The sequence below is a fragment of the Natator depressus genome, chromosome 5, assembly GCF_965152275.1.
Source record: "Natator depressus isolate rNatDep1 chromosome 5, rNatDep2.hap1, whole genome shotgun sequence".
NCBI classification, from domain to species: domain Eukaryota; kingdom Metazoa; phylum Chordata; order Testudines; family Cheloniidae; genus Natator; species Natator depressus.
This window is the reverse complement of record NC_134238.1, coordinates 13894789-14016684: the sequence shown is the minus strand read 5'-3', so window position 1 is coordinate 14016684 and position 121896 is coordinate 13894789. Positions and strand designations below refer to the sequence as shown.

At 42.6% G+C, this 121896-nt stretch overlaps 1 protein-coding gene across 3 annotated transcripts; it reads left to right on the top strand.

Moving 5' to 3' along the window:
- Window positions 1-568: 568 nt before the first annotated feature.
- SMAD2 (SMAD family member 2) lies at window positions 569-76842 on the top strand. Of its 3 annotated transcripts, none has more exons than XM_074952336.1 (12): window positions 569-587; window positions 21951-22010; window positions 23533-23818; window positions 56037-56126; window positions 57231-57424; window positions 57991-58125; window positions 63612-63686; window positions 67084-67137; window positions 68904-69116; window positions 70492-70629; window positions 70790-70934; window positions 74607-76841. In XM_074952336.1, the coding sequence occupies exons 3-12, from the start codon at window positions 23583-23585 to the stop codon at window positions 74728-74730; spliced, it is 1404 nt and encodes a 467-aa protein (XP_074808437.1). In that variant the 5' UTR covers window positions 569-587; window positions 21951-22010; window positions 23533-23582; the 3' UTR covers window positions 74731-76841. The 3 variants fall into 3 exon arrangements, with proteins under 3 accessions (XP_074808437.1, XP_074808436.1, XP_074808439.1); XM_074952335.1 differs by lacking the exon at window positions 569-587 and adding an exon at window positions 9781-9861 and having other exon boundaries at window positions 74607-76840; XM_074952338.1 differs by lacking the exons at window positions 569-587; window positions 56037-56126 and adding an exon at window positions 9781-9861 and having other exon boundaries at window positions 74607-76842.
- The last annotated feature ends 45054 nt before the right edge of the window (window positions 76843-121896 follow it).

The following is a 121896-nucleotide window of genomic DNA, read 5'->3' as shown; positions in this document are numbered from 1 at the left end:
TCACTGGGTGACAGTTTCCATCCCATCTACAATCACATGGACTACCTCGTCTCTCGTTTGCAATCGTATAACAAACTTATGTGCAGCTTCAGGAAAACTGATCACATGAAACATTAGGAAAATATTTATATACATTTTTAAAACAGTTGGTTTAACACAATGTTGCAAACTCTCATGAATAAGGAGATTTGGGCCCCTGCCACAGGTAGTCCTGTAATAACTTGAAACGTTCCAACCTTCACACCACTGGGAGGGAGTAAAGAGAGAGAGATTTTTCTCACATAATTCCAGCTCTTCCAATAAATGACGTCAATGTTTCTAGGTGTTTCACAAGCCTTAGCAACCTTTGAGTGGGGAGAAATTACCTTTCAACTCTTTCACAGATAAAATAACGGAGAGCTTCCCTAACATCATGTAAGTCAAGTAGGTCCTGTCTACACTACAACTTTGTCTGACACAAGTTATGTTGTTGAACAGCTGCAGATGTTTGCATATCACTCAGGTGCGTGAATACTTATCTGCTTGCGTCAGTGCTGCAAATACTAATCTCGAGTGCTTGCGTCGATGTAAAGAGCATTGCACCACAGGTACGTAGCCCAGTGTGCCACGTACCATTGTCAAGTAAAATGCCTTTTGGGACATATTCACAGTGTTTTGTGGGATAATAACCGTTCACACATGTATGTTCCCAGCATGCAAGTTTCTCTACCTCATAATACATTCCACATCCCATAATTTTTGTGCTGTTTTTTGAAAATGCCACAAATCTGCACAGTGTTTTTCAGTTTCTGCCATCTCTGCCAGAAGCATGGAGCCCGCAGAGCTCATGTTATTCTCAAGAACATTCCAAATTCAGGAGGCATGATTCTCCTGTTCTTTCAGACCTTCAGGAAGTACCACATTGTCATTGCTATGAGGGTGATGAGGATATCTTTGAGGACATAGCAAAAAAAAAAAAAAAAAAGTTCTAGGTTGCTAGTATTGTTTGTGGAGCACAGCTTCTGGGCTTGAGAAATGAGCAGTGACTTGTGGGATTGCATCACAATATAGATCTGGATTGATGAGCAGTGGTTGCAGAACTTCTGGATGCAAACGGCCACATTCCTGGATTTGTGTGCTGAGCTCAGCCCAGCCCTCCAGTGCGGGGACACTAGAATGAAGATGTAATGTCCTGGGTCTATGAAGCAAGGCCTGGGAGTTCCTAGAGAGCTGCCACATCCTAGGTTCCACCCAATAGCTACTGAAACCAGCTGGGAAGCTGCTAGGGCTATAGCTCTAGCCAAGAGATCACCCACAGGAACTCTGATTGGAGGATTGCCTGTCTCCACCAATTGGTCCAACTATGCCATTTAAGCCAGGAGGAGGAACAGGAAGTTTGTGTGAGCAGCAAGGTGGTTTCCTGTTGTGGCTGCATTCCTGTTTGTGCCTGCCTCCTGCACCCAACCCTGTTCCTGGTTCCCACTCTGCTCTTTGCTCCTGCCTTCATTCCTGCTCCCACCATGTTCATACTCTGTGCTTGAGCCTTGCCTCTCCTCCTACCCTTACGCCTCACCTTCAATCCTCAGTGATCAGTCCTGGCTCCAACTTCTGACCTTGACCTAGCTTGACCCTTGCTCTGGCATTTGGTATTTGACCTCAGCACTGACTCTCAGCTTCAATTTCTGGTTCTGACTCTGGCTTGCCCCCTGGCTCTGGAAACTGGCAGTTGACTCTGGTGATGACCCTTGGCTTCATTCCCCACCCTGGATGCCTGCTCTGACTACTAGGCCAGACTGTCTGTATATTGGTCAATGACAGCAAGGTGCATTGACTGTGGAGAAGCAAGTGGCAATCACACTCTGGAAGCTTGTAATGCCAGAATGCTATGGGTCGATGGGAAATCATTTTGGAGTTGGAAAATGCACAGTCGGAGCCATTAAAAAGAAAAAAGAAAAGGAGTACTTGTGAGTACTTGTGGCACCTTAGAGACTAACCAGTTTATTTGAGCATGAGCTTTCGTGAGCTACAGCTCACTTCATCGGATGCATAGCATATTGTGGAAACTGCAGAAGACATTATATACACACAGAGACCATGAAACAAAACTTCCTCCCACCCCACTGTCCTGCTCGTAACAGCTTATCTAAAGTGATCATCAAGGGAGGGCCATTTCCAGCACAAATCCAGGTTTTCTCACCCTTCCCCCCGCCCCCCCCCCAGACACACATACAAACTCACTCTCCTGCTGGTAATAGCCCATCCCTCTTCGAAACCTCTCTTTATAATGCGCATGATAATCAAGGTGGGTCATTTCCAGCACTAATCCAGGTTTTCTCACCACCGCCACCCCCCCCCCCCACACACCCCCCTCCAAAAACCACACACACAAACTCACTCTCCTGCTGGCAATAGCTCATCTTACAATGTGCACAGCAATAATCCAAGTTTAACCAGAACGTCTTGGGGGGGGGGGGGGGTTAGGCTACCTTGCATAATGACTTAGCCACTCCCAGTCTCTATTCAAGCCCAAATTAATAGTATCCAATTTGCAAATGAATTCCAATTCAGCAGTTTCTCGCTGGAGTCTGGATTTGAAGTTTTTTTGCTTTAAGATAGCGACCCTCATGTCTGTGATTGCGTGACCAGAGAGATTGAAGTGTTCTCCGACTGGTTTATGAATGGAGCCATTGTCATTCAAGTGGGTAGGGTCATTAATCATCTTCTTCTACACAGGGCGGTGACTCTTGGCAATGTACAAGAAATAGTGGATGGATTTGCAGCAGTGGGGTGACAGATGGAACACATATCCCTATTATGGAACCAGCCCATCTTGCAACTGTGTACATCAACAGAAAGGGATAATTTTCCACAGTTATGCAGGCATGAGTGGATCACTGGAGATGATTCACCAACATCAATGTTGGTTGGTCAGAGAAGATGCATGACACTCTGCTTTAATAACAAAGGATTGTTAAGAAAGCTGCACGCAGATAGATTATGTTATCAGTGGGTTACCATGGTTGATATGGAAATGCCAATAGCATTTCTGGGAACCCAGCCTATCCTTTGCTCCCCTGGCTGATGAAGCCGTATACTGGCCATCTTGACAGCGCCAGGGAAAGCTTCAACTAAAGGCTCAGTAGGCACAGAATGACTGTGGAATGTGCTTTTGGTAGGTTGAAGGGTTGCTGGTGTTGTTTACTCACTAGATGAAATCTCAGCAAGAAAAATATCCCAATGGCTATAGCTGCACATAGTGTACTACATAATATATGTTAGGCAAAGGGGGAAAAGCTGCTTCCAGGGTGCAGATGGAGCAGCAGGCTGCTAAATTTGAGCAGACACTAGGGCTGTTACAGGAGCCCAGGGGGAAGCCATGCATTTGAAGGATGCATTAAAGTTTACACCAGTAGTTCTCAACCTGCTTGTGGCCCAATCAGCACAGAGCTGCAGCCCATGTGACATCCTCAGGGCCATACGGGTAGTATTGGTGGTGGCCTACAATGGTAAATAGGTTGAGAACCACTGGTTTACACAGTCAGCCACAGTAGTGTTCTGCCTTAAGATAATGTCTGTCTTGTGTTATGGGTGGTTGTTTTTTTTGCCATGAGTATCTATTCTGTTGTGCCTGTTGCAGGTGATAAATACTGCTGGAGCTAGGGCTTTGCCTGCCACTATGAATTATGTGGTGCTTGCAGTACACTTATGAATATGACTGAGTGTTTTCCTGAGGCTATGAACTCTGTGGGGCTGGGTGTGCATTTATAAGTACTGTTTGATTTCTTGATTACTGCTATGCATTCTTAAATATTTGTTGTGAGCTAACAGAGATTTTGATTTTCCAAAAATATAAATTTATTGAGTGGAAAAATGCAACGTACACAAAGTGCAAACAAACATACAATGTCATACAAACTTCAAACTACTTTACAGGTTGAAACTTTTAAAATTCCTGTTGAAAAGGAAGTAAACACTTATGTCCAGAAACGCTTATGTAGTCCATTATGGCTATAGATACAATTTCTGGTTTTTACTGGTCAATGTATCACACATGAAGCTGTGGTTTTCCTGGTTGTCCTCCCTAGTCATCTTCCTTCTCCATTTCCTCCTTGCTGCTCATGGAAGATTTCTCCATCTTAGACATTTTAGAGGTAACTGCAGGGTGCTGGTGAGGTCACTGCCAAGTATGGCTTGCAGCTCATTGTAAAAGCAACAGGTCTGTGGGATAGCACCAAATTTCTTGGTGTGCTGCCTCACCTCGTGGTATGCCTTGCATAGGTCCTTTGCTTTCATGCAGCACTGCTGATGAAACCTGTTAAGCCCCTTTGCCTGCATCCCTTCTGCAACCTACTCATACAAGTCCATGTTTCTATTGCTGTTCTGTAGCTGTGTTTCCCAGCCTCTTCTCTCCACAGTCCAGAAGCCCCAACATTTCCTGCCTGCTTCCCAGTGTGCATGGAACCGGCATGGTCAGTTGGACTTAAACAACATAGGAGAGCTACTAGGTGTGCTTACCAAGGTGGGCAACCAGAAAATTGCATTTCAAAAAATGCTGGGTTTTTAAAGTGTGTGTGGGGGGGTGGATTTCTGGTCTCTGTGACCCCCTGGGCAGTGGAATTTAAAATTGTGGGCAGAGCAGTCACGGCTGCACCAACTGGGGCATTGTGGGACAGTGGCTGGACGACTGTTAGGCCTTGTCTAGACTACAGGGAAAAGTCGATGTGAGTTATGTGAATAGCGTAACTCAAGTCGACATAGCTTAGATCTACTTACCATGGGGTCCACACTATACAATGCTCTCCCGTTGACTCCCCCTACTCTTCTCGATCTGGTGGAATACAAGAGTCAATGGCAGAGCGATCTGCGGCCGATTTAGCGGGTCTTCACTAGACCCGCTAAATCGACCACCAATGCATCGATCACGGCACGTCGATCCCCTGGTAAGTGTAGACAAGCCTACAGGGTTGACACAGATCATAAAATGTCTACTCTGGCACTGCATTGACCAAAGTAGTTCAACAATGGCTCTGTACTATTCAGGGAAGTGATTTTACTGCGTTGCCATAATGGGCTGCCTAGGCTGACTGGAGACAAATTTGAATGTAGACACATGCATAAATAGGTTGACCCAAGATGACTTAAGTCAACCTAGCTTTGTAGGTAGACCAGGTCTTAGGGATAGAACTGAGGTCTCTAATATTGCTGAACTAATGGTATGTCTACACTATGGAGTCTATGCCAGCATAGCCTACGCTGTCCTACCTTACTAGTGAAGCTGCAGCTGACAGTGACAGGAGTTTTTCTGTCAGAATAGGAACATCACTTCTTGAATGCTGTTAGCTATATCAACAGAAGCCATTCTTTGTCTACACTGAGGGTTTTGTTAGGATTAGTTGGTCAGAGGTGTATTTATTTCAGAAACCTTATAATAAATCCACCCCAACTAATATAGCTATGCTGACAAAAACCCCAGTATAGAGGCAGCTATGTTGATGGATGAGTGCTTCTGTCAATGTAGCTAATGTTGTTCAGGGAGATGGTGTTCATACACCTATAGGAATTTTTCTGTGTCTAACCTAGGGGGACCTGGCTATGCTAGCTTGGCTATGCTAGCATAGGTTCCCTAGTGTAGATCCTTGGTTCCCAAACTTGTTTTTCCCAATGACCCTTTTGGAAAGTGTCCCAGATCACTTTCATTTTCAGTATTACCAGAATGCCCCTGCCAGCGTGGGAATGCCTGTGTGATGTTTAGCTGTCACTTTCTGTTCACAGATTTACAACAGTGTTGCAAAATATACAGTCTTGGCCAGGCAAGCCAGACTCTCTTTAGACAGAAAGAAAAAAGAGAGTGATCGGAAAGAGACGGACTTAGGTAGGGAAGGAAAAGAGCACACAAAGTGTGTGTGTGTATGAGAAAGAGACTCACATTCCAGGTGGTATTCGGGATTTGCCACTTTCACTGGCTAATGTCATCTGGTTCCCTCTCTTTGGCCCAGTATGGTAGGGACATCTTTCAGAATTAGGATGAAGATGGGCTGGGGTGCCAGGAGACAGTGAAGGCGGCCGCCATAAAGCTAAAGCTTGCTGCAGCTGTTGTTGACAGACATCTGCTGCGTCTGCCAGTTTTCCCTAAAAGTCTTTTCTTTTTAAGAACTCCCCAAAGGGATTGTTGAGCAGAATAGTCCATCTTCTCATTATTTCGTCCACCAACAGGCCTAATTTCCGACAAGCCAATTTGTATTAATTGATTTCCGGTCTTCTACTCCTCTTGTTTACCAGTCATAATTTTCAGACGGTCCTTGAGTGGTATCAGTAAACCCCTTTCTGTTTGGACTAATTTAGTCTTTTTTTTTTTTTTTTTTTTTTTACAGTCAAACTCACAATTAGGAAAAATTTGTAGCCCCAGTTATCACAGCATGACCTAAACCCGACTGTAGACACACCTATGGCAATGGAAGAATGCTTCCATTGATGTAGCTACCATTGTAGGAATGCCACCTCCTCAAACACCAATGGAAAAACCCCTTAGGTCAGCATAGGCTGTGTCTACACTACAGGGATACACTAGCATAGTGATGCCAGTGTAGTCTCCATCCTGTAGCTATACCCTGTAAATTTAGATCAATCTAGCTACATTACTCAGGATTTGAAAAATTCACACCTCTGAATGCTATAGTTAAGCTGAGCTAATGCTAGGTGTAGATGCGACTACATCAATGGAAGAATTCTTCTGTGAATCACTGCAGCTTTGTCACTGTAGTGTAGACATGCCCTTACTGTCTTTGAGAAGGAACATGTCAAATTAGGTGCTTCTAGTATGGCTCTATCACATTTAAGCAGCTGCACCACATACTAAAGCTTATGACCAGGGCCCTACCAAATTCACAGCCATGAAAAACGCATCACAGAGCGTTAAATCTGGTCTTCCCCCGTGAAATCTGGTCTTTTGTGTGCTTTTACCCTATAGTATACTATACAGATTTCACAGGGGAGACCAGCGTTTCTCAAATTGGGGGTCCTGACCCAAAAGGGAGTTGAAGGGGGCTTTCAGAGCTGGGTGGCTGGAGAGTGGTGCCTGCTGGCTGAGGGCCCAGCTCTGAAGGCAGCAGCGCAGAAGTAGAAGTTGGCAATACCTCACCAGGCCATCCTTACTTCTGCGCTGCTGCTGGCGGCGGCTCTGCCTTCGGAGCTGGGCTCCTGGCCAGTAGCCGCCGCTCTCCAGCTGCCCACTCTGAAGGTAGCGCTGCCGCCAACAGCAGCGCAGAAGTAAGGGTAGCAGTACCGCAACCCCCCCTACAATAACCAAGCGACCACCCCACAATTCCTGTTTGGGTCAGGATCCCTACAACTACAACACTATGAAATTTCAGATTTAAATAACTGAAATGAAATTTACGATTTTTAAAATTCTATGACTGTGAAATTGACCAAAATGGACCGTGAATTTGGGAGGGCCCTATTTATGACTCTGCCACTGGTTTGTAAGAGAACTGGTTCTTTACCTCAATTGGTATAGAGGCTTTTTACATCCCTAGGTCCCAAGTTCAGCCCCACATTTGACCCAGACAGGGATGTTCCTACATTTGTCTATGCTGTTTGTAATGACTAGATCACAATCTGCTCCCAGAGCCAGGAATGGAAACCATATGGAGGATAACAGCATGCTTTCCCCTGAAACCAGTTACTCCCAGAGCTGAAATAGTAGCTGTCTATGTGGTAGATCTAAAGGTGTGAGTTTAAACTTCACACATGAATAGAACTGGGCAAGAAACTCATTTCCTGTCCAAAATTTTTTTTGAACTTCCCCAAATTTTCTCATTCTACACTGGGACAAAACTGAACTTTTGATGTATTTAATGAAAGATATATTAGCTAGAGAGCCCAAAGTATCCAATAGCGTAGGAGTTATGGCACTCACCTTGGATGTGGAAAACCCAGGTTTACATCCCTGATTTCAGGACTTACCTGGGATGTCAAAAACCTGGATACAAGTACCCTAAGCCTCTGGCTATTGGCTACTCCGGGGCAGTTCTGGTTCAATCTCTCCCGTTTGAGCTGTTCCACTTTGTACAAGTAATTAAATATTGATGGAGCCAGAGCGATTGACTCTATGGCCTCGAGGTTAGGGCACTCACATAGGTGTGGAAGAACTAGGTTCTCTCCACTGCTCCAATGAATAGTCTAGCTTCTGTGGGTTGTCATATTTTGATTTCAATTTGGTTGTTGGGTTACCATGCTGGTGTTGGTGGCCTGTGCTATACAGGAGCAGGCCTTAAGCTTTGACTTTAATATTTAGCTTTTGTAGTTTGGTTAATGAGAGCTGTCTCTTTAAGAACAGGGTGTGCCAGACTAAGGGTATTTGAGAGCAGCCTGTGTATCCAGCATTGAAGACCCTGTTATGTGTAAGCTTGCAAAGGTCAGAATTTGATTTAATACATTTATCTTTCAAGACAGCAAGGCTCATTCTCAAAGGTGTTACATTTGGGTCTATGGGGGGACCATATACATCTGGGCATTGCTAATTAGCTGTAGAGCCTTTCACCTGTAGGTCCCTAGTGTAAATCCTGCCCAGCTCAACACAGATTAAATGTTATTGTTCCTATCTAATGGATCTCATGCAATTTAACAAGATTCAGAAAGAGCCTGGATGCTTCCCTGGATATCAAGAATAGCCAGGCTTATCGTAATTAATGAGAACAAAGTTGGAGAGCAGGATGAGGAGGGAGGCAGATTATTCCACATCTGCCAAGAATGGGAGTTTTACACCTTAAGCATCGGGGTCAGAGACGAGATGGACTCTGGGTCTGATCCACTGTAGCGATGCCGGTGCTCCTAGGTGGTCACTAGAGGAGATGAGTTGGCCGAGTCCTGGTTCCATCTCCGGTGGCATAAACTGCCCCCCGCCCCGTTGGGCACTTGCCCGTCCCAGGGCAGCGTGGCCTCCCCGTCGGTAACGTATTTCCAAACTCGCCACCGCGCCTTGCGCGAACCTGGCACCTTGGCAGGGCAGGGGCTGCCCCTCGAGGGGGTCGGGCAGCATCCGGCACCGCGGGGCGGGCCCCCATCCTGGAGCTTGGGCCGGGGCCTGGATCAGGGGCTGGGGCCTGTGTGGGGTGGTGAGGCCGTGTGGGTGCCACAGGTGGTGGTGGTGTGTGGGGGAGTTTGGAGAGCACAAGGCCCAGGCACCCCCCCACATTTAATCTGTGTGTGTGGGTGGGCCTGACTCCTGGGCTTTTAACTCGTGCAGTGCCCAACTCTGTGAACCCTCCCCTCCCTTCTACCCCTGAGTCGGCCACGGTGTGTGAGGGGAGGTCGGTCCCCCCTCGGTGTAGGGGGAGGGGTATCAGAGGGCGCCGACCCGGCTGTGGGACCGGAGGTGGTTGGCGTAGTGACGGGGGAGGGGGAACTATTTCTCTCTGCTGGAATCCGCTGCCGCGCGGAAGGTTACTAGTTCGTTATGCGAACTCGGCGACCGCTTGGCGGAAGGATCAGCGCTGCGAGCCACATTCGGTCGGTCGTTCTCCTTTCTGCGCAACCTCCCCCGGCGGGGCGTGACACCCTTGTAGGCCAATCAGCGACTGCCGTTCCCTTCGCGCTGATCACGCACTCCGTCGCGAGGGCTCCATCACGACGTTTCTCGCCGCCTTTCGCCGATTGGGCTTAAGGCCCGCCAATCGCTACGTCGGGGGGGACGGAAGCCTCGGTCATCCATCCACCGCCCGCTCTCCCTACAACTGACCTAAGCTAGAGCCAACCAAGGGGGTCGCTGCGTGCGCCGCGTCGCCCTCATTAACCAATGGCGGGCGCAGTGGGCGGTGGCAAAGAGGAAGCCACTTGCCAGCGAGAGAGGCAGCGGTAGCGGCGCAGCTAGGCGAGGAGGAGGTTGGTCTCTGGCCGGCTTTGGCGTCGGCCAGGCTGGGGCGGGGGGTGGCCTCGCCAGGCAAGGCGCGGATGCTGACTGGTGGCCCTTGCCTGTGTGTACTGGGGGGGGGGCGCTCAGGCCTGGAGCTGGCCATGGCAGGGGTGCTTCCCCCCCTTTGTTGTGGTGAGAGGTGGCGGCTGCTGTGGGAGGCTTGGCTGGTGGCGGGGGGGCTGAGGCTGGCGGGCCCTGGGGGGGGTTGGGCCCTGCTCTTTACACTGGGCCCGATCCTCTTTTGCCTCCCCCTCGTCCCCAGTATGGTTAGCAGTTGGGCCCTCTTCTCATCCTGTTCCCAGGAGGTAAACGGGGGCTGGGGGGCGCCTGCTTCTGAGTCTCGGGCACCCTCTGAAGTGTGTGGGGCTGGGGTTGCAGGTCAGTATCATTTATCTCTCTCCCACCCCAGCCCCCCCAAAAAGTCTTGGAAAAACTCAGACTTTGCCAAACAAAAATCTTTACCCAGATTAAATGTGGAAAATTTAGAGCCTGAGAAGCCAAAGTGTGTATAAAATTGTGAGCGAGATGAAAAGTAAAGTTTTGGGTGGGGGGGTGGGATGGAAAGTGACTTCCAGCCTTAACTCTAGTGGGTGTTACCCAGGGGTTGACCCTCTCTCCCCTGCTTGTAGGCTGAGAATGCTTATGCTCTTCACCTAGATGTAAGCAAATATCTGTGAAGTATATAATCTCATACACGAATAAGCATACCATTACAGTACATCAGTTATGGCACCAACTGGCTATAACTGCAAATAGTGGTCATTTTAGCAATTTTGCAAAATTTCCACTTGTAGCATTGTGTATAAGTGAAGGGAGGGGGGGATAGCTGACTAAAATTGTTAGTTTATACTCTGTATAAAGGGTGGTTGGGTAAGAAGAAGTCTTACAAGGCTGTGTGAAAGTTGAGTTTGGGATTTAATTTCAAATCTAAAATCATTCTTCTTGTTTGTTGTACTCTCCTGCTTCACAAACCAAGCTTGTAGCTTTTAGGAAAATGTTCTTAATTACAATATGGAAGTTTAGCTAAAATCTACTCCGGATAGATTTAGGTATAAACCTTCACCAGACAAATCTTGTTTGCATATTGTGGGTGACTGGAAACATTTTCTTAAACTATCTTTTGTGAGTGCTGAGATGTATATATCTCTCATGCAATTTTTTTCATGCTATGATAAGCAGCTCTGAGTGTATACAAATAATGAAGATACATTTGTATCAAGAAATGAAATAAGCTATTTAGATTACAGCATTTGATCAGAGGGTGTCTTTAAAAAAAAAAAATCTGAAGCGAACCTCTCATTTAACAAATGGCTGCAGTAAGGACAGCTTGTTATACTTCCAGTTGTTTATAATTGGCAAACTGATTGTGGGGTGGTTGCACTGTCAAAGTTAACAAAATGCAAACTAAAAAAGTGTGTGTGTATATAATATATATAAAAAAAAAATGCCCCCCCTCCCCCGACCACTCATTTTTTTTCATCCCAAACTGATCAGGTTCCTGTAGCTGAGAGAGAGGAGCCATTTCAATCAGATAAGATTCCTGTTTGAAATGATGTGTAGACTTTCCTTCATAAATGGTTTTGTTCCTTCTCTGGCATTAGAGAAGGAGAGGATTATATTTTGCTCTTCAGGGGTTATCTTAACCTGTTGCTTCCACAAAATTATTAACTGTCTTACAAGTATCAAGGGAGGTAAAAATCAGTTTGATACATTACTCTAGTTATATTCTTAAATTGCTAAGATTGCTGTTGTGGTATTAACCTCATGATGAAGTTAACTCTATAGTAAGAGATAGTGTAGAAGTGAAGTTCTTGGTCGTCACCCCCCCCCCCCCCCCCAAACCAACTTATGGTGCACACTCCTAACTCCAAAAAAAAAAAAGCAAAGGTGTGATATAGTATTAACCCTCGATGACATTCAATTCTTAAAGAATTTGATTATTTAAATCCAATTATAGGAATTTCAAATTGATGTTTAACAATGTATTGGAAGATATGATAGGCTACCACTGCACTGGATTTCCCTTCTGAAGCCCCATACAATTCAGACTCAAAAGTGCAGATTAGCAAAAATGCCGTGCAGAATTTCAAACAATTCTTCTGATAGCAAAGAATATCCACAATTCTAGTCTCTGTTGTGTCAAACTTACAGCAGGAATAATCAACTCTAGTGCGGCTTATAATGTCAAATGGTAATTGAAAAGGCTTACACTTTGTAAGAGTTTAGTTCCTGTCTAAATTGACCTCTTTCTCTCTCCCCTGACATCCCGGTTGGCTTTTAATTTGTTCATACACAATGAGAATTTCCAAACTAAAGGCCCTCCTGGATTCTTCTCAATCCTCTTATGTCAACTTGATCTTTCCAAAGTGCTGAACACCTGTAGTTACCATTGAGTTTAATTGGAGACTGCAAATGCTCAGTATTGCTGAAAGCTTGGGAGATGTAAACTCTTCCCATCTCTTCCTGACTTTAAAAAAAAAAAAAGTTTGGGAGAACCAACCTTGCAACATGTCTGAAGGGTGAGGAATTTGGGCTCTGTACCAGAGGGAGAAGAGAATTCCAAATTCTGTCTCCATAAAGAACAGTACATATTGAAACTTTAGTTACTGTAAAAGTACTTTAGGTTTTCAGATGTATTAACACTGCATTAATGGGTGCTGTGTGTAAATTCTCTATAATTGAAAGCATCCATTTATGGGACTGACTTACTAAGTGAGCTATAAATTCTGGTTTTCAAATTGGATGTAATGACTTTTTTTATCATAAAGCCACAAACTGCTTGTGAACTGTGCTGAGAGGCAAACAATACCTAAGCTTACTTTGCCAAAATATTTGTAACTGTTAATTTGTTAAACTGAATTGCTGCAGGTCATGCAATGGGATTAGTGGTACAGACAGTCCTGTGTTCAGTACTGTCTGGGCTAGAAGAAATTGAGTGAGTGCAGGTAATAATTCTCAATGCTGAAAGTTGAAAACAGCTGGTTTCTTTGAAATGTCCCTGTAGAAAGTGCACTACACAGGCTAAGGTTTCGTTCTTCCTGACATTTTACTATGGTTTATGGATAACTGACAATAGCACTAATTATACTCTGCACTACAAGAGAGCAGTTAAGGGAGTGATTTCTTGCTCTCTGAGCAGCTTAGGTTGGAACTTCTGTTTCATCAACAGATCTCATCTATCTATAAACGATGACTGAAGACTCAGTCACTTCAGGACTCTGTGTGTGTGTGTGTTGGTGGGGGGAACATTTTAAAGATAAACCATAAACTTTATTACTCTCTGTATCCTTCTGTTACTACATTTTGTGTGGCAGACTTTGCTTGACTTGTATGAAGAACTAGGTGGTGTTTTTTTAATATTACAGTCTGCATTGAGGGGGACTTCAATGAACCCTGCTTACTAGTTGTCAGCATTCTTCTGGTTTATATTTTATAGTAGAATATTTATATAGCTTAGCAGACTTTTTTTCTTCACTCTTGATTTCTTTTGTTGTTTTGATAACTCTTGTTACTTCTAGTGGCCATTTTAAACATGTTTCTCTGTTAAACGTGCACATTAATGTATTTTTAGTAGTCAAACTGAAATTTGAATAGAAGGCATAAAAGCCTCCATGTACCAGGCAGAGTAAATATGAAAAAATACTCGCATAATTGCCATAGCATTTGGAACCATAACTTTGCTTCTGCTGAAATGGGGGGTGTGTGTGCTTTGATAGCAACCAATGAAATTCTGATAAACTTGCTTAGAGTATTGGGTATACATGCAGTGAGTAACTTAAAACAGATGAAGTGATTAACTTAGTGATGTGGAATCCTTGATAATTGCTCTTTTTGTAACTTTACCTAGGTTGCTAAAATACTTCTGCTCTGTTACTCATATGATTAAGGGTATGTCTATACTTAAAACACTGCTACTGCACCACTTCAGTGTAGACTCTGCCTACTCCAATGCGAGGGGCTCTCCTGCTCGTGTAGGCAATCCAGCTCCCTGAGAGGTGGTAGTTAGGTTGATGGAAGAATTCTTCCATCAGCCTAGTGTTCTCTACATGGGGATTTAGGTTGGCTTAACAGTGCTGCTCAGGATTTTTCACACCCCTGACCGATGTAGTTAAACCAACCTACTTTTATAGTGTAGACCAGGCCTAAGATCACTAAGTGACTCTTCTCCTTTCTCCTGCCTCCAGTTTTTAACACAGCATAAAAATGGTCATTTCTATCAGTACATTAAAATTTCTAATCGTTAACCCTAGCTTTCAACTCTAACTCCACATAAGACCTGACAATGTAGCTAATAAAACAGCAAAGGAGAAAATTTAGGCTTATGTCTTTAATACTTTAACTTGTATTAGCCCTTAGTATTTGAAGAAAAGATCTGGCTTCTAAAAACTTTCATAATTCCATAGTAGGCACTTGAGTCTCTCATAATATACCTAGAACGAAGGTATCAAGTCCATGGGGCCAGATGCGTTGCATCCGGGAGTTAAAGCAGTTGGCGGATGTGATTGCAGAGCCATTGGCCATTATCTTTGAGAACTCATGGCGATCGGGGGAAGTCCCGGATGACTGTAAAAAGGCTAATGTAGTGCCCATCTTTAAAAAAGGGAAGAAGGAGGATCCTGGGAACTACAGGCCAGTCAGCCTCACCTCAGTCCCTGGAAAAATCATGGAGCAGGTCCTCAAGGAATCAATTCCTGATCACTTGCCTCTCCTCTAAGTGTTTCAGAACAGTCAACATGGATTCACCAAGGGCAAGTCATGCCTGACTAATCTAATTGCCTTCTATGACAATAAGATGTCATATGAGATAACTGGTTCTGTGGATGAAGGGAAAGCAGTGTTCCTTGACTTTAGCAAAGCTTTTGACACTGTCTCCCACAGTATTCTTGCCAGCAAGTTAAAGTAGTATGGGCTGGATGAATGGACTATAAGGTGGATAGAAAGCTGGCTAGATTGTCGGGCTCATCGGGTAGTGATCAATGGCGCCATGTCTAGTTGGCAACCGGTATCAAGTGGAGTGCCCCAAGGGTTGGTCCTGGGGCCGGTTTTGTTCAATATCTTCATAAATGATCTGGAGGATGGTGTGGATTGCACCCTCAGCAAGTTTGCAGATGACACTAAACTGGGAGGAGAGGTAGATACGGTGGCAGGCAGGGATAGGATACAGAGGGCCCTAGACAAATTGGAGGATTGGGCCAAAAGAAATCTGAGGTTCAACAAGGACAAGTGCAGAGTCCTGCACTTAGGACGGAAGAATCCAATGCACCGCTACAGACTAGGGACTGAATGGCTCGGCAGCAGTTCTGCAGAAAAGGACCTAGAGGTTACAGTGGACGAGAAGCTGGATATGAGTCAACAGTGTGCCGTTGTTGCCAAGAAGACCAATGGTATTTTGGGATGTATAAGTAGGGGCATTGCCAGCAGATCGAGGGACATGATCGTTCCCCTCTATTTGACATTGGTGAGGCCTCATCTGGAGTACTGTGTCCAGTTTTGGGCCCCACGCTACAAGAAGGATGTGGAAAAATTCAAGGGAGTCCAGCGGAGGGCAACAGAAATGATTAGGGGACTGGAACACATGAGTTATGAGGAGAGGCTGAGGGAACTGGGGATGTTTAGTAAACGGAAGAGAAGAATGAGGGGGATTTGATAGCTGCTTTCAAGTACCTGAAAGGGGGTTCCAAAGAGGATGGATCTAGACTGTTCTCAGTGGTAGCAGATGACAGAACAAGGAGTAATGGCCCCAGTTGAAGTGGGGGAGATTTAGGTTGGATATTAGGAAAAACTTCTTCACTAGGAGGGTGGTGAAACACTGGAATGCGTTACCTAGGGAGATGGTGGAATCTCCTTCCTTAGAAGTTTTTAAGGTCAGGCTTGACAAAGCCCTGGCTGGGATGATTTAGTTGGGGATTGGTCCTGATTTGAGCAGGGGGTTGGACTAGATGACCTCCTGAGGTCCCTTCCAACCCTGATATTCTATGATTCTATGATCAAGCTTTATAAGACTTTCTAAGTTGTTTCATGAAATAAGGTAAACAGGCTGTCTTAATTCTCAAAAAAAGCAATGTTATGGCAACGGTGGCTCTTGAACTCTACATAGTGATGAGTTTTAACTTTCAGACATTGGGGTAGCTGTGTTTGTCTGTATCCACAGACAACAAGGAGTCTGGTAGCACCTTAAAGACTAACTTTCAAACACCTTTTTTTTTTTTTTTTAAGGGTTCTGAGGCATGTACGTACTACATAAGTGTGCAGTGTGTCAGATAGATGGAGATATTAAAGTGTGATGTAGCAGCAGGGTTGGGATTGACTTGTTACTAATTAGCACCATGGGGTGAGCTAGCCTGAGGCACTAGGGAATCTAGAGGGATGACATTCATGCATCCTCAAGAGTGGATTTGCTTTGGAGCTTTGGCAAGTCGCTTAAGATATGATCCAACTTTAGTTTGCTTAACAGGAGATGGGGAATGTGCTTCGAGACTCTCACAGAAGCTACAAAAGTACAGTGTTTCTAATGATAAACATGTATTTTGGGAAGTATTCAATGGTCCATTGTATAAGAATGCAAAACTTGCTTTTAAACGAGGTATTTAAATTGGTAGTACTTGCAGAATTATACCTTTACAGTTACCCTTAAGTAAAATTGTCTTAAGACCGGGAGGGGTCTGCCTTAAGCTTCAGCAGCTGATGTGAAAGCTGAGCAGGGTCCTTGGCTCTGCCACTTGGGGCACTGGCCCATTTAGCTAGCCAGATGGAGCTTCTGACCAGATGGAGCTTGTTGGGAGGCGAGCAGCTTTAGAGCCACTCCCCACTGCTGGCCTAATTGGCTGAAGAGCTGAACTGGGGCTGGAACTGAGGCTATTGCTCAGCAGGCTGGATTTCTCCCCCCTGCAGTGGGGAGGAGAGGGTGTGCAACTGCTCCACCTGCCCAAGACATAGTGGGGAGGAGGGGAGAGAGCTGAGGCTTTTGCTTAGTACATGAATCTGTTCTTGCATATGCAGTTGCTGTTCAGAACCTAAGCAGCAGCACTAGAAGGAAGCAGACTGAGTTTCCCATGTCATGAATCCAGTGTTGTATTAGATCATGCCCACTTCACCTCTCCCTTATTGCATATGCTAACTAGTGTCCCAGAATTCCAGAAGTAGTGGGGGAAGATAGATGTGAATTATCTGGCTCTAGGGCTGAATTGTTTCTTTGGTATCCAACTACTGACTATTGGTAGTCAAACTGACCTTATCCTTTCTGGAAGTGCAAAGAGTATCTTCAGATTAGAGGCTCCTTTCATTTCAGTTAGTTTGGTGCAAAATTCAAGTTTTCTACAATCTAAGGTGAATGGAAAAACTTTCACAAATTTTAAGGCCATGTGTTCCTAGTCAAATTTAACAAAATATCTTCCTTGTTTGCGATACTAACATGGCTCTATGAACCTGGAAATCAGTCTTTTGTTTAAATGACTCTTCTTTAAGGTAAGATTGAAAAAAAATATGATTATCACTGTTTACTTTTTGCAAGCTTCTCTTAATACTGTATTAACATAAGATATATTGTAAACACTTTCCTTCGTTGAATGCCCTATTAGCCTACATAATACTGAAAGTTGAGGTGTTAACTAAATTATTTTTAACTATTGTCTTGCATATATTAAGCTTCAGTTAATTGTGGCATTGTACTGAATTAATAATAAAGTTGACCTATGAAGGGGATGGGAGCTGCTGCTCCTCCCTACCCCCCTGTTTTTTATTAATTGAAAGAGGCCTAAAACTTGGAAAGCTTACTTTTTAACATTAGAATGTGAAGCTTTGTCTATTGTGGTCTTCTATAAAAGACTGATCATATGACATCACAAGAGATGAGAAGGAAAATGGACTCTTAGCCTCTCTAAATCTTTTTTGAGCTCCACAATGAGTCTTCAGCAAGATTCTTTCTGGTGGTGCTCAACACCCTTGCTGCCTTATCTAAGGGTATGTCTACACTAGTACTTACTGTGGTATAGCTTACATTACATCATCCTAAGTTATGGTGTAGACAATGCTGTATTGGGGGGAGAGCTTCTCCCACCGACGTAGTTACTGCCACTCACGTGGCTGGAGTAGCTAAGTCTGCTTAGAGTAGTTACATTAGACCAATGGCTCTCAACCTTTCCAGACTACTGTACCCCTTTCAGGAGTCTAATTTGTCTTGCATACCCTCAGGTGTCACCTCACTTAAACTACTTGCTTACAGAATAAGACAAAAATACAAAAGTCACAGTACACTGTTACTGGAAAAATTGCCTGCTTTCTCATTTTTACAATGTAATTCTAATTTACTTCAATTGAATATAAATATTGTACTTACATTCAATATAGTGTATATAAAGCAGTATAAACAAGTCATTGTTTGAAATTTTAGTTTGTACTGACTTTGCTAGTGCTTTCTCTGTAGCCTATTGTAAAACTAGACAAATATCTAGATGAGTTGATGTACCTCCCTGGAAGACCTCAGCATACTTCCAGGAGGATACGTACCCCTGCAGCTCTGCTGCTCTAAACTCTCTCTAGTATAGATGTAGCTGAAGAGTGCTGGGGTTCTCAGACTTTTGTACTGGTGACCCCTTTCACACAGCAAGCCTCTGAGTGTGACCCCCCCCCCATATATTAAAATTTTTTTTATAAATTTAACACCATTATAAATGCTGGAGGAAAAGTGAGGCTTGGGGTGGAGGCTGACAGCTCACGACTCCCCCATGTAATAACCTCGTGACCCCTTGAGAGGTCCCGATCCCCAGTTTGAGAACCGCTGCCTTAGAACTACAGTAAATCTTCCAGTAAAATGAGGGAAGATCAGATTTTATTTCATCTTTCTAAGATGAGCAAGCAGACTTGTGATCTGAAATGTTTTCAAACCTTGTACATCATGAACAAAGTGCTTTTATGTTTCTAGAACACCACTAGGGCTACTATAAACAGATTTTCCAGACATTCAAGCAAGTACAGCCTTTGTCCTCAGGATTTTAGTCTTTTGCATGTCAGCTGTAAGGATTCCTCTTCATCTTCTATGTTTGGTTGTTGCCAGGATGATTGACTTATCCTTAACACATGTACAAAGGTACTGCAGCAGCAGAATTGAGTAAATTAAGATTTAGAATAGTAAACTTGACTTCAAAATTATGACTTAGAAGTACCACAATTAACAGTTTTTACTCTGCACTAATTCATGTGCACATCAGAAAGCAGAAATATACTTGCAGCTAGATAAAACAGGTGTTATTTCAACTCCCCATTAAAGATGGATAATTTACCTCAAGTAGGCTAACTCTCCTGGTAACCTGTGTTTACAGCACATAGCCTTGTGGAGCGCTTGCTATTACAGACACATGCGTGGAGTGCTACGTCCTGCCTACATAGCAAGATGGTCTCATACCCTTAGATTGCAATTTCTGGGCGGTTTGCATTGCAAAGAAATGCTCTGAGACTCAGCACCAAGCCTGAATCAATTGACTTGGGCTCACAGGGCTCAGACTATGGGGCTAAAAATAGCCCTGTAGACCTTCAGGCTCAGGCTGGAGTGTGGGCTGTGAAACCCACTGAGGGGGAAGGGTCTCAGAGCCTGGGCTTCAGCCTGAACCCAAATGTCTACATGGCTGACTTTTTAGCCCTGCAACCAAAGCTCCCTGAGTCGGTTGGCCCCAGGCTCTATGACACAGTGTCATGGGGTTTACTTTGCTGTGTAGACATACCCTGAGACGCAACAGAAATGGCAGTCTAAGACACAATGTGCAAAGGATGTGGAGAGAAACAAAATAGTTAATATAAATTGCTTATTCCTAATTTCTCCTGTATCTAGCCACTGTTAATTCAGTAATTTTGTTGTGCGTATTTCAGAAGTGCATCTAGTGATTTGATGCCTCATTACAGGGAGGGTATTCAATGTGTTGGGGTAGTGTCAGTGTGTAGATAGCTATGTCAGAGGACAAATGTTGAGGATGTAATGGTGGGAGCTTCCTTGGCTTTTGGTACGCTTACCTGAGCTCCTTGATTTTTGTACGACACTGCTCTGTGTCCCTGGAGTAGCCTCTTTCCGTCATGGCCCTGGAGACTTTAGTGTACATATTTGTGTTTTTTTTCTTTGGGAACATAGTTCTGCCATAACAGATTCGTCTCCCCAACATGCGATGAGATCCAGTACCTCCTGTTCAGACCATGCTAGAGCTCGTCTGCAAATCCGGGACTGCGTGGTCTCTCTTGATGGTGGACTGTATGGTTGCCTCTGATGATGGACTGTGCTGATGGTGACCAAACAGGAAATTCAAAAGTTCCCTGGGCTTTTACTGCCAACCTGGCTAGTGCATCGGACTTGAGTGTTGTCCAGAGGTGTCACAAGGGAGCATTCTGGGATAGCTCCCGGAGGCCAATAACGTCGAATTGCGGCCACGGTACCTGTAACCTGGAACTGCAGTCTTGATTTTAGTGCTACTCCACTTTGCGAGGTGGAGTACAGAAATCTGATTAAAGAGCCCTTTAAATCGAAAAACGGTTTGGTTGTGTGGATGGAATCAGTTTTATTTTGAAGTAACTTGGCTAATTCCGAAATAACCGCGTACTGTAGACCAGGTCTTGGAGGCAAACGAGTATGTAAGATAATGAATTGAAGGTAGGTTGTTTGCAGACTGTCTTGTAACACAAGAGCAAGGGAATATTCAGTGCCTTGAAAGGTAGGATACATTGGTTTAAATCAAAGCAATTAAAATTGGTGATTTTATCATGATTTAAATCAGCAAGCAGAAAACCTTGATGTAAATCATTCATTTCGGTCTTATTTTGCATGTGTATTTTTTCCCCTAAAGAAAGGTTGATTCTCACTGAGTAACCAAAAGTATTGATTTGCAACTAAATACAGCCTTTATGCTAAATTTGGTGCTTCTTTTGGGTAACCAGGACAATGCATTCATTCATCTAGTAGATAGCTTAGTTTACTTTTATTCAGATTCTTAACCTTTTTAGAATTTATTTGTTAAATGGTGAATGATGGATTTTTATTGTAGTTTGTGTTACTATCTAGTTGGATAGAAATAAATACTCAAATACATGAGAACACTTTAAAACTCTTATTAAATAAAACTATCTTAAATGTGCCATAAACTTTTAATTCATCAGGGCTATGGTTTGCACAGCTAGCTAACTGATTGATGGAACAAAGGAAATAGTTAATGAATTGAACAGGTTGTTTCTGGTGGTCCCGTTCAAGATTTTAGAACGTGTAGATCTTATCCTCACACCTAATTTTTATGCATATGTTGGAAGAGGAAAACAAGATTTCCTGTCTTTTAAGCTCCCTATTGATTTCTTAACTTTGAATGAACTAGTCATTGAATTGAACTAGTTGAATAAACTGAAGAGATGCTCTTGGCAACTGCAACAGAATGTATAGCTGTCAAAACAGCTGCTTTAATACTTCCACAAGCTCTGGTTCCTGGTGCTTAGCCTATGACTCCCAGCAGTTCTGTGGTTTGACTTTCTTTAAAACTTCAGCAGCAAACATGTATTGCTCAATATTTTAAGTTACTAGTCTAGTAAATTTAGGCTTTAACACCTTCATATATACCTTTCTTATACAGAGCTCAGTGTGTACAAGCCAAAGTTTGAAGAGGGGGGAGGGTTCTTCTCAAATCTGTTTTTCCTCAGTGAAGTCAGTGGAGCTAGTCAATGATACATGTGTAACTAAGATTGTAATTTATATTTTAAGTGTTGGGAAATTGATCCTGGGGAATATTTCCCAGGATCAAACAGTGTTCAAAAATTATAACTTAACCAAAAGAAAATGCATGTTCCGTGAAAGCAACAGTTCTGTATCCCTGTAAACTCACTTTTTTTTTCTTTTCAAAATTTTGAGATGTGAAGCTTTCATATTGAAGCATGAAATCAAACAAATATGGTTGGTAGCTCACATGGGAGAAATCTCGATTTAAGTAAAATCTGTTTCCCCCTAATATAAAGGAAGTGGGTGTGCATGCAAGCACTGGTTGGGGATGTAGGTTATCTTAAAACCTCTGATTTAGTGGACTGATTTTTTTTTTTTTAGGTTTGGGAGCCAGGAGGAAATACTGAAGTCCCACAGCTCTCTGTGAAGTAAACATTACAGGTGAGGGAATTGAGGCTTGACAGTTAAGTGGTTTGTTGAAATTCAAACAGCAAGTCCCTGCTGGAAACGCAATTAGAGGCTGTAGCTTCTGACTTTCCAGTCCCATGATTTATTCACAAGACTAGGAGTACTTGTGGCACCTTAGAGACTGACCAATTTATTTGAGCATAAGCTTTTTTTTTCACTCTGAAACCATTCACAAGACTGCTGTCCTTAGGAAAGTCACAGCACTTGTTTGTCGTCCTCCCCCCCCCGAAGTTGGTTCTGGATTTATATGGATTATCCAAAATTACTAAACAATAATAGAAATTAAGAATTCTTTACAATAGTTAAAGCAGACACACAATAGTCAAACGGCATCAGGCAGGGTGACTTCTAAGTAAGGCGTGTATTACAGTGTCCTTTCCAGTCTTGCAGCTATATAAACCCGCAGACATCCTGTTGACTTCTTTCTGAACTGATAGCAAATATGAGATGAAAGACCGTATGATGCAAAAATAAATCTAATTACTTCTGTTGCAAACACCAATGGACAAAAGCTTGGATTAAATACAAATAAAGTTCTTGGTATTCTTACTGAATTTTGGAAGACTTCATTGCCAATGTTTACACACTTCAAATAGCTTGCAGAAAACCAGTACTATGCCTCCCCTGTTAAATGTCAGTTTAAAACAAAACAAAAAAGTAACTTCAAATTGACAGCGTCTCATGTGCAAACAAAATTTGGTAGCCATTTAAATATTCTGGTATGGCAGCAAATGGCTAGCTAAAATGTTGGCAGAAGACTTCTTCTAAGCAACAATGATCGAGTGACCTGTCCAAGTCACGAATTAAGTAAGTCACGTTTTACTCCAAGCTGGGGACAAAATGTGCACCATGGTGCACATCTTTGTCAAATTTATCAAAATTTAAAGTGAACAAATGAATTGGATTTGCATAATCTGCTCAATTTGGAGGATTATCCTGTACTATGTCCCCTTAGTAGCATCTAGATGAGTCACTCTTTTAAAACTCTATTGTATTGAACAGCTAACTGTAAAATGAGTGGATTAACTTTTTTTAATTAACTTAAGCAGTATCACAAGGGGGAAAACTATAGATCTGATGCAAAAATTTTCTGGACTAGTCACAGACAAGTTCTTATAGAACAAGACATTTTTCTGTTTAAAGCCCTTGCTTTTTTTTAAACTGTTGAGCACAGATGTGTAGTGTGTATTGTGACTTGTAGAACTTTCACAATACAGTATAGGTACATGGTGTGCATTTGGAGTGAGAGGATGGATGGCTTGCTACCGCTTGCGTATTGGGGGAAAAAAGGGAGAACTTGTCCCTAACTGGACTCTAGTCTGTGAAACTAACATAGAAAGTTAATGTCTTCTAGTTAAAAAAAAAACACTTCAATTGTTGGACTAGGCATTCTAGAACTTCCCCAAGTTCTGCTGCCTTTGGGGGTAAAGAGTCTTACCAAGGCATCTGCCCCACTAAAAACTAGGTGTTAATGTATCATTCTTTCTTTCCCTAGATTGGATAGGGAAGTTAACTTACTGGACACAAAGTGCTGTTTCGGAGAAAATGTCATCCATATTGCCATTCACTCCACCAGTTGTGAAGAGACTGCTGGGGTGGAAGAAATCAGCTGGTGGTTCTGGAGGGGCTGGTGGTGGTGAGCAGAACGGTCAGGAGGAAAAATGGTGTGAGAAGGCAGTGAAAAGCTTGGTCAAGAAGCTCAAGAAAACAGGACAACTAGATGAGCTTGAGAAAGCAATCACCACTCAAAACTGCAATACAAAATGTGTTACAATACCAAGGTAAGTGCTGTCTGGTTTGAAATTATTTCAAACTATTTAACGAGTGACTGATTAGACACCTATTTTAAAATCATCCCTACAGAACATTAACTGTGTAAGTAACATGCTTCAAAATATTTAATTTTTCTTTGAAAACTAGTAGCTTAACGTGGTCTAGCAGTTCTTATTTTAACCTTTACAGTTGAACAATGTTCTTCATAAAGTCTCTAAATCTTCAGTAGGACAAATATTTTAAGACATGCCAATTAAAATTACTATCTTGATCCCCACTTATGCAGAATTGTTCTGTGAGCTGTTAGTTTTTAGCATTTTCTTGGATTTTTTCAGTTAACAGCCCTGGAAGGGCTTACAGAACCTGCACTTCTTCTAGTGTAAAATTGACTGTTTTTCCTTGGTCAACACTTCAGTCAGCTAATTGTGTGTAAAGGTCATCTTTAGGTGTGTGGTAAACTCATGTCAGTTGTAGAATCTGCAGCACCCACACCCCCTCTTGGATGGGAAATCTGAGGCATTTTTGCTGTGAGAACAACTTACTGTGTACTTCTTCTTCTTTGTTACCAGTTAATGAAGTTAATTCCTGTTAACTTCGAGTACATCTCTTCTGCTTTATATTGATATATAAATGAATTACTTGCATTTCTTCCTCTTTGACTTTCTCAACTTTAATCATAGCAACTCCTGTGTGACAGGATCATACTTCATTGTAGATCTTAGTCTGGCCTACTGTAGATCCATATCGTGCATAATACCATACCACTGAGGCATGTGCATTATTTTCATTAAACTCTTTTCGGAAAGTAAATATGGGAGCAGTTCTTGAGTGCCTTGTTTTTCTTCTGGAAAAACTTACTACAGGATCTTACAAAATGGGAACTCTCTCGGCACATAGGAGCTATATTAAGACTAAGGAGCTGCTTAAGCAAGAGTGTTGCTCCTGTTTTTGAGAGGTTGATTTCTGTTTGTTTAGGACGTGGGCTGGGATAAACTTAAAACTGCATGCAGACCTTAATGCACAGTAGAACTTTGACTGTTAATGGATGGCTTTCAAACCTCAAGGGCAGATTATAGCCATTATGTCGTAATAGCTTTAACATCCCTTGTTGCGTATGGCACAGCCTTTTGGGAAAAGATGTTCTTTTTAGCGCTACTCCTATTTTTGCCCCCATTCTTCTTTTCCCTGCAGCAACTCACTTCTGTGGACTTCATTCCCATCCCCTTCCTCATGCAATCTAGTCTAATGAAATTAAATATATATTGCAGACATGTGTTCTCTATTGGCTTTAGGAGGCTGGGGTAGAATTCACACCCTTTGGAGCAATTAGGTTAGTTTTTTAGGATATCTGTTTGCAAATTGGCAATCAGTTAACATTTGGAAAGTTCTGCTACCACGAAGCTTAGAATATAAATATATTTTTTTTAAATGAAAGCTCAGATTCTTTTAAAATCTGATTATGCCATATGGGACTACATTGATAAAAGGTTGGATTTGACTTTTGGCCAAATTGTTAATCTTTGACACTTCTCTGGTAAATTTCTAGAAGGCCTAACACTTAAAACGTAAACTAAGTTGTCCAAACCTCTTGAACTAGCTTACATTTTCTAGCATTGGCTTTAGGTACTTTCATGTAAGAGGAGTATTTTAAGTAGCTTGTCAATTTATCACTGCGTTCCTTAGGCTGTGTTTGCACCCCCATTCAGATAACTTCTCGTGTTTGTGCAGACTGTTGGGGCAGAGTAGTTGAAATTAATCAGTGCTTAATGAAATACCATGGTAACACTAAAAGAAAAGGAGTACTTGTGGCACCTTAGAGAAGTTACTCTGAAGCCATGGTAACACTGGGTACAAAATATATAGGAATGGCAAAATAAGTTGTGCTGGTGGGGCATTGGCACTCTGCTTTCTTTTAGATAATCTTAAATGAATCAAATGGTGCCATAGAATCTCTCTAGCCAGAAATTACATGCATAAATGAGTATAGCAGTAGGAATATGCTAGTGACCACCTGACCAGGATGGTGATTGTGAAATGCGCCGGGAGATTAGAGGCGCTACAAAAAACAGAACACCCAATGTGGGATTTCAACTATCACCATATTGACTAGGTAAATATCACCTCAGGACAGGATGCAGGGAACAGTTCTAGACACCATTAACGACTGCTTCTTGGCACAGCTAGTCTGGAAACCAAAGGGAGAGGCAATATTTTGATTTAGTCCTAAGTGGAGCATGGGGTCTGGCACAAGAGGTGGAGATAGCTGAACCATTCAGTAGAAGCAGCCATATTGTAATTAAATTTAACATCCTTGGAGGGGAAGAAACCCACCACAGAATCATTTAGCTTCAAAAAGGGGGACTACCAAAAAATGAGGATTCTAGTTAAATAGAAATTGTCAAGTGAAATGTCTGCAAACTGCATGGAAACATCTTAAGAATACTGTAATAGAGGTTCAAACTACATGTATACACCATTTTTAAAAAAAAACACGAGGACTGAAAAACCACTACAGCTAAATAGAGTAAAAATGTTCCTTTGAAAATTGGAAGTTAAATCCTAGTGTGGAAAACAGAAGGGAGCACAAACTCTGGCTCTTGAAGTCTGAAAGTGTAATTAGGGAGGCAAAAAAAATTTTTTTTTGCTAGTTGCTCTTCATTCTAACAGCAAATTTTTTTAAGTACATCAGAAGTGGGAAGACTGACCAGTCAGTGGGGCCACCAGACAACTGAGGTGCTAAAAGAAAAGGAGTACTTGTGGCACCTTAGAGACTAACAAATTTATTAGAGCATAAGCTTTCGTGAGCTACAGCTCACCTCATCGGATGCATCCAGTGAAGTGAGCTGTAGCTCACGAAAGCTTATGCTCAAATTGGTTAGACTCTAAGGTGCCACAAGTACTCCTTTTCTTCTTACGGATACAGGCTAACATGGCTGCTACTCTGAAACCTCTAAATTACCTCTTAGCACTCAAGAAAGAGATCCTGGAGTCATTGTGGATAGTTGTATGAGAACATCTGCTCAATGTGCAGCATCTGTCAAAAAAGCTAACAATGTTAGGAACCATTAGGAAAGGGATCGATAAGACAGAAAATATAATGTCCCTGTCTAAATCTACAGTATGCCTACATCTCGAATACTGCATGCAGTTGTGGTTGCCCCCTCTCAAAAAAGATACTGGAATTGGAAATGGCGCAGAGAAGGGCAACAAAAATGATGAGGGGTACAGAAGATCTTCTGTATGAGGAGAGAGTGAAAAGACTGGAACTAATCATCTTGGAAAAGAGACAACTAAGGGGGAGTATGATGGGGTCTATAAAACTTTGAATGGTGTGGAGAAAGTGGATAGGGAAGTGTTTGCCTCATCACATAACGCAAGAACTAGGGTTACCCAATGAAATTAATATAAAGAAGTGCTTCACACAACACAGTCAACCTGTGGAACTTGTTGCCAGGGGATGTTGTGAAAGCTGAAACTATAATTAGTTTCAAAAAAGAATTGGAGTTCATGGCGGGTTGGTCAATCAGTGGCTTAACTAGGATTGTCAGGGATGCAATCCCATGCTCTGGGTGTCCCTAAGTCTCTGACTGCGAGAAGCTGGGACTGGATGACAGGGGATGGATCAGTTGATGATTGCCCTCTTCTGTTCATGCCCTCTGATGCATCTGGCACTGGCCAGTGCCAGAAAAGAGGGTACTGGGCTAGCTGGATCGTTGGTCTGACCCAATATGTTCCTGTGTTCTTAATCTTTTGTTCCCTTAAGCAGTCGTCATATCAAATTGAAGTGCAATTTCTGTATTACTGATACCTGGCATATTCAGAATGTTCCAAGTCTGTTCTTCAGAGTCCTGCCTCTGTGCCTCCTTGTTGCCCTAGCACATCAACTCAGAACTCACTGGGAAACAGCATCCATGCGCTCAACATCTTCTTTGCTTGTCTGACTGTAAAAATAAACTAAGACTGATGCAAACAGCTGCTTGGTCCCTTCTGACTACCTTAGGAGTAAGAATCTGGAACCCAGAGAGATGTTTCAGTCTTCTCTATTACTGTTTAGTTTTCTAAACCCAAGTTCTGTGAAGTACATGTGGCCCCTTCACTTCTGGGGCTAGAAGATTGCAGGCTTACAGGCACTGAGAGTGCCCCACTCCCCAGAAATGTATTCCTTACTGGAAATACCTCCGGTCACCCAACCTACTAAATGTGGTCATCTTAGAGTACCAGAACACTGCAGTTGCTGAGATGTCTGAATCAAAAAACTAGAAGATTATACTTAAACTTCTGAATAAGAATTCCTGTCTTCGCAAAAAGAAAAGGAGTACTTGTGGCACCTTAGAGACTAACCAATTTATTTGAGCATAAGCTTTCGTGAGCTGTGATGCATCCGATGAAGTGAGCTGTAGCTCACAAAAGCTTATGCTCAAATAAATTGGTGAGCTACAGCTCACTTCATCGGATGCATCACAGCTCACGAAAGCTTATGCTCAAATAAATTGGTTAGTCTCTAAGGTGCCACAAGTACTCCTTTTCTTTTTGCGAATACAGACTAACACAGCTGTTACTCTGAAACCTGTCTTCTAAAAATTGACATTCTGAATTCAGCTGTTCTGTCTTCTGTGATCTCTACCACTACAATGTTACAGTTATTCACTGCAGTGAATGGTAACAACCTCCTCTGCAGAATTTGAATTAGAAATCTGGATCTTCAACTTTAAATTGGGAAATAGGATGACTACCTCTTTACACACTGATCTGTAATGTGGAGGAAAAGTTGGATGATTTTGAGGGGGATGTCAGCTTGAGTGAGATATGCTGAAGGTCTCATGTGGTCAGTACTAAAATATCTTTGGAATTTCTAAACATTATAGCTGTTTCCTTATGCAAAACATGTTGTAGCCAACACAAGGGAATTCTTTATTAGACCTTGTTTTAGCAGATAAATAGTAACTGATCAGAGTTAAAAATAAACAGTATCTATCTTAAGCACAAGCGAATAGGACTCGATCACATATATAATGTGCAAGTAGAATAAAGTCCAGGCCACTAATATGTGTACTTTGTGAAACTGGGTGTACTAAAACACCAACCTGAGAACAATTGAGCCAGATCAGTTGGGAGGAAGAACTTATTCAGAAAATGCAAATAATTGGGAATCGCTTAACACCTACCTCAATGCCCCACAAGCCACAGTTGAGGAGGAAGGAGGCGGCCATACTGGTTAAACTGAGTGGGGTTAGAGGGGAAGTGAAAGCAGCTTTTGGGAGTGTGTGCTGGGAGGGATGAGTGAAAGGTATGTAACAAATGTAAGAGGGGAAGTAATGAATATAAATCAGAAATTGGGAATTAATGAAGATTGATGAGGGAAGCCAAGGGCCCCAAGGAGAAATCTGACCACTGGTCCATTGCAGTGCTTGCACAGCCTCTTCTTTCCATAGGCATAGGAGATATAATATCTCCTGTCTACTCCAGATGCCCTTTGGTTTGGCGCATGTAGTTGGCATCATTAGTTGGGCAGTTGCTCGCAACCGAGAGCTGCTAGCTGTTTGCCAAGCTGGATAATCAGGAAAAGGCATTTCAGAAATGTGCTGGGCTTTAAAGGGGAGAGGTACCTTCTGGTGTCCAGGACCTCTGGGTAGTGGAGTTTACAATTGTCAGTTAGGCGTGGTACAGCTGCTGGAGGGCTCTTAGGTTTGACATCAGTAACACACTTTACTCTGTTGCTGTGTTGACCTCAGTACATCAGCCATGGCTCAATGCTGTTTTGGGAGGTGGTCTTACTGTGTGTGCAATGGGATGTTCATGTGGGTGGGAGACATTTTAAGTACAGAAACGTGCACAGCTAGGTCAACACAAGGTGGCTTACATCAGCCTAACTTTGTAGTGTAGACCAGGCTGAGTTTAAATAACTTGGATTTTTGTTAAGTAGTATCACAAGACTGCATACTCTTCTCAAATCTTAATGGCTTCTAGAACCAATTTTAATTCTTACATCTGGTTTGTCAAGGCGGCTGTATTCTAAATAAACTTACTGTATATACTCTATCATAAGCTGGTTAGTTTATAAGCTGACCCCTGCCGCCGCCCCCCAATGGATAAGGAAAAATGGAAAATTTTTATGACCCATTCATAAGACGACCCTATAATTCAGGGGTCAGCAAACTTTGGCTCCTGGGCCACCAGGATAAGCTGCTGGCGGGCCGAGATGGTTTGTTTACCTTGAGTGTCCACAGGCACGGAGGTAAACCTAAGTAAACAGTGTCCCGGTGCACTAGGTGCTTAACCTGATGGGCCGGGACAGCAACTGGTGGAGTCTTTTGGGGGCGGGGGGGGGGAGGGGAAGCTGGGGATCAGGGGAGTAACCTCTGTGACCATCTCCCACATGACCCCACACTCTCTCCCCTTCCCACCTTATCTGGGGAGGGCCAGGGGAGGATGTCTCTGGCCTGGTTTGGAGCTGCTCTGGCAGGCCAGACCAGGCAGTGCAGCTGCAGCATGGTCCAGCAGGCTAGGCCAGGCAGCATGACTGCAGTCTGCTCTGGAGGGCGGGGCCGAGCGGCAGGGCTGCAGCTGCTTCAGAGGCTGGAGGGAGAGATTCTGGCCCCGCCTCTTCCATTCTGGCTGTGCTGCCTCTCCTTGCTCCCTCTGTTGGGGGGAGGGGCTGTGTCCCACATCTCCCTCTCTATACCCATTCATAAGCTGACCCCCTTCTCTGATGCTTCCCTTTTTTACTAAAAATTGGCTTATGAATGAGCATATACAGTACTTCATATGAGTTTTATAACATACAATGTTCAATGAAAAGCTGTTCGTGTAATTTAAGTTCTGTCATGCAGTATAAGATTTGTTCTGAGAAAGCAGAAACACATGGAATGCATGTTGGGATTGCACAGCGGGGATGCTTAGCCCTTCCTAAGTGGGTCAGTAATCTAGAGCAGAGGCTAAGTAAGTGCAGAGTTCCTTGTGATGCTAGCAACCTAGTAATTTGTGGTTAGCTGGCTGAATATTCCAAACAAATCAGTGGGATTTTAATCCCTTTCGTCTTCAAGAAAACAGTGGGTATTAAATGTTGCCACCTGTGATTTTTTGTTTTCTAAAATCCATAAACATGTTCTGCTTTCAGGAATTTAGTTTAAAACTACCAAGCCCAGGCGTATTTGTAAACCGATGTCAAATAGCCCAATGTAGTACCAACAGTAGTAACTGTACAAAGGAATTCCAAAAGATGAATTTTATTTGGAATCCTTGTGAAGAAGCAGTTTCTTCCTGGTATTCAGAAAGGCTTTTTAAGTGACATGGGTAATTTTGAAACCCATTGTCATAATAACATAAGAATGGCTATAGTGGGTCAAACCAAAGGTCCATGTAGCCCAGTATCCTGTCTTCAGACAGTGGCCAGTGATAGGTGTCCCAGAGGGAATGAACAGAACAGGTAACCATCAAGTGATCCATCCCCCTGTTGTTCATTTCCCAGGTTCTGGCAAACAGAGGCTAGTGACACCATTCCTGCCCATCCTGGCTAATAGCCATTGATGGACCTATCCTCCATGAATTTATCTAGTTTGTTTTTGAACCCTGTTATGGTCTTGGCCTTCACAACATCCTCTGGCAAGAAGTTCCATAGGTGGACTGTGTTGTGGGAAGAAATACTTCCTTTTATTTGTTTTAAACCTGCTGCCTATTAACTTCATTTGGTGACCGCTAGTTCTTGTGGTGTTTACTACTTCTCATAACATTTTCTGTACACCAGTCATGATTGAGGTATATCATATCTCCCCTTAGCAGTCTTTTCCAAGCTGAAAAGTCCCAGTCTTATTACTCTCTCCCCATACGCTGACCAAAACAAATCCCTTGTATAAGTGTTAGCTATAACTGAAATCAAACCTTTAACTAACCAAAGCATAATGCATGGTGAACAGTCAAATAGCTTATTCCCCTATCTAAACTCAGTATAGACTCAGTTGGCACTATGCTGCAACTTCAGTGACCGGTCACAACAATAGAGGAATGGTCAAATCTGAAGTATTATTCAAAGCATAGGATTGCCCCTAGGGTACTGTCTGGTTGTCAAAACTATTTGACAGAATAAATGTCCTTGAGAGATGTAGAACAAGCAAGAATATTTCTGGTTTCAAGGATTTATTTTATAAAACTGAGCTGTCTATGCACCAGCAGAATTCATAGCACCAACATCAAAGTGCTTGATTAAAGCAAGCTGGTATTTCTCTGATGGAGACTCTCCATCTAATCAGAACTCTTTCAAGAGTAGAAATCTACAATGGGACTTTAAAGGATGCCATCAAACCAGCATTGCTTGGTATCTGTTCCACTGCAGGCTCGAGGAGGTGGTGGTGGTGTACTTAGGGTCTACTCAGGGTAGCCTTTATTGTGCTCGGGGATTCTACTTTTTGGTTTCTAAACTTGTTTTCCCTACCTAGTCAGTATTACATGACTTTCTAGAGGCAGTGGAGAAGCACTATCATAGTAGGTTCCATGGCTTTGAGATTACACAGGATTCTAAGGGAGTGTCAGCTGGTCTGGTACAAACTTAAAAGTAAACCTCCTTTACTTAAGGATTTCCCAGTAAGTAGCAAAGCTAGCCATTGCAGACAAATTGAAGTAGGTTTTATAGAGTACTAGAGATCCATTAGAACCAGGAAGGCTTTGATCAAATGTCTCAAGAAGTGGCACTAAAGAATAGTATTTTACAAGTAACCCTGTAAAAATGGCCACTGAGGCTCTTGTAGGACTCTGTTTACACAATCAAGCTGTTAAAAGTATTTATAAGTCTCTTTTCAGGATCCTGGTCTGAATATAGGTGTGTGGGTTTTGTTGCTAATAGTCACAAGCTTTGTGTGAAGTAAATCTAGGCATCCAGAAGCTTCCCAGAACCACACTTGTCTTGAATCTCATTCTAAACATGTGCCCTTTTTCTTCCAGGCACAGATGTTGGTTCATTATGATAGCTGAATGTTGTAGATCAGAGATTAATGTTTCACCTCCTGTTCTGTGAAGTCTCCTCTTTATGCAGAATGTGGGGGTTTTTCGTGGAAGTTTAAGCCAGTGCATTTTTATTATGTTGTATTTCTAATATGCACTATACAAGGGTTCATTAGCTAAGAACTGTAGAATCTGGCCTTGTTCTCAAGCATGTGAATTAATTCAGACAATAACTATCCAAAAATCTTAGAGTATGCAATAAGTTCTCAAGCACATGTATGCTGGTACTCTACAACTGTAGTTCCCAATGTCTCCCACACTGCAACGTTTATCCCCTTCCAAACTGGAACCCTTTGCCTTGTAGCTGTGATACATCCCTTCCTTCCCATATTGCCAATTGACAGGGTTGGGGAGAGGAGGAAGGGGAGGCTGGTCACTCCCTTGACGCCTGTAGCTGAGTCCCAGAGTGAGATCCTATGTCCTAGCCTATTCATGTGGAGAAGTGTCTGGAGCAAGCAGTGATGGTATGTGATAAAATCATAGCCTTACTGCTTTAGTCCATTTCAATGCAGGTGGTGGGGAAGCCCTAGTCAGGGAAAGGTCATGTCTCTGGTTGGAGAGTGAGACCAGAGGGGCAGGGATGAATACACACAGCTGATGAACAAGCCCCTCCTGGCCTCTGGGGGTGGGTGGAGAGATGCATGGCTCGCAAGTGAGCCCCTCTTGGTCTAGGGGGGAATATACATGCAGCTGGTGAGTGAGCCCCCCCTTGCACCGGGGTGGGATGGGGAAGAGACGCACAGCTGGTGAGCAAGCCCCCCCTGGAGGTGGAGATATACATGCAGCAGGAGAGAAGACCATCCAGGCTGGCGCAGAACAAGTGCAGCTGGTGAATGAGCCCACCTTGGCCCTGGGGAGTGGGTTGGCAGGGAACATGCGCGGCTAAAGCATTATGCTCTGGATTGCAGCTTTACTCAAGTTCAGTGCATTTTTTTTGTCCCCCATCCTAATCTCCTTCTACAGAGGGGCAGATGTGCCAAAAATAGAGGGGCGCTGCAACAATGTGGGCAATGTAGCAATGCCCAGAGCTGGCACCACAGGAGCTGATGCTGAAGGGATCATAGACTTTTTAAAAATTAACATTACTCTGAACATGCCAAAATTGCAGCCTTACTGATTAGTGAAATATTCATATGAGCAAGGGCAGAGTTGCATTTGGCAAGGAAGAATAGTCTTTACAATTAAACAAGCAGTTTAGAACGACCATGTTAGAGCCACAAACTTTTGGTATGGAAGAGGTACTTGTGGTTCTTTGAGTGCCAACTTATTCACATTTATGGTGGAGAAGAATGCTTATAACACTTAGTTTTAGTGAAGTTCACAACTTTTACAGCCTTAAAGTGCCTCTTGTCACTCCTAGCACACTCTTGTGCTGTTCACTAGGAAGCTTTGTCAGCCAAGTGGTCAGATGGCATGGGATCGTATAGGCTGGATTCTCATCACAGGGGTGCTATTGTCATGTCAGTTTGGGTACCATGAGTGCAAATGAGTCTACAGAAAGTACCAAGGCTTGTAACTGGGGTAATAGTTTACCCCCTGTGTCTTGATGTTTCAGAATCTAGTGTGACCAACAAAGTCAAAACTGTTGTCTATCCTGTCCCCCCCCCCCCACTCTGTCACCTGACAAATTCATGACATGATTGTAAATGTCTGAAGACAGCAATTTAGAAGAATTCAGGAGAGCCAGTGGCTCTCATTACAACTAGATGTTGCTACTAATACACACCTTCTGCCCAATTTAAGATTTGTTGACTAGGAAAGTTTGACATATGAGGACTTTATGTATTGTCCACTGACAGGATGCATTTTGGGAAGGAATCTTTGGAGCCTTCCAACAATCTGTTCTTGCAGCTAGACTAGATAGGTACGTCATGGATGCTAGCTATGGTGTTTGGAGAACTTCACCATAAAGTGGACACACAAAACATTGGGTACCCAGTTGCAGCAAAATGGCCAGTTCCATGGCAAAAATACTGAATTATATGGGGGTGTGTGTGTGTGTGTGTGTGTGTAATGCCAAGTTCCATGGCTGCAGAATTGCATAATCCACAGGACCTTCATTGACATGAATAGAGCACTTAACACTTTTTTTTGGACCTGCTGTTTCCGGCTTTTTTCAGATTCCGGTGAGGCATCATTGCATTGGTTTACGATCAGCTGATCTGTAGCACTTTTTAGCAGTGAAGAGAGTTTCAAACAATCTTTTCCCTTTAAATTTTTGCGTAAGAAAGGGATCAGGGTGGTCACATCTCTTCTCTTCCCCCCCCCACCCCCCTTTGCAAACAACCTTTTCAGTATTCTCTGGGGGCATCATTACACACTGATTGAAAACATACTCCAAACTGCACTGTAGGTTGCATGTGGCTGGGTGACATGTGACCAAATGCACCCCTATATTCACACCCCACACACTATTGTAATATTTGTACAAAATATGCATTGTGCAGTATCACTTGAAAATTTATAACTTCCTGGTCAATAATATGGTGAAATGTATGTAGAAACATGGGTAAAGTTTATGAACATAAACTGAAACTATGACTGATATGTGGTTACCAGACAAGTCTGGGGAGTGGATAAACCTGTTTCTCAAAAGACAGAGGACAAACTGAGACCTCTAGTCAGGTGTCATCAAAGTTGATAGGTGATCACCTGTCAAGTGGCCATTCTTTGGCAAAGGGGAGGGGGCAGTAACAGATCAATCTACATTTTAGGGAACAGCATGGAACCTCTTTCACTAAAAGACTCCAACCTCACAGCAGGAATAAACTTTATCTAGGGATACCCTTTGAAATGCATTTTCCTGAAGGTTAACTGGACCATAAAGTGAGGGCAAAAACACCCCCCCCCCCCCAATATTATCACTTTCACCTAAGACGACAAAGGAAGGAGCCATTTGACTTTGGGGGAAAATCCTCAACTGAGAATTAGGTCAGTAAAGTTGCTGGGAACCTGTCGTAAGAACTTTACTTTGAACCAAGTTTAGTTTGTGTTTAGTTACTAGAAGGCATCTTATCTTTATTTCTCTAGTAACCATTTCTGACTTTAATGCCTTGTACTTGCTTAAAGCCTTAGGTTTTGAGTACAAGTATATCTTTTTAGTTAAATTTATTTTATGCTTGAATCAAAACTAATCCAGTATCTTTAAACTGCTACTTTAAATGGAGTTACACACAGTTCAAACTGTTGTACATTGACTCTTCATAGGGCAACAGACGTAAAATATCTGAACAGTCCAGGATAGGGCTGGACAATGCAAAACACATTTTTGGGGTGGGGGGAGAAATTCAGAACTGGGGGTGTTAGGTTCACCCTGAAAGTGACAACCAAGGCTGGTGGAAGTCAGAGTGACTAGAGTGTGCTGGCAGGCTGCAGCTATACACAGACGCTTGGAATGTGCACTGCCTGCTCGTTGGCTGTTTGAGCAGCCCCTGTTGAGCTACAGCAGCAAAGCTTTGAGAGGCACCCCAGGTGGCAGGGTAGATGGTGACACAACCCCTCTCTGGTCTGGATTACACCCCAGCATGTGACATCATCTGTAAATGCTGAGTGGACATTTGGTAGGAACTCCGTGCAGTCTTCTATATCAGGTTTTGCCTTCTAATCTGCAGGAAGCTTAAATTCTGAATTTAAGTGACCATTATGGATCTGTTGGGGAGAAGATGCTTAGAAATAAGCCCAAGCATTTGCAGTTCTTCCTCTGAAAGGCTGTAAAGAAACTTGCATGCACCCTTGCATTTCAAAGCTATTTAAGGTTTTTGTTGTGTTTATGAAACTTCCTCTATCTCAAAACTGAGACTCTTAAACTAAAACTGCAGTAAAAATTTTGGTGTAGAGGAGTCTCAAGGGGTTGGTATGCTAATTCGGGAACTTACTGAGTGAACAAGAGCTTAAACAGGTTAAAATGAAGTGAAAATAACCACATGGGGAAATAATTGGCGCAGTTGGCACTAAAATCCCCAAACTGTAATTTTTCAATGGCTTCTTGAAGTGTGAGGATCCTTAAATTTCCCAATGCCCTTGTCACCTGAAACTGCTTTTAAAAAAGCTGCAAAATGGCACTGTTGCAACATTCCTTTGACAAAAAACTGTTTGGAGTATGCTGCCATTGCAAATGGGTCAAAACGTGTTGGCAGGGTAAAAAGCGTCTGGAATTGGGACGACAGTATAAGCTTTCATATGTATGTTGCTACGGCTAGCTTCATACTTCCACCTTTTGGTGTTTGTCACAACCCTAGCTGAGCTCTCCCTTCTGGACACTTACCAGGCTGCTGTGTTTGGTCCCAACACACTAGATCCATATGTTTTCTGCATCCTGAGGTCTGAGCAGAATCCAGACATTTGCCCCCGCCTCTTAACCGCATGCACTACTCCGCAATTAGACACTCCTGCTTGGCCTGAGCAGCTGACTCCGGCTTATGGGGCTTGGCTAAAGGGCTGTTTAATTGTGGTGTAGTCATTTGGGGTTGGGCTGTAGCTTGGGCTCTAGGACCCTGTAAAGTGGGGGGAGGGTGGGGTCCTAGAGCCTGGACTCCAGCATGAGCTCGAATGTCTACAGTGCATTTAAACAGCCCCTTAGCTCAAGTCTCGCAAGCCTGAGTCAGCTGGCGCTTGCCATCTGAGTCTAATAGCAATGTATACATATCCTCAAGGTGCAATTCCTTTTGTCTAGTCTTTTGTAGCACCCCTTTTTGAGCTGAGACCTGTCCCTCCCTAGTCTTGCTGCCTAGACCTTGTGACTGGCCTTGCTTCCATTTTGTATAGACAACCCTCCATTGTGTCACTACCTGCTGGAATTTCAGTCTAAGGTGGAAGTAAAAAAACAGCCGAGAAGGCAGACCCACCTAACAATCGAAGTGGAGTTTGTAGTCTGCTACAGGTACATAGTTAATAAGCAAAATCCATAAGTTGTACATGGTTCTCCAGTCATCACATCCCTCTATTGCAGTCATTCCTAATATTCAACCAGTTTTCCCCATGGTACAGCTAAAAGTGGCCCTTGGTGTTCCCTTGCAGGAGGGGTAGATTTTACTCCAGTAGCCTCTGACAAGAGGTCCGAGATTGTGAAGATAAAGAACAGGAAGCATAAGTAGATACCACCAAATGTCAAAGTTCAAAACTGCATCTGGGATGCAGGATTCTAGGTGCTGACTTGAAGAAATTTACTCTGGCATCAATATCTGCAGTCTACTCTGCCTTCCTCACTTGTGCTATTTTTTTTGGTTCTAAACTTTTAGTGGCCACACAGGAGGGGGCAAGGATGTATTGGGTGCCCAAGGCTCAGAGTGGGAACACCTGACATTAAACTTAATTTTTTAAAAAAATCTAATCCAGATAGGCACAGACTTCATGAAAGGAATGCCATCTTTCTATCAATTACATCTTGGTTTCCTGTCTTCTCTGCCAAGGTAACCAGTCACATTAACTGTAGACCAAAGTTAGGTGTTTGATCTCCATTATGGTTACCTGATTCATTGGAATGTTAGTGCTTACACACTTGTGTGTAAGTGTTCCTGCAGCAGGATATTAGTCTCTCATGCCATGTTCATTTTATTTTCCTCAATCATTCACTATTGTAATTGCAGACTTTGAGTATGTATTTTCATTTCCTTATTTTTCTGTACACCTCTTGGTGTATTTGACAAATACCTATCTGGACCACTTTATAATAAGGCTTTCAGCCTGATGAAACAAAGCAGAGGGGATATGGATTGAGGAATTGGACTTCACAGTGCAGTAGTCAAACCATGCATCCTTAGATGGTGAGTTGTAAAAAACTGTACAGTTTTATAGGCAGACTCAAAAGCATTTTTATTGTAACAGCCATTAGAATTAAAGTAATGCTGTCTGCCTAAAGGTATTCTTTCCTTTTGGTTCTGTGCATGGCTATGGCTGCAGTTAAGGTTCTAATCTTGTTTATTAGCTGGAACTGTTGAATCCCCTATAACAGGGGACCATTACAGTTTAGGTTACAGCATCATGTAACATCACTGTTCAGGCAGTCCTTCAAAAAAGAAAATCTTTGTTAAATAATCAGGCTGAAGTCTGCCAATTTTAAGATCCTGCTATTCAAGAAGTTGTAATTTAACCACAACATCTGCTGCAGTGTTCATAGATTTAAAGGCCAGATGGGCTAGTGTGGTCTCTAATCCAGTGGTTCTCTACCTGTCCAGATGACTGTACCCCTTTCAGGAGTCTGATTTGTCTTGCACACCCCAGAGTTTCACCTCACTTTAAAAGCTCCTTGCTTACAAAATCTGACATAAAAATACAAGTGTCACAGCACACTATTACTGAAGGGTCTTACTTTCTCATTTTACCATATGATTATAAAATAAATTAAATATAAATGTTATATTTACACTTCAGAGTATAATATATAGACCAGCATAAACAAGTCATCGTCTGTATGAAATTTTAGTTTGTACTGACTTCGCTAGTGCTTTTTATGTAGCCTGTTGTAAAACCAGGTAAATATCTAGTTGAGTTGATATATGCTTGAGAGGGTACATGTACCCCCTGGTTGAGAACCACTGGTCTAGTCTGACCTGTGTAATGCAGGCCATAGAGCTTCTCCAAGTTGGTGTACCAAGCAAGCAAGAAGGCATTGGCATGTCAGTTAACCTTCATTGTATGCAAATATATTTTAACTCTATATAAACTAGTATTTAGCTGTCTTACCTTGTACTATTCACAAAAAAAGCTTGTATTTTGAGTCAGTTGGAAGCAAGGATCTGATATTTCATCGTAAAAGATTTAGAGTTTTTGCCTCAAAGGTGAAGTACCAGTTCCTGTTCCTTTTAACAAAGAAGCTTTGAAGTATTAGTGGTGTTTCTGCCTCATATGACTGGGAGTTGCTTGTAGAGGGAGGACCCTCCTATTTGAAGAACCCAAAACTTTCCCAGACTTAGCACAGGTGGCAGTCTTCGCCTGGGAGATGAGAGGATCAACAGTATTTTACATTAGTAAGGAGGGTGTTCAGAGACAGGAGAAACACAACTACATTTGGTATCTGTTTGACTAACAATATGGTCTACTGAAAATATAAAGGAATTGCCCTGTGTCTTCCTGTACAAGTAAATGCTTGGAAGTGGCTAGGTATAAGAAAACAAATCACAGCTCCACTCAGATTGATGCAGTAACTGCTTGTGATTCCATTAGTGGAAAGTGTCTTCCTAACAGATGCCAGTGAAGGAGTTATACTGTAGCCAGGAAGAAGCATAGATGCAGCTTCAAGCTACGACTAACAAGGTCAGTTTTCACTCAGAAGTTGACTACCATGGTTTAAAGCCCATACGGAAGCCCCAGATTACCCCATAAATAACACTTGGTTATTTTGATTCAATTTGGGATTGGATCCTTATTTTTAATGTGCATCTACACTAAATATCTGTATCCTAGCCTTAACCATGCACTTAGTCTGATATGAAGACACTAGTGTAGATAGGATTCTTGTGTTTTTACTACTCTGCCATGAAAACCAGATCATAAGATTTTTCATGATAGCACTCAAAAGTTTTTGCCATGGTATCTGTGATGTGTGCTATCTGTGATGTTTGCTTTCACTTGCATGGATGCATTTAAAAATGTTAGTGTGTCGTCAAATCTTCCCAACTCTAGCTCCATGCACGTTAGGGCTAGTCCACACTAGAAGTGCTACATGGGCGTAGCTGTGCTGATGCAGCTGCGCCACTGTAGCGCATCTGATAGCTCTCTCCTGTCAGCAGAGAGTCTCTCCCATTGGCATAATAAATCCACCTCTGTCACAGGAGAAGCTCTCCCACCACTGTAGCCCTGTCCACACTGGTGCTTAGGTCAGTGTAACTTGTTTTGCTGAGTGGGGTGGCTTATTCACACCTCTGAGCAATGTATGTTTGAAGTGGTAGTGTACCCTGACCTCAGGTTAAAAAGGAGCTCTAGTGTAAACAGGGCACTGGTATTTTTAGGGCTGCCAAACTATTAAAAATTTATCTCTAATTGCATGATTGATCGCACTGTTAAACAATACCACCATTTTAAAATATTTTTGGATGTTTTCTGCATTTTCAAATTGATTTCAGTTAAACAGAATACAGTGTACAGTGCTCACTTTAAATTTATTTTTGATTACAAGTGTTTGCGCTGTAAAAATATTTTCAATTCACCCAATACAAGTACTCTAGTGCAATCTCTTTATCATGGAAGTTGAACTTACAAATGTAGAATTATGTACAAAAAATAACTGCACTCAAAAACAGAACAGTGTAAAACTTCAGAGCCTATAGTCCACTCTGTCCTACTTCTTCAGTCAATCGATAAAACAAGGAAGTTTGTTTACATTTACTGAAGATAATGTTGCCCTCTTACATAAGAATATAACAGCCATACTGGGTAAGACCAAAGGTCCATCTAGCCCAGTGTCTTGTCTTCTGACAGTGGCTAATGCCAGGTCCCCCAGAGGGAATGAACAGAACAGGTAATCATCAAGTGATCCATTTCCTGTCTCTCATTCCCAGCTTCTGGCAAATGGAGGCTAGGGACACCATTTCTGCACATCCTGGCTAATAGCCGTTGATGGACCTATCCTCCATGAATTAATCTAGTTTGTTTTTGAACCCTGTTATGGTCTTGGCCTTTACAACGTTCTCTGGCAAAAAGTTCCACAAGTTGCATGTGCATTGTGTGAATAAATACTTCCTTTTGTTGTTTTTTTAAACCTGCCTATTCATTTCATTTGGTGACCCCCACTTCTTGTGTTATGAGAAGGAATAAATACTTTTTCTCCACACCAGTCATGATTTTATAGACCTCAATCATATCCTCATTAGTCATCTCTTTTCCAAGTTGAAAAGTCCCGGTCATATTAATGTCTCCTCATACAGAAGCCGTTCCATATCCCTAAATTTTGTTGCCCTTTTCTGAACCTTTTCCAATGCATCTTTTTTGGGATGGGGCCACCACATCTGCACGCAGTATTCAAAATGTGGGCGTACCATGGATTTATATAGAGGCAATGTAGTATTTTTTTGTCTTATCTATCCATTTCCTAATGATGATGCCCAACAGTCTGTTAGCTTTTTTGACTGTTGCTGCACATTGAGTGGATGTTTTCAGAGAACTATCCACAAAGACTCCAAGATCTTTCTTGAGTGGTAACAGCTAACTTAGACCCCATCATCTTATATGTATAGTTGGAATTATGTTTTCCAATGTGCATTACAATTTATCAACACTGAATTTCATCTGCCATTTTGTTGTCCAGTTACGCAGTTTTGTGAGGTCCTTGTATAGCTCTTCACAGTCTGCCTGGGACTTAACTATGTTGAGTAGTTTTGTATCATCTGCAAATTTTGCCACCACACAGTTTACCCCTTTTTTAGATCATTTATGAATATGTTGAATAGGATTGGTCCCAGTACAGACCCTTGGGGGGACAGCACTATTTACCTCTCTCCATTCTGAAAACTGACTATTTATTCCTACCCTTTGTGTCCTATCTTGTAACCAGTTACCAATCCATGAGAGGACCTTTCCTCTTATCCCATGACACTGTACTTTGCTTAAGAGCCTTTGGTGAGGGACCTTGTCAAAGGGTTTCCGAAAATCTAAGTACACTATATCCACTGGATCCCCCTTGCCCACATGCTTGTTGACCCCCTCGAAGAATTCTTGTAGATTGGTGAGGCAGGCATGATTGCCCTTTACAAAAACCATGTTGACTCTTTCCCAACAAGTTATGTTCATCTATTTGTCTGACAATTTTGTTCTTTACTATAGTTTCAACCAGTTTGCCCAGTACTGAAGTCAGGCTTACTGGCATGTAATTGCCGGGATCACCTCTGGAGCCCTTTTTAAAAATTGTTAGCTATCCTCCAGTCATTTGGTACAGAAGCTGATTTAAATGTTAAATTGCAGAACTACAGTCTGTAACCTAACATTTGAGTTCCTTCAGAACTCTTGGGTGAATACCATCTGGTCTTGGTGATTTCTTTGTTTAATTTTATCAATTTTTTCCAAAACCACCTCTAATGACATCTCAATCGGGTAGTTCCTCAGATCGGTCACCGAAAAAGAATGGCTCAGGTTTGGGAATCTCCCTCACGTCCTTGATGCAAAGAATTCATTTAATTTCTCTGCAATGGCCTTATCTTGCTTGAGTGCTCCTTTAGCATGTCAGTTGTCCAGTGGCCCCACTGGTTGTTTAGCAGGCTTCCTGCTTCTGGTGTACTTAAATTTTGCAATTACTTTTTTGTCTTTGGCTAGCTATTCAAATTTTTTTTTGCCTTCCTAATTATATTTTTACACTTCATTTGCCAGAGTTTATGCTCCTTTCTATTTTCCTCACTAGGATTTAACTTCCACTTTTTAAAGGATGCCTTTTTGCCCCTCTCTGGTTTTTACTTTGTTTACTCTTCTTATATACAGTGTCACCAGAAAGTGAGAACAAGCTTTTGGATGGCACTTTTGTAGCCAGCATTGCAAGATGTTTACATGCCAGGTACGCTAAACATTCATATGCCCCTTCATGCTTTAGTCACCATTCCAGAAGACATGCTTCCATGCAGATGACACTTGTTTAAAAAAAAATGCGTTAATTAAATTTGTGGCTGAACTCCTTGGAGGAGAATTGTATGTCCCCTACTCTGTTTTACCCACATTCTGCCATATATTTCATATTATAGCAGTCTTGGATGATGACCCAGCACATGTTCTTCCTTTTAAGAACACTTTCACTGCAGATTTGACAAAATGCAAAGAAAGTACCAATGTGAGATTTCTGAAGATAGCTACATCTCTTGACCCAAGATTTAAGAATCTGAAGTGCCTTCCACAATCTGAGAGGGACGAGGCGTAGAGCATGCTTTCAGAAGTCTTAAAAGAGCAACACTCCGATGTGGGAACTACAGAAACCAAACCACCAAAAAATAAAAATCAACCTTCTGCTGGTGGCACCTGACTCAGATGATGAAAATGAACATGCATCGGTCTGCACTGCTTTGGATGGTTATTGAGCAGAACCCATTATCAGCATGGATGCACATCCTTTGGAATGGTGGTTGAAGCATGAAGGGACATATGAATCTTTAGTGCATGTGGCACATAAATATCTTGCAATGCCAGCTACAACAGTGCCATGCGAACGCCTGTTCTCCCTTTCAGGTGATGTAAACAAGAAACAGGCAGCATTATCTCCTGCAAATGTAAACAGACTTGTTTGTCTGAGTGGCTGAACAAGAAGTAGGACTGAGTGGACTTGGAGGCTCTACAATTTTACATGTTTTGTTTTTTGAATGTAGTTATTTTTTGTACATAATTTTACATTTGTAGGTTCAACTTTCATGATAGAGATGGCACTACAGTACTTGTATTGGGTGAATTGAGAAAAATACTATTTTACAGTGCAAACACTTGTAATCAAAAATAAATATAAAGTTAGCACTGTACACTTTGTATTCTGTTGTAATTGAAATCAAGATATTTGAAAATGTAGAAAACATCCAAAAATATTTAAATAGTATTCTATTAACTGCGATTAATCACCGTTAAATTGCTTGACAGCCCTAATTTCAATTGGTATTCTATTTAACAGTGTGATTAAAAATGCAATTAATTGCAATTTTTTTGAATTAATCACATGAGCTCACTGTGATTAATCGACAGCCCTATTGTTTTTACCACTGGGAAATACTGGAAAGACACCAATGACTGTCAAAAGCACAGACAGGCCAATCTTCCCCACTATCTAATTTTGCTCATAGCAAACCTAGAGCACTGACTATGAGCTGCCTTTTTATTTTTATTTTTAAACTACAATGTTTTTGCCTACCGCTTGTTTAAAGTTTTCCCTCAGTGAACATTGCAACTAAAGTTCATTGGACGCAGGGCCTGAGTCCTATCATCCTGAAAGACTTAATCTGTTTTCCTGTCATTCAGCATTGTGTGAAAGAGGTCAACAGGATGTAAAAAAAAAAAAAAAAAAAAAATTGAGCTGCAATGAGTTCACACCTCATTGTATGTTTTAGTTGTATCAGAAGAATCAAGTTGTGGAAATAACCCTTAGAAGAATGCAGCATAGTAATGTGACTTTAGAGGTCATGCAGAAGACAATGCACAAAATTTTGTGCAGGTTTTTGTTTAAAAAAAAAAATATAGAATTCTTCAGTAGCTGTTTAAAGGCACAGGTGGTTGTTCCCAGTTTAGGTTTTGTGTTAATCCTTGAAGGTTTTTTGCCTTTTAATTGTAGAAATAAGAATTAGGGTAACTTATTATTAACCAGAGCACGGCAGCCCCCGGGCCAACTATTCTCTCCCAACTTCCTCCTTGTCTTTCCCCAGGCAAGGTCAGCAGTGGGGAAGCCAGAACCTGGCACTGCAGGTTGGCTGCTGCTGTGGCTGGTGCCATGGAGTAGGCAGGTATAGCGCTCCCCATCTCCTCTTGCTGGTGCCTGGGGCTGCTCCTTAGCTCTCAGCCCCCTTTGAGTGCTCGTGCAGCTAAATCCCTCACTGCACATACCCCCTTGTTACTTCCTCCTTGAACCAAAACTTCACCCCTCAAACATCACACTGAGCTACCCACTACCTCTGTGTGCTCTGAGTAGTTTTCAATCTCTTTGAGCTGAGCACGCCCATTTGAGTTATAATTTTGGTTGCAGACCGCCCCCTACCCCAGACAGGCTGGGTGGCCTGCTGAGGTGAGTCGGGGATGGAAGGGCCCTTCCTGCACCGAAAATGGAAGTCAAACTACATCTGTGCCTGAGCACCAGTGCCCTGTGGGGCAGAAGGCTTGGAGTCCCAAGAGGGCATGCCTCCCCCTGCCCTGCTGAGCCCTGGAGTTTTTATAACATGGATGGGCTCAAAAGAAAAAGGTTGAGATCAACTGTTAGGAAATATAAGGTAATCTGAAATAAGGCATTTAGATCAAAATAAGTGCCCCAACTGGGGTTTTCATCCGGTTTAGTTAAAACCACAATTTGTTTAGGCCTAGGACTGTCATTGACCTCAGAGGTAATTATCTCCACTTCCTCTTGGTTTGGAGGCGTGCCCTCCCCATCCCCACCAGTGAAGTTTAGTTTACATGAACTAATTAATTATAATCTGTAACATAGGCTTTTAATTCTTCTAAACAGGAAGAAGGTTGACTAAATGACACTTGGAATCTTTGCTTCAGCTGCTGATGGCCTTCCACTAAAATACAAAAGCCAAGTCCCATAACTACCTGGTGTTACCCTGAAAAGGCAGATTTAGCAAGGACTCTGAGCAGATTACTAAAATGCCGCTTCTGAAACGACTAACTGCATTTTCAAAAAATACAGATTGTTGACCATATCAAGCATTTACATGGTCCTGAGCACTATCATATATGAACACCTCAGAATTATTAATGTAATTTACACTCTCCCCAACTCTGTGAGGTAGGAAAGTATTACCCTCACTTCTAGAGATGTGGAATTTGAAGTAGAGACCAATTTGCCTAAGGCTACATAGGATGTCTGTGGCAGAGCAGGAATTGAACCTAATCTCTGAAGTCCAGTCCACGGCCTTAGCTTCAGTGCCATCCTTCTGACTCTGGCTTAGTACAGCTGTGGAGAGGGGGTACAAAATTCCTCTGATTGTAGCATTGTCTAGTTGCTGCAAGTAAACTAAAATAGCCATGTGACATGTTATTTCGGTAGCTACCAGCAGCTTCATAGGAATTGTCCTGGCTGTTGGTATCGGAGCACAGAGAATGTCCTTAGCAGATGGAAAATGGGACTAGATATAGTGTCTCATGTAGCATAGATCTGCTACAGGAAGCTAACCTTATCTTATAAATAAAATGCTAATAAAAAGTTCATGACATCTAGATAGGGAAAATGAGAACATGAATTAAATTCATAGGATGTGGCATTTCAGACCAATGTGGCCTCTTCTGTATTGCAGAAACTGAGAACTAACTAGTGTTTAGTTCTCCTGCCTCTCATGTCAACACACATGCTCCTAAAGGTACAGGTGTTGCTTTGAGGACCTTTAGTCCTTAACTGTTGTAATGTACTTTATGTTAACTCTGGTGAAACATTTAATCTCCCTACTGCTGTTCCACAGTACGCTGCTCATTGCTTAAGGTGACCTCTCTAACTTACTTTCTGTACTGCACCAGCTTCATTTGGACCTGAGGCCACTTAACTGTACGAATATCACTGCATGCCTCATGAAGATCAATTGCATGCTGTTTTCAGAGATCGACCCTTTTGGGTTGGCTGACATCCATTACCTTTGTTATCTGGGACATCACATAATTCAGTGGCTCTCAAACTTTTGTACTGGTGACCACTTTCACATAGCAAGCCTCTGAGTGTGACACCCCCCCCTTATAAATTAAAAACACTTTTTAATATATTTAACACCAGTATAAATGCTGGTGGCAAAGCAGGGCTTGGGGTGGAGGCTGACAGCTAATGATCCCCCAGGTAATAACCTCCCAACCCCCAGTTTGAGAACCCCTGACATAACTGAAGACACATACAGATGCTGGTGGCTGTTACGGAAAAACTATCTCACTAGGAGGGTGGTGAAGCACTGGAATGGGTTACCTGCGGGGGGTGAAATCTCCATCTTTAGAGGTTTTTAAGGCCTGGCTTGACACAGCCCTGGCTGGGATGATTTAGTTGGGGTTGGTCCTGCTTTGAGCAGGGGGTTGGACTAGATGACCTCCTGAGGTCTTTTCCAACCGTAATCTTCTATGATCCTATAGGAAACTAGGAGCTCAAAGCCCAGGTGAATTGTCATTTGCAATACTTTCTCATATGACCAGCTGGTTGAGATGTTACTTGGAGCGACAAGCAGTAACAGGATTTGAAGATTCAGTATGATAAGGTTGGGACAATAACAGTAGTTCCAACTTGTTACCCAAACAAAATTATTTGATTCTCTCACTCTAGGGGCATCCACCCTTGCCCTTCCATGGGCTCAGGGCGTAACCTTTACACACTCTAGATTTGCATGGTCTCTTACCAGTGAAAGAGCCTTGCACAGTAATATCCTACTTAACCTCTATTTATTAACAATTACCAAAACCAAGAATGCATACACTAAATGTACATTGCTCACCACTCCCACTCCCATTAAGGCAGATTAACTTTTCTTGATGACCAGTCAGGATCAGGTCATCTGGCAGAACTCCAGTTTCTGCACAGTGTCCTTGGCAGAGTGTTGAGGTCTGGCAGCTCTGATCTTGGGGCTGTGTCCTCGAGTTGGTTCCCAATAACTTCCTTTTAGACTCCAGTTTATATTGTGAAATTTGAGTCCTGCTTAGCTATACCTTAACCAATCATCTTACTAAAATTTTACTAACAAATCCTAACGTATTGTAACACAATTCTCTCACTTAATCGTACCTCGCCACCTTAATTTACACCTAGCAAAGTTAATTATGTAACAGATGCAAAGAACCAGACAAAGATCATACAGCCAAACAATAGAGAAATGGGGACCATAAAGATAAAACAATAAAGAAATGAGGATTTCACAACCACAACTATTAAGTGATTTCTTGCCAGACTGAATGCTATCAAACTCAGTTTTCTTTAACCATCTTAAGATGTTTCTTTATCTGGTGATGGTGGGCACTATTAGGATAGGATCGCCTTCTTAACAGCCTGATATTAATTGTTTTAATGTAATTTAGATGAAATGTGAGGATGTGACTTCCTGCTTCCTAGTTCATGGCTGCAGACAAAGGTTACCATATGGCTACAGGAAAAGCCCTCATCCTTTCAAGCTTGGGGCAGAAAAGGTGAGAGCTAGACTCCATTTAGGACTATCTCTTCCACCCAGAGGTGCTTTTGGATAGCATGGAGGCACAGTGGTGACTGACTTGGAGAATGCTGATGCCAGTGCACGGAGTGGACCAGCGGGTTAAAAAGCTGGAGCAGGACAGACCACACGTTGTGTGAGGATCTCAGGATCTATTTTCAGGTAGCGAGGATCAAGAGTGGCCCAGCTGTGTTGTCAGGAAGGAGTTTGGATACAAGGGGTATGCACCTTTTTATGTAAGTGGGCTGACTTTTGCAGAGTGGTTTTGAGTCGTTGCTTCTTGAGTTCTTGTGCTCTCAATAGCTCCTTTAGTTCATAATCTTCTCCCCCTCCATCTCTGTCCCACAAGTGGCACTTATAAAACTCCTCACCCCATTCAGTCAGTCGCCGCCACCCCCCCCCCACTGGCTTGGCATACCCCATGGCAACCTCCCTTTCAGCTGTATGGGTTGCTGAGCGATGACAGATGTATGGATTTAAAAAGGAATATTAAGATGAAGGGAGAGGTTTATACTTAGTAACAACAATTTTCTTTTCTAAAATCAAATATATGGCAAGAAATTATACTGATCGCTGTGGACAAAGTATTTAGTGTATAGTTTTTAGCCCACATGAGGAACCGGAATATAATTAGCATCCATCTGTTCTTCCTGGAATTAAATTTCATTATCTTGCTATTTAATGTATGAAAATAGGCCTAAACAGATTTTCCAGGCAAGTGATGTACAAAGAAACCACGAATAAGAGCAATAATGACACTACTTTATGCCTGTTGTCAGATATGACTCAGGCTTCTATAAATCTAGTACAACACCAGTTGGTTATGGTTACTATCTTATCTCAACTCTTGGGAGTTATAGCAAACTCAAAGCAAGTTCTCCAGCACTACAATCAAATTTTGGAGAAATGCCCTAATACAGTAAGTACAGCAAACTAATCAGCTTTTCCATTACTCTGACAGTTGTTTCTCTCCCTCTCTCCCATTAAGATGTGAGGGTTCTGTTTGCTTTCAGCAAGTAACTTCTGTTAGTTCAGATAAAGTGACAGCCACAAGCCTTATCTCCGTTCTACTATTGCAGTAATCTAGCATTCCCATGTCCCAACTCATTACAAAGAGTGTGAATTCTAATGCCCTTACCATCTCTGGTCCAGTGAGTACCCTTCAGGAAAGAGTAGAATGAAAACTTAAACAAGCTGTTACTTTCTTTACTGTCTCCTAGTATTTAAAAGGATGGATTGGGTACTACTGTGGTTAACTTAACTTATTTTTCATTTCCATTGCTGCTTCGGAACAACAGATGACTCAGAATAGGTGTGGTGACAGGCAGACTGGATTCACACTGGTGGAAAGGCTCATGGACCTAATGTCTGGAAAAGTAAAAGCCTGCAAGAACTGCTCTTGGGACATAGAGACAGTGTACAGGTTCAAGAAACACAAAACGAGTGTCACCTCCAAAGGATATGACAAGTTCAGGCATGAGGATAGGGAAATGATACAGGACTGTTTCAGGACCAAGAGAAATGCAAATGGACAACACCATTCTGAAGTGAAATTTAACAAATAAGCATGCTGGGAAACTAATTACTACAGATATACAGCTGGCCAGTATGTGTGTCTGTCCTCCCACTCAGTACTGCCACTTCAGCTAGAGACAATACTGCCTGTTGAAGTGTCCCTACTCTCCAGCTCCCCTGCAACCATTCCACTCCTTTGCAAGACTGTGACAAGGAAAGTGGAACCCAATTATGCCTTTCATGAATGTTTAAGAGATCTACAGTCCATTGTAGTTTACTTAACTTATTTGATGTGGTAGCTGTCCTGCAACCTCATACATGTATAACACTTCTTGAAAAAGAGGCTCTCTGTTGCTTGCACCTAAAGTGTGCTGGGTTCTAATACCAAAACCACCATATTCTTGCACCTCAACAAATCATAGTTAAAGCAAAAGATATAGAAATGCTTAAAACCATCAAGTCAAATGCTGCCACCACATCAGTCTAATGATGGCATGTCATGCCATCAACTCATGTTGAGTTGGATTGTCACTTCTCATCATTTACTCCACACAGTCCTTACAGTTTGATATACATGATACTTAACAAGAGACATGTAATACCCAAGGAGAAATCTGCCACCAACCAAACTATGACAATCACTGCCTCCTCCCAATGCTTCACTGTCACTTACACTTACGTCAGCACTATGCTGACTGCAGGCTCTTCTAAAAGTAATAGCCAAGATGCATCAGCTTTTCTGTCCAGCTGTGCACAGGAAAGTCCTGTTCCCTCACTCCATAAGTTGTAGTCAGGAACTGATATTAAAGTTGCCACTTGGTGGTGGTAATCTCGAAAAGCCCTAAAGTATGGTGGCAGGTTCATCAAAAATTTTTGCATGCTTCCAACTATTGATATGCTAAGAATTACTTCAGGTTTTTTTTATCCTGCTAATTGCTCTTCCATATTCTCTTCTCCCTACTAACTTCTCTGTTACATTCTGTTGGTTATTTATTTGGCTGGCTTCTAGTCATTAAGACTCCTGTTTGGCTCAAATTTTATCTTATGTCTTGCCATTTCATCACTGTCCTTTATAGTTTTTGTTTAGGGGTGTATCTACTCTCCGATTCTTTATAGCATGGAGGTTTCTTGGACATGTTAAATTTAAGGATTTTAACTTTACATTCTACTTGACCAGTTTCTGAAACCTCCCCTTCTAAATTGTATGGTCACAGCACCAAATACTAGCATGAGCCTTCTTGCAGGATGCTTACTAATTACTGCTAGAAGAAATTCCTGTGTTTACAGCCAATGTATATGCAGATACTTGAAGTTGCCCATTAGATGTTTCTGAAAGTGCCTGTACTGTGCACTCTTCCAAATGAAAGGCAACATATTCTGCCTTGAAATAAATGCTAAAATTAAGTTTTTTGTTTGTGTTTAAAAATCCCTCAACACTGCACTCAGTCACTTTTTTTCCCTGATACAGAGGCCTGGTAGGGTATGACCCTACTAGAGTATTTGGATTGTGACCAGGGTTTGGAGCCAGATGCTCTACGTATGGTCTGTTCCATTCCAGAACTTACCAAAGAGTCCACAGACTCCAGTGTAAGAGCTGCTTTGCAACCTCCTACTAATTGCTCCTTTCTATATAGGTTATATCAGGTAATGTAAAATAGATTTCTGAAACATGATGTAGGGCAGTATCCCTGCCCACCTCACTAATTGACAAGAGGCATCTTTGCCCACCTTACCATTATAGGTCAGACCACAACTGTCCTCTCCCGTTATCCCTATTTGTAGGTAAATCATTCATCATATTCAAATCGGACACTAATCTCTTCCAGTCCATTGCACTTCTGCAAGTCCACTGATGCAGACTACCAGTTATTTCCATATGTCCAGATTTAGGCAATACAGCCAATGAAAAGCTTTTTCTTACCTTTTCTAGTTGGGCTCTTCCTTTACCCACTCCTCCTGCACTATATTCCAGGATACCTTCCTCACTAAAAGTAGCAGCTTTGGCATTCTGCCACAAATTTGTGGAAGCTTTACTGCAATTGTTGGGTCCATTTGGACAATTTCGTGCCCAGAACAGCTTCCTTTGGAACTTTAATCTCCACTTAGGAGGAAATGATGAAATGGAAGGGCTGAAAGCACACTGGCTGTGGTAATAGAATGAGGATCACACTTAAAGAATCTCACTGCCCTGGCCACTGTCACTTCTGGTAGTCAGAGGAAGAGACAGCTTGCAAATCCAGCTGATGCAGCTCTCTGTGTGGAAAGGTTTGGGCATCCAAAGATCCTCAGCAGAAGCATGTATTGAATTCTGAGTTAAAGAAGGGAGATCTTGAGCTGAAGGGACCTAATCCTTTATCTACCACATCTGTCCTTAAGGGCTGTCATGCAACTGAACTGGGCTAGCCTCCCTCCATGATGGAGATTCTCAATTCCTTCTGATGCAGAAAAAGCAATATCCGTTTCTTCAAGGAGGACTTTCCATGAAGGCTAAAAGACATATTTGGCAATTCTCTAAAATCCAGCCAATTTAAAAATCATGAGGAAATGAGCTCAGCTTCTGCCTGTTTACAGCTACGTTTCTGAGTAAGGGTGACTATACAAGGCCTTATCAAAGCTCTCATGTAAGCAGTTATACCACTATAGCCCCTGTGTGGATATTTTTATTAAGGTACAAGAGTGCCTTTTTTGGTTTAGCTTAAACTCCTTCCCAAGAGACAAACTAAACTGAAAAAAGTCACTCGTACTGGAATGTGTCCACCTGGGTGCTGGTGCTGTATTGGTTTAAATTCACATCTTAGGTCATACCTACATAGAAAAGTCATTAAGTAACTGTAAAGAGAAGATGGGAGTGCTAGAAAAATGCATACATGAATCCTAGGTTGAGATTGGGGCAATCAGTTTACATTACCCTTTTAAGAGTCGTGTTACAGGGGTGATAACAGGACTGTAGAAAAACAAGTGATTTAAAAACAATTATTGCATTTTGACTAATGTATATCTCAAATCTTATGGGGGAGGGGGAGATGAACCCACCTCATACCGAAAAAGTGAGGACATCAGAGTCAAATTAAGTGATTAAAACAAATATGGATCACTAAAGCAGTGGAGTGTTTGGTCACAGCTCCTTTGAAATGCCTTTTTTTCAAAAAGGCACTCCTACAGAGGACAAAGCCCATACCAAGCTTGAATAATTGGTTTTTAGAATGCAGTATGCCTTCCAAAGGAACAAATGTCTTGCAATCTCAAATAGTGCAGTAGATCATTGTTTCTCCAACATTCCCTGTTCACTGAGAGTGATTCTTCATCCCAAAAGAAGTTTATGGGAAAGCTGACACTGAAAACACCGGCTTAGACTGGAATGGCCCAATTTTATTTGTGGGGAGTGAGTCTACTTTTTGGCATTGGAGCCAGGAAGGCTAGCAGATTGGATTATCTCAGATTTTTATTATCAAGGCTTGCTTCAGAATACAGTCTTTTTTTAATGTCTTCCATTTTGAAAGATTTTTTTCTTTCTGTTAATCGGTTTATGTAGAATAAAAACGAACATTTAAAATCTTATTCCATTGATTGGACTGGTGCTTTTTTTGGATGCCATCTGGTCTGAAATCTCTGGGTGGGGCACAAAAAGGGAAAATGCTCTGGATGTAGGTTAGATGGTACGTCAGTATAGGTTTGCCACAGTGAGCAGTAACAAATATGGCAATGCTGATCCACTCTACTGATCATATAAGTTGGTTTCAAGCGGGTTCCATCCACACAAATCCATAGGTTTCCTTGACTATATTTTTATCAGGACATCTACATCAGTGGCTTGTCATAGATGGTTGGAGTTGAGGTGAAGACCCAGTGTAAGTTAGCCCTAAAGCTCGTGTTGGTGTTATCTCTGTTCTAAGCAAATGTGTGCCCTGGCTCATAATGGGTGACATACTGTCTGCGCTCTGGACCTGTTGAAAGATAGAGACTTGATAACGTTTGTGATTACGTATTCTCACTTTTTGAATAAAAGCATCCTTCCCTCCTTAAACAGTGTTCCAGGGTTCATTGCAAAATACAGTGTTGTGGTGATCAATCGGGAATACTGTTTGCCTGAGATCAGTTGACTAATACTGTGTTTTCCAAGCCACTTAAGATGAGCTAACAACTTGGTATCTCCACAAGTGTTTGGAATTAGTCCTGAGCCATTTAGACTAAAGTGCTGCTTGCATTTATCATGTTCTAAGTAATCCATTCAAACCTTACACTAAATTGTAACATTACTGCTGTGTTTGAAGGAGCCACATCTCAAAGATAACCAACTCCAATCATAAAACCATAAAGGCTTCATAGGTCAATTAATACCCAGCCCACAGTATGTACTAATGAGTCTTTAGACCCAGGCATCTTAGCAATAGTGATGCATATTAAAGGAAATGATGTAGCCTAAAGACTGCAAAATTTTATTAGTAAAGCGTCTAAGGGATCACCAAACCAAAGGTGATCCTTCACTCAGGTTCCTTATCTTGTTGCTTTTCCATGACACACAATGCTAAATAAAATTCCCGTAAATTGAATTACCCTTGGTTGTAAATTGTATGTATGTGAACGGTTGCTGTTTGGTGAGTTTCTTTATGCAAAATAGAGAACTCCTATACAAACCATTTGTGCGAAAATGAAACGTCCCATTTTATTTTTAAATTGCTCATTAGCACTTACCTCTGACTTCTTAGTGTAGGATATTTTACGCTAATTTTAATAAACGTTAAATATTAAAGCTTGAGCTTGTAAATAAGGGTTTGAAGATCTTGAATTTCTGGTCTATAGTAGCATTTTAAAGATGTGTTAATAACTTTAAAGAACTACCGCAAGCAAACTTCAGACTGCTTTATAACTGGCACTTGGCATTTCAAAGCATTGTATCCAAACATTAACATTCTCTTCAGTTTCTGAGGAGCAAGGGTTATTCTGTTTTTATAGCTGGGGAAAGCAAAATTGTTGAGTGACTTCCAAAGCCAAATTGTTCTCTATGAGAGAGAGTCTGATAGAGCTGGGTATGGAACATTGAATACCTCGCTCCCAGAAACATGCTGCCCAGTCTACAACATCACATTGTCTCCTCTTCGCTTAAAACTGTTGTAACTATTATTGTGGAGGCTCTTTTTTCACTGCTGCAATCCATCCATTAAAATCTCAAAACTGATTTAGCAAAAAATACTGGCTTTCACAGAATGGTAAGGGAAGGTGGGGTTTTCCCCCCTCCTCTGCAGCTTATTTACGGTTTTGGTAGTCATTAGTTAAAATGTAACTCTAAGATGGGCTACTTTGAAGCTATTGTGTTAGACTATATTCTTTTTTGTATACACTGTGGCAGCAGAAAATAGTATTTGATATGTGCTTTAATTAAGATTTCTCATTTTCTGTAATTGTCTTAACGACAAGACAGGCACTCTTCTGAAATGAGTTGCAGTTTTTCTAACTTGGAAAAAGCAGTAAGCTAGCATCTGAATGGAAATATCAGATTGGTCCTTACATGGTGATGTCTAAAAGTTGTTCTCCTTATGCTGTAGCAGTTCAACTTAAGATGCACATGGCCTTACTTTATGAACTCCTTAAATAGGTTTATTTAAAAAAATTAGTTTTTAAAATTAAATCTTGTTTACAGCCAGGTTGATGAAGTTTTGCGTGTTTTAAGGGACATTACAGTTTTGTTTTCTTAAAGCCAGAGAAATTGTTCACCTTTTTAAAACATTACCATTTACCTTGAATCACATGTTCCATTTTATTGGCCTCCTTCATATAGAAAATAAAGCATTTGTGTTAGGTTTAACTGATCTCTAATGCTATATCTTCTATGTGAAAGGAAGTATTATGTACACTTTTCCATGTTTTACATCATGGTATTTTGAATAACCATGTTTCCATATTCACATCAATTTTTTTGTTTTTTGTTTTGTTTTCAATTTATGCACAGCACTTGCTCTGAAATTTGGGGACTGAGTACACCAAATACGATAGATCAGTGGGATACAACAGGCCTTTACAGCTTCTCTGAACAAACCAGGTGAATATGCTGCCCTCTGTCTCATCATAGAGATCTTGTGGGAGGGATTGGCTTTGGAGGGTCTGTAGAGGGATGCTTTTGCCATAAATTATACTAAAATGCTTCCTAGTCATCGTATGGTACAGCACTTCAAAAACAATTGCTTGCCACTATTTTGAAGAAGAAAAAGTTCTCAGCTGATGTTTTGACCAATGAAAATTCTAATTCTGGAATAATCCTCCTTCCACACCAATGCTATTGAAAGAATGGGAAGACTTGGAAAATGCAAGCGCTAATGTGTTTTGGTATTTATAACAACCAGGTTAGCACACTTAACTCCTCAGGCATAATCATACAAAGTTTTAAAATTTCTTTGTATGCCATAGATTTTTGAACTAGTAGCACATATCTGATCAATTAGCAGGATTTAAAGAATTATTCTTAGAAAATTAAATAGGCTTTTCTTCATGTCACCTTTACTTTGTGTATCGAGGTTTGTCTCTCCCATCCCATAACAATCATAAACATCTGCATTTGTGTAAGCTTATGCAGTCTGTCTTAAAACTAGCAAAACACTTTCAACTGGTAGCAAGGTACATGAATACTCAAGTATATAATTAAATTGCACACTTTTACAAGATGTGTTCTGATGCTTTTTGCATTACTGTTATACTGCCATGTGGATCACCTGAGCAGCTGATTGCTTTAGGTTTATTTGAAGTCCTCTGGAAATTACTCTGCTTAAAGCATCCATGCTACAGCACAGTCCCGAGGGGTAGAAATTGAGGGAGTGTTAATGGTGTGCAATGTGAACAAAATATCTTGTAAATGTCAAATTCATATGAAGTATTCATCTTATGTGCTTAGAGGTGTAATGGCTTTTTTAATGAATCCCAAACTCATTGGCATTAACTTATTCTAGAGCTTCTCAAGTTACTTTAAAAGTACTACCTTCTGAAGTTCTTCAGCAACAGCAATTTTAAATATTATAATCCTTTTTGTTTTCTGAGGGGGTAGAGAAAACGCTCAGCTCCCACCCCCCCGCCTCCCATTCCCCAACCTTTTGATTATGATGATTTTTAAGATACAGCCTGTAAAATATTTTTGAACATCTTCCCCGTATAGGTCTCTTGATGGCCGTCTACAGGTATCTCATCGTAAAGGATTACCCCATGTTATTTACTGCCGCTTGTGGCGCTGGCCAGATCTTCACAGTCATCATGAACTTAAGGCAATCGAAAACTGTGAATATGCTTTTAATCTTAAAAAGGATGAAGTATGTGTAAATCCTTACCACTACCAGAGAGTGGAGACACCAGGTAGGAAGACTGCTGTTCGACATTTTAAAGAAGCCCCAATACAATGTTTACCCAGAAAATTCTTAATAGATTAGTTGGAGTCTGTTAATAATATTTAGGGTGCAAAAATGAGCAGAATAAGGTTGTCCATGCTGTTTTGCCAAAATGGCAAGATTTGGATGAAAAAATAGCATGGATTTTGCAACCTCAAATAATTTGACTATTAGGCCACTTTTCAGTTGTGGTAATATGGTGTAACTTCTAAAATGTATATATTTGTGTTGTGTTGGACAGTTTCAAACCCTCAGTTTAGCATGAAAATGTCTGCAATTAGTGTAGTGAAATCCACCTACCTTTGACTACTAAAAACATAAATGACCATGTTCAAAGCTGGCTGATATGGGATAGTCTTATTAAATAGACTTTTTACAAATCTGATACTTCTGATAACTAATTTAGAACTACTCTGTAATTACCTGAGTTTCAAAACAGCTCAGTATATCTGAAGATCTGGTTTTCACAGAACATAGAGAAGTAAAATAGATATCTACGGGATCTCACTAATGTTTTATATTCTACTTTCCCAGTTTTGCCTCCTGTGCTAGTGCCACGACATACTGAGATTCTAACAGAACTTCCACCTCTTGATGACTATACTCATTCCATTCCTGAAAACACTAACTTTCCAGCTGGAATTGAACCACAGAGCAATTATATACCAGGTATCTTTCTTTCTTTAAAAGAGACTCTCTTTATATTAGTCGTTAATGTCCATGTCATAAGTCAAAGATGGAAATTAAATTTAAATCTGTAATTGTTCAGGTTACTAGAATAACAAACTCAGGATATGCTTTCTAAACTTCAAAGTGAGGTTTTTTGTAGCTACAGTAATTCCAGTGAAAATATTTATAAATATGCTTTTTGTACAAAACAATTCTGTATGCTTTTACTAAACTAATAAACCAGCTTTGTTTCCTAAAACACAAATATGACACAGTGTATGTGTGTGTTTTTTTTTATTAGACAGCATGTCTAGGATTTGAGATGCTGTTGAGAACAGTGGTCTAACTAGATAAATGATCTGGAAAGGGGGTAGGTGAACAGTGAAATGGCAAAATTTGCAGACAATACAAAATTTCTTAAAATTTAGGTCCAAAGCTGACTGCCAAGAGTTATAAAGGGATCTGACACTACTGGGTAACTGCATGACAAAATGGCAGATGAAATTTTGTTTTTGGTAGGTGCAAAGTAATGCACATTGGAAAACATAATCCCAACTATACGTTAAAGGTGGTGGGGTCTGAATGAGCTGTTCCCACTCAAGAAAGAGATCTTGAAGTCGTTGTGGATAGTTCTGTGGGAACACCTTCTCAGTGAGAAGCAGCCACATCTTGAATACTGCATACAGTTCTAGTTGCCCAATCTCAAAAAAGATATTATTAGCATTAGAAAAGGTACACAAAAGAAACGACGACCTGGGGGGGGGAGATATGGTAGAAGTCTATAAAATCATTAATGGTGTGGAGAAAGTGAGTAGGGAAGTGTGTTATGTGAGGGGGTAAATAACAAGAACTAGGGCTTATCCAATGAAATTAATAGGCAGCAGGTTTAAACCAAACAAAGAAGTACTTCTTCACCCAACACAGAGCCAACCTGTTGAACTCATTTGCTAGGGGATGTTGTGAAGGTCAAAAGTATAACTGGGTTCAAAAAAGAATTAGGTAAGTTCATGGAGGATAGGTCCATCAATGGCTATTAGCCAAGATGGTCCGAGGATGCAACCCCATTCTCTGGATGTTCCTAAACCTCTGACTGCCAAACAGTAGGACTGGGCTGCATGATATGGGCTGCATGACCTGTCAAGGTTGCATGTATTTTTCTAAAGTTACAGCACGTGCAGAACTTCGGATTTCAAACTGTCTAGTAATGAGGGTCTTCAATACCAACCTTCAGCTTTCTGTTTTGGGCCGCTTTGGTGCTAGGTAGGAGATCTGTGTTCTGAGGCAAAGACCGTATACAGAAAATTTGAATGACGAAGGTTGAAGGTTAGCAACTGAGAACAGGAGGGATGGATTAGATTAGAAACAGTTATTGACCTTAACCATAGCTGTTGGCTCAACTGTAATGAATGCATCAGAGGTGGGAAGAGTCCACTTTCACAGTGGATTGTGTTATGGAGTTACCTTAATATAAATAGAACAGGAGTACTTGGGGCACCCAGAGACTACCAAATTTATTAGAGCATAAGCTTTCATGGGCTACAGCCCACTTCATCAGATGCATAGAATGGAACATATAGTAAGCGCGCGCGCGCACACACAGTGGAAGTTGCCATACAAACTGTAAGAGGCTAATTAAGATGAGCTGTTATCAGCAAGAGAAACTTTTTTGTCTTGATGATCAAGATGGCCCATTTAGACAGTTGACAAGAAGGTGTGAGGATATTTAACGTTAGGGAAATAGATTCAATATGTGTAATGACCCAGCCACTCCCAATCTCTCTTCAAACCCAAGTTAATGGTATCTAGTTTGCATATTAATTCAAGCTCAGCAGTTTCTCATTGGAGTCTGGTTTTTGAAGCTTTCTGTTGCAGAATTGCCACCCTTAAATCTTTTACTGAGTGGCCAGAGAGGTTGAAGTGTTCTACTGGTTTTTGAATGTTATGATTCCTGATGTCAGATTTGTGTCCATTTATTCTCTTGCGTAGAGACGTGGTCCGGATTGGCCAATGTACATGGCAGAGGGGCATTGCTGGCACATGATGGCATATATGACATTGGTAGATGTGCAGGTGAATGAGCCCCTGATGACATGGCTAATGTGATTAGGTCCTATGATGGTGTCACTCGAATAAATATATGGACATTGGGCTTTGTTGCAAGGATAGGTTCCTGGGTTAGTTTTTTGTTGTTGTGTGGTTGCTGGAGAGTATTTGCTTCAGGTTGGGGGGCTGTCTGTAAGTGAGGACTGGTCTGTCTCCCAAGATCTGAGAGAGTGAGGGATCATTTTTGAGGATCGGTTGTAAATCTTTGATGCACTGGAGAGGTTTTAGTTGGGGGCTGAAGGTGACCGTGTGTGTGTATAATTTTCTTACTAATCTGTTCCATTCTGTGCATCCGATGAAGTGGGCTGTAGCCCATGAAAGCTTATGCTCTAATAAATTTGTTAGTCTTGAAGGTGCCACAAGTACTCCTGTTCTTTTTGCGGATACAGACTAACACAGCTGCTACTCTGAAACCTTAACATAAATGTGGCTAGTAATCATATGTAATGATAGTACAGTTCAGAAAATAGTTACCTTTGGTACTTTATTGTGTGGAAACAGAACGTTCATTTCTGGTATCTACAGCTGCGATCCCGTAGAATACGTGTGAAAAATTTCCACAATACATGCTAGTTTTTTGACTTCATTGTAAATTTTGTCCGGTATCTGTGAAAGTTGAATTTCCTGTATGACTTAGTCTTGTTCAATTCCTTTGATCCCCCCAAGTGCAATCTTGGATTAGTGCATGACTTTAAAATCTTTTTGCAATACTTATTCTAAAAGTAGAAATTCAGAGTTTAGGGCTTTTTACTATTCATTTAATTACAATATTAACCATCTCTCAATTACCATGGTAATACATCTATTTTAATAGCAATCAAGTGCCCTCCAGCCATTTAAGGTTCAGTGAAGATATTTAAATCTTTTCCCTTTAGTTTGTAAACCTTAAAAAGGGAAAGGCCTCAATAGGTGCCTTGACAGCAAAAGGCTTGCCTGGCTCAGAGATTTTGTATAGAAAATGGCTGCCTGAAGTGCAGTGAGTTAATGCCTTCATAGCAGTTGAGAAAATACATATTTTCGGGGGCAGAGGAAGCCAACCGTAGTCTCTTGTGGTTTTTTAAACTCTTGACACACCCTCAAATTAGACCCCACTTCTAGTATCAAAAACCCTCTTAAATTTTTTATGTAATTAGTAGGGCTGTCGATTAATCGCAGTGAACTCAGGCGATTAACTAAATTAATTGCACTTTAAATCGCACTGTGAAACAATAGAATACCAATTGAAATTTATTACATTTTTGGATGTTTTTCTACATTTTCAAATATGTTGATTTCAATTACAATACAGAATTCAGAGTGTATAGTGCTCACTTTATATTATTTTTATAATAAATATTTGCACTGTAAAAATGTTAGTAGTATTTTTTAATTCACCTCCTACAAGTACTGCAGTGGAATCTTTATCATGAAAGTGCAACTTACAAATGTAGATATTTTTTGTTACGTAACTGCACTCAAAAAACAAAACAATGTAAAACTTGCGAGCCTACAAGTCCACTCAGTCCTACTTCTTGTTCAGCCAATTGCTGAGACAAATAAGTTTGTTTACATTTATGGGACATAATGCTGCCCGCTTATTTACAATGTCACCTGAAAGTGAGAACAGGCATTCGCATGGCACTTCTGTAGCCGGCATTGCAAGGTATTTACATGCCAGATATGCTAAACGTTCGTATGCCCCTTCATGCTTCCACCGCCATTCCAGAGGACATGCTTCTATGCTGCTGATGCTCGTAAAAAATAATGCATTAATTAAATTTGTTGTTGAATTCCTTGGGGGAGAATTGTATGTCTCCTGCTCTTTTACCCGCATTCTGCCATATATTTCATGTTATAGCAGTCTCGGATGATGACCCAGCATGTGTTGTTCATTTTAAGAACACTTTCACTACAGATTTGACAAAACGCAAAGAAGGTGCCAATGTGAGATTTCTAAAGATAGCTACAGTACTCGACCCAAGATTTAAGAATCTGAAGTGCCTTCCAAAATCTGAGAGGGACGAGATGTGTACCATGTTTTCAGAAGTCTTAGAAGAGCAACACTCCAATGGAGAAACTACAGAACTGAACCACCAAAAAAGAAAATCAACCTTCTGCTGGTGGCATCTGATTCAGATGATGAATATGCATCAGTCCTCACTGCTTTGGATCGCTATCGAGCAGAACCCATCATCGGCATGGACGCATGTCCACTGGAAGGGTGGTTGAAGCATGAAGGTGACGTAAGCAGGAAGCGGGCAGCATTATTTCCTGCAAATGTAAACAAACTTGTTTGAGCAATTGGCTGAACAAGAAGTAGGACTGAGTGGACTTGCAGGCTCTCAAGTTTTACATTGTTTTATTTTTGAGTGCAGTGTTATATTTGTACATAATTCTAAATTTGTAAGTTCAACTTTCATATTAGAGATTGCACTACATTATTTGTATTAGGTGAATTGAAAAACGCTTTTTTTACTGTGCAAATATTTGTAATAAAAAATAGTGATATTATATAATACTGTACACTTTGTATTCTTTGTTGTAATTGAAATAAATATATTTGAAAATGTAGAAAACATGCAAAAACATTTAAATAAAAGGCATTCTATTTAACAGTGCAATTAATTTTTTTAATTGCTTGAGCCCTAATAATTAGTTAAAATTTAAGATTGAAATTTTCTTAAAAAAGCTAAAGAAGGTGATAAGCTTAAGAACTTTTGTGGTGCTTTGAAAACAAGTTGGAATTGCCTAGAATCCGAGAAGGGAACTGGCATGGATGGGATCATTGTCAATTGGAAGGTATAGCTAGTGAATGACATAAGCTTTCCTTGGATGTTGAAGAGGGAAGTGGGTGGAACTGTGAACTGTTGTAGTGAGGGTTGGTTTTCTGTAGTGTAGAAAATCCTAAAATGTGGGCAAGGTAACTGATTACATGGCTCTGTCCTACGTGAAGGTGGCTAGTTCATGGTTGTTTTTTTTTTTTTTCAGTGTTGAATTCACCAAAGGGCTTCTCAGTTTTAATTCTAGTAAATGTGAAAGCTGCTGATCAGTATTGCAAAATTCTGCAACTGGCTGAAATGCAAGTGTGCTACAAACAAGAATTGTGTGCATATATAACTTCATATGCATTTATGTAGTGAACACTTAACAAATGTCTATTTTTCTTTTCTTTTTTTTTTTCACAAGATTACGCAGAAATTTCACCTAGATAAGGCACAGATTTAGGGCTAGAAGGTATTGCAGATGCTGCTGTGACAAATAACACTCACCAATACAAAGTCCTAACTCCCTGCTCAGTTAGTGTATGGCACAGACTGTCTAGAATGAAAATCCTAAACTTAATCTTGTCAGCATTCAGTGAGCTAACGTATAGAATATTGACACAATTTGTTTGCTCTTGGCAGAAACGCCACCACCAGGATATATCAGTGAAGATGGAGAAACAAGTGACCAGCAGTTGAACCAAAGCATGGATACAGGTAAAACCTATTAATCTCTTCACTATGTGTGCAGCGTTGGGATTTCTAGGTGTGATTATCTAACACAATGGGGTGACTTCTTTCAACCATGGTTGTAATAATGTAAGCCTAACTATGGAAAGTGGGTAGAAGTTCATAATTTGCTACAGTGACCTGTTATATAAAATTGCTTTAAAAAAATGTTAAAGGGTGAGGGGAACTGAATTAGTTTAAAAAGAAATGGTTTACTGATACAACTCAAGGACTGTGTTTGATTGAATGGTAAGAAGAGTAGGGGGCCAGAAAGCGATGAACCAAAATTGGTACTTCAAAAATTAGGCCCACTGTGGCAAAATAATGATGATAAACCATTCTTCCCATCATCCTTTTTTGGGGCCCTTTAAAAAGAAGCTTGAGGAAAAAAGAACTTTTACCATCCCCATGGCAGAAGGAAAAGGATTGTTGCTGTAACCAGACCTTAATACTCCAGTGAGGAAGCTTGACTATCATCACCTCATCAGAGGGGAACTCAGCTTGATACGTGTGAGATCCTGCTGTCTTACCTCCCTCATTTGTCCTTTTCCATACCCCCACTATCTTGCCACCTGTCCTACATTTTCCTCTCTCTTGGCTTTTCACCTGATTGTAAAATCATCTGCGCTGCATGGCACCAGCATAGCGAGATGTGATGGCCCAACCAGCTCTGCTTGGCTGAAGGATCAGTGAAGGAAAGGATCTAACCAGATTATGTTCTTGGCGAGCGAGGTGAGCTGGGGTCCAGAGGTGGCCAATCTGCCAACCAAAAGCATCTGTCTGAATGACTAGCTGACTTATATCCTGAGAACATCAACAAAAGCTGTATTCCCCCCCCCATTTATACTATCCTGTCTATCTTGTGGCTGTTTTGTCAAAAGCAGGAAAGGGATTATCATTCCCAACTCAGAGTTGCACAACAGAACTAACCCTTTTCCCCCCACTAAGGAGGACTGTTTGGCAGAATAAGAGACTATAACCACTGTTCATCCATTTAAAAAAAAAAAACTGTTAAACTTTGGATCGTTTCAGGGTCCTGCTAACACGTTTGGCTCTTTGGGCCCTTTATTCCATCTAAATTAACAAAACACCTTTTCACTACAAATCATGGTGGCATTCCCCTGGTATATACAAGCATATTGTTCCAATCTCTTCTGAAATTTCAATACCAATTTAGTATGAACAATAACTATATGGAAATGACTTTTTACGAAAGAGTGTAAGACTATCCCAGGTAGTTTCAAGGATGAATCATACTGAGGCATTCTTGCCAATATCCAGACTATCCTGAAAAGAGCATCTTGTAGATAAGTTTATATTAGCCAAAGAAGTTGACATATCCTGCTTTTGTTTCCAGAAGTCTAGGGGGTTGCTTGATCTGATCTGCTTAATGAAATAGTATGACCATTTTGAAAACCTTATTCTATGTAACTTTTTTCCTGTTGTGCTCATCACCATAGAATCATAGACTGTCATGGTTGGAAGGGACCTCAGGAGGTCATCTAGTCCAACCCCCTGCTCAAAACAGGACCAATCCCAACTAAACCATGGTGTGAGAGCCTCAACAATGAATCTGTCTTCACAAGTACCTCTGATGTACAGAAGTATTCCCATTTGACACCTAGGGAATGGAGGCAGATATTAAGTGAATTTGGCCAAAGTCACACGGGAAGACTGGCAGAGCTGAGAGTAAAACTGATCTCGTTGGTCCTGGTCCATTACCTTAGCTGTAAGATTCCCTGACTGGCGGCTTGACGTCCCCCTAACTTTGCATGACTAGTGCTTGATGCTACCAGTGCTGGGGACAGAATATATGTAAAATCAATTGCAAAAGGCAGTTGCTAATCTTGTTTGGCCAGTAACATTGGGCAAAAGTCTAATCCAATCTTGCTCACTGTGTACTCTTGGGGGAATTCTGTGCCAAAAAAATGAATTCTGCACACAACATTTTAAAATTCTGCATACCTGTCAGCAATTACGTCTGTAACAATACAGACACACAGAAATTTTCCCCAGGAGTAGAGTTAAAGAAACCCCTACAACAACTCAGTTCCTGTTCCTGTCACACATCACCTCCATATTGGTGCACATAACAAAATTGATTCTGCACATGGACTTAAAAAAATTAGAGGGAACCCTGGTCAGCACTGTTACCTCTGGATGAGAAGCTCCTGCTGACAGTGGGTACAGATAGTCTATCTTGGCAGTCTGTGTTTAATGTTGGCAGTCTTTCCACTTAAATTGGACTCAACTATGCTAGTTTAGATAAGGGCTGCAGTGCCTCACCAGGAAAGCGCAATGCCTTAGTTAGAAGGCTAACTTGCTAGAAGCAACCTTGTGTTTTGTCTTTGCTTCTTTCCCCTGTATTTCTTCTCCAGTCAGTAGCAGGCTGTGCAGGAGAGTTCATGTTTCTTTTCTCAGACTTTCTTCATCCTTCCGTAAAGAATAGTCTTTTAAATATATAATCCAAGCTGTGTCATTTCCAGTGACATGCCTGGCCTCCAGTGAGAGTTTGGATCTCAAAGCTTCATGAAACCTCTGTATTTGTCACATCTACCTTCTCTTCTAGCTGCCCTCACTGGAAGTCAAGCAAGAAGCCACTGGTTTCTACAGTCGATAAAAATAAACAAAATATGCATGAGGATATAAGATATAATCACATGCGGTGAATGTAATGTGAGTTCCTGCCAAGTACTTAAGATTTCAGCATTAAAAGTGTTTAATACAGTAGATCCTCAGTTATGAACATCAGAGTTATGAACTGATCAGTCAACCACACACCTCCTTTGGAACTGGAAGTACGCAATCAGGCAGCAGAGACCCAAAAAAAAGCAAGTACAGTACAGTACTGTGTTAAGCATAAACTACTAAAAAAAAAAAAAGGGGGGGGGGAAGGTTTAAAAAAATTTTTTTTTTACAAGGTAAGGAAACTGTTTCTGTACTTGTTTCATTTAAATTAAGATCATTAAAAGCAGCATTTTTCTTCTGCGTAGTAAAGTGTCAAAGCTATATTACATCAATGTTCAGATGTAAACTTTGGGAAGAACAGCCATAATGTTTTGTTCAGAGTTACGAACATTTGAGTTATGAACAACCTCTATTCCCGAGGCCTTCATAACTCTGAGGTTCTACTGTACTAACAAAAAGCAAAAGTAGCTTCTAAAATATGTATACAGTTGGGCAATTATGTGTATTGATATTTTAAACTAAGGATAAGCCACTTCATTTTAATCTGGAAAACTGGCTGCAAGATATCAGACGTGTTTGTAGTTCGTTACAAAGAATAATATCCTAATATAATGCTAGCATATGGAGAAGCATGGTCTTCTGTAATCTAAATGAAACACTCAGAAATTATCTAAAATATTCTGAATTATTTCTCCAGGATCTCCAGCAGAGCTGTCTCCTAGTACTCTCTCCCCAGTTAATCATAGCCTGGGTAAGCTGGAAATACTTCACTTTTAACTGTTTCCTAAATTGTGTGCTTCGTATATGTATCATAAATCTTTCTCCTATTTTTGGGTGCTGATTATTCACAGAAGAGTGGAATCTGTATTAGAAGGAAGCAGTGTCATGGTTAGCTCTCATTAATGGTATCTTCACTAAAACTCTGGTTTAATTGCAAAGATGGTAAATGCAAATAAGCGTGGTACTTTTTTTTTCTTGTAACTGTTGGGACCTTAGCAAAGGGAGAGTAGAATGGCTGAGGGTATGCAAGAATGATGGGAACAGGAAGGGGATTTTACTTGTAAGAATAAGGGCTTGTCTACACTACCTGCCAGATCGGCGGGCAGCGATCGATCCAGCAGGGGTCTATTTATCGTGTCTAGTATAGACGCAATAAATAGACTGAGCACTCTCCCGTTGACTCTGGTACTCCACCAGAATGAGGAGTGCAAGTGGAGTCAACAGGAGAGCGTCAGCTATCGACTTACCGCAGTGAAGACACTGTGGTAAGTAGATCTAAGTACGTCGGCTTCAGCTACGCCATTCATGTAGCTGAAGTTGTGTATCATAGATCAACCCCGCGTGGCCACAAGGGAACAGCTGCTTCCCTCCACCGCTTCTTGCTAAGGTGTCTTTAGCTGTCTGCTGCATAACGATTAGGAAGAACTGCAAAGGATCACAGACTCGCTTGGCTTGGCCAGGCGTGGGGAAGGGCATGTGGAAGGAAAATCAAGAGAAGCTGTGTTGGGAAGAACAACCTCTGAAGGTGAAAATGGGAAAAATAACTCTGGGGGATGACTTGGAAGGTACAAGGGAAGAGATTTGGGTGGTGAGGGAGAGGCTAGAAGGGGGAAAACTAACAAGCAAATGGGACAGTGTAAAAAGGCAAGGGTTTCTCCCTAAGACCCCAATATCCTTATCAGTGGCCCTGTGTTTTGGACATACAATTCAGAATTGTAAACTAATACTCTACTGGATAAAATTGTACCCCACTCTTTATTTCCTCAGTTATAAACAGCAGTTGCTCAAATCTACTGAGTAAGTGGTGATCATGTGAAGGTGTTCCCTCACCTGGAATAGAGGGTTTAGAGATGGGTGAGAATGACTAGGGACATGGAAAAACTAATCTAGAGAGATCGAAGGGACTGGGCTTGTTCTTGGAGACAAACACTCTCTACGTTATAAAAGTGTACAAAATAAAGATTTTGTATGGAAGATACATTGGGAGCTTCTATTATCCTTGTATTATGAAAAAAGTTGAGGATATTAAATTTAAAAAGCAATAGTTTTAAAACCGATAAGGCATTACCCATTCATATGGATAACAGGAGTATCCCAGTGTTACAGTACATACCGGGGGGGAAGGTGGGGGGAGGTGGTGGTGGTGAAGGGATTTTAAAAACACTTGCTTCAGGACATAACCACAATAGTTAGAGGTTGACTTGAGAGGAAACTTTTCTTTGTAGTCAGGCTATTGCATAACTATTTCTGTAGCATTTGTTACTTGCGATTCAGTGACAGGATACTGGACTGGATAGACAATTGGTCCAGTATAACAGTTTTTATGTTCCTTTGCAGAATATGGGCTGTGAGGAGGAAATTCTCTCTGCATGAGCTATGGAAAATGAAAACTTAGTTACTGATTTTTATAGCTCAGAGCTAGTGCCAAGACAAATCAATTTGAATCAATAAATATATATTTTTAAACATCTGTTTCATTATCACAGGAATTTTCACTTTTTTTTTCTTTTTTTTCAGACTTGCAGCCCGTCACTTACTCAGAGCCTGCATTTTGGTGTTCAATAGCATATTATGAACTGAATCAGAGAGTGGGAGAAACCTTCCATGCATCACAGCCTTCATTGACTGTAGATGGTTTTACAGATCCATCAAATTCAGAAAGATTTTGTCTAGGTTTGCTCTCCAACGTTAACAGAAATGCCACAGTGGAAATGACAAGGCGACACATAGGTATATTCTTAAATCTTGTAACTATCTCTTTAAGGGTAATGGCACTTAATTGAATAAATCTGGGTGGTTTTTGCTAAGTTCTGAGTGTGTTACAACTTAAATTGGATCAGCACAGGATTGGGAAAATATTAAATCAGCACAATAAACTAAACAAGCAATATTTAGTAAAATACTAGCAGTACCGAATTGTGTTGTGCTTTCTTGCCTACCTTTGGAATGTAAAATGACAATTTACAACTTCCAGATAAAGCTGAAACTAGTCTTAACTGTGCTAATTTGACATTGTAAAAAAATTTCACCTAACAGTTACTGAAGTTTGCAGCATACCATCTTGACTCTGGCCTTTCAGTAGAGCTGTTGGAGGTGGGGGAGGGGCAGAAGTAGACTTGCAAAACTTAAACTTCTATTTTTCTGGATTTCAGTGTGGTTTTTTTGTGAAATCTTTCACATTAAATCAAAACTTTCAAAAAGCAATTGTGGTTTAAAAGTCAGTTCTTTAAAAACTTTAGATTTTTGGCAACTTCCAACATACAATTTAACTGCTCAAGCAAAACTGTCAATAGAAAAAATCCAATTGGGAACCACTAGAACAATAAGCAAACACTTTTTTTGAAAATGGAATTTAAAAAAAAAAAAATAAAAACCACTTTTCATAGTGCATCTCCTTGCTGAATGAGCTATTAGAAATAGCTTGCCATTAGAAATATCTCGTATGTTTTTTATACGAAAAGAACTAATTCAGATCAGGTATTTTTCTAGACAGGAGAGCTAGTTCATATTAAGGATGAGCAGGAAGAGGCTGCCTTTTCATAAGAGCCAAATGAAGTCCTCTGGTGCCTTTGTCTAAGGAGTAAGTGCACACTGGGGTAGGGGTGGGGCAGGAGTCTATGCAGTGTGAGGAAGGCTTTGGAGGTGAGAGGAAGAAGCAGACTATCCATGAGCCTTGTTCTTCTTAACCTGCCACACTAGTATTTATACGAAAATGAACAGGAAAGTTAATCTACTTGTTTTTATTGCAAGTATTGCTTCGAAAGAGAGTATGTGCGGAATCAACTTTGCCTTCAAACTTTGATTCTGATTGCTTCGTCTCAAAGTACTAAATAGAAGGAAGGAAGAATTTCTTGTCAAGAACAGACTTTGTTCTTGTTCAAGAACAAGACATTCTAGGGTTGTGGGAGGAGGAATTCTTCTGAGCAACATCCTGCTCTCACTACAGGTGTCAGCTGGCAATATGGCCATATTGCCAGCTTAACTGATTCACCTTGCAATTCTGAGCGGGGGGGGGAGTTGGCCCTCAGTGAAATAAAGCAGTCTTCTAATATGTCAACCAGTTCAGATCATATCATAAGTGAAGCTTCTACTAATCTTGTTTCAGGAAGGGGAGTGCGTCTGTATTACATTGGTGGGGAAGTTTTTGCTGAGTGCCTAAGTGATAGCGCAATCTTTGTTCAGAGCCCCAATTGTAATCAAAGATATGGCTGGCATCCTGCAACGGTATGCAAAATTCCACCAGGTAAGAGCACAAGTACAAGGCATACTAATCAAGAAATTGAGTACATTTAAATGCATTGTCTTCCTATTAACTTCTAGAAGTTGGCTCTTCACATTGCCCTCATAGGAAAGCCTACAAGTATACATAGGCTGTAGTTTTCTAAACTTTTTTCTCTTCATAGGATGCAACCTGAAGATCTTTAATAACCAGGAATTTGCTGCTCTTCTGGCTCAATCTGTAAATCAGGGTTTTGAAGCAGTGTATCAGCTAACTAGAATGTGTACCATAAGAATGAGTTTTGTTAAAGGATGGGGGGCTGAATACAGGTATGAAACATTCATTTTTACTTTTACATTTACTCTAATCAATTTTCTCCCCTACCTCCTGTCCCACTAATGCCCCAGCTTGAAAGGCAGATAATTAGACTGCCACCAGCTTTAAAAATACACTGTCAGCAAATAAAACAAGAGAATGCAATTGTGTTTCCATGGGAGTGAGTGTGTTCTAAAACCCTTATGGATCAATATGTTAATTTGTCTCACATTCCGGGAAACTAGCTATTCTGCTAAAAGTGTGGTGGTCTAGATATTAGAGTTAACTTTTTACATCTGATCTTACTTACTCTCCACCATCTAGTGGCTTTGAAGTTTGTGCTGTGATTACTTGCCTTTTGTAAGATCTACCTAAAACCATTGTGTCTCAGTGCTGCTCCATATGGAGTGTAATGAGCTGCTTAAGATGTGATGTTGGTTTCAAATGATGGTAACCAAGGAATAAATTTGGAATGACTCTTTCAATAAGTATATTATAAACAATAAAACAGCTAGAGAATGCACGTTTGGGAGGTGGGTAAGAGTTTGGAACTCATTGTGGAAAACTTAACTATGCCAGGAATACGATAACTTTGATTGTGTTTGTATAGTAAAACTGCTAAGAACAGTTTTACGAATGGAAAAAGTTCCTTTTTATTCATTGTTGAATTTATTCCAGTTATGCTCTCTAATAGGACTATTTAAATCTCTAGAGGAAATGGTTCTTTATAAAATACAATATGAGAATTCAGGAGGAACAGCATCTGACTTATATGAGTTGAGAAGCTATACAGAAAAATTTGGATTACTTTGTCCCTGGGGAGAGAGGTGTGACTAATCCCCTCCTCCCCCCGTGTCTGAAGTTTTTTCCACAGAAAGTATAGAGAATTGATATATGAAACATCTCTACAACATGTAATTACTGGAAAATGGAATTATTTCAGGCTTTGAAGGTGTATATTTAATGCTGCGTAGGTTCTACTGATGCTTTGTCACCATTTGGGTTTAAAAATGGATCCATCCCAAGTTTCAGGTCGGGATCTGAGATAAAATGAGGACTTTGAGTCATGGAATAAACGGGAAGTGCTCTGTTAGCAAGAGGTAAACTAGAGGGAAAACTGGCCCAAGCTTTGAGCAAGGGGGGTTGGCTCAAAGGGATTGTGTGTACACTTAAGAAAAATTAAATACAACATTAAAATCAGTATAGCTAAATGAAATTAAAAATAGTGTTCAAACTACAGAGTGCCAAAACTTGAAGCGCGCAGAGCTTCATAAAGAGAGAAGGGAGGGCAGAAGATTGCAGTGGTAAGGGTTGTGTGTGTGTGTGTGTGTGTGTGTGTGTGTAATTTTAGATGGCTAATAAATGTTGGGTCTGCAAGATCCAGTGGAACTATTGGTAGAGTGGCTAAGTAACTATTCCTTACTGAAAAGGAAAGGATGATGATCTAGTTTCTCTGCATCTGTATGTTTGACAGAGAATGTTAAATTCTTGATGTCTTGTGGATAATAAACAGGATGAAGTGGAAGATTCTGAGATTATTGAAATACTTCTAAGCAAGATAACTGGCTAATCCATGTTGTCTAGTAGAAAATTTAAGCCATTGTCAGTTTTTTATGGGCTAGTTAACAAAGGTGAGTTAGGACTATTTGTAGGTAAAAGTGAAAACAGGATTGTATGTAAATGATTGGTCTTGGAGAAGTCTCTTGGGGTTGTCTGTAGTACTTAAATTATGAAACTTGTAGATGACACTAAAATGGCGTGGTTAAGGCAGGAGGATATTTACAGCTATACAGGATAATCTTGATTCAGGTGAGTGGTCTGAGGTGCCTAAATGTAAGATGATGAAATTAAGTAGAATTTATCAACCTTGTGAAATGTCCAAAATTACATCCCTGGGAAGGTCAAGGTAAGCAAGGATGAATCAGTGCCTAATCTAAGTACAAAAGCTCGCATTAATGCATTTCCGTCTGGTAGTAGGTCTGGTTGTTTTGGTAGGTGAAATGTTTGTTCTTTGCTTGATATGATGGTTTGTATGTGTTGCATGAATCCAGAGAAGCAGTTATAGGGCCCAGGTTAGAACACATGAACTTGCTGTCCAATTTTAGTACCTTTTTATTTGAAGAAAGGTAGTCCAGTTGGGGAGATATAGTAATGGGCTACATGGAACTTCTGTTCTGTTTTAAAGAGGACTTTGGACTAAATGGATTGTATTTCCTTGAGATGAGAGAGGAGATTTTTATGCCAGGAACATTTTGTTCTGGCATAAGTATTATAGTATCAAGATGGCAAAGTAGTCCAGAATGCACTCTGATAGAGGGTGGACACTGCCTCCATTTCTTCTACAGAATGTAAAATCACAATAAATACCACCTCGTTCTGTTGGGATGCTGGTCTAATAACTTTTTTCTGCTTTTACACTTCCTCTTATTTATACAAATAAAGATTGATAAAAGCATGTTGTAAACTGGTGATTGTGGTCCTAGTGACAAAAGTAGAAAGCATCAGGATTGCTTGCTTAACTGCTGGCTCTGTTGCATTATGCCGCCTCATTTTGAGAGTAAGGTAGCTATAAATACCAAGAAAAAAAAATCTATAAAACTACTTAGCAACAGTAGACCTAATCTTGCAGTCCTAGGTCAGGAAAACTCTCTTGGATTTCACTGAGTCTGGCCCCCCACCCACTCAAGGCCTGATCTCCTACAGACCTGTAAAGTGAAATAACTGCTTCTCTCACGTATAGTACATCCAGTACTTTCATATCAACTTTTTCTCTTAAAGTACTTGAGAGAATCGCTTTTGAATAGCAAGTCTCTAAAATAGGAGTGTTGGGGGTTGAAATTATTACTTTAAAAATTTAATGACGCCTCAGCAACAATGTGGCTTTTTTACAGAGTGCCATACATAAAAAGCTTGCCATGTGGAAAAATATAGTTATATAATAGACGAGGGTAATGTGTAAAATTCTGAAGTTGTTTGAGGAAATTACAATACACTACAGAGAAGTTACAGGAAATCAGCAGAGGAGATGTTTGGTATTTCTGTAAGATAACACTTAACCTATGTAACCACACGCTCAGTTATGATGCACTTGTTTCTGACAAAATCTAGCACGGCTTCCTTAAATTTTTCTCTGCAGCAATTTTTATAATCAACAGATCTGACTCTTTCTTTTGGTTACAGTATTACTACTACTTAGCTGTATTGGCTCTGTTGTTCAATTCCTTGTGCATAAATAATAAAATAGTTTGTCAAGTTCCAGTCAACTACCTGTGCAACCCCTTTGAAGGCAAGGGGCTTACTTAAGCTTTTTTCTGTTTACTTAATGTCACCTGCAGGACTTTTTTAATATTAGTGAGCCTGAGAAGTTAAATATCAGCTTGACTCAAATGTGGGTATCAGGTTGAGTTTGTAGGGTGGACAGTCTGGTTTTAAAAATAAATCTATATACGACTAAAGGTGATCTCCTTTTAATGTGACAGTTGGAGCAAAAGCCACAAAGCCAGTTTAATCTTTGTGCATGTGGAGATTAATACGAACCCCTAAGGTACAGGTGTATCTTGTACATATTTGGAAAGAATCTGTCTGCAAAAAGTTTCATTACTGTAGTGCTTTTTTATTTTTTTAATCACACCCATATTGGCTTCCAAAGTCTCTTGGTAACTTCTCTTCTCCTCTTTCTTCTCCAGACGGCAAACAGTAACAAGCACTCCTTGCTGGATTGAACTGCATCTGAATGGACCTCTACAATGGTTGGACAAAGTATTGACTCAGATGGGCTCTCCTTCAGTACGCTGCTCCAGCATGTCGTAAAACACCTTCCTCTGCTACCAGTGGGCTAAATATCAAGTCCAGTCAACAGACTTAATATAACAGCTCGTCTGTCTTAGTATTGGTGTGTGGTTCCCATGAACTATTTACTATTCAAAAAGGTTAAACAACAACAACAAAAAACAGCACTTGAGGTCTCATCAATTAAAGCACCTTGTGGATTCTGTTTCCTATACTCTGATACTAGATGAAAATTTAGTGTATAGAAACTCCACCTGAAGGAGGAAGGGACAGTTCTAAAGACTCTTAATGGTGTTTTCATTGGGTGTATAATTGAGTGTCCTAAAGGTTTATCAATAACATGAATAGTTGCATATATGTACATCTAATGTATCATGATCTCCAATATCCCAGTATTGTGCTGTTCTACATTTTTAGTACCCATAAACAGATGTGTGCTCTTTTTAATTTTGGGCATACTTCTGATAAAATTCCAAGTTCTCTCTAATCCTATATTCTTTTTATATTTTTTATATATGCAGGTTTTAAAGATGTCCTTTAAAAAAAAAAAAAAAAAAAAAAAGGCAGGGGAGGGGGGAAACCAACTTTCCTTGTAGAAAAAAGCTTAACTTTTTGCTGCCTTCTTGAAAATCCCTCCTTTGGAAGGGAAAGAAATGCCTGAATTTCATCTCTGAAATCATAAACACTTTGTATACTTAATGGGGCCCAAAATGAATTTATATTGTAAATTCTGAGTCTACCCATCACACTAGGAGCCTACTTCTCCCTCTTCCCCTCCCCATCCAAAGTAATGCATCTGTTGCCGGCAATAGATGCATTGACACTGCCGGCACTGAGGCGTTTGACTTTTTTTTGTACTTCAAATCGTTAAGAGCAAATTCTTTCTTTCATGAAATGAAAATTTATAGTAGCATTGAATAGGCTTATGGAAATGTACAAGCTATTGGCTTACCCCTTACACCTATATTTTAAATCGACGTCACTTAAATTTTGAGTTTAATTTTTGAACCCAGATACCTTTAAACAGCTTCCCCCAGGGATAAACTAGACTTTTTTCCATGTAGGTTTTAAATAGATGCAGCTTTTTAATATATTTAGTGATGGAATGTAAACTCCTTGATCTGAGTGGTGTTGTATGGCTTAGTGACAGACCAGATCATACGCATTCATTATGAAATAACGAGCCTTGTAAAAGTAGGTGCTTCTGCAAAAGCTCTAGGATAGTGGTTGCTGAGGTATGACCAGCAGAGGAGGATTTTTAGGTTCTTCAATACAGTGCATGTTATTGTGAACCCTTGGACACTACATCTGCACCATACTAAAAATATTCTGAATTATATTCTACAAATAAGTCTGGGTTGGGGAAGGGTTGGGAAACTGTATAGAAGGGTTATTCTGACTTGAAAAATATACATCTTACTAACAATCTTGTGATCTAGCTGTCTGTCATTCTTTTGCTGTTGTGGCAGTAGCAGGATTGCCTTTGTCTGTCCCTGTCCCCCCCCCCATTGTTTCATTCATTACACTAGTACTGTACTTTGTAAGTACAGCTAGTGATTACTTAGCTTTGAGAACAAAATGTGGCCAGTGTTACAGCTTTTAATCAGTTGACTGAATCGAAGATAGTGATGGATATTTTTATGCCATAATGAATAGGGCATATAAGCAATACCAAAAATTAAGCCTTGAAAAAGTGGGCCAGGCAACTTTTAAAAATTGGAAATGCATTTACCAGTTTGTGGTGGTTTTACCAGTAGACTAATGTATTGGTAGAACTTGTGAACCTAAGAAATAAGCTTCATGCGTGTTGCATTTGCCTAATATGTGAATACACTAATAAAAGTTCTGATTCTCATGATGGTGGTTTTGATTAATGTTTGACAGCGGCCATATCCCACAACCACTCTACTTAGTGAATTATCTTATGGAAGAGAAGTCATTTCAGTCTCAGCATACACACTGGCCCAAGTTTGCTCTAATTCATTTTAGAGTTTTCTGCCTTACCTCCCCTTCTGGGAGAAAATAAAGTAATGCAGCATTCGAAATGAGTTCAAAAGCAAAATTACTATCTTAAGTATTGTGTTGAGGGGGAGAACTAAATTAAAGGAAACCAGAATTAATGGTAGGAAAATTCTCACGATGTGAGATTAGATAGATATGTATTAGACAGTTAAGGTAAATCTGAAGTAATATCTTTTGTTGGACCAACTGTCATACTTAATCTTGTTTTGTATTATCTGCTTAGAACTTTCAGACTTCTTTTTAGCCTACATTTAACAATGAAAGCTTTCCAAACTGTAAATAAAAGGGGAAGTCACGTTTTGTTGCAAATACAAATTGAATCATAAGTACTAGGTCAGATGTTGTCTTTTTCCAGAACGGTAGCTAGAGAAGAGTGACTCTCTGGGTGGAAGACAAGATGTTTTTGCCAACACATAAATTGCACTTATGAGTAGTCTGAAACTTGGATAAGCTGTGTGACCTGATGCTAAGGTCATACGCTGTGCGTTTGTGTTTTTTTCCATCCGGCTTTGTTGACACAACTATTGCTCACTTCGTTTTGAACACTACAGTAACCCTGAATAGGCTTTTGGGGGTGGGGGGGCACATCCTCCCGTCCAGTGTACAAGGAACCTACAAATACTTATCAGTGGACCTATGGAGCTGAAATGAAAGTTTAGACTTCCACATACTTACATGATTCCAGTAACTTCAAGAAAAACATCAAATATCCTGAGACTCACAATTTAATTTGTAAGCACTGGCAACACAGTGCCTCTGTTCCACTCCCTTTGTATATGTTGTCTCTTTATATTGTAAACTCTTTTCAGCAGGGATTCTCTCGCTATAGCTTTCTATAGCGCCTTGCTCAAAGGAGGGTCCCTAGTTCTTATCAGAACTTCTAGGGGTACGTCTACACAGCCCATGGCAAGCAAGCCTCCCAGCATGAGTTGACTGACTTGGGCTTGCATTTGTGCTCTAAAAATGCCTGTGTAGACAGTGCTTTGAAGTTGCAGCTCAGGCTGCAGATTGGGCTTCAAAGCCTGAGCAGCAGCCCAAGCTGCAGCTTCAAAGCTTTGTCTACATTGGTATTTTCAAAGCACCAGCACAAGCCCTGCAAGACAAAGTCTGTTGATCCAGGCTGGGAGGCTCACTGCTGCGGGTTATGTAGACACATACCCTAAGTGCCACTCTAATGCGTATAATTTGGAGCATGATGGAAGTTTTTAATGGTGTCTTGCAGTTAAGGCACTGGACTAAAACGGAGGACAGTTTCTGACTCACCCAAGGACACAGCCTGTGGATGTTACGTAGTCATTGTGCCTTAACTTCTAAACATACAGGTGTTTGTAAGATCACCCAGGACCGTAGAATCTGAGCACCTTCTCACGTGTAAGAAGAAAAGAGTAATCTTAGGTTAATTCATATAACAGAATCTATATTATGTATACATAATATATCTCACTAAGCCTCTTATTTTCAAGTATCCAACAACTCTGTATTGGGAGGGCCTGACATTTGCTGGGATTGATCTATTACATAATCGTTCTAAACTGTGGGCTCAGTATACTGAGGGGAAATGGCATGTTTTAACCATTGATCTTTCAAACTTAGTTGTGGTGTCGACTTTTTTTCGTACCGAGGTTTTATTGCAGCTGCATTTTGAGTTAAAGTATTGTGAAATCAATTTTCACTTTATTCCACCCAGACCAAATGTTTGTTTTTATTTGAAGTACAAAATTTGTTCCAGTAAAGGTAACGCTGCTTGAATATAACCTAATGCTGGATACTTGAATATTCAAGAGTTTATCTCGTTATGTGAGTTTTAATAAAGCACTATTTCACTGGAAGAAATCTCCATTTAACAGATAACATGCATGCCATATTAGAAAGCACTTCTAGGAAGATATACTTGAGGAATTTATTTTGACGGCTTCCAATTTGATGGCCTATTCGTAGCTATGAAATACATCAGTGAAATGTATATCTCCTAAATCTAAGCATGTGTAGTTTAGAATATGCACACTACTCATATTTTAAAATGTTCTTGTTCATATAACCAGTGCTCACATTGTACGTCCTACTTGATATCTTGTCTGTCTTCAGATTGTGATCCCCACAAAGTAGGGATTGTGCCTTCTGTTTGGAAAGCACCTAGCTCGTAGAAGTTACTGGAAAGTTCACCAGATCTACGAAGAATGGAACTGGGGCTCCAAAACTGAAAACCGTTTTTGCCCTGGCCTGATGGGCCGCATTCAGGACACAGCACAGGCAATTGCAATAAGAAAGGCAGATGATAACCTTTTGGTCAAACCTCTGCTCTTTCTGGTCAACCACCGTATCCTGCTGACCGGCATAGAGGTCTTAATGGAAGTGGATGGCAAAGAACCAGATTGGCTCCGACTGCTCCTTTCAAATAAATGCCAGAGTGGTGAGGGACAGCTGCTCTTAAAAAGACTGGAGGCTCACAAGGATCAGTCTTGTTCCTTCTCCTTTCAATGTGCGACCCTTGTGAGGTGTGGTAGTGATAGGTTAACTGCCAACAGCTATACGTTTGTCTAAAGCCATAAAAGAAGGGCACTACTGGCAGCAATGGAAGTACCTATAAGAAAATCCCAGCTGGCAGCTGCTCTGCCCAGAGGGGAGACAACTTTGCAATGTTGTCAGGGAGAGGAGAAACTCTTAGAGGAGTTGGCTTAGAACCTGCCTAGGACTTTCATAGAAGGCATCTGTGGTGTATAGCTGTCAAGCAGAAGCGTAGCACTGGCTTTGCTAGATCAATTGCTGCTCCTTGATGATCAAGTAGTGGTCAAGAAGCAATTCTGGATTGGCAAGAAAAAGGTTTGTTCCTCTTGGATGGGGTTTTCGGAACAATGATCTCCATTCTGGATTGTATTTCTGCAGCATGTCTCCCACAGTTCTGATACATATAGGCTTTTCCGCTCCTGTCTGCAGTTTCTGGAGGCAATTTGAACCTGTAGTACAGCCCGTGCTAGCCATGCCCCTGCCCTCTAGCTTGCTGCCAGAACTGCCTCCTAAGTAGCGGTTCACTTGGCTCCTCATGCCGGAGCCACAAAACAGAGCTGGGAGGGCAACGTGTGTCCTGCCTATTCTCAGGCAGCAGGTCCTGGCACTGCTGGAGCATGGGGCTCTGAGTCAGACAGGCCTGTTGGGTCTCCCCCTGCCCTAAGAAGTCATGACTCCAACACAGAAAAGCCCGAGCAGGAGCTGCAAAGCATATAGATCAGTCCATAGATGAGGTCTTTGGCTAGCCAGGCTAGGGGGTAAGTCCTAGGACAGTACAGGACCTGAAAGACAAAACCCTTAAAGGGCACCACATCCCCCTCCCATAAGTACTAAAATGGATCCTAAATTCCCTTCTTCCCAAATCAAATCAAATCAACTCTAGTAATGAGACCCTATCCCCCAGGGCAGGGGGAGTGGGACTCTGAAGGGGAGGACACTGAGGGAGACTCATCCAGAAGGCTGAAGCTGCTGCATAAAACAAACTGCAAGAGACCACACCCTGGCCACAGCTGGGTGGCAGTGCCCATTAAGTAGGTCAAAATGGCTTAAAAAAAAAAAATCCAAAAAGGTGTCTGTCTCTTCTCTTCTCTTCTCTTCCTGACCCCCCCCTCCCCCCCCGCCCCAGGTGTTCATCCTTGGGCTCAACCCCCCTCCTCCCTCCAGTAAGGAAGGAGAGCTCTCTCATTTAGGCGCTGAGCAGAACATGGGTGGGTGGGAATGCAGCAAAGGTTATTCCTCCCTCCTCCCTCATTTAAATGTTTGAAATTGTGTGCAAAAGGGTTGTATCCACAATCCAGATCCAACCTGAACAGGTGCACAAGGACAAGCCTAAAAACAAATATCAGCCTTCTAAATCCTTGCCTGAGACAGCAATTTTGCTGCACCCATCCTTTGAGAATATGATCAGGCTCAGAAATGGGAAAAATCTGACACCAGTAAATGCATAAGCAGGCATACACTTAGATATTACAAGTTATGAGAGCCAAAAAAATGCCATCACAGTTATACCAAATATCGATGCTCCAGGGACATCTTTCCCAAAGATGCAACTGAAGGGAAGCCACCCTCAGAAGGGACTTGAAGGCTTTTTCCGCCAGCCCTTGCCCCTAACAGCTACATACTGCACAAGCGTGTCAATGTCCTGGCTGGACGATCGTAAGGCCACGAAGGATAAAGATCTTCCACCTTTCTGGTCTACACTTAAGAAAATTTACCTAGCAATAGCCTTTGGGGCAGATGGCACAATGGATGCAATGAGATTTCCAGTCAAGGCCATGGCATCCTGCTTAGCCAGAAGCCACATCTGGGTTTGCCCCGGAAGGTCAATGCTCTGGAAACTACAGACTGGGGGGAATAGTCCATTTTTATCAGAATTGCAGGAGATGCTGCTGGCAAAATTGTAAATTTCTTACCTGATGATTTTCTTTCTCCTCTTCTCCCATCCCAGCTCCAGGACCGTCCAATGGGGAGGAAAACCACAGCTAGTAATTAGCCAGGCACATGGGAGAACCGGTGGGCGAGAGAACACCTTCATAATGAGGTAAGAACATGTGCTTAGACTCAGAGGCACTGTGCAGTGTAGGAAGCGAAGCGTGGGAGGTGAGTCGGCGTTGGGGACTAGAAAGGACTAACAGAACGGTGAAGGAGTGGAGTGAGGGGGTTGAAGGAAAGGAGAGAGAAGGTGGTGTAGTTGCTGGAAGAAGCTGAATGTTTCAGAGAGAGTTTCCTGCAGCAAGTCTGTGCATTTACTATCTCTGTGCTATGCTCATCGTAGAGGTATCCAAGCATCTTTTCCGGTAGCTAAGCGCCTATTAAACTGGCATGTACTAGTTACAGAATTAACAAAGCTCATCTTTTCAGTGCTGTAACAACTGGAATGTAGCTCCTAAAACAAGAACAATGTTTACACAAACTAAAGCAAACGGGGGGGGGAAAAAAGTCTACATTTTTCTCACTGGTACTCCCAGTGCTGTCTGGGAGTGAAAGCCAAAGCTAGCAATACGAAAATGGGTAAGTCTAGTCCTCTTAAAAACAACTCGCACTAATTAAAGAACGTAGAACCAGTGCAATTGGTAACTTGCGATTGGAGTATAACTTTGGAATGGAAAGAATCTGGTACACATCCTAAGCAGAGGGTTTTCACAAAGCATCCGTCCCAGGAAAGGGACAGTGTGAGGAGAAGTCTGGTTACAGTCCTCCATGACCACTGGTTCTGAAGAACAGGATTTTGCTGTTGCTTTGCCTCGCCAGAGCGCGCTCAAAACAATCATCCCAGTTCTTGGAAGAATTCCAACACTTGCCCAAATGAGACTTTTTTCTTATTTGTTTATAAATATTTCTCTTAACATGGGGTTATCATAGAATTGTAGAAGAGGGACCTCAAGAGGTCATATATTCCTGTCCCCTGCACTCAGGGCCAGATTAATGCAGGGGCTTTAGGGGCTGCAGCCCCAGGCTAAGGGGGGCCACGGCATGCAGGCAGGCATGCCGTGGCCCCATGCCACTCCCAAAAGCGGCTGGCTGCTGGCATATCTCTACAGCCCCTGGTAGGGGGAGGGAGGGAGGTGGCTCCACATGCTTCCCCCATCCCCAGCACTGTTCCCGCAGCTCCCATTGGCTGGGAACTGGCCAATGGGAGCTGCAGGGGTGGCACTTACAGGCGGGCATGGGCAGCACACGGAGACATGCTGTTCCCCTCCCCCCAGGGGTACGCAGAGACGTGCCAGGGGCCAACCACTTCCGGGAGCGGTGTGGGGCCACCTGTGGTAAGTGCCTCCCAGCCGGAGCCTGCACCTCACACCCCCTCCTACACCCCAGCCCTCTGCCCCAGGTCAGAATCCTCTCCTGTACCAAACTCCCTCCATAGACCCTGCACCCCCTCCTACCTCCCAACCCCCTTCCCCAGCCTGGAGCCTTCTCCTGTACCCAAACTCCTCACAGAAAGAAACTAATACAACAGCTGTTCTCAGGTAAGAAGTAGGCTATTTTGAATTAATGTAACTATATTCTACATGTTTCAAAACTGAACTGTAACCACAGAACGGCCTTGTTAATTATAAGGCAAGTTTAGTATAGCGTTAATAGCCTCGATGCCATAATTGTGATTTTGTTTTAAATTAGGAGAGAGAATTTATACAGGGGCCCCACAAAATCTTTATACGGGGGGCCCACAGGAGAGTTAATCCAGCCCTGCCTGCACTCAAGGCAGGACTATGTAATAAGTAGACCATTCCTTACAGATGTTTGTTTGTCTTAAACCTTAGACCATTCCTTATAGAGATTTGTTCTTAAAAACCTCCAATGATGGAGATTCCACAACCTCCCTAGGCAATTTGTTCCAGTGCTTAACTACCCTGACAGTTAGGAAGTTTGTCTTCATGTCCAACCTAAACCGCCCTTGCTGCAATTTAAGCCCGTTGCTTCTTGTCCTATCCTCTCAGGTTAACAAGAACATTTTTTCTCTGTACTCCTTGTATGTACTTGAATACTGTTATGTCCCCTCTGTCTTCTCTTTTCCAGACTAAACATACCCAGTTTTTGCAATCTTCCTTCATAGGTCAGGTTTTCTAGACCTTTAATCATTTTTGTTGCTCTCCTCTAGACTTTCTCCAATTTGTCCACATCTTTCCTGAAATGTGGCATAGAATATTCCAGTTGAAGGCTAATCAGCATGGAATAGAGCAGAAGAATTACTTCTCGTGTCTTGCTTACAACACTCCTGCTAATACATCCCAGAATGTTTGTATTTTTTGCAACAGTGTTACACTGTTGACTCATATATTTAGCTTGTGATCCACTAAGACCCCCAGATCCCTTTCCGCAGTACTCCTTCCTAGGCAGTCATTTCCCATTTTGTATGTGTGCAACTGATTGTTCCTTCCTAAGTGAAGTACTTTGCATTTGTCCTGATTGAATTTCATCCTGTTTCTACTTCAGACCATTCCTCCTGTTTGTCGAGATCATTTTGAATTTTAATCCTATTCTCCAAAGCACTCGCAACCCCTCCCAGCTTGGTACTGTTTGCAAACTTTATAAGTGAGTACCTCTGGTACAGAGAGGACAACCTTTTCCTTTCTGAGCCCGCCTTCCCCAACATGCTATAAAAACTCCAGGGCCCAGCAGGGAAGGGGGGCAGATAGGACTCGGAGCTCCAGCCACCGGGCAGGTGGGCAGTCCTCTCAGACATAAGTGTAGTTTGATTTCTATTTTGGGGGATGGGGCCCAGGGAGGGAGCACTATCTCCATCCCCTGACTCATCTCGGCAGCCCACCCAGCCTGTCTGAGTTGTGGGGGGAGGGGTGCAACCAAAAATTCCAGTAGCTGGCAGCCTGGTACCCTTGGGGGTTTACCCAGCCTTCGCAGGCCGTCTGGTCAGTGTCAGGGGCCTCGGTAGCTGTTGGCCTCGGCATCCCGTCCTCCTCCTCTTGAGGTAGAGGCCCCAGAAAGGAGGACCCCCCAGGCCAAGGAGGACTCAGGGGAATAGCCGGCTGGACCACCGGGGGACGTGGCAGATCCCACTGCACCAGCTTCTTCCACCTTGTTGCCAGATGAAGCTATTACGGATCTCCCTCACCCAGTTCCACAAGATGATGCTAAGGCTCATCAGGAGCTATTGAAGAGGGTTGCCTCCAACCTGGGGCTCCAGGCTGAGGAACTAGAGGAGCCATCGGACTCCCTGTTCAATGTCCTTTGCTCCACAACATCTGCTAGGGTGGCTTTGCCCCTACATGAAGGGGTAACAAATTACTAATGCCCATGGCAACCCCCCCACCCTCCATTTCAAAAAGGGCTGAGCGCGAATACTTTGTGCCAGCTAAAGGAGACGAGTACCTGTACACTCACCCGGTTCCAAACTCCCTCGCAGTTGAGGCTGTTAATCAGTCAACCCAGGCTATGCCCAAAAATAAAGACTCGAAGAGACTGGATCTGTTTGAGCAAAAAATTTATTAGTCTTCCAGCCTTCAGTTGAGAGTGGCCAAACACCAAGCCCTCCTCAGCCACTACGACTATAACGTGTGGCAGGCCATGGCCAAGTTCGAGGCTTCGCTTTCCGAAGGGTCCAGGAAGGAATTCTGGGCGATCCTAGAGGAGGGCGTGGCTGCAGCCAGAGCAGATTCTCCTGGCAGCTGCAGACGTGGTAGATTCCACAGCTTGCACCATGGCCTCTGCCATCTCCATGCAACGGGGCACCCTGGCTGCTCCTCTCTGGCCTGTCAACTGAAGCTCAGCAGTTGATGCAGGACCTCCCCTTCGACAGCCAGGCCCTGTTTGCAGGGCACGTGGATGGTAAGTTGCACGGACTATAAAAATTTCCCGCACGACCCTGAAAACTCTAGGGCTGTAAGGTGCTTTTCCATTTGCTCATGTAACAAAAAGATGGGGGTCATCCCACAGAACAGTAACTTTCGGGGAAAAAACAGGAAATGGTTTGTATTTTTAAAAGCGCTTTCCCAAGTACTGAAGGCCACCCCGATTCTCCTAACACACAAAGATTTTCAGGAAACAATTCCATACGACAAGTCTCAAAAGAGAGTTAGGTTGTACTTCATTTACTTATTGTGGACCTGGCCAACCGCTCTTGCTATTTAAATTAGATTTCATTTGAAGAAAAAATGGTGGTAGCCCCGGGCCATGAAAATTTGGAATCAAGAAATATTTTTACAAAAGGAAAAACACAATGTGCAATTTGCAATGCAAAAGCTAATGAAATCCATATTCCATGGAGCATGTTCACTGAAATTTTATGAACATGAAAGGAAATGTTCAGAAGTAAGTTAATACTCACTGACAGAGGAAGATTCTCTCTCTGCCACTGTGGTACAACCTGAACAATGCACTGTTTGATGCTGTTGGCTAGGAACTGATATTTTATGTCAAACAATATTTTGTTTGTATTATTTAAAGCAGTTCATTCCAGTGCTCACAGGCTAGATCCTGAGCTGGGGAAAAATTCGCATGGCTTGACTGAAGTCAATGAAGCTGCACCAATTTGCACCAGCTGAGGATCTGGCCCAAAGTGTTCATAGGATTTTTTCCACTAACAAATGTAAATTTAGTTAGTCTAATGCAGTACTGCTTCTCATTGCATGTGGAAGGCTAAAGTAAATATGCCAAAGGTTTCCTGGGAAATTTACTACACTGCAGAATGATGAAGCCTTGAAACGTACAAGCGTTATCAGTGCAGTGTTATGGATGGGAGAAGCCGTCAAACACAGCTAAATGCTAGTCAGGAGAGGTGATTTTAAAAATTCTTGTCAGCTGAGACAAAGTTGTGTCTAGGCTTTCAATGGCCTTGACGAGCAGCCACAGCCTGCAGTGAAATTTACATGTGGCAATACCGCATAAAAACGTACCCGCTCTGATGGCAGTAAATTAAAGGAACAGGTTTGATCGTAAACCTCCTGGAAAAGAGGAGGCTATCAAGGCAGGCGGGATAATTAGCATAATTACATCACAGCAAATGCAGAGGAGATCATATTAAGGGATATTGTATTGCAGGAGCTCTGCTTCAACCGGTCGTACATGTTGAACGAAGGGCTAATAGACTGCTTCAGGGAACAGAGCAGTAAAATCTTGTTATGAATTTGTTTATCAAGAATGCAGAGATAGGAAGGAACAATGAGGGCAGTTAACGGGCTGAATTATTGCTTTTTTAACCTTGCTTTCCCCTGATATTCTTTTCTCAGTGCCCCAGCACCCTGTTTGATTGGGAGCAAAGGAACAGCAAGAGCCAAGAGTAGACTATAGGGCCCAGCAGCAATTTATACACCAGAAACTAGGAATCTGCTTATATCGATGCATCTCTCCTGCGGTCTTCCCTTGATCTCCTTACCGTTATTTATGCTGCTACCTTAATATTAATGATTTCAGCCGTCTCTCAGCTACCCTCTTGTGTGTAGAAAGCCAATTACACCAGCTTACATTCCCCTCCCCTGTTCTGCTTTAGTTCATTGTCTCTCTGGGCTGAGCCCTGCTTATCTCATATGATGTACTGAGAAGGGTCAAACAAGGTCAGATGGGAGAACTCCAAAGCCAATGAAAGAAATTTAGTTGGTGATTCACTGTTCCCTTGGAGTCACTATTGAGCGTGGGATGTTTTGCTGGTAGGAGGTGCTCTCTTTCCGATGAGATGTGGAACCAAGGCCTTTACAACATGAGGTTGTTCAAAATCTACTTGCAGAAAGTGAAGATGGTTATCTTATGTCCTGACCAGTTTTGTATAATTATGCCATTCTGTCTAACTTAAAAAAACCAACCAAACAAAAAACACCCTCTTGCAGTATTAAGTAGATAGATTTTTCCTTCACTTCCTGTCACAGCTGCTGCGTTCCATCCCACAGGTGGCTGCATTTTGATGGTGGGTAAAGTGAAATGTCTGGATGAGTAAACCAATAGGTGTCCTAGGGATGCTATACAAACATATAACAAATGATAGGCCTTGCCCCCAAAGAGCTTAGTCTTAACCCCTTCTATCCTATGTTCATAAATCACACCATATCTTAAACTTGCTTTGTTCATGTGAAAGCAAACCCAGAGCCCAAGTCCAAGAAATCCACCTCTCATTCATGAGAGGGCTAAAATCAACAGAAATGGAAAAACTGATGGGAATTTTAAAAAAATAAAATTCTGCAGCTTTCAGATGAGTGAAATGAAACAGCCACACGGTGGCAGCAGAGAATAAGGAATGAAAAGTTCCTGGGCTGGCTTTACAATGGAGTGACACAACGCTAGGGCACAAGAAGGTCAGTGGTCACATACACATCTACAATTTTCTTAAATAAAAATAATCTCGAGCCCATAACTTTTACTTTTAATTCTTTCTTGCCTGAAAAGTAAATGGATTTCATGTACTGGTTGAGTTCACCACCAGCAGAGGAAACTCCACACACATGCTTTCCCCCTGCCACTAGAGAGAAGTAGCTTATTCAGACTATGGCCGGTAGGAATCACTGGCTGGCAGGCTTTCTCCATATTTTCAGATCTCTCAACAAATTTGTGTCCATCTCAAGGGCTTCACGGTTGTTTCTGCATTCCACAGTGACTATTCAGAACTTCCTGGTGGCAGCATGGATAGAACTCTGCTCCTCCTGCTCCAAGAGCATAGGCCCCAGGCTCTTGAGTTAACAGAGACTCTCTAATAGAGCACAGTAATGTGGGATCTGTGGCCCACAGAGCAGTTCTGATTCCATCCAGCGGAAGGCAGGTGGGGCACATACTCATCAGTCCAGTACAATGCAGTGAACATAGCAAGGGTGACTTGAGTCTAGATCACATTCTAGGACTCATTGGGTTGCGTTTGGCCCATGTGGTATAAACTGGGCTCCCCTGTTTTTTAATGCCTTCTTGTGAGAGGCTGAACAAGCTCAGTCTGATTAGTTGATCAAAAAGACGTAGAGGTGGCTTGATTAGTATCTTAGAACAGTGTTTCTCAACCTTTTTGATACCAGGGACCAGTTTGCTGCCTTCCTAAACCGTGTCAGGGAGATCTCAGGGACTGGCACTGGTCCACGGACTGATCATTGAGAAACACTGTATCTTCGAACACATAATTGAGAGAAAATACTAGGTACTAAAGGGCTTTATAATCTAGCAGAGAAAGGCATAACAAGGACCAACAGCTGGAAGTTAAAACTAGATCAAAAGAGTTCCTTGCACAAACCTTACAGACAAAATCTTCAAAGACAAGGTTGTGTCTGCACATGAAAGATCAGATACACATTTTGTAGACTTCTTAGCCCAAATTCCATCTCCTCAGTTATTCTGTAGTGTGTGAGCTGGTTGCTACTCTCTCTGCACCAGAAGTGGCCCCGTCCCAGTGGTGGATTACGTGTATATTTTGCTTTGAGGTCAAAAGTGCTGTAAGTGTAAATTATATATTATTTATTGTCATAGTGGAGCTTTCAGGACTGCCTGGTGGTCATGAAAGTTATCTAGGCATGAATGAGGACCAATTATGTAAAAGGGAATTGATGCAAGAGGGGGAATGGTCTAGTGGTTAGTCAGACAAGCTGGGTTCTCTCCTGACTATGATGCAAGCTTTCTGTATGGGCTTGGGCAAGTCACTGTGCCTCAGTTTCCCCCTCTGTATAATAAGGTCGATCTGCTTCTCTAGATGAAAGGTGCTATGTAAGTGGAAAGTGTTAATATTGTTGCTTGTACCCCAGCTCCACGCTTTTATGTATGTCTACACTGCACACTAAGCCTGTTTACAGCATTTTGAAGATTTGAACAGGAGTACAATAGTCCCCAAGTGGCCTGTTTCAGGTAGTGGTTCTAGTTGGCCCCTCCATAGTTCTTTTGGGCCATTGGGAAATGCTTAAAAAGGAAACTGAGTGGTGGGTGTGGGTGGGTGAGAGAGAAGGGGGGAAACAATCTAACTACAACAAAGATATATGCTAGGATAAAAAGCAGCAACGGATCTGATAGTGGTGGCAGATAAGGGGAGTTCAGGTAGCACTGAAGACTTTCCACTAGATCCAAACAGTGCCTGAAGCTGGATCAGTATCTTCCAGAGGAAAGGATCCTCATGCTGCTGCTTCACGTTTACCTTGAAGACTCTTTTTTTAATTCTCTTTTTAATATTTGCTTATTGTAAGTTGCATCAATAGCCAGCTGCATGCTCTGAATCAATGCTGACGGGAAAGTTGAAATCTCTAACAGCTGGGCCATGTTAAACCTTTCAGAAATAAGGGGGCAAGCAGGCCCTTTCATATGACTGTCTGAGCCTAGAAAGGCCCCATCACTTGAGGCAAGCTGTGCTATCTTGTGGTGGCTCTTTACGTAGTTCCAAACAATGCCATTAGGTGGTGGTCACTCCATTCTGGGAAGGGTACCGCTCCCTTGTTTGTATTTGTGACAGCAGCCTTATCCTACATGGTGTTTAGTGCATGATAGAAATAAACTGTCTTTTGTAATAATATGATTGCATTGTGGGGGACAGAGAGAAAATAATGACAGCTAGTGCCATAAAGGGCTTAGTTTGAAGCAGTTCCAGCAAGAAGAGCGGGTAATGAAAATCTACAATATCCATCCCCTCCTTCCACGTACAGCAGATGTTTCCGAGCGTAAAAGCAGTTCTTCTCTTTGACATCCGATCTCTGATTAGCCCATGTTTAAGCGTGGCACCATTCTGAATGCTCCCAAGGATTGTTACAGCGCTGTTCCTCCTAATTCCCTTCTTAATCATACAGGGCTAGGCTGCACAAGCCTTCCTCAGGCAGATGACGGCTTCCTCAGAGGAGTAATCCCTGATTTCCAGGGCCGGCTCGAGGTTTTTTGCCGCCCCAAGCTGAGGTGGGGCTGGGGCTCGCAGGCGGCGTGAGAAGCGGAGGGAGTGATGTCACCTTCTCTCAGCGCCTGCAGGGGCCTTCCCCCCACCCCCCCCGGCCATGCAGAGAAGCCGTGCTATACTCGCCCTCTCCTCCCCAGGGAGCAGCTGGGCCCTGGCAGCTCAGCATCCCGGGGCTGGGGCTTCCCCTTCCTGCCGCAGCCGGGGGCGCGGAGCCCTCGTCCCGTCTAAGTGGCGCAGCTCCAAGAGCGCAACTGCCCCAGGGGGAAAAAAAAAAGGGTGGCTGGAACGCCGCCCCTGCAAATATGCCACCCCAAGCACGTGCTTGCTTTGCTGGTGCCTAGAGCCGGCCCTGCTGATCTCAATAGCATGGCTCCTGAGAGTAAGTGCTAACCAACTCTGATAAGAGTGCCACAATCTAGCCTAGAGCGTTGCCATAAGAAGAACTAAAATCTTTAAGGAGAAAGAACTTTCCACTGTTCTCCAGTGCTTCCGGAATATTTCCATATGGAGTTTCAGCTCGCTTGTCATGGATTATTAATTTGTTACTCAGCACCCTAAAGTGTGCTCGGCCCTGTACAAACAGACAGATACAATGGTGACGGGTGGGAAAGAATAGACTAAACAAGGGTGGGAGCATTTACAAGCTAGAAATATAAAAACTTCCTGTGCTCAGAGTGCTGTTTGACCTTCACCCGACGCAGGCAGCAAATGGTGTGACTTTTACACCCGGCCTATGTGTGTCAGAACTAGGGAACTAAGCTTCCCAGACTCAAAATCTATCTTCAGCAATGTGTGAGAGATTTTTTTTCTTGGCACAGGCCTGATTCTGCCACTTTTGCTTGTGTGGAATAGTCTCTAACTCTGAGTTTAGCAGGGCTACTTACAGTTTAAGGTGCTACTCACTAGGAATAAGGTGGCAGAATCATGCCTTAAATATTAGCTGTTTGAGTGGAAAGGGACAAAGTTTCATAGTCTCCGCAAACCCCCACAAAATGAGGGCACACAAATTGGACCATAAATGGTGACCAAGTATTGTGTGTACGGATATGTACACCCAGAAATTTAGCTGTCACATTTTTGGGAGCAGTGTAGTTGTAGCTGTGTCTCTAATATTTTTGGGAGTCTCTCTGAAAACTGTAGAGAGGCAGCATAGATGGTCCAGTGGTTACAGTGCTAACCTGGGACTTGAGAGATCTTGGTTTGTTCCTGCTCTGCCACAAACTTCCTGTATGACCTAGGGAAAGTCACTTAGTCTCCCTGTGCCTCAGTTCCCTGTCTGTAAAATGGGGATAATAGCACTGCCCTGCCTCATATGTGTGCTGTGAGAATAACATAAACACATTGAAATGTTATGAGGAGCTCAGATACGATGGTGATGGGAGATGGGGTAATGGACTGGGAGTCAGGAATTCCTGAGATCTGCTGCTAACATGCTGTTTGATGCTGGGCAAGTAATTTCGGCCAAAGAGAGAGAGACACATGTCAACACTCAAACTTGGTTGCCAAAAGTGAGACATCTAAATCCAGATTGAGGCAGTTAATTGAAAGTGGTACAGAGCATCAACAATTTCCATTGATTGCTGACATCAGGCCACTTCTATTTCAGGGTCTAAGGTAGTGGAGGTAGGTGCCTTATTTCAGACATACAAGTTGACCTTAACTTCTCCCTCCCTCACATTCCCCATCTGCAGCCAGAGATGACAATTCTTACCTAGTCCATAGGGGTGTTGGGAGCCCAATTCTTAATGTTTGGAAAGTCCTTTGAGAGTCTTGTATGAAAGATGGATTAGAGGATTGATGTATTCACAGTAACGTTAGAAAGTGCCAATCTTTATTGGGACTTTTATTTACTTTTGTTTTGTTTCAATGCATAGTAAGTAATGGTGCACGAGGATCAATTCAACACAATGGATGAAATCTTGGCCCTAGTGAAGTCAATAGCAAAAGTCCCATTGATCTCAAAGGGGATGGGATTTCACTCAGTGAGAAACTCAAGAGAAACATCCCTTCATCCAAATTATTCATTAATTCTTTCTTTAATCCAGGGTGAAATGATTAAAAATAAAAAGGAGACAGTGGTTTTGGGGTGAGGGGAGACACTGTTCACACGGAGCAAAATATAGGGCCAAATTCTGCTCAGAATTACACTAGGGTAAATTGAGAGCAAATCCCCTGCTGTTGATGGAGTTGCTCTTGGTTTACATCGGCGTATTTAACTGCATTGTCATAGGTGTTTATATGGCTTTGTACATCAGTATAAATGAGTCGAATTTTGTCCAAAATGCTAGCCTATTGTTTTTCCAATGACATAGATCTGCGTGGCATTTTAAAGACAATCTAGTAAGAACAGATCGCTTGGGATTGCAGATTTCAGTTTCTATTATTCATTTTCATTCCTTATTTGGGCTACTTTTAAGCCCCGTAACTTTCTAGAGAGAGCATTTTGTGTAGGGTTATTGGAATTGTGACTGTATAAAGCTGAGCAGAAAGTTTTACTTTGGCAATAAAATAAATGCAAAATGTTACAAAAAAGACCCCAAACCCTATATGCTTTAAAAATAGTTTATTATTTGCATCCTTTGTTTCCACATTGTAAGCAAACACATAAAAGTGCTGTCTATCCTCCTGCTAGACATGGCCAGTGGGTAAACCATGGGTGTATAGACAGGAAGAGCAATCTGAGCTGTAATTTTCAGAGGATAAGAATCCAATTGGAAGTTCCTCTAAAGGAACTTTGCCATTTTCTGTCTTTCACTCTTTTCATTTTTGAAAATTTCTTTCTGAAACATTACCATTAATGCCATTTCACCGCTGGTTCTTAGTTTAAAATCTGAAAACAAATAAACAAAAACACCTAAGGGCTGTAAAACCTCAAACTTCTGTCTCAAACCAACCTCTGGGTTGAGGAATAAATATCACACTATGGGCAGATTTACAACATAATTGACCATTAGGGGGTCTCTTGTTCTTTCCTTTGAAGTAGAGCTGGTCGGAAATTTTTTGATGACTTGTTTTTTTTTCCCTTGAAAAATGCTGATTCATCGAAACAACCTGTTTGTGAAACTAGGTTGGGTTCAATGAATTTCCTGATCAGAAGAAATGTCAAGAATGATTCTTAAAATTGTCTCTCGTTTTGACATTTTTGATTCAAAATGCTGGTTTTCTGGTTCAAAACAACTTTTTCTGTCAAAATATAAGATGATTAGGCGGGGAATTTTTTTTAAAAGGTCTGAATTAAAATAAAACACTGAAATTATTGAAAAATTTTTTATTGACCCAAAATAAAACACAAATTTTTTTTTTTTTGGTTTGACTTTTTGGCCCAATTTCAGGCAGGGAAAAATGTCGAACTCTTGAATAGTCACAAGATGGGGAAAATGTTTCGTGCTCAGCTCACCTCTGAAGCATCTGCTAGCAGCAGGATCCTTGACTAGATGGATCCTTGATCTGATCTGGTTTGGCAATTCCTAGGGTCCTATAACTGTGTATAATAAGACAATGAAAGAATGGGATAGTGGAGACACATAAGAAAGGAAGAGGGATATTAGAGATGCTCTCTAAGGCAGGGGTGGGCAAACTGCTGGATCTGGCCCGTGAGCTGCACCATATGGCTCAGTCCTGCTTTGGCGGGGGCGCGGGGTCGGGGCCTCACCATGCAGCTTGGCCCTGCTCTGGCCGAGGTGCAGAGTCAGGGGCCGCACCATGTGGCTCCCAGAAGCCGCGGCATGGCCCTGCTCCAGATCCTACATGCTCCAATGGGAGCTGCATGGGCGGTGCCTGCAGATGGGGCAGTATGCAGAGCCGCCTGGCCGCACTGCCGCATAGGAGCCGGAGAAGGGACATGCCACTACTTCCGGGAGCCACTTAAGGTAAGCGCCGCTTGGAGCCTGCACCCCCTGAGACTCTTCCCATGTCCCAACCCCCTGTCCCACCCCTGATCCCCCACCGTTCTCCAAACCCCTCAATCCCAGCCCAGAGCACCCCAAATTATACGCTGGGCATTGATTTCAGAGGGGATGTCTTGTGCATTTTAAATCAGGGCAGAGTTTAGACCATAGTCTGACCAATTTTTCCCAGGACACATCTGACCCCAGCAGGCTCAGATTAACCAATGTGCACTTGCATATGGCACTTATCTTGGGGGGGACAATACCATACACACACAACCCAACACAGGGTATCATGGGGGGTGGTGGTCCCTGCCTGTACACAGTGACAGGGCCAGTGGGCTGAAGCAGAGAACCAGACCAGCCCTGCGGGACAGGAGCTTGTGTGAGGTGGGTTCGCTTTCCAGTACCCAGACTTGTGGTCTCCCACCCCCTTGGGGGGCAGGACCTGACACCCCCCTCTGCTGGGGGCCCCCACCCCGTGGGAGCAGGGAAGGCTGGGGGGGCAGGGGCAATTGCCATTGTGCACAGGGCTTCAAAATTCTCTAGTCCGGCACTAGATGCCAGTGCCGATCTGAGGGCTGGCTGGCTGGCTGGGAGTGATGTGATGAGCTGGTGAGGACCTTGGCTGAAAGGACAACCTTCTGCTGAAGTGAATATTCTGTAGTGCACATTGAGTTTCCTCATCGATGAAGGTACAAATCATCTTATCCGTTCAGGCTTTGACACTTGATAAAGCAGGCTTTGCCTGCATCTGAATCTTAGCCCTGGCTGAATGGTTAAGACAAATGGAAAGTGTTCTGAATACCTGGCCCAACTGGATTCAATGGGAGGATCAGGCCCATTTAGTTTAACATTATGGTACTCAGGTATTTATTTGTAGCATAATGATGCTAAATTGTTGCATCTAGTTACATGCTCAGACACAACAGGACAGGAGTAATCAATTTTTTTTGTCAAATTTCTTGGTCATGGTATTGTCAAGGTCCAGACTCCAGTGAAAATAATACAAAACCAATAACAATACTGATAAGTAAATAAAATGTTATGGTCCATTCAAAAGCATCTGGCAGTCCGGATTTGGCCCACGGTCCGCCTATTGACTACTCCTGCGGTAGGAGAATTTGAATAGTGCCCCAAACACCCAGTATTAACAATAACTTTGGAGCAGAGATGGTCTTTTTACTCTGTTTTTACAGCACCTACCACGCTGGGGTCCTGGTCCATGACTCCAATCATTTACCAAACTCAGAGGTAAAACTTGCTTTGGTTATTCATTGCTTATTAATGCAAATTTCTTGAATGTGGGAGATATTTGTGAGGATTTAATTTTTGGGAAATGAAATCATGTTTAGAATCCCAAAAGGAGGCCTTGTCCAGAATCGAAATCACAGCTTGATTACAGAATCCAAAATGTTAATTGGACTAGAATCCAAAAACTGGCCTTGACTCTGAATTCAGGTGGATTAGAATCCAAGAACCGGACTAGGATTTCAATTCATGTAATGCTAGAATGCAAACCTCACGCTGGACTGCACTCTAAATCTGAGGCTTGGTTAGAGCCAAAATGATCAGTTACAGGCAAAATAATTCAGACTCCAGGTGAATTTAAAACCGAAAATGCTGGTTGTGATTATTGCTGCTAATATTCGCTTTAAAGACCACACAGAACTTTTGTCCAGGTAGCATTCTGCCATTTATCAGAATAATCTGACTGACTGAAAATGATATTCCTATTTATAAGTGCCCGCTCAGTGACCAAGTGATCAGAGCCTCAGCACAGTAATGATTTGGTTTCCGATGAAATGTTGTTGACACAAATAAGTCTGAGCTCAAAGAACTTAGAAGTAAGGACCTTGAGGGCAATGTTGTTTGAAGACCAGAGAAAGCAGAACAAGCTGATTTAAAAGATAAGGTTATTCTGCATTCAAAACAAAACTTTAGCTAATAATACTAAATGGCAACAAAGGAGAACCTGGTCATTTACGGGTAATAAACTATTAATTAGAGCTTGGCCATAAACTATTCCCGACCTCTGAGTCAAGACAATAACCAATCTTGAATCCTTTGTTTCTGTTCTCATGACTCCAGCAGTGTCAAATGTTGGATACAGGTGAGTTGAGTTCTTCTCTCCCTTCAGGAAAGGTGAAGCCTGGTAACTTGAGGATATTCACCAACTTAAAACTAATTAGTTTAAAATTAAATTTTCCACTCTGGCAGACCAAGCACAATAAGAGGAATCTTAAGACACAAGAGGCCTTTGGAAAGGAGGAGGGGGCGAGGGGGAAATAAAAGAATCAGCATGCACTTCAGACGTATGCTAGGACTAATTATCTATAGGCCAGATCCTCAGGTAGTTTATAATCCAGCTGATTCCAATGGAGAAATGCCTATTTACACCTGCTGAGGATCTGGCCCCTCTTTTTTTCTTTCCCCCCCTCCTTACCTCTCTTAGTAAATGTCAGCCAAAGGAAAAATAACACTGCTGATCTTTCTGTTTGGTGTCATTCGCATGAAACGCACTGAGGCCAGCAACTCAGCTGTCTGCCTGCAACAAAAGAGAGCTCAAAGTTGCCTCTTGGTATTTTATGTATCTGGTTTTGGAACTTTCTTGATGAATGAATAAATTAGGAGAGGGTAAATCTACTACTAGACTTCAGCCTCAATCCACCTGCCCTTCATAACCCTCTGCCTCTCCACCTCCTTCCTTCCCCAGTCCCTTTCACCTCTGTTTTTCCTTTAACCCCTTCCCGGCTTTGCTACTCTCCCACCCTTGCCCTGTATACACTTAATAGGTAGAATAAAATGAAATAGTAAAATAAATAACCATAGTGGTGCTAATAAAGATATTGTTCCTGGTCAGCTGAGCAGATGAGCCCTAGAGCGTGTGGTGGTGGTTGAACGTGAGAGGAACTGTAACTGTTCATGAGCAATAGTAGCCCTTCCCAAAGTACAGTATTGATTTAATGGATCATTAAACCAAGATAAATAACGCTGAAGTGTACATGAAAGCAACCAGGATTTAAACATAATTACCCAAGGAGACTTGGAGCTTGGTTCTCCTCTCATTTATGCTGGGGTACATCAGGAGTAATGCCCCTGAAGTGAATGGAGTTGCATGGATATAAAACCTGGGTGATCCTTGGACTCATTGTTCCACAGTACATCCTTTCTGTTTACTGGAATAATTCTGGGCCAGATTCTGAATGCTAAGGTGGAATAACTCCAGGGACATTACTGGAGTTACTCAACTTTACACTGATGTCAGTGAAATAAGTCTGTCACTCTGTTTTTAGTTTTACCATTTTAGGAGCTGCTTTAAGGTCACTTATTTAAGATTTAGAATGTCTGGGCTAAGTTTTGTATATTTCCATGCAGTCCTGGTTCTGTGTGGAGTTTGTACATTTCAAGATCTAAAAGGACCATTGTGATTTTCTAGTCAGGCTATCTACATGACCCAGGTTGTAGAATTTCAGCCAGGGATTCCTGGGTTGAGCCAAACTTAAGGACTTTAAGTGATGGAGAATCATCACATCCTTTGGTAACTAGTTCCAATGGTTAATTAACTTCGCTGTTAAAAATTTGCACAAATTCTAGCCACAGTTGCTATTATGCAATGTAATTGAAATCTCTGTGGAATTGCAGGGCAGAATTTGCCCCTAAGACCCCAGAGGAGGACTTGAAAAATCTAATTAACCACCTTAAGAGATTTAATTCACCTAAGCTAACTGAAACTGCATGAGTGAACTGGAAAGGAAGAATTCCAGACCTGCTTACCATACATTCATTAGCAGGGTATTAAGTTTTATGCCATCATAACAGAGTCCTTTAAGCTAATCATACCTTGAGGTTATGACACTGTTACCTAGCAACTTCTGAAAGTTCCTGGTATTACAAATTAAGCAGCCCCCTTCACTTGGAACAGCTAACCAAGACAGATACCTTTACCTGAGTTTGCAGAGAGTCTGAAACAATTGTTCTTAGATATGAACTGCTGCATTTGTATCAACGCTTGTTAACTCAGATGCAAATGATGGTACTCTAAATGTCAACACTGATAATCCAAGTGCATTTTTTTAAAAAACGAAGTACTATAAAGATCCTGAACACTGCTGAAATGAAGAAACAAAGCACAAAGAGTGACTTGCACAGGAAGTTTGTGGCAGAGCAGAGAATTGACCCCAGGACCCCTCCCTGTGGCAGCATCTCCTGTCCTGTGGGACTGGGTATGGCTCCCCACTCTGGGTGTTGTGACACAGTGCCACATGCACAGTGTCTGAGTGACATCTTTGTGATGAAAGGGCAGCTGGGCCAAATTTGAGTGGTATTGCAAGTTGGTGCACAGGGTCGCTGCACTACTCCAGTTTGGCACCCTTGGTTTCATTCTTTCTGTGGATGCAACTGAATCCATGAACTCGTGCTAAAGCTGCCTCTGATATTTAGGCACATATTTAAGGGACTGGGACTGGATTTTCAGAGGGACCAAGCACTGGAGTCGATTGTCTCAACTTTTCAAAATGTGCTGGTGTCAACTGGGCTGATTTGAACAGATTTTTCACATTTAACTAGGAAATACAGCAATTGTATTATCCATTTCTTTATTTTATTTATTGTATGGCTGGAAATTTGCAATGCTAATGTGAACCACCTGGACCCTGACTACCTCCCGTCTCCTCTTATAAAGTCAGTTGTTTGGACACCAGAGGGTCTCTCCCCACCCCCCCCATGGGATGAGATGACTTTTTTCCCCCTGGACCTCAAGAGGGCAGCAGAGAAAAGAAAAGCTGACTTGGCTAGGAGCTACTGTATGTGGTAGGAGCAGCTGTGTTTCAGTATCCAAACACACTTCTCTGTTAGGAGGGTAATTTAGAGCAATTACACCGATTATTATTGCTTTTCTAATTAGTGCTTTTCCTACAGAATTAGCTGAGTGTTTATTAGGAGCCGCTTGTTGCCAATAGCTTAACTGCTTCAGCACCAGTTTCTATCAAACGTTAGTGGGTTTTTATTTTTTTTCTGTGTGTAACTGTTTTTATCATCTGGTTTCACATAAAAGCACCGATTAAATATTCATTTTGCTTTGTTACATATAGTATTAAATTTTTATGAGCTGTATGTTCTCCTTGAAGTCTTTCTTGGGGGAGATAGCCAGAATCCTTTTTGTTTGTTTGCTTGGGTAATAGGGTTCCTGCGGGTATCAACGTTTGGGATTGCAAAGAGCCATTGTCAGGGACTGCTGAGTCTGCCTTAAACTCAGGCAGGTGGAATCACTGCCCCTCATCGTACCCTCTTGTGTGTATGCTATGCAGCACAACGCTGTGAGATGAAGGTTGGTCCTCCATGTAAGGTGCTGGGTTGGGACTTGGAAGAACCTAGGTTCGATTCCCAGCTCTGCTACAGGCTTCCTGTGCCCTTGGGCAAGTTTCTTGATCTCTGTGTGCCTCAACAATTCTTTCTTTGTCTATTTCGATTGCAAGCTCTTCAGGGAAGGGATTCTCCCTTATTATGTGTGTGGACAGTGCCCAGCACAAGGGGACTGTGATCTTGGTTGGGGCAGTACAAATGTAAGACTAATAATAGCTACGACAATAAAGTACATGAAATCCCCCACTGCAGATCCTGGCACAATGTGGTGATTTAAAGAGCTTGGTTGTGATTCACTTCCGTGGTGTATGAAAGTTGCACTCCCATGGGTAGCTTGCCTCCCCTCTGGCAGAATTTACCCTACCAGAGGGTTGTAATCCAATCTGTATTCCCTGGGCAGGGTGACCAGATAGCAAATGTGAAAAATCAAGATGGGGCTGGGAGGTAATAAGCATATAAGACAAAGCCCCGAATATCGGGACTTTCCCTATAAACTCGGGACATCTGGTCATCTTATCTCTGGGGCTTCTAAGGCCTTGCCTTTGCTAGGGTTTTACATCACTTAGCTAACTCAAGTTAAGAACACCCTTTTTTTTTTGTAGTGAAGACGAGGTCTAAGAGAGGACTGCTGCAGTTCTTCAGGGGGTTCCATAAGACCCCACTGGTGGAGGCTGCTGGGTGATGAACTGAAACCATGTATCTCCTAGTTGTCCTGGCTCTGTCCTCTCCCTGGCCAGCCGTGCCCATTTTGTGAGTGTGAACAGCTGTAGGCCCCTAGGTGGAGTGGGAGTTGTTGGTGGCTTACATCACTGCTTCAGATTAACTCTGTTATGTTGGTTCTGCTGGAGGGATGGGACTTGCACAAACTCTGATTTTCTTGGCTGCAGTGGGTTCAGATCACTGCCTTCGTGTTAGCTCTCTGAGGTATAATGGGGTAATGGTGACAGGACAGATGCGTTCAGATAGACAAGCTAGATGCACAACTATATGGCTTCAAGACTATTCCTGTTCAATAAGGTATATGTAAATCAACAAACCAATAAATTAGTTACCAGACGTTCCTCTGGGCCATCTGCCCCACCGTTCTCAGCTGGCAGTAGATCTGAATGAAGAACTGGAAGAAACAACTTGCAGACTATTTCAAACTTTTGCAGTCGTTTCCAAGGCTTTGAAATGGAACAATTTTTAATCGGGGGGAAACAAAAGTTTCGGAATTCTAATTTTTCTTCCTTTCTGCCCCCCCTTTCCGGCACTGTGTGAGACAGAGTGCCAGCAGCAGCACCCTGATCACTGACGTTGCTTGCAGCATACAAAAGGCTGCCGGCTCAGCTGGAAGTAGTTATCCACTTTGCGTTGGGGGATTACGAGCTGCTGGACGGTAATTATTAGGCTGTTGATGCTATAAGTGCGAAGAACAGGAAGGAAGAGCTCAGAGGGTGAGCTGTGTGAAGGTCAGAAGCTGTGTGGGAAGCTGCTGCTGCACTATGTCTGTGCCTTGTTCTGTTTGCAAAAGAACTGGAATAAAAGGTACACATGGTGCAAGGAAAATAGCCTTGGTGTTTGACTGTGGGCTGACCGAAACAGGCAAGAGAGCATAGGTGACAGGATGAAAATCTGCCCCTTGATGTGTGTGGTCCAGTTCTAGAGAGAGAGAATGAAGATTCCTTTTCTGTGCCACAAAGAATGGCACAAAGAGAGTCCTTTTCTGTGATCATCACACAGCTCCTGCCATGCAGCTCTCCATACCAAATCGGAATGAAGTTACAGGACAGTGCAAGGTCATGTTGAATTTATTGTACGGGTTATATAACCAATGCTGGAACTGTTAGGACAAAGGATTAGTGACTTAGACACCAAGATGAGCCCTCAACTGTTGTAGAGTGGGATGTAGGCAGTCAGAGCAGTGGTGATCAGGAGCCAGAGGTCAGAGCTGGAGTCAGTAGTGGGGGTGGAGCATAGAAGCAGGGACCTGGAATGGGCAGGAACAGGACAGGGAGGCAGGAATCAGGAACAAAGCATCGCTCAGGAGTTGGGTGAGAAGGCATTGTCCAGTGTAGCAGCCAGAGAGGCCAGACATCTCCAATTGGGAACTTTGCGGGCTGTGTCTACGGTGAGCTAGGATCTGCTAGCCCACACTGCCTGATGGTACCAGAAAGCTGATGGGTAGTGACTGCGGTCTGAGGGCTGTGTTCGGGACCCATGACCGCTCACATCAACAATTTAAAGAGAATACTTACTGTTGGATCAAACACATTTAGCGTCTGTGTATTAGATCAGCACAAGTAAACAAGCCAAATGTACGGTCTCTGTGTTCCTATGAGTTTTTATTTTTTTAAGGCTGCTGTTTCATGTTTTCTCTGAGATACCAGAGCTTGTAGAATAACTACATTGCAAAACATTGAACAGAATATAAAATCCACAAAATTACATCATACGTATGGGTTTCCAAAAGCTAGCTTTGCAATAAATTCCCAGGGATAAGTCTGATAGGAAATACACAAGCTAATGTTTGTCCACACACATAGTGAGCAAAGCTGTTCCCCTAATACTTTAAATAGAGGAAGGTGGAAAGATAAATGAAATTCATAGTCAATAGATCATTTCTTATCTCCCTCATCCCCCTCTTGGGGGAAAAGGGTTCAGTATTTCTATAGGAAGAAATAACGTCTATAAAGATGTTGCTGGATGTGAGAATAACAGAGGCACTGTAGGATATTCTGTTCTGACTATCCAGGATGCATTTTAAGAAGTGTGTGGAGCTTAGTGTCTCTGGAGCTGTATGGATGTTAAATTCATAACTGACTTTCTTGTGCACACACTTTCTTGTGCTCGATACTTCAGAGGGGATTTTTTCCCCTCTACTCCCCTTTATGTTGAAGGCTACTGTAAAAAAAGGAAAATGCTGCCGAAAGTAAATCCTAGGGTCATTTCCATAGAATCCTAGAAAAGAGAGATGGAAAATATCTATCAGGCCGCCTTCTCTAGTCTGTGGGATCACAGCCGGGCTCTGCCCTCTCCTTGTCCACTCCCGACGTGCTCCAGAGAGTGGCATGCTGCATCCAATCACTTCTGTGCACCCAGGGCTGGGCGGCTTGGGTACAGATTACTAAGGCTATGATTTAATCATGGGTATTTTTAGTAAAAGTCATGGACAGGTCACAGGCAAGAAACAAAAAATTGTGGCCTGTGATCTGTACATGACTTGTACCATAAATACCCCTGACTGAATCAGGGAGGTGCGGGAGAGGGTGCTGCGGGGAGGGGAAGCCTATGGCACCAGTTGCGGGGGCAGCCCGAGGGGGCCTGCTGCTGGTGAAGGGAGCCCCAGGGTGCCCAGTGGCTGCTCCGGCCGCCCCTGGACTTCTGCCAGGAGCCACCAAGCTGTGACTGCTCCCGCTGCCCCCGGGACCACTGCTCTGGCAGTACCCGGGGCCAGCCACATTGGCCGCTGCTTGGCCGGTCCCAAGGACAGCTGCCTGAGGCCACCAGAGCAGCGGCCGGTGCGGCTGGCCTTGGGGCCGCTCCAGCAGTGGTCGGTGTGCTTGTCCCCAGGATCGCCCGAGCAGCTGGCCCTGGGGTCAGCCACACTGGCCGCTGTAGAAGTCACAGAATCCGTAACTTCTGCCATCTCCATGACCAACAGGGAGCCTTAGTTATTACTCTATCACAAAGAAAACTATTAAATCATCCTGCAATAGCCCAGATGTCTCCCTCTACAAAGTATTTACACTGTCTTTTCTATTAAAAGACAAGGAATTGTGGCTTTCATGACTAGCTGTCCCCTGAGGAGTCTTGCACACAGGACTGGTCCTGCCTCTGCTCTGCATATGGCCCTTGTACTGTTGTAGCTGAGTTGGTCCCTGGATATTAGCAAGACGAGGTGAGTGAGATAATATCTTTTATAGGACCAACTTCTTTTGGTGACAGAGACAAGCTTTTGAGCTTCGCAGAGCTCTTTTTTGGTCAGAAGGACGTGCAGCTCGGAAGCTTCTCTCTTTCACCAAGAGAAGTTGGTCGGATAAAGGATATTACCTCCCCCGCTTTGTTTCTCGGTCTATGACAATACAGTTCAAATCAGGACAATAACCACAGCCAAGGCAGCAAGCAGTAGCTGGCTGATTTTTTTTAAAGAAAAAGTGGGATTTTTGTTTTGTTTTGAAAATGGCCTTTTGTGTGTGTGTGGTGGTGGGGGGGGGGGAATTGCCGACAATGTTTTTCGTCTCTTCCAACAGAAATGTTGTGCCTTGTTTTTAATTTTTTTAGGGGGAAATGTTGATGGGAAAACATTATAAAATGATCATGAAAAACGGTCTCTGGTCTGCCAAAAACGTGGATAATGGTTTTGATTTAGAAAAATTGAGTAAAAATTTGAAAAAGGAGTCAGTTTTGAACATTTTTCATTTCCCACCCCCCTCCCCCCGCCAAAAAAACAAACCCAAGAAACAAACCCCCACAGACCCTGAGGTGGCTGCATTTTAGTGGAGACTGCAGTGATTTGTACAGTGCTTTGGCTTCATAACGTGGCTCAGTCGGAGCGGTGTTATATGAATGTAAGATACGAATAGTGACCCGATCCCCCCTCACTCCCATCCTCTCAAAGCAATCTGCTGATTCCTAGGCCTGACTTAGTGACTTCCTTGTCATCCTTTCGCCTCCTATAAGCTTTTCCTCCTTTTTGTATCTTATCCTTCCTGTATTCTAAGGGGGGAGTACTTGTGGGAGGATGGTGTGTCGGCAGAGGGAGTTAGACAATAGCGCAGCTACAAGGCAGGGAATGCTTAGCCAAACTTTTTCCAAATATTAACGTTTGCGGGAAATGGTGGAGGTTTAAACTGACTGGGATTTCTCAGACCTGGGTCTGTCTATTGTTTTCATAGTGAGCTGCTCCCTGGTATTTCCCAGCTGCTCATTTGCAGACCCTCACTTTGGTTCCTGTGTATTTTTTTCTACTGTAGAATAACTACATTGCAAAACATTGGCATAAAATCTGTGGAATTACATCATACTTATGGGTTTCCAAAAGCTAGCTTTAGAATAAATTCACAGGGATAAGTAGGAGAGGAAATACACTGGCTAATAGTGTACACGCACACAGTGAGCAAAGCTGTTCTCTGAACAGGTGGAAGGCCGTAAGAGAAATTAGTTTTTAAGGTTTCTTGTGCGTCCTATTTTTATAGGAAAATATGGCTGGTTAAAGATGTGTGAGATGTGGTGGTGGTCCATTTCAAGGCTACAGTTTTGAAATGGCTCCATTGGATTTGGATAGTACAGTATATTTGGTCATCTAATAGAGGATTTCTATCAGTGGGATATCTAGCTAGTGACTGTTGTCCTTTCAGAATGCTTGTCTGGGATTGGAACCCAGGGTAACATGAGGAAGAGAGTGTTGAGGGCCAGCAGAGGACATTTGTAAAGGCCATGGTATTATGATTAAAAGGGCATTATGGGCTTGATGCAGGAAGCACTAGGTGAGGTGCTGTGGCATATGTTATACAGGTCAGACTTGAGGATCACAATGATTCCTGCTGGCCGTGAAATCTCTGAATGATGTAGCTCGTTGAATACATATTTTGGGCAGTATATTATATTCTCTTGACTTCAGTATGGTAACCTATGAGCCTCTTGTGACTTTTGAGACTGAGGGTCTGATCCTGATCTCACTTGCATTGCTGTAATTCTGTGGATTTCAACAATTCACTCCTGATTTGAGTGATGGAGCTGAGGACAGAAGCACACCCTCAGATGCTGTGGTGGGCTTTTCAAAAGTGCTAAGGGAGATAGATGCAGAGCTTGGGAGGCACTTTGGTCCAGATCCTCAGTGGTATTTAGGTGCCTACTCCCATTGAAATCAGTAGCAGTTAGGTACCTACATACCTGTGAGGGTCTGGGCCACAGGTACTTTTGAAAATACCACCCCAGCTCCCTAATTCTGCTTTTTACAAAGTCAATGGGAGCTTTGACATTGTCTCCAAGGGAAGGAGGATCGTGCCCCATTGGTTAGCAGCTTTGTTTAACCATGTGATCATTGCACTATTCAAATAAGAATGTATCCCTATGATCCATACCTTTTTACGATACATGTGTAAATCCCATTTGAATTAATGGGATAGTGTGGTGCACACCCATGAAGAGGCCAATCTTAGCCTATAAAATCTCCAAACCAGGCCCTGCCACGTGATCTGCAGAGAACGAAGATGCAAGTCATAAAATGTGCTAGTCCATGCTAATAATAATAAATAAGATTCTGCACTTCTGTAGCCTGCATCTCATCCCAGTAGCTCCAAATGCTTTGCAAGGAAGGTAAGTAGTATGAGGTGTAGGGATTGTCTACTTGTTATATGTCTGTATAGTGCCTAGTTCCAGTGGGGTCCTCGCCTCGAATACTACTGTCTTACAAGTAATAATTAATTATGGGTAAGTAACATTATCCCTATTTTAGGAGGGAGAGATTGTAACTGGCCCAAGGTTACTTGATGTGTCAGTGACAAGAGTTGAGACTTAAAACCATGTCTTCTAACTTTCAGCACCATGCCCTAGCTGCAAGAATGCTCTTGTCATTCTTTTCCTTTCCCTATAAGAAGTGATAATTGTCATGTAATACCCATTTAGAATAGTTCCTTTCATTCAGAAGGATTCTAAATTTTCTGGGCCAAATGTAGTAAAGGGTGCAACTCCAGTTCAGTCCAGTGGACGCTGAACATGCTTACTCCAGGGCAGAATTTGTCTCTCTGTCGGCTGAAAGGATCCACATTTATGCATACACAAGAATCACTCCTCAGACTGAAATGCAGCCATCTCTTAGGAGGAACCTCAACACCTGTTTTGCTCTGTGGGAAGACTATATGTGACAAGTTAGAAGAGGAAGTGGAGTGGTATGGGTTCTCTAATAATGATGCGAGTTTTGTATCTCCTCTTAACCACCCAATTCTTATCAGGCAAACACTCCCACTGCTTGACAAAAATCGAGGTGAGTTAAACACAAATAGACTCCTTGTGGGAGTTGCATTTCATCACTTTACTGTTGGAGAGCTGTGAAAATCAGACTGGGTCCCAGCCGGGTTCGGGCTGGTTGTAGGAAACGGAGACAGGCTTTCTGGCCTGTGTCTCGTGGTTTCATGACATAGAAACAGAAATGCCCCAGCAGATTAAGAACATCCTCTTTCACCTAAAAGATAAGGGAGAGAGCAGGGAATCAAGGAAAAGAGAGAGCAGAGCCATTGAATAATTGATGAGCTGCAGACCAATCAATGCTACAGCAGAGCAGGGCTAATTAAAGGTTTCTAAGGAATCCCTGTAGTAATTTACTCAAATGTAAGAAGTTCATTCTCGCTCTCTTTTTCTTCTGTTCTTAGGAATTCCAGTTTTAGGCTTCGGCAGTCTCTAACCACTGTTCGCTTTTCCCCTCCAGGGGGGTGTTTGCTATGGAAATATGCAATTAATATTGCAGCTATCATAATTGCTAATTATTAAAACAACGCTACCCCCTTTTTTGTGGCCTACTTTCATGTTTAAAATCATTTAAATAACAGGGAAAAAAAAGTTAGATGGAAGCAGAGTGACAGGGTGAGAGAAGTGTAATCCACAAATGCGAAGCCCCAAAGCCTGCTACCCTTTGCTGCGATGTTACCGGCTCTGAGCCGATCCTACAGTATCAGCATTAAAATCCAATATCGCACATTTTGGATACAGGATGTTTCTTGAAATAACCTTGCAACATGCTGAGGAAATGCTTTAAGACACCAGGAGTAATTCTAACCTGTTTACAGAATAGAATGCATGGAAGCCGGTTTGCCTGCATTTCTAAAGAACCCGTGACTCGTATCCAGGTGCTAGCGATTTATATGGAATATTAATAGTGATGAGAAATGAACTGGCAGAAGTATACAATATAAAGGGAAACATGAATTGCACCAGGCTAGATTCTCAGCTGGTGTAACTTGGCATAGCTCCATAGGACAATGAGGATATATACCAGCTGAAAATCTGGCCTTGTAGCATAAATCCATTTAACCAAACCCAGCTCAACAGATGCTGTTGGTTAACTGAAACCCGGTTCTGACCCCACAGCTAGCACTATGGTCTCATTAGACTCCAGGTTGCCCACCACTGCAACCGGTGAAGAGCTGGGGGTGACTTTCCTGAGATCAGCTGGCTGAAGGGAAAGGTGGAAACTAATTTCCCCAATGTCAGTGAACTGAGGTGGAGCATTTTTGCTGTCTCTGATTGCCAGCTGGCCTTGGGGGAGAAGAGGCTGCATTCCAGCTGTCCTCAAGCCTCAAGTACAGTGCAAGGCCACCTGCCCCAGCTCAGCCAGGGTCTTCCAAGAGTGTGGTAGGTGGCTCGACCCCACCACACCTACACAAGGCAGTAAGGAGTGGACAGTCTGCTGCCAGCACTTCCTGTTGGAATTAAAATCCCAGCAGCCTTTGTGTGGTTGCTAGGGTATAGTCAGCTGTCCCTGGAGTAGCGCTGGCCCTAGGTGTGAGGGGCCCTATGCAAAGTAGATTCAGATCCTTTCTATCTCCATCAACAGCTATGACCATTATTATTGTTTTACCTAGTATTGCCTAGAGTTGAGATAAGGCCCTGTTGTGTTAGGTACTGCACAAATACATACCGAGGTGGGCCCTATCCCCAGGAGCTAACAATCGAAATAGACAAGATAGGCACACGGTGGCAGAAAGGAAGGATAGTTATCCCCATTTTGCAGATAGGAAACTGAGGCATAGAGGGATTGTATGTGTCCAAAATCACACTAGGAAGTCTGAGACAGAGCTGGGAATTGAACCTAAATCTCCGGAGTGCCAGTCCAGTGCCTTTACTGCAAAACCAAGATCTCCTCATACTCCCAGCAGCCCCCTTTAGCTGACTACTGCTGCTGTGGTGACGACACCTCCTCAACTTGAGTCTCTGTAGCATCTAATAAAATCCCTTTGCGGATGAGAAGCCCCAGAGTGTGATTAAAGTGCAACTTTCCAAGCAGGGAGGGTAACCATAATTGGGGAAATTTAGCCTGCAACCTGCCAGTGTGTCTCAGAAAAGGCCATGGCTGGGATACTGAAGAAAGGGCTATGGCTAGCAGGTCAGGTGTTGTGTGTATTGCAGGACTACTGGAACGCAGAGACCTGACATGGCTGTACTGATTGCATAGACCTAAGGCTGTGACTTCATTTGACCTAGTTTTCTGGTGCACTCCATTATTCTATAGGTGTCATGTTGGTGAGATACGGAGTACAGGGAGGAAGCTTGTAGCTAGTTCCTGGGGGACTCCGCTCATGAGCGTCTTATTACTTGACTTTATTCTACTCTATTGTTACATTCATTTGAAGCTCTCCTGAAAGCTAGATTTCGGAAAGCTGTAAATGATACTTAAAAGTAATGTAACCAAGACTCCCTGAGAGATGAACAGCATGAGCATCAACACCGCACAGTAAAAAGAGAGGGAGAAGTAAACCCCACCTTTGAACATGCTGGAGGTGTATTACGCCCATCTGCATGTGTGCTAAACATCAAACAATGGAAACAGAGAGGTGGTCCTTTTCCCCGAAGCAGGCCTGGTGTTTGTAGATATAAGGTTAAAAATGTCCCTTCGTGTGCTGGCAAGAGAAAAACCTCCATTTTCTTCCACACATAAATGAAAGCAAAAATCAACAGGGTTATAATAAAACATGAAAGGCTTATGTGTAAGCTGGGAAGCAAGGCTTTGAATGGGTTCCTGGTGGTCTCAGGTGGTTGAAGGTATATCTATAATACAGAAAGCAATTAGAAATAGGTTTTCTATTAACTGGCTTACTTTACTCACTGCTTTGATGAAACTGACCTTTCCTTCCCCCAGTTCTGGAGAAGGCAACAGGTGTTAGGCAGACAAACCCTCACATCCAGAGGTTCAACATGGACATTGTTTCTCCATCTCTTAGCTTATCTCACCGGCAAAGAATGATGCTGCAACCTGTTTCTTTGTTTGTTTTCATGATGTCTGAATCCTGTCTCTAATTACTGCTCTCAGAAGATCTCTTTGAAAGTATAAAACAGACAGTAGACAAAGCCCAAAAAGCAAGAGGCCAAATTTTGTTCCTAGTTCCTTTATTCCTAGTTCACAGGTACACCTCCCATTCAGATGAGCAGAGAGCAGAATTTGGTCTATTTTTAGGAGGTTAGGGCAAATTAATAGTCTCTGTTTCTCACACTATGGGTCATATTTTACCCTTAAAATTCCCAGAGATGTCAATGGGAGTTTTGCAGCAACATCAAGGATACAATATGGCTCACAGGGCTTAGGTTAGCCCTGGTGAAAAAAGAACAACTCCATGGAGTCATTCCCACTTACACCAGGGTTGAATTGAGCCCCTGGTAGTTTGGAAGAGGGCACTGGTTTTCTCTTATGAAAAGAGTTGGGAAACTTTCATGTCCAGGCAGACCAGAAATGACCTCGTTTTTTGAAGGCCTTAGTTGAATGATTCCCCCACCCCATTAAATGTATATGGAACTTAATTCACTTTAAAAGGCTGAACGGACCCTGCCAAGATTTGAATTTGTTGTTTATAAAATGTGTGGTGGCTTGATCCTTCCTGTTACTTTCCTCATGGCTGACAGGCTATGCTTTTAACTTCAACAGCAGGAAGCGGCAGAGTCCAGCTGTGGCTGATGTTACTGTATTCCTGTGCTGACCCATGGTGACCGTTCAATCAGTGGATCAAACATTCCGATGGGAAGACTGCCTCCTCTAGTTGAGAAGCTCTAAAACGATTACAGGATTCTATCCAGGTGACTTTTTTGTATCTTGGGAACTAGAAGGCTGAAACTTGGAATGGAAGTTCTTGTATACCTCTACAAACAATATTTGCCGTCTATTTCAGGAGTGCGTGTGACATTCCCTGGGCTACAATCTGGCTTGATGGACAGCTGTGTCCCCTCAATTCTCCAACCTGGGGTGTCTTTTATACTGCATTGCTCTGAGAATGACCACTCCTAGTCTGTTCACACACAGCCGCTAGCATGAAAAATTACTCCCAGCTGAATTATGAGAGTGCTTCTAGCTAGCCACTCCTGCAGAGCAACACCAGCAAGCTCCCAGTCCCAGACTTGTCGCCAGAAATGTGTGTCTTGTACCGCCCAACGCCCTCCTGGACGAGACAAGCTCATAGAAAGTCTGTCATTTTGTGAATAGAAAATGAGATGCACAAACCCTGTAATCTCAAATGGAAGTTCCTAAACACTTCGGTCCAAACACACTGCTTAGATAAAACAGTAAAGCAAGTTTATGAACTACAGAAAGATAAGATTTTAAGTGATTTCAAGTAATAAGGCATGAAAGCCAGAATTGGTTACAAAGAAATAAAAGGTAAAACTCAAACTAATACCTAACTTAACAAACTAAATGAATTTAAGGAAAAATGTTTTTTCTCTCCACATGCTTACAGCAGTCTGACTGGAATTTCAGCCAGGACCCCTACTTCTGTTCAGTGATGCTTCTTTTGTCTTTTCAAATATTGTTGACTCTGTGAATAGAGATATGGGGAGAGAGGTTATTTGGGGCCTTTGTTCCTCCTTTTTGTATCTTTTCCTCCCCTTTGAGACTCAGTTCCAGCTGGGGTTCAGGCAACAGCCAGTCCATTTACATGGGAACCCCCAGCAGTTCCATTGCCAATATATAAAGTTCTGGCTTACCCCCTTCTTCCTGCCAAAGAATGACCACTGAACCAGGTGATAGTCCACTTGATTTTGTTGACACCTGGCTGAGGTGTTGGCTAGCCTTTTGTCTCTGGGGAACTGGTCTGAAGCTGTTTTTCTAAACTTGGAACATCTCAGTAACATCATATAGTAGAATCTTATAACTTTACATACAAAGTTGACACATTTTACCAGGACAATAATGTTCAGCACATTGAGTTTTCAAATACCTCGCAAGGCATACTTTGCACAAAATTTATCCTGGTCTTGTAAAAAGGATGAACATAGGGTGGCAGACTACCACAGTGGGCTGATAGCTCAAAACCTTGTGATGATTTCAGCTGTCATGGTAAGACCTAGGGAAAGAGGTGCTCTCTGATAGCAGGGCCTCTGTCCTTTAGGACTTTGAAACTCTACAAACTCCTTCTGCAAGTCAACCAGTAGCCAAAAGATGTGATGTACTTTCTAGCTGAGAAACTGCTTAGCAAATAGGCTACTTTGTTCTGTATTAGCTGAAGTTTCCCAGTGGATTGATGGCGCCACCTCATGTAGAACAGATGGCAAAGTGGGAAGTGCCACGGGCCTGCATAACCATGACAATGTTTGCCTCTGAGAGTAAAGGATGCAATTTGGTTGCCAAAGGTGGATGAGAAGCTGTGACCTGGAAATCCAGAAGCAGCTGCAGATTCTACCCCTTCCAGATTGAGAACCTTAGAAATACGGGATTATTAATTATGAATGTGTATGGTGTGTATACACATTATGAATGTGTATACAATAATGTGTATGGTGGTAGCAGTTAGAGGCCAGGAACCCATCGTACTTGGCATTGTGAAAACATAACAAAAAGATGGCCCTTGCCCAGAAGAACTTGCAGTCTAAGAACATGATAGGCCAGACTCCACTAATAGGCATGTGGATATGCTTCGCACTGCCTCTGTTTGCTTCTGTCCTACAAGGGCTTGTCTCATTCGTGTCTGGGATGAGTCTCAGCCAGCAAGTCATCTTCCATGGCCCAATGTTTGTGAGAAACTGACAGATATTGCACCTTCAGCTGGGTCATCAGCCTGCAGAAGAGACACCCCCCCCCACCCCACCCCGCACTCAGACTATGGCTACTAGCCAGGATGGGTAGGGATGGTGTTTGCCAGAAGCTGGGAATGGGTTATGGGCTGGATCACTTGATGATTACCTGTTCTGTTTATTCCCTCTGGAGCACTGTTGGAAGATAGGATACTGGGCTAGATGGACCCTTGGTGTGACCTAGTATGGCTGTTTTTATGTTCTTCCTTGCTAACATCCCTAATAGCCCCTATGAATTTGAACAGGAGGAGGAACAAAGGGGTATCACAAGGCTCTGACTGGTTTCCACTGCTCAGCATTTGCATGAAGCAACTGGTTGGTCGCACAGGGTTCTCTCATCCGTTGTTTCCATTTGAAACATATGTCAGACAAAAATTACTTGGCCAGTCTCTTTCCTCTATAAAACCTTTTGGGCTCATGAAACAAGCACTGAATGGTGGGATCGTATCATCATGAAGGTGTGGGATGATGAGCAGTGGTGACAGAACTTTTGGATGCGGAAAGCCACCTTCCTAGAACTGTGCACGGAACTCACTCCAGACCTGCAGCGTAAGAACACCAGAATGAGAGCTGCCTTCATGGTAGAGAAGCATGTGGCAATTGCTGTGCGGAAGCCGGCAATGCCAGACTGCTACTGGTCAGTCACGAATCAATTTGGAGTGGGGAAGTTGACTGTTGGGGCTGCGTTAATGCAAGTGTACAGGGCAATAAATCGCATCCTGTTACGAAGGATCTTGACTCTGAGAAATGTGCATGAAATAGTGGACGGCTTTGCAGAAATGAGTTTCTCTAACTGTGGAGGGTCGATAGATGGCAGACATATTCCAATTTTGGCACCAGACCACCTTGCAATGAAGTACATCAATAGGAAAGGGTACTTCTCCATGTTGTTGCAGGTGCTTGTGGATCACCGTGGGCATTTCACTGACATCAGTATGGGGTGGTCTGCGAAGATGGAAGACACATGCATCTTAAGGAACACCAGCCTGTACAGAAAGTTGCAAGCGGGGACTTTCTTTCCTAACCAGAAGATTACAGTGGGGGGTATTGAAATGCCCATAGTGATCCTGGGAGACCCTGTGTATCCCTTACAGCCATGGCTCATGAAACCTTACACGGGACGCCTGGACAGCAGTAAGGAGTGGTTCAACAGGCTCACTAGGTGCTGGATGACAGTTGAATGTGCCTTTGGCAGATTAAAGGCGCACTTGCGATGCCTTTCTGGAAGTTTGGACTTCAGTGAGGATAATATTCCTGTCTCATAGCTGCATGCTGTGCGTTGCATAATCTCTGTGACGCGAAGGGCGAAAGGTTTGCTCAGGAGTGGAGTGCTGAGGCAGACTGCTTGGCCACTGATTTTGAGCAGCCAGATGCTAGAGCTGTCAGAGGAGCCCAAAGGGGGGCTATTTGAATCGGGGAGGCTTTGAGGAAGCACTTTTATAATGACCACCAGTAACATATATTTGGGTCTGAGTTGCTTTAATGTTCCAGGACATGTAGTTTTCCTAGGGGGCAATGGTGACATTTGGGGCCTTATATTCCTGTAATAAAGTGATTAAAATGCCTGTGCATGTATTGGCAGTGCCTGCAATCTCACTTTGTTTACCTGGTTGCAAGGCAGTAGAGTTCAAACTGCTGACCAGAGTGGTCAGGATGGGCATTGTGGGATACCTCCTGGAGGCCAACTAAAGCAATGAAAAGAAGCGTGGTGTCTATACTCGCACTTTGTCAACAACAATGTAGAGGAAAAAGACGTAAATCTGTTGTGAGGGTGGATGTATTTTGTTGCCAAAACCAGGCATCTTCCCATGACAAAAGTCGCCTTGCAGTGTGTACGCACTCACTGTTTGGGTCGACAAATGGCAGTTTTGGTGACAAAACTTAGTAGTGTAGACAAGGCCTCAGACAGGGGCGCAGTCTATAAAGAGAAATAACTGGAACTCTAATCTACAGAAACTCTGCAACTTGCCTAAAACATTTAGGGTGAGAAATTACATTTTGTAACGTGTTTCTTTGGTATGTTAAGCTTATTTTGTGTGTTTTGTTTTATTTGGTCAGTAATCTGCTTTATAAGGGATAGCAAACATATCAAACACTTAAAATTTACCTTTTGTAGTTAATAAACTTATTTCTTGTTTATAACACAGCCCAGTTTGTGCAATTCATATCTGCGGGGGGGGGGGCGGAAGTGGGCCACGCAGCGTGGGCAGGGCGCAGGGCAAGAAGTTGTGCATATCTCTCCACACATTGAGGGAGAGGGCAATATTTATGAGCTTCTACTCTGCAGATCTTTCTATACAGCGCAAGACAATATTATTTTGGGTTTACTCCCCAAACAGGGTGTGCATGTGAGTGCTGGGTGAATCCCTGAGCTGATCCCTCCCACACAGAGCTGATCTCAGTGTCTCTGAGTCCATTTGCAGCTGGGTGTGTCCCTACCTGTGTGTGTGCCAGAGAAGGCTTGAGGGCCTGGCAGAGCGGAACAGGGTGAGGAAACCCAGCCTCGTGGAAAGGACGGAACCGATGGGACTCCAGCACATCAGACCCAGATGGGTGGGGGGGCTAACCCATCACAGTGGCATAGTCGAGCAGGATAATGCGCGCAGCTTTTTGCTCATAGACACTAGTGGTGATTCTAAGTGAGTTTTAAGTGTGCTGGCTAGAGAACAGACGAAGTGGTTACTGGTTTGTTGTTTTCTGTTTGCTTATTTTGGGTAAGGGAAATAGGGACAGGAAAAGTAGGAAAATGAGTGAAAGTGAAGCGACCAAAAAGTTGGAGCTCTACTGGTTACAAGTAGAGGAGAGCGAAAAGATGCACAAGAGACAGATAGAATTAAAACAGATGGAAATTGATGAGAAAAAGGCTGCACATCAGAGAGCCCTGGAACTGAAAGACAAATAACTGGAGGAAAAAGAAAAAGAGAGGAAGCATCAACTTGTCTTAAGAGACAGAACCCAACACCAGGGGCTCCACCCAGTGTTGCTTCTAATTTTTCCCACCCATGTGTGGAATGAATTTTGATAACATAACATACACGTGGCAGGGGTGGGGTTGAGGGGTTCGGAGTGTGGGAGGGGGCTCAGAGCTGGGGAAGAGGATTGGGTGCAGGGGGTGAGGGGCTTTGGCTGGGGGTGTGGGATCTGGGGTGGGGCTGGGGATGAGGGGCTCGGGGCTGGGTGCAGGGGGTGAGGGTTCCAGCTGGGAATGCAGGCTCTGGGGTGGGGCTGGGGATGAGGGGTTTGGGGTGCTCCAGGGCTATGGCTGGGAGAGAAGACCCCCCCCAGTGCTCTCTCCCTACAGCAGCATTAGGGCTGGTGGGGAGAGGCACCTCTCCCTGCTGCAGGAGTTCTGGGGCTGATGCTGCAGGATAGGTGCCTCTCCCCTGGTCCCAGCAGGTCCAGAATGGGGGAGGGCCGCCCTGGCTGTGCCTGGGTCCAGGCCAGGGGAGGACTGCTCTGGCCATGCCTGTGGCTGAGCCACTCTGGGGTCATGCCAGGTCGTGTCACCCCCACCACACCTGGGGCCATCCTGGGCTGTGCCACTCCGGCCATGCCTGGGGCCGGCCCAGACCATGGCTGGACCTAATCCGGCTGGGCCCGGGCTGCTCCAGCCATGCTTCCCCAGCTGCAGCAAGTCTGGGCTGCAGGCTAAGTTGGGACTGGGGGAGGGGGCCAGGTTAGATGGGGACCAGGGGAGGGGTGCTCCTCCCCTGGTCGCAGCAGATCCCCAAGTTGATTCCCTGACCACCTGTGCGGTGCTAAATAAGCTGCTGCATGGCCACGCAGCTTACAGGGAATTTAGGTTCCACTCCTCCAAAAATTCACAAGTGGGAGCGGTTGTGCCCAGCATACAGTGAGTCTGGGGACATTGCTGAATATTTCATCACCTCTGAGAGGCTGTGTATGCTCCATGCAATGCCTGAGGATTTCTGTTGCAGCTAAACCAGGGATAGATCCTGCTCTAGGGAGCGAAGAGGGGTGTGTCTCAGAGAGGAACCCAGGGAAGGGTGTTGGAACCTTAGACTCCACAGAGGAGGTGGGAGAGGGTTCCATTGGCACTGCAGTGCAGGGTGGCAGTGTGCTTCCAGGTGTGGGAGAGGCGGGGTCAGGCCTCTGCCTGACTGAAAGCCACAGGTTCCCCAGGGGCAGGAGAGATGTCAGTGTCTGAGGACGTTATCCAAAGTATTAGCTGTCAGGAATTTGCAGCTAAGCTAAAGGCAGACCCCTCTCTAGACAACATAAGGAAGTGGGTCCCAGAGGGAACTCCAGGAAGGGGTGTATAGAGAGGCTCCTGTGGGAAGGAACAGAGGCCCCGGGCAACCCTATAAGCAGTCGGTTGTTCCCAGCCAGCACCTGGGGGGAATTAATGCTGGTAGGGCACGATGGTCCCTTTGCTGGTCAGTTGGGGGTACAGAGGAGTTAGGACAGGCTAAGGAGGAATTTCTACTGGCCAGCAATATAGTAGGACCCCACCCCTGTCATATAGGAGGCATTCCTGAGGGTGGTAATGGACATTGTGGGTCCAATGCTGCGGCCCACTTGGAGGGGGAACAAATATATCTTACTGGTGGTGGATTTTGCCACTAGATACCCTGAGGTGGCCACTGTGTCTAATATAGAAGCCGAGACGGGGAAGAGCCCTGTTCACTATATTCAGCACAGTGGGCTTCCTTAAGGAGATTTTGTCTGATTGGGGGGCAAAGTTTGTCACAGTTATTCAATGAGCTATGGAAGGTGTGTGGTGTGAAACAACTTAAGACTGCCCCCTATCACTCCCAGGTCAATGGGTTGGTGGAAAGGTTCAGTGGGATCCTAAAATCCATGCTGGGAACCTACGTCAGGAAAAGGGGCCAAAGTTGGGACGAGTTATTGCCGTTCATTTTGTTTGCCTACAGGGAGGTACCTCAAGAGTCCACAGGGGTTTCTCCATTTGACCTTTTATAAGGGAGAAAAGTATGGGGACCTCTCAATGTCATTAAAGACTCATGGGAAGGGCACAATGAGGTGAGGGAGGAACCTGTGACTGAGTATGTTCAGAGGTTCAGAAGGGAGTTAAAGGACATGATGGAAATTGTCCAAAACAACCTCCAAGACAGTCGGGCCAAACAAAAGGCGTCGTATGATAAAAATACTTGTAAATGTACTTTTGACATATGGGATCTGTTGATGGTACTCAGCCCTGCAAAAAGGTTCAAAATGCAAAACTCTTGGGAGGGGCTCTTCTAGGTGGTAGAAGTAGAAAATGAGGACATGTATCAAGTTAAAAAGCCCGATGATGATACTGTTTCCCAACTGGTACACATGAACTGGCTCAAATACTATCACAGTAGGAGGCCGGGGTAAACATGATCTGCTGTTTGGAAGGGGAAACTGAGGCACACCCACTCACTGATTTGATGGCTGAATGCCAAGATGGATCAACTCCGGAAAGCATTGACATTTGTAAAGAATTAACCCCAGTCAAAAATGGGGAGGTGGTGTCAGTGCTGTGGCGAGGTGTTTTCCAGAAAACCTGGGAGAATGCACTTGCTGTCCCATAAAATCCTCACAAAAGGGATACAACCTCAGGATGTGCTAAGCCAAGTCAAATCCCTCAGTACTTTTGATCTGACCTGAGCTGACTCATGTGTCACAGCTGCTCTAAGACTCTATAACTTGTTCCCCCGTATTTCCAGAGTCTGTCTTTGCTTGAGTAGCTGCTCTGAGCCTACTTCTAGCTTCCTTCTGGTTCCTTTGCTCTCAGTGGGCCTCTTTGTCTGCTCCTGCGGCTCCCTGGACTTCTTTATAGTCTGCTTTGGTTTGGAGTCACGAGATAAATAGTTTCCCTACAGTTCTGGCAGTCGTTGGTTCAGTCATGTGTGATGATGATACCACTGAGGAAGAGAAGTTGATCCCAGAAACCAGGCCATTGTTCATTTTGTAGTGGATAAACAACTGGGAAATTGCTTTTGGATGGGGAATGACAGACGTGAGCAAGAGTAGTGAGGAGACTCTCTTTGTCATGGCCTGCCCAACCCCTTCTTCCACTTGACACCAAGACTCATCTAAAATCCCCAGAGCTAGTCCTATCTCACTGAGTTCAATGGGAGTTTTCCATGAGTAAAGCTGAGTAAGAACCTCATGGTTTGATCTGTTAACTCCAAAAGAAGTTTTTTCTAAGTAAAGCATCCAGAATTTGGCTCTGACAAAATATTTATCATTATGTTCTCCTGGGTTTTACTTTTCAGTTTATAAATCCAAAGCACTGAGCGAGGCTTTGCCATGCCACCAGCCCACTTATGCCCACGTCCACTTGGGTTAGACATACAATGCTCAGCAAATACAACATGTCTAATGATATTCACAAATAGTTGGTTCAATTGATTGTTGAATAAATTATTTGCAAATTAATGTTTCCACTATTTGACCTGCTCCAGAGAACATTGAACCATATTTGACAAATAAACTAGTTGATTTTTGTTGTTGTTGGCAAATAATGGGTGAAGACTGTTAGCAAAAGACGGGAAAAGATGGGGCAATTCCTAGGAGCTGCTTGGGACTGTGGGAAGCCAGGGGCTGGTTGGTTTTTTGCTGCTGTTGGACAAGGCTATGTTCACGCTCCTTCAAAATGCGCTCCCCATACTTCCCTCACTCCATTCCCCATGCCCTTTGGTCACATCTTCCTTATCTGGAACTCTTTAATGACAAAACTGACCAACTGCAAATTTCCCTATTCCCATCCCAGGAGGGCTTGTCTCTATCTAGCCAACTGGCTTCTGTAGAGCACATTCTGATAGAGATGGACACACAACCAAATCCTGAATCTGAACACTTTCCCCCCAGATTTTGTGAAAGTCAGGATTCAAATCCAGATGAGAATCAGGATCGATCGTGGCTGGCTCATGGACTGAACCAAACTCCTGGATCCAAAACGCCAGTGAGTTTATGGGGTCAATCTGGATCTGAATTCTACAAGCCTCAGGCCCATCACTCCTTTTCAGGAATGAATCCCAGCACGGCTGAGACCTAGAACTCACCAAGCCTCGCACGCAGAATGAAGTGCTGACAGGACTGAAAATGCTAGGAACTGACTATGTTCCTGAAGAGTGGCAGATGGTCTAGCAAACTAGACCGTTAATCCAGCCAAATTATGGCAACAGATGTTTGAAGATGTTTGCATTCAAATTCAAACTGTTAGCCCTCTTGGATGAACCATACAGAACAAGGACGTTCACTCTCCTTATTAATTAAAAGAAAAAAAAATTCACATTGGTGATTGTGCCAAATTGCTGAAGCATTTTTCACCTGCTGTAATTGAAAGTGTTGCTTTTCCCCTTCAGGTGTAAAGGGAGATCCTGCGCTAAAGAAGGCCGAGAATCTCGCCAGTCTCTCTCCCAGCTCTGCCAGGCTGGACATTTTTAAAGGCCACAAAATAGTTAAACACGCTCCTGAGTAACAGCAGGATCCACTGGAAGAACTGTGAAAGATTGGCGGACTGTAATGATGTGCGCTCGCTGTATGGAAATGCCCACCAGCCATCTGCAGTGTCCTCTCCGCTACACATAAGGGGGATGCGGCATCAACAGGAAGAGGGAGCATTATTGATGCCCTTGCCTCGGGGAGGGAAGCAGATAATGGATGTGGGATGTAGGCCGTGCTTTGTCATCAAACGAGGGGCCTGAAAGATGGTGCACTGGAATATTATCAGTCATTCCTTGATCAAGATGTAATACTATCAAGGTCCTCTCTCTCTCTCTCTCTCTGCACTGCTGAGTGCTTTCATATTGGAGGCTGCTGTAGACTTTGACCTGTTTGGGCTAGTGCGCAGGTCCTCCAACTCCCTCCCTCTTTTAACCAATGAGACCCCCACCCCCCCAAAATCTGAAAGCGATGTGAGCTTTATTCGATCACACACAGTCCTGATCTATAAGGACCCAGCTTGAAAACATCTTAGCAGTAAAAAAATAACCCTCTGACTTCCTCCACATGCCAGACTCCCACCCTTTCTGTATCTTTATATAATGTGTCTGCACGCGCATGCTTAAAATTTTATTTGTACGGTGCTATTGGCAGGAATAGCACTTTACAGACAAATAAAAAGGTCAGTTCCTGCCTTGAGATTGCCATAACATGGCCAGGGATGGCAAACATGGGGTTGTATCACTTCTCACCTGTATTTAGGCAGATCAAATAATTACATTTTTTACAGCACTCTGTAAGGGCTTGATGCAGCCAAATGAGACCTCCCTCCCAGGGAGCTTAGGCGGTATATTAGCTTTATCACTTGATGACTCATAAAATGGTGTGCACCCCTTAGTGATTACCTGGCTTGCTCGACACATCTCTGCAGGGAGGATATATAAATGTTTGCATTATCAGTTTAATAATGTAATGGCCTTTCTCATTCGCTTGTGAAATGCGGTGGCTTCCCTATTCATATAACCATTGTATAGAGGAGTAAACTGAGGTACAGAGGTATTAATTGTCTTGCCCAGGGTTTCTCAGTGAGTTCGTGGCAGAGATGGAATTAGAACCCAGGGCCTCTTGACTTCCAGAGTCTCAGACACTCTGTTAATTTAAAAAAAGAAAAGGAGTACTTGTGGTACCTTAGAGACTAACCAATTTATTTGAGCATAAGCTTTCGTGAGCTACAGCTCACTTCATCGGATGCATACTGTTTTCCACAGTATGCATCCGATGAAGTGAGCTGTAGCTCACGAAAGCTTATGCTCAAATAAATTGGTTAGTCTCTAAGGTGCCACAAGTACTCCTTTTCTTTTTGCGAATACAGACTAACACGGCTGTTACTCTGAAATCTGTTAATTTAGAAGCTGTTTCTAGAATGGTAAACCAAAAGGTAGCAAAAGCAATGATAAGCGCTCAAAAAGTATTTGTTCCATGGGGACCTTAAGGGAGTAAGAGCAGTTCATTGCACTGCCAATGAAATTATTCAGATCCTTGTTTCTGTGAAATGAATGGAGGCTGGTTGGGATGAGATGGAGGAAATAAGAATGGCCATTCTGGGTCAGACCAATGGTCCATCTAGTAGGTTTACAAATGTCTTCATTGTGCTCAGGAACTTGACAAATAGTTTGTACAAACAAATGTCAGTCTATGGATTGTTTTCAAAATGAGTCATATGAGTAGTCATTTATGTGCAGTGTGTGATTTGGTTCCTTAAGTCATGTGGTATTGTTTCCAATTCCTAGTTGGATGACCTAGGATTTATAAATGGGGATATTCCTTTTTTTGGTTCCCAAGTTGTGATATTCATAATTTATTTGAAGAAACTTTTGTGCAAATATTAAAATGAGCTTTTCAAAATGGCCATGAACATACTTCTCATATGCAATCATTCCCACTGGTGACACACATGAATTCTTGTGAACAAAAATTCACTGGAACAAATACTTGCAAGTAAAACTGTGTGTGAATACCAGCAAAGTGAAGGAATGGGTTTCATTATCAAGAATGTTTATCCAAAATTACAAACACTGGGAAACAAGATAGAAAACCAGTGCAGTGGCAGCAGCTTTTGAGAGAGTAACAGTAACAGGAGGGGAAGAACCCTACAAATTTGACATTTGGGCCAAGATTTTTGAAAAGTGGCTATTGATTTCTAGGTGCCTTGATTTTTGGGTGCCCAACTGAAAAAGCCTTGTCAAACGTGTGTGTAACGCCGACAGACCCTCGTCATCGGAGAGCAGGATTGAACCTGGGACCACGGGAGCTTAGTGCATGAGCGAAAAGCCAGCTGGCTGCTAGGTAAGGCTGTAGCGCACACTCATTAACCTGTCTCTCTAAGTGGTCTTGGTGCCACTAGTTGGGACAGAACACCACACCCAGGAGGTGTGTGGGTTACATGGGCTCAGCAATTTCTGAAAT

Bases quoted from the DNA above. Each gene is read 5' to 3' on its own strand.
- SMAD2 (XM_074952336.1), top strand. From the start codon at position 23,583: ATGTCATCCATATTGCCATTCACTCCACCAGTTGTGAAGAGACTGCTG. The intron at 56,127-57,230 runs GTGAATATGCTG...TTCCCCGTATAG, and splicing joins AGCTTCTCTGAACAAACCAG to GTCTCTTGATGGCCGTCTAC. The intron at 63,687-67,083 runs GTAAAACCTATT...TTATTTCTCCAG, and splicing joins GAACCAAAGCATGGATACAG to GATCTCCAGCAGAGCTGTCT.